General features: G+C 38.1%; 3 protein-coding genes and 1 long non-coding RNA gene across 4 annotated transcripts; 2 read left to right on the top strand and 2 right to left on the bottom strand.

Annotated features, from left to right (window-relative positions):
- Positions 1–38,586: 38,586 nt before the first annotated feature.
- LOC139717872 (uncharacterized) lies at positions 38,587–40,232 on the bottom strand. Its single transcript, XR_011710009.1, has 3 exons — positions 40,009–40,232; positions 39,299–39,376; positions 38,587–38,863 (listed from the first exon to the last, which is right to left on the bottom strand). It is a non-coding gene; the product is annotated as an uncharacterized lncRNA (long non-coding RNA).
- Positions 40,233–53,563: 13,331 nt separating this feature from the next.
- Positions 53,564–68,822, top strand: LOC139717861 (acyl-CoA dehydrogenase family member 11-like). The gene is made up of 12 exons (XM_071629354.1): positions 53,564–53,914; positions 54,696–54,928; positions 56,295–56,397; positions 57,315–57,432; positions 58,896–59,038; positions 59,959–60,108; positions 61,273–61,367; positions 62,307–62,406; positions 63,234–63,374; positions 64,381–64,473; positions 64,984–65,336; positions 65,878–68,822. Exons 1-12 carry the CDS (start codon positions 53,627–53,629, stop codon positions 65,993–65,995), a joined length of 1,935 nt encoding a protein of 644 aa, XP_071485455.1. The 5' UTR covers positions 53,564–53,626; the 3' UTR covers positions 65,996–68,822.
- Positions 68,823–73,194: 4,372 nt separating this feature from the next.
- Positions 73,195–112,042, bottom strand: LOC139718497 (EF-hand calcium-binding domain-containing protein 5-like). The gene is made up of 23 exons (XM_071629974.1): positions 111,938–112,042; positions 110,535–111,284; positions 109,863–110,083; positions 109,103–109,176; positions 107,549–107,804; positions 106,059–106,879; positions 103,300–103,510; positions 102,697–102,837; positions 101,708–101,925; positions 100,639–100,795; positions 97,951–98,096; positions 96,816–96,944; positions 96,039–96,211; positions 95,341–95,434; positions 94,396–94,437; positions 86,977–87,018; positions 83,100–83,234; positions 82,576–82,725; positions 79,246–79,349; positions 78,782–79,032; positions 76,558–76,787; positions 75,458–75,554; positions 73,195–73,376 (listed from the first exon to the last, which is right to left on the bottom strand). The coding sequence occupies exons 2-23, from the start codon at positions 111,251–111,253 to the stop codon at positions 73,195–73,197; spliced, it is 4,593 nt and encodes a 1,530-aa protein (XP_071486075.1). The 5' UTR covers positions 111,254–111,284; positions 111,938–112,042.
- Positions 112,043–112,377: 335 nt separating this feature from the next.
- Positions 112,378–127,202, top strand: LOC139717850 (transport and Golgi organization protein 2 homolog). The gene is made up of 7 exons (XM_071629343.1): positions 112,378–112,539; positions 115,506–115,628; positions 118,737–118,851; positions 122,091–122,152; positions 123,671–123,824; positions 125,037–125,141; positions 126,524–127,202. Exons 1-7 carry the CDS (start codon positions 112,401–112,403, stop codon positions 126,657–126,659), a joined length of 834 nt encoding a protein of 277 aa, XP_071485444.1. The 5' UTR covers positions 112,378–112,400; the 3' UTR covers positions 126,660–127,202.
- Positions 127,203–144,179: the final 16,977 nt, after the last annotated feature.

Genomic DNA, 144,179 nt, shown 5'->3' with positions numbered 1-144,179 from the left:
ATATTATTTTTGGTTTCCTTTGTATTTTTGGCTCTGCACTTGAATTCAGCCTATTAAAGGTGAAAGTGGAATTTTTAAGGCACTATTGAAATTAACATTTGTTCTCATACTTCCGGATTATATTGCATCGTTGTCATGGTTTTATTAGGTTAATGGAGCCTATGGGATTCCCTAGCTCCGTCATAATGAATGGTTCAGAGATGATTTAGCCAAAATATAAGTTAATATTGGAAGGTTCGTTAGTGCGCACCTTCTCATCATTTTCGGAACGAAAGAACCTTCGGACTTACAAACCTTATGTCATTTTCAGATCAACAAACCATCGGCGTAACAAACTGTAATTAATTTTCGGAATATAAAACCTTCGGAATAACGAACTTTATTTGATTTTCGGATTTAGAGAACGTTCGGACTATTGAATCTTTATCGTTTTCTGATCGACAAACCTTTGGACTTATACATACTGAATTTACGAATCTTATTACATGTTAGGATTAATGAACCATCAAAATACCGAATTTGATATCATTTTTAAGACCAACAAGCCTTCTGAGTCACTCCACAAATGTTCGGACTAGGAAACCCTATTTCATTTTCAGAATACAAACATCTGGGTATGGGGATTTTGTGTGTTTCGGAATAACAAACATCCAGAATGGCGAATATCATCCATCGTATATAATCGTTGTTGTTGTGACGTACATCACGTCAAGACACAGTTCATCAAATAAGTGTAAAAGCATATTTATTGTTCTGGTTCACGAGGAATACTCTCATACACTGTAGAATTGAAGTCATCTTCTCTTCTTGGGGAAATGTCGCCTTCGTACAAATCTATTTTTGAGGGCGGAAAGTTGTTTTGGCTCTCACAGCGTCCACTGATGTTTTCATCAGTATGTGCTTCTAAAACAAGATAGCCATGTTCATCCAGCTCATGCTCAACTCTTGGCGTGCTAGGATAGATAGAACCCGCATATAAAGGATCGTTCTGGGTCGTCCCATAAGGACAAAATTCGTCATTTCCTTCGATATTCCAGTAAGTAGGACAGTACTGCAGTTCTGGAATGTTCGCGGATTGGTCAGAAGCTGAGGGAATTTCGTGGTATATTGACGACTCGACGTTTCCAGACTGACTAGTGTCACCTGCAGCTCTTGTGGGCTGATTAGATAATGTTGTGCCGACTGTGTTACCACTGGGTGAGACTTTGTTGATATCACAAAGCTCTATCGTACCCCGACTCGCTTGAGGTTGATATCTAGTAGCTCTGTGCAGACTGACATCGGAAAGGAGGTAACCGTCTTCATCAACGTCTCCTTCCTCTTCACTGATGTGCCTAGATTGAAGAAATATGACCTTCTTCTTCCCCTTCTTCCCTGAACCTGACATGTCCATGTAAAGTGCTTTCGTATTATCGGCTCCAGTATTTATACACTCAAAAAAGTGTTCACTGTCCTGGTGTATGACGTCATAAGAAGGACGTAATCTAGTCTCTGCTGAACTTGCAATACCTCTCCCGCTGCTCATTCTAGGTTCAAGAGACCGGTCTGGTGACATGCGACCCTATATCATAGAAAAGTCACACACAAAACCACCGTGAAGCACATCTATCATCCTTTCTTGAAAATTGTTTTTGCTTTAAAGTGAAACATTGCTAATGAAGCTTTCATTGTCCAACATCATCAAAACAAGTTGGAATAGAACTTTAGAAAAAAAAAAAAACTCTGAAGAATAAAACCTATTCTAGTGCGCTGAGTCAACCTGTGTCGATGATTGTGTGTGTGTCACCATTTGAAAATATAAACCAACTACATTTTTTTATTTGTGTGTGTAATGTCAAATAAACGTAGAACTTGGGGCACTCTGCTGCAATATTCTATTCTTGATTATGTCAAAGGCACTACTGTCCGTAAAGCTTCTAAATAGTCACCATAGTATGCTTACACATTTTGAGGTAGAAAATTTAGATAACAAACAAAAGTGGCTTGATGTACGATACTGCTTAAAACCACTACAGCTTTCAGGAAATGATTCCAAGCGCAGACCCAAAATAACAAGGTGTACCATTGTAAGAAAATACTAGTCAACAAGTTGACCAGAAACGCATTATTCGAATTCACATGCCTATTGGAAAAAAGGCTAAAACCATGTGATTTCTTTTTGTCCAAGCTAAAAAATTATTTTTATCTTTCTTTTTGCCAGATATTATTCGATTACTTTCTCATGTAAGTTTCAGCTGCAGGGAGCACATATTTCATTTTACGGATGTTAGATGGACAACGAAATTGGATATATTCCAATCAAATGTCACTACAACGCTATACCCATTCTAAAGGAAAATGAAAAAAAAAAAGTTGAGGGAATTTTTCCTGTAATATTTTTCTTTCTCAAAGCCTCCTCACCCCCGCACCCCATAGAAAAACACACATACTTACAGCAAAAATTCTCCCTTCTTAGATAAACCTGTAACCTAAAAGACGTAATTCGTGTGTTAATTTACCGCTGCACGGTTCTCATACGTGTTCTCTGGATGAGCTGTGGCGCCTCCCTGATCTCCTGTGCCTTCAATATCAGTCGAAGTGTTTGGTGGATCCAGCTGTGACAGCTCTTCACTGGAGTGGACTTTCGACTTTTGACTAGAAGCTTGTCGACGCCTATACGTATAACATAAAATGAATAAAGAAAGAAAACCATACTCTTTGAATGCATCCTGTCAAGCTGGAGAGAACGTTACTGTAAATTACAGCACAAATTGTTTTATTGTCCAAAAAAAAAAAAAATGATTACTATTTTTCTATCCATTTTCTCATTGCTATTCATAATCAAAGTGTGATACAAAATTCCTGTCCCTCTAACATAATCTAGCACAGTGAATTACAAACAAAATATACCAAAAAATTGTTTTCTTTTCTTTCATTGTATCTAAGGTAGCACAAATTAGTCTAACTTTTGACAGCAAAGTTTTGAGATAAGTAAAATTTCGCTGCCTTTTTTTTTATCTTTAATGAATCTTACATTATAATGCTAATGTCACCAAAAATCAGCAGTAGAACACAATAGGTACAACAAGTAATTCTGGCTCAGGCGTTTTCTCTGCTCTCTGACAATGATCTTTTTTCTTTAACTATTGCGATTTCTATTTTTTTTTAAGAATGTCTAGTGTAGAAGGAAAAATTGCGGGGTTTTTTGATATTTTTTGAAACAGCGGCAGAATGCTGACTCAATACTAGGACTTCACCTGGGAGAAATATTCATCCCCTACTAAAAGCCTAAATTTACCCACGGCAGTTGTCTATCCACTCACACTTGCTTAACAGCCTCCAAACTTTCACGTCATTTTGTTTTTCCTTGTTTTTTGTGTGTCGTCCGTATTTTTCTTAAGTTTTTTTTTTTTTTTAACGGTGTATTCATAGGCGGCTCCTTGTCTTTGCTTTGATGGTGGGTTGTTTTTTTTCAATAACTTAAATAGAATAAAGCATCAATGAAAACTTTGGGAGCGTGGAATACACAATAAACACAATAAAATGTCTGGCGACCAGAAACTCAAATTTTCGTTACGACATCTCCACCCACCAATTATATGTAAGAGAAATACAAATCAAACAAAGCAAACTTACTTCAACATTCACGTGCATTCAATAAGCACTCACTTCTGAATATGTTTTGATTGTTCAATGAGTCGCATACAATGATTTCACACCCTAGATTAACAATCTCGTTATGACAAAAAATCACCTCTTCTGTTGATGTCTACACCAAGCGATAGACAGTATGCCAACCACAGCAAAAAAACAACGAGAAGGGTTCCCAGGATGCACGTAATATAATTATTCACGTCACCCCCACGATCTGGAAGATAAAGCATGAAGTCCTAATTCAATTTTTAATAGCATTTCTATTCCCAATATCACATTTTATTTCGATACATTTAAAGAAAGTATGATGGAATTACAATATTTAATAAAACATCTATATTGCAATGAATAATTTATTTATAATGTAAACATACATAATATGAAACTATTTTGGATGGTAAAGTAGTAAAGTTTATTACAACAAACTGTGATATATAGGCACAGCGTTTAGACTTTCCAAAGTTAAAAAAGAATAAGGGAAAAAATTATGGTCAATAATTGCTTACTTTACTTCACAGTATTACTTGGCGCTTTAGCACAATGATATGGATGCATTTTGATTGCACTTGTAACCCATTTTCCCTCATTGAGCTTTCTTCTTTTCGGGGGGGGGGGGGATGCCTTTTCATTAGATCAAGGGATAATTTGTATTATGATAGTTGCATCACCACGAAAATCTGATGATCGATGAATAAAGGTTTTCTCAGTCCTCGTTGAAGAACAGCGCATTGCAACATTTCTTTATGGACATTTTTTTTATTCTTGTATTACAGAAATTGAACTCATCTTCACTGTGAGACAGTGACAATCTCAAAACTTGAATGCAGTTCATTCACTCATGATGGATTCACCATGAAGAACCACATGTATAGTGTGCTTCCGTCTAAATTAAAATATAAATGGTGAAACAATAATGAACTTTAGGCAACAGAAGCGAAGTAGCCCTGAATTAATTATTACGTATGTAATTGATAAGGTAAAAGTGGTAAAAGAGATTTAAAAGCGGGTAGGCCAGGAACAAAAATATTTTAACCGTACGAGTCGAATCAATTACTACACTCACCTAACTGAGACACTACAGTTGTCGCTCGCTTTTGCGTAATGTCTGGTGTAGTCTGCGTCTGCCCTGTGCATTGAGATAAACCCACCGCAATTATTTAGGGTACGCATGTTGATGATTATCATAGGGCCTCAACACCTATTCCCCGAATGGAAAATACGTTCGTAATAATACAGATTTATTTATCTGTCAGATCTCAGTCTTTTGTACGCGGTGATAACAGAATGAACATTTGTAGTGAATGGATGTTTATAATGGAGATGATGACATTGAACACTCTATCCCTCCCCCCCCCCCCCCCCACAAAAAATATGATCTCCTGGGAAAAAATAAGAGGAAGAGGAATCATTGATCTATCTTTGGTAGGAAAAAAAATTACAAAATCCATAATTCCAAAATTCCGCCAGGAGAGTCTTCCCCACAAAGGGAAATATTCATTACATCGAACACTAACCCTTCACCCTCTTTGGCGCAGTCATCACCCTCTCAAAAACACTCACACACACACAAACACACACATAGACATATATATATATATATATATATATATATATATATATATGTGTGTGTGTGTGTATATATATGTATATATATATATATGTATATATATATATATGTATATATATATATATATATATATATACTAGGTGTTTCAAAAAACATGTCCCACTTTTGATTCTTAATAATTCAAAAACTATATAGCAGATAACATTGTCATTGATATGAGTGATAGCTGAATAGTGTACAATTTGGTTGAAGGTGGTTTGAATATGAAAGCATTAATCAGTTTCATGAAATCCATGATTAATTTCACAGTTAGGTTCCAGATTTTGCTCTATTTTCAACCCTCTGTACAAAATTTCACTTTGCACAGGGGTCAATGGGTGTGTATGGGAGTGTTAACACCCTGACAATGGTCCTGAACAATGGCCAGGGTTTGAATGCTTCATTATTTATTCATGAGAAATTCCACTATCACAGTAGTCTTTATTCAGCCTCTGATGGCAGTATCTGTGTAAAGTCAAACGCCTGCCGATACTGTCGTTGACGTTCTGAAAAACGAAATTACAATGATTACCTTCTGTTCTATCGTAAACATGGTGACAGGAAGCAAAGAAAAATCAATTAGAGTATACACTTGTGTATATGGAGCCTTGAATTAATCTACTGTGAAACAAATCGCCCCAATGATAAATGCTGCTGAACTCTACCAAAAATGATCTCTTTTTATCGAAAAAGCGAAAAACTTGTCAGACTATTTAATTAGTGGAAAAATGAGGAACTTTAGATAATCTATGCTTATTTATCCCCCAAATTTAGTGATATATGAAGCAAAATTTCACAATGATTGCCAGCTGGAATGAAATGAGGTGTTTGCAAGCACATGGAAACATGTGCTTACCTTTTCCATGTGCATATACATTTTACCCTTTACCGTGCACGAATTCAGACTAGCAGCGCCCAAGGCAATCCACATGAATTATTGATTAAGCATTCATGTGCCTGGGAGCGCGAGACTGACGCCTAGTCAACAGGTGGTTCAGGTATGTCCATTGTTAAGGGCCATTGTCAGCACACACTCACATACACATCATTGGTTCCTGTGCAAAGTTCAGTTTTTGTACCGAGGGTTAAAATTTGACCAAAATCTGAAACCTTACTTCAAAATCAATCTTAGATTTACTGAAACTGATTTATGCTTTCACATTCAAATTACCTTCAAGAAAATTGCACACTATTCAGCTATTACTCATATCAATGACAGTTTTATCGGATGAATAGTTGTTGAACTATTAATGATCAAAAGTGGGAATGTTTTTTGAAACACCTAGTATATATATACACCAACACACCAACACACCAACACACCAACCCACCGACACACGTTACATAGGCCATGCACTGTATTGAATTCATGCCATTGTCTTCTCATTGTATGTGGCAAATTAATTGTTATAATGAAAAAAGACGTTACAGGCTTTGCACACAACAGAAATTCAAGCTGCATTGTCATTTTAATACCATCGATGTCTGCGGACTTCATAATCATCATCTATTTTGTTGGTGGTGATGTTTATTCCAAGCGCATAGGGGCCTTTGTGCTGGCAATTTATGAATATGCCAAATATTTAATATTGCCATCATCTTGTCATTGCACTCACGGCTTTGTTCATAATATGTTACACTGTACTTGCCAGCTGTAGTACGACCCTCAGCAGTGCTTTCTATACTTTGTGTAGACATTGTGGTGATATTGACATCTTGCCACTCTGCGTCTGTGAACAAACATTTCCATCCACAAAAAAGTATATAATAATGACAAACCCATTGAAAGAAAGATGTGTGATAGCACAGCAAAGAACGTCATTCAGTGTCTATCTCTTTGGTATATTTTCAATTAAGAGGAGGAACATGTGCAGTGAGCATTTCAGAGCAAGCAATATACTCATGAAGAAGACACCTAATACAGATTAACATGTCCCACTGAATTATATTCCGCTGGTAACAGAACGATTGTGTATATTCCGAGTAGTAGGAAATTTGATGGATATCAAGCATCGTCTTATACCAACGTATTTGAATGAATTATTTCAATTTTTCTCTCATCAGATATGGAAGTATTAATTCCAGAAACTTAAAACAGTAGCCATTGGCGCGATCTACACTATGTCATGTCGTGTGTTTTAGGTGAAAGCTCAAATGGCGCATATTTGTTATTAACCGCACTCAAATGATGCTACCTCTCATTTATGGTATAAATGCAAATATAAATGAATCAACAAATAAAACAGAATATTTCATAACTCCTTCCCTGGATGACGCAAAATAAAAACCTCTCTCTCTCTCTCTCTCTCTCTCTCTCTTAGTAATACACTATAGTACAAAGCAGAGATACTGAAGATCATAATTATTGACAATATACTATCCAATGAATTTCTAATATAAGACGGGCCGGTTGCTTTACTTTCGACTGCTCGGCAAGAAGGAAGTGAAGCGTTCCAAATCGGGAAGTAAGTCGACCATCCTGGTTTTATCACACACTGCAATGTTGCACTCTCGTTGACGGCGTAACCTTTGTCACAGGTGAGAGTTATCTTCGACCCGAAGCTCGTGATATCCGAGTCCCAACTTCCACTGGGCACAATCCCAGGATGATCACAAAATCCGACAGAGACTTTCAATTAAAGGAGACATTCATAGAGAATTCTCGTGAGCCATGGGGGAAAACTTGAAATAATCATATCATTACGATATGTTACATGGATAAATCATTATGAAGAAAAATGCTATGATTACATGTAAACAGAATCACTTTTGTATCTCTTCGGGTAAGGTGAATTTGGATGCCTATTATTCATCTGCCAAATGAAAAGGCTAGCTGACTAGCACAGAATGTAAATATAGTTATAAACATTAATTGCATAAAATGAATAGTAGTAAACATATATGAAGTTTAATTTGGTTACTGAAGGTGTAAACCTGACAGAGCATATCGTGAGGATTGCAGCTTATTAACCGTCACTGACAAATGACTGATTAATACTGTCGTCATTATTATCACTGATGCTCGCAACACTTATTTCAATCTCTAATGTTAGGTAATCTTTGCTTCTGAATACTCACGGCTAAATGAACGATGTCGGTTGTACTCAAACTGTGTCGCAAGTGGGCATGTCCAATTGTGAGAAAAGTTTCCACCAGAAATGATCTGCGCATACGTTTCGGACTGAAAACAAATGCACAACCCTTCATGCATGACAGCAACGCCATTGCTTTCGGGCTGTCTTCTACAGGTTGACATGCACTTGCCGTCCGAATCAACGCCAAAACCGGTGTTAAATGCTGATTGAAAGTTTAGTTGGTTGTCTTTGTGGCATCCAAGAAATCCAGGTTCTATGCAGTCACAGAATATTATGATTATTTCAACCTACCAATACCTGATACTTTGAAGTGTGCATTATGCCCAATACATTTTAACAACAGCTAATTACAAAATTAGAATAATCCCTGAAATGTCAGTTTGATAAGTGTTTCTGGTTGAATACAGGTTAATTACTTTACATCTGTAGCGCCCAAAAATATCAGACACATACATACATACATATATGCATACATATATGTATATATATATATATATATATATAAGCGAAATTTGTGGTTCTTAATAGTCTCGAGTTTCATTCCACCATCCACAATAGCGACTATTTAAAGAAAACACTATATTGGTATACATCAAACACATGCTAATTCACTCTTTCCATGTGACGTAAAGGCATACAAAAGCATATGACAAAAGATATCAATATGTTTGCGAACGTCTGAATTTTATAGATGATAAAGGAAATATATTTGTTTTCATATGACATTTTGCATCTCTTACCTCGGCATTGGAGTCTAACAATCCTGTTTGAAGAACACTCGGTTGCTGTTATTAAACAGTCCATTAGACGCAGCGAATCTGTGCAATGGTATTGTACAAATCGTTCATGAAATAGATAACGTTTGAACGCCGCGTTGTTTTGTCATAAAAGTTTGATACACAGATAACGGCTCTCATGTTTAATATGTATGTAAGAAGAAAATAGCTAGATAGTAACAAAACATCTCGATAATATCAGTAATGAACGCATTTTGGCATTAAAAAGTTTGTGTGTAGAGAAAACGAATCTTACTCTAATGAACATTTGATTGCTGCATATATACCATCAAGATTTGTCATATCACGTTGTCATTTGAAAGTATTGTTGTTCATCATTGTGTATGTCTGCAGCAAGACAACTGGCAGTATAGTTTTAAAAAGAGAGGTAATAATATTAGCAATGTTGAAATATCGTAATATTAAAACTGTTGCACGTTAAGAAAACGAATCATGGCAATGACGAAAGGCCTACCTCATCAGCTTTAGTTTGTATGTATTTCCAGCTTTAAAAATATCTAGCAGAGTTACATCGGACGCAAGGTGTGTTTTGTAACGATCAAGTTAATTTGATGCGATACATGTTATTCTACCTCTGATGGTATACATAATAAGATTATGCATTCACAAGTTCTGATCTTCATGCATGTTCTAATTCTGCAGTTACCTTTAGGACATGACAGCATTTGAGTCTCGTTTCGTGTTGATGAGGCCAATCTCTGACCCGTATACCCAGTTGCCGCTGGGAAGCCGAGCTCTTCACAGACCAATTCAGCAGCTTTGGTGGCAAACTCATCAGCCTTGAATTCATCATAGCACACGTATTTATCTGACTCAGTAACCAATAGGCCTTCAAGGGGAGAGGGTCCGTCAGCCAGCTTTACCGATGGCATACCTTGAATATTAACCACCAACGTTCGAAATATTTTTGGGGGTAACTAATGGCCTATAAGCAATCATTCACGTCGTAACTCATTCGAGGTGCAGGTGATTATCAGAATTATGGTCTATATTCTTCTTCGAGTTATACGCTGTTGTTTCCCCTTCACACTTTTTCTAAAGGAGCGGAAGAAGCAATGCGATTTATAATTTGTTTTCTTGTTGTTGTTGTTGTTGTTTTTAATTTAGATCGCACTCTGCTTTTATTCTTTTCCTCACACTGGGGAACAATATGAAGAAACTGAATAAACTTTTTTGAGTTATCAATAGAATTAATAAATGCAACTCATACGTGACATAAGGACCATTAATGACACTTATTATTCTAGATGTTATTAGTGACTGTGGAGATATCAATCTATTAACAAATAGTCAGTACTTGATGGCTTTCTGTTCATCCGGTATTGGAACAACATTTATACCGAATAGAGTACAATAATATACAGTACAATAATACATAGTGACAGATACGGATACGGAATGACGGCTATTATGTGAATTGATATTCACAACAACACTCAAGGACAACGACACAACACATGCACAACGACATTGATAACACTCTTGCCTGTTTTGCATTTTTGGTGTTTTTATGTTTTTTTAAAGAAAAATGGCCAGGATATCTACCGACGAAGTATTCAAATACAATAAATAAAACGTCAAATTTTCCGGACACTCCGCATTGCAATTGCCATCGAGTATCTTCCAGGACAAATCACTGTTGCAAATTTCATTTCGTACATTTCGTACCAGTGGGGGACAAACCAGTAATTTGTTGTTTAAGTCACGTACAACACCATTGTATAATTTCCAATTAATAATGATGTAGCTAAACAGTTTTGTGTGTCAAACCTTGCAATGTAGTCATGCAATGTTTGTGATTCTCTTTTGGTGCACTTTGGAACTTTGAGTTTGAGCTTGAGAGTGGATTATTTTGAGTAGTCACCGTGGAAGAATTGAAACTGTTTATCAAAAAACAAACAAACAAACAAACAAACAAACAAACAAGAACGGGAAGAGAGACCCCTGCAAAGGAAAGAACAAGACACCTTGCTTAAAAATGCAACATCGCTACCGCCATGGGACCAGACCGGGAAAAAAAGAATTGGTGGTTCTCTCCCCTGAGCCATAACAATCCCATGAAATAATGTTGTCAATCACTGAATATTTTTGTACATAAAATGCCATTTTGACGCATTGTATTATGGCTTCCATGAAAATGAGGTATATGAGACGGCATTGAATTACTTTGCGTACTTTCATTTTACTTTCATGTTATGTTACTGTCTCATCGCGTCTTTTACGTAATAAAACTTGAATCTTTTGTTAAGAATGCCTTATATATTTAGTAATGTTTCTCAACAGAGTACGTCCTTATTGTATATCTTCATGTTTCACTCTTTTAAAAGCATGATGTCGGCCACTTTGAAATAACACGGTTTTTTTTTACAATTAGTTTCAATTCATTCATACATTTTATGTCCTGTCATGCGAATGGGAACAGCAGGTTCCGAATAACGGAGGGAAAAACAAGTGTTGGAGTAACTAACAGTCAGTGAACAGTTGTATTCATGATATGTAAACTACGCTTACCTTCGTAACACTTCACGTTCATGTTGAATTTCACAGGGTAGATATATATACCATAATCGTAGCTTCGTCTGATGGGTGAGTGATAAAAAGGGAGAATACTCTGAGTCTTTTACAATCAGATTCCGAGATTTCTTGTTTGCAATTTCATCAAGTCTTTCGAATCCCACCACTCCATTGTTGATGGGATTGAGGGTATAGAGGATTCTCCTTCCACGGGGTGCCTGCAGAACCCAACTGTCACGGTTGTCAACGCAGGATCTGTCACACCATATCTCCTGTTCTAATGGAATCCCCGAACAATTTAGACTCAAATCTGCGTGATGATAAGGGTCACAAGTGGTGTACGTAAATTAATAAAATAAAGGAGCAATGAAACATTCCTTTAGTATTCGAGCTGATGGCAGTTCTGTGACATGATTTAAAATCCCAAATTATGTACTATTTCTTACTGAATTCTAGCAACGCATTTGTCTTCCTGGATATCACAGCCCAGTAGTTAAGTTATAAATCAAGTTTCTTTCACAAGCGCAGCAGATAGAAATGATAAAGGTTAACTTAATTGAACCTAATTACTTGTTGGAATTATTAGCACAAAGGTTCAAGCATATCTGATACGACATATTCCATTCTCGTGTAAACACGGACATGCTATACAAGAACAGAGAAATAGAGAAATATGCGAGATACCAGTAGGGCATTGATGGAAAGAAAATTGAAAGGTACCTACATGTATTCGTTCCCATTGCTGATGACTTCATAGAAGAATTGCAAGACATGAAATGAACACAAATCCATACAAGGAATAACATTCTTTCCTCCATCGCGAAAAAAGAGAATCATAGCACAGCCACTGCAGATAGCTCCGAGATACCAGCACGCTATTATTCGAAAGACTGAAAGTCGGTGTAATGTTCCCTTGAATCCCTACATGCAGCTTGGAATAGAAATGAACAATAATTACTCTTGATTGTACAAAGCTGATTGATGACGTTGGAGAAAAAAACAAGGAGTCTGAGTGTGCATGATAAGAATGCGTGCGAGCAGAATGAAATTGTAATGATAACATTATAAAATTGCCTGGGCTTTCAAGGAAGCGATACAGGAGGATCCACAGCATACAACCACTCGAGAATGCCAATCATTAGTTTATGTAATATAACGCCCACGCTTTCGTTTGAGCGTTGTATTGTCATGTTACCATCATAGATCTCTTATCATATTTCTGTAATAGTTATTGAAATTAATAAGGTACTTTCGGAGTATATTAGCATTAGCTTACAGCTTCCAGCAAGCTGAATGACTCCATAAAGAACTGTGCTGTACCATAGATGAATCTTTAGAACATGAAATATGCTCCAGTATGTAAACCAAAGTGATAAACAAAACTCTTAAGGATGGAAAACTACTTTCGACCCTTCACAAATTCACAAAGCATTATCTCTCTCTGTCTCTCTCTGTCTCTCTCTCTCTCTCTCTCCACCTCTTTAGCCTATGCATTTTAGATCATTTCAAATGTATGATAGTCTAGGTGCAAGAGGCTGAACCTGCCCGCCCTGCTTCTTTTTTTTTTATCTTTTGGGAGTATTGGATTCAAATCTGGATGATAAAGCTCTGTTACAACTGAGGGCTTTGGAATATCAGAGGACAAGTTCATCTTCATGTGGATTGAGTGAATGCAGTAATATTAGTACAGTACATCAGCGAAAGTTTGAGGAAAATCGGAGAGTCAGTTCAAAAGTTTTGAATTTTTAAAGTTTCTGTCCTGTCACTGGTGGGTGAGAAGACAATTACAGCTTGTGATGTCACATGTATAGAACAATATTAATAAAATATATAGGCAAGTCAACATATTTTCACTTTTCTCGCATCATCAAAAAAGCCCTTCACTTGCCTCTTTCAGAAGGCGGGGGGATAATATAGGTTTCACGAGCTTTGCATTCGATTTAAAAATGTGATCATTCAAGTTCGAGTGAATTTTTAAATGGTCACCGAGATGAGCATCCAAGAAAGTAACTAGTTTATTCAATTAAATTCATCAGCATACGATTTCATGAGTTTCTCAAATAAACATGTAAAAGCGGGGTTATCTATAAAAGAGGGTTAAGGAATTCAAATTAACGATAAGTAATAAGGCAAACATTTACAGCATAATTATGGACAATCTTTTTCATTGTTTCTTATATTCTTTGTTGTTCCTCATATATTTGAATATGCAATTATGATGTATCCTGAAATGGGACTTTTCCCTTGTATAGTGCCTATGAAAGCTCTTACAACTCTTCTTTGAAGCACGTATTATGTATATTACATTCACACACGACTTTAACGCTAGAGAAGAGTATACATGAATATCGCGAATACGGACAGAATCTTATTGGCGACGCTTTTGACAACTAGCAAGACTATCGACTATATCAATGGCGAAACCCTTGGGTCAAACAGGTCTGCAGCTGAGCCGACTGTGGCAACTTATGACAATATGGACACGCGGAAGGTGGGAATGGAATTAAAATGTAAATTTGAATGTAGACAAAATTTTGAGATATACCCATTCCCTAATGTCACATCGTTAGTGTAAGTAGGTAATTTGAAGGTGGAAGACAAGATTATTCACACAATAGACTAAAACTGAATAAATGCAACTTTGAAATGAAAATTTGATTGTATACAGCAATCCAATATATGGCAGGGAAAAAGAGAAAGGACCCTTAGAAACGCATGGGAACTTCTTTTGTTGATCGAATTTGAAATTTCAAAGTGCGAAGTTGTATTCCTATACATTAACTCTGGTATTGGGACGAAATAGAACGTCTATCCAGCTGGCGCGAAATTGAATACCAATTTTGATTTCGTTAATTTGAATTAGATTCTCTCTAACTTGAAGGAAATAAAATTTAACGAGAATGGCATGAAAGGAAATTAAATGCTCTTAGAATCAAAATGAACCGTGAGAGAAGAGCAATGGCCAAAGTTGCGTGAATTTTAATGCCTTTTCATTAATCATAATGCAAATCCGATGAAATTGGGCGGAAAGACCTATATTACCCTTAACATATGTCAATGACAAATACAGGAAATGTACACTTTTTTACAAAAACTAAGATTGTGTCAAATTGTCTGTTATTCTACGCATGTTACATCATATACTGTAGTAGTCTTCTCATCCAGTAATGACTGCGCAGAAACTTACAAATTTTATGATTTTTGAACGGATTGCCCGATTTTCCCCCAAATTTTCACTGATGTTCATAATACTAATATTGCTGCATTCACTCAATTCACACGCCTATGAAGGTGGACTTGTCCATTAAGATGGTCGCCGAAATTGCCGCAAAAAAGACGTCTTGCGCCATTTTCTTTTAAATCATTTTTTTCGCATCCTTGAGAATTATGAGATATTCATGATTCAGAATAAATGTACCATTTTGTTTTATGTTATTTTGTTATAATCATAATTATGTTGAATTTATGATAACATCATGGATACTCATGCCCGTACCCCCTCGATATGGAAAATCACTGCAGTGGTAGGCTCCTCCATGTACTTGTCCGAAGATCGGGTGACGTTTGCAGATCTTTCCTGCCACTGCCTGCTCTGTAGAGTTATGTGAACACATGTTAAACATGTATTGTACCTGCTCTGTCAATGTCGAGGGAAAAAGGGCTCGAGTACACGTCATGAAACCTCTTCAGCTAATCGGCAACTCCTTGCGCGTGCGTAAATGTCTAATCCCAGCAAGCACATAACGTTTTCAGAACGTTTCCTTTCATAACGATTTTTTTTTTCGTATGATATGGACGTTTTTAAAACGTAAATACAACGTTAATTTGGGACTCAGCATTTATAGAAAAGCACATGTTTTTTTTGAAAACGTTTACGTCAATGGACGTTACAAAATGTTTTATTATGTCTGCCACGTTTTCGTCCCTTATACACATCCACAAAACGATTTTATTAGGTCTGCTACGTCGACCTCATCTTTAATGAACTTTTAAAAAACGTTTTTATTTGGTCCGCTACGTGTTCGTCATTGGTTTCTTTATCATGAATATCCGTGCCTATTTATGAATGTTTAGATAAGAAAATATAAGATTTGAAAACTAGTGGAAATAGGTAAAAAACATATAAAGATTTACGGTGGGTTCAAACTCTCTGTGTTAAAAATAAACATACCTAGGTTATTGTTCAGTTATGCAAAATTTCAAATTGTGTTATGAAGAGGTATTTCCATATGAAGACCTGAATATACTAGTGGAAATAGTTAAAAAACATATAAAGATTTACGGTGGGTTCAAACTCTCTGTGTTAAAAATAAACATACCTAGGTTATTGTTCAGTTATGCAAAATTTCAAATTGTGTTATGAAGAGGTATTTCCATATGAAGACCTGAATATAAGAACGACCCAAGTCCAATTTTTGGCCAAATTCAGTTTGACATGGTAAATTGTAGCTTATGCATGGACTCATCTTGTGTATAAATGATAAATTCTAATTACCCCCGGAAGTGCCTGAAATGAATGAGTTAAATCTTATATTAATGTAAAGAATGAAGGACTTGGGTCATTCTTACATTCATATAATAGCGCCCTCTCTCATCCTTCTCTCATCTCTATAGCAGAATATCATGTATATGAATCAAAGAACGACCCAAGTCCATATGAATCAAAGAACGACCCAAGTCCACCACACAAAATGACCTCTCCACAATTAATGTAAATGTCAATTGTCATAATAATATATGTTCTAATTTGTACATACAATGTTGCCTTCCCATCACAGTTAGAATATTATTGGACAAAATAAAAAAGATATGACGTTATTTTTAGTTTACTCGAAATGGTCTTCCATGGACTTGGGTCGTTCTTATATTCATATACTCATATGTTAATAGGCCTAATTAAGGTGCGCGTGTGTGTGTGATCTAATTTAGTAACCCTGTCTTCATGCATTACAACATTTCGCTGGTATATAAAAGAATGTGATACAGATTCATCAATCAGGAATAGGATGTAGTGTAGGTAAAGGTGGTAGGACATTAGGAACAGGTTAGGATAGGATTATATAGGATTAGGATTAGGGTACATTAATCCCAGATTGTGCCCTTATAATCTAATAACTATATTTATTTTTTAATATTCAATAAAAAATAAACATTACACTTTCTTAAAAGGTTTTCTTGACGTTCTTGCCTGATGTGAAAATTTCTCTAAACGTTCTGCAACGGGACATAAGACTTCTTAAACGTTCTTAAAACGTTTTTTGAACGTTCTAGACGGTTTTCAAAGGTTTTGAATATTCTTCAAAGGTTTTACTGACGTCTGTAACGTCCAGAAGGGTTTCTGCAGGTCCTTAAGGTTTTTTATTGGTTTTTAAAATGTTTAAAAACGTTTTTATAACGTCCATTGAAACGTTTTAAATACGTTAGAAACCTTCCACAATAAGACGTTCTGAAAACGTTTTGACAAAACGGCCAAATAATGAACTTGGAACCTTTCAAGAACGTCCAGAAAACGATCAAATGTTAGCTTGGATCGGAAGCATACTAGTATATGCACGATTTCCGAGGCTTTCAGGAAAGTGGCACGAGCGAGTACTTACATCGTCGATCATCTTTTGATTCGTTTTATACCATTCACACACACATACACATCACACAATATCCAAACAGATTATATTGGGTGCTAGATCGGGCAACTAAAATTAGTTGTGGATTGTTGTATTTTATTTCAATTTCCGGTTACCAAATTTGAAAATTTCAAGATTTAAGTGGCCCGAAAGGGGTATCAGACAAATTTCATATGATCTTGTTTTTATTATCAAGTGACCTTAAGCATTCACATAGGAGTGCTACACATTTTGTTGTTGTTGTTGTTGTTGTTGTTGTTTCCAAACGTGTCCTGGTTAAACTCATTGCGCTCTAACAGAACGAAAGTAAAATGATGAAGAACACTTCCTGAAATTATCTGAGAAAGTACTCGAAGCACTTAAATCCAAGATCCTCGATTCATTTTTTTTTTTTTAGGTTCATATTCATTCAATGCTTTTATACGGATGGAATATAATTTTTGTGTCAAGAATGTTTTGGGTTTCCACTTAATGAATTAGTATTGCCCTTGCACATTCAATCTCCACATGCAAGGGCTGGAAGTAGAAGATGACATTGACATGATTGAGACTAATATACTTGCAGTGTGTGTCTTTGTATGTCATAGGTCATACGGTGTGACTTCAAAAGGGACATTTTCTCAAGCTGTGAAAACAAAGCAATGACTAGACATAATTGCCCTGCTTCTGTTGCTGTCAGGTTGAAGCGCGGGATGAACTTGCCCAACTATTCTTCCATACTTAGAGTATAAATGTAAGAGTGTAACTGAAGTTCGACAAAGGATATTGCATGTTGGTATTTCTGGCCTTCCGTGACCTGCATATCCATGAAAAGAAAAACCCACTCCTCTCTCAAAATTTGTTTTCACTTTCATTTCCTTGGTCGCTAATAAATTTATAAGTGCTGTTTGCCTCACACATGTAGCTAATGAAGGGAAGTTGCTCCCTATTCATCTACTTTCATTGCACTGAGCACATACGTGTATAATTATAATCAACTGTAGTCCGCATCGAAATATTTTGATCCAGAACGCGGAATTTCACTTCTTGCACATAGATTAAATTTAGCCGCCGACATAAATGTCGGCGTTTGGAGTGATCGTATCCTTTTGCTTGATTGGTTTATGCTTGTCTACATAAATTGCATTTTTAGGATAAATACAGAGCCGTGATCAAAATCTTTTAAGCCCTTTTCAGGATTTCTCCTTCTCAGCATTGAACTCTTCAATGGCAATGCTTACACATTCACATCATACACTGTTAGAAAAAAATCAACAAGGTTGTTTAAAATTTTAAACAACCACAAGTTAACCGGTGAATCGCTCAACTGTTGTTTAAAAATTAAACAACACGTAGTTGTTTAAACATTTAACCCTTTGTTGTTTAAAAATTCTAAACAACTGTTGTTTAAAAGAAATTTAAACAACTGGGTTGTTTAAAAAAGTTGTTTAAAAATTTAAACAACTGTTGTTTAAAAGTCATTTTATACAACTGGGTTGTTTAAAAAAAGTTGTTTAAAAGTCTAAACAACTGTTGTTTAAATGTAATTTTACACAACTGAGTTGTTTAAAAAAAGTTGTTTAAAACTCTAAACAACTGTTGTTTAAAAGTCATTTTATACAACCGGGTTGTTTAAAAGTAATTTTATACAACTGGGTTGTTTAAAGCAAATATTAAATATTCATGTTTAGAATTTAAACAGTTCTTAATCCCATATTACTGTACAACTCACTTGTATATAAGCACAATAACACAAATGTTTATTTTTTGGCCAATTATATATTTCAGCACATTTTCACTGTCTATATCACTGACAGCGTATCATTAGAAAACCTTCAATCGGTCAATCTGTCCATCGATGTGCAAACTTATTACAAATAACAAATTGAGCCAATCAAGAATTGTCTCATCCATTTTCAAAATATATCCAGAGTAACAATTCTTCTTATACAGTTAACCTTTGATAAGTCGAAGTTCTCGAGAACCGAGAAAAATGTGTCGACTTGCGCAGATTTAGTAAAAATATGCAGTTTGACTGCAGAGTAAAAATCACGAGCTTTTGTTATGCTTGAGTTAAGTGATTTCCCAGCTGAATTGACCTCGACTCATCTAAAGCTTAGTGTATTGTCAAATGTACATTTTGATTCCACTTACATACAAATGGGGCGCTTAACGCCGTAAAAATCACATTTCACAATATTTCAACTAAACTGCAATGACAAATTGAATTTGATACATGCATAATTAAAGAATTAATTATTACGCATAACATGGATGTGTTCAGCTTGAGATTATCTATACCTGTGCCACATTGAATATTTTGTTGCTTCATTTCTCATATTGTGTGGGTGCATGGGGACCATCAGTTGCCCTCAGATGGGTCCAAAAGGGCTAACTGAATGAACAGTACACAGAGAATGTAATTTTTCAGAATGCTTTTACAGTCCAATGCACACCTCACAAACACATTATCCAGTTTTATAGTGATCATACCCTGACAAGACAAGATAAATCTTGAATGAGTCTTATTTCCTGGAATAATTATCTGATTTTCTTAGAACCACTGACTTTGTTCTTGAAGTGTTTGTCACTATTACATGCGCTTGGAAATCTCATAAGCGAAGCATAAGGGAATGGCCCTCTAAGGATTTGCTTTTCTGTCCCAATACTGTACTTTGTTGCCCCACTAAGAAAATATTACTGAAGGTATTGCACTACACAGCTTCTCTATTAACTAGATCATTTTTAACAATGTTCAATTTGATGTAACAGCATTTTGAATCATTTCAGTTGCAATGCTTTTGGGGAACATCTGCAATAGTAAGTCAGGGGTTATTAGATTATATTTCCTTGACAGTACAATGATGACTGTAAATATACTGCAGATGGAGAAACCATTCACATTAAGAAATAAGTTTTATCTCTTGTGAAAATTCTACTCCATACCTATATTCAGCATATCTGAACAGACCAAATAACATATACAGTACATTGTAATTATAATGAAACTTACTCCTGTTTACTGGTGTAATTTGAGAAGTCATACCTGCTACCAACACATACAGTTTTTTTTTTCATAACTGGGATGTGCCAAGTACAGCACATCTGTCCAGCAAAGATCATCTCAGTCACTCCTGTGATAGAGATGGCAGTAATGAAGATTACTCTATATACAATGAACTAAATTTATAATGGAAATACAGGTGTATACATTCTACGAAACAGTTCATCTTGAATTTCATGAAGGCCACATTCAGTACAGAGTGTCACCTCCATTATGCTCAACAGATATGAGGTTTTAATTTCACAATTGCTATAGTTCTGAAAATTGACTGTCATGCTTCAGTATAAACCTGTGAAGATCTTGCCCAATATTTCATTAAGTCACTACTATGCAAAATACCCTTTTTAATTCATTTCTAGCCCATCTTTATCACAAGTTTTCAAGGGCCAACATTACCCACTAATAGAACAATCTTCTCATGACCTTTGATCTTTCCATGTGACATGTATCCATTACTTATTGAGTTATAAACAAATAAAACATAGATACCAAACCTTTGCTTTGACGAATGACCTAAAAGTCAACTTTGTCAATTAAACTTCTGATGACCATGAAAATCTCATTCTACGCATCTAATCTTCCTGATTTGAATAGTTCAGGTATGTCCTGATCTCTCTCACAGAATTGGACGTCACTTTACCAGGCATTTTATACACAACTGTCTCCAAAAACTGCCAGGCAGCAAAACATTGAGCCTGGTACTCTACATCTAGGACATAATGCACTTTGAATGCACAGTCCACAGCCGTTGTCAAAGTTGGAAACAAGAATCCCTGTCTCTCTACAATAGGGAGTTTTTGCAAGCACAACGCAGCCGGGAGTTAAGCGTGTCGTATGCGAAATTTGCTTCTGCACATGATCAAATCCGAGGAACGTCCCGTCCGGGGGAAAACGAGTACGGTACTTGCCCAAAATAGCGTTCGGTCCCGATGCTGGGCAGGAGTGAGCCAGCCAGTCAGCCAACCAATCAGCGATCTTGTCCCCACGCCTCCGTCCTGTACAGGAAAGCGAAACTGCATACATATGGGGACGGGAGTCAGAGTACGGGGACTGTCACAAGTGATCGCTTCCTCGTATTCTCGGTCTTCGCGTCGTGTAGCGAAAACTTCCTAATGACAAAGGTTTGCAGTGGCTTCTTCCAGGATCCTCCCATCAGCAAGATGAAGGGCTGTGGTCTCTGCTTCCTGTCGATTTGTCCAATGTAGAAAGCCAGGTCTGTGCCCTCCTGTAAAATGAAATGGAAGTGGAAAAGAAACATGCATATACATCTCGATAAAATCTTGAAATAATCTACGCAGAAGTGTTGGGTTGAGGCATTGGTACAATGAAGTCCATCAGAACAGATATATTTCCCACACCTCTCCAATGTTCAAGGTAGAGTTCATAATAAAGTGCCTGGCCAAATTCTGCAACATTTCATTTGCAAACATATACCCTAAATTGGGTATATTATGTAGTATATAACATCCATGTACAGTATTACATTTTCTATTCTTGCAAGGGCTAACCATGACCTGGCTGAATGAATTTTCAACTGTGTGGCCTATGGGAACTTCTGAAAGGCAATTAGTTTTATTGCTGGCAAGCCCAGGCAAAAAGTATTATCAAACAAAAACTACTTCTGAATTGCATTTCATTATTTTGGGTAAGTTACTCTTTCCAATGCTAGTAGTATAACAATTTTGTCCACTTACATTGTAGGAACATTAAGGAGTATGCGAGGTCTTTTTTCTTTTTGGTATGGGGGGGGGGGGGGGGGGGGGGGACACCCTGTATCACATTGGATGTATATGAGTGGTATGTGATATATTTCCAGCATCTTGCTGAATATAATGATACCATAGGTCAAGTGCAATATTTATTGATGAATGGAATATTCCTTGTTGGCGACATTTGGGACCAATTTTGTATTTCATGCGAATTTTTTCCCCTTTTTATCAAAATGAAAAGGACATAAATGGACAAGTGTGTGATTGAGCAGTCAGGCACAAAATAAAGTAAATATGTATGTTGACTATGTAATATAAGATTTTTTTTTTCATTAAAAAAAATTATTGTGATTCAGAGCACACATTAGCAACATAGTAAATTTGCATAAATATGTAGAATCCATGGACTAAACTAACAAATGAAAAAGCATAAACTGGGAATTTGTGTAACTATGGACCACAGCTTGATGATTTTTATATTTTGTATTGCAATGTCAAAGTCCATCTCATCATTTTAATAAGAGGGCAACACATCACTTGTTTTAGAAGATTACCCTCCGAACAGTTAGGTACTTACAGGTTGAAAGTCGTAGAATAACTCCGACTCCTGAAAGGAGCACTTGCCCCACACCCTCGCAGTCCAGCCTCGGCAAACTAGCGGCAGCATGCTGAATGCAAGCGTCTCTTTTTCCTCTGTGGAGCAAAATGTATGACACAGGGCGAGTATTGTGAATGATAAGTACAAATATACCCTTTAAAAATATTAACACAATCAAGGCTGATAAAGAGAAATGCTGACTAGTATTAGCTCATATTCAGATGCTAGCTTATGTACTTATATTGTACTTGATTGCAACCAGGATTACTAACTGTGTGGGGGGGGGGGGGCTGTTTTCAAGTTGTTTGGAGGGTATTTTAGAAAATACTACACATTTTGAATGAGGGACTGATTCTGGCAACGGCATTTACTACCAAGACGGGCAAGTAATTGTGGATGAGTAGAGCCAAACTTGTAAGGCCAAGCATTAGAATTATAATGCTGTAATAATCATCATGCTATTCTACAAAGCAGCAATCAGAGTTACCATGAACTTGGATGAAAGAAAGTTGAATGGTGTTGACAGCCAGTGCCTTAATAAGAATAATCTTGCACTAATTTTAAGTGCTTAACAAAGACTATTGCAATATGAATGACATTTGGGTTTTTGCAGGAGGTTCATGTCATATTCTGGCATTGCATAAAGCAAGATCAGTTAATATGCATATATCTTAATTAGACTAGCAAGAGCAAGGGATGTTCAAGATCCAGTGATTTTTATTCCAAGTAGTAGGAAAAAGAATGCAAAAACTTTAATAGTTCATAAAAGACTTCTCTGTTAATGTTATCCAATAATGACAAAAGCTTGATTATCATGTGAGTTGATCAGGCAGTGGAGAAGAAAAGGGGAATGGTAGATGAAGGAGGCAAGGACAAACCATCCAGAAGTTTCAGTGTACATGAACTGTGTGGCCGTGGGGTGCTATAATGTGAGAGAGGGGCAAGAGACAGCCTCTCCCAAATAATTGTCCAAGCTGTAGTTACAGTCATTAAAGCTGCACTACCGCATGTGATACAAGGAGCGAAAGAAGCTTGTATGAGCACAATTAAAGATGTTCTGAATCCACATGTCATCTCTTGAGGATTCAGTTCCAGCAGGAGGTCCAACATGAGCTAAGGAGGGACAATCTCTGCCTGACTGGCCTGCCAGAGGGGGCTGAGGAGACAGAGAAAGAGCTTACTGAGGGCGAGTCAAATGTTGCCAAGGAAGGTGGCTTAGACATTTGGAAAGAGGACATCTCATCTTCATGATCTTGTCATCATCTTGGGGAAAAGGCAAGAAGGAAAGAGCAGGCAGATCAAAGTCCACTTTATTGCAAACAAAAGGAACAAACTGTATTCTGGGCATTCTAGTCTGAAAGGAAAAGAGAACATGAAAAGTGTGTACATCAATGAAGATCTAAAGGCATGCAATGTGTCACTCGATCAGTGCATGATAAATGCCAAGGAAGCTCATGATGTCGAATCGGCAACAAAACCAAATACGGGAACATGACATGCAAGTTGAATGATGGACAAGCAGAGTCATCAAGAGTCGGCATGCATAAGCCCGGATGATCTCTTTGATATTGGCTTTGAAATTACAGATCCACTTCAGTTTTTGCAGGTTTTTGCGAAAGTCTTAGAAATTAATTAACAAGCATTGAATGAATTTCTCGGTCTAACAAATTTTTTTTATAGTCATGTACATACTGTAAGTATTTTGTTAATGTTGTTAATAAATTCACCTCAACTCAAATGCAAAAAAGGAGAGGGTGGTACTGGGGCTGTAGATTAGAATCTCTACACAGAGCAATACTTTTTAAAATGTACCTTGGGAAAGGCCATCGGTGTCACCCGTGTGATGAATAAGCAGTGTTTGCTACGATGGACATCTTGATTCCCCATACTAGAGTACTTTGTCAGCATACATGGCCATGCTGCAAACATCCTGTCTTCAGCCATGATCTCCTGGCTGAAGTCTTGCTTGATCTGTACAAATTAGGGAACAAGATTGCATTTGTAATCATATTAAGGGTGGCCCAGAAAGAATGCTATAAACCAAATGGAAAAAAATATAATACTCAAGTTGATAACAAAAGCATAAATGATGGAGTGAATTATGCATGATCATTAGCTTCTGCAAAAATGTTCAATCTATAAACATTTTTCTCACAATTCAGTTTGTGTGAATTTGCACAATGTGCTTCGTTTGGTATGGAAATCTTGACAGACTGAGAAGAAAGCTCCTAATCTTTGCATAGAAACTTATTTGAAAGTGACAAAAGTGCCAAAAATTGGTTCCAAACCACCTACCTACACGAAACAAATAGAACTCTACTAAGGTGGTATATTATTACTACAGGCATTAAGTTTACGTGTGGTGCATAGATTATATTGTGCGTTAAAAACACCACAGATCTTCATTTTCTATAGGGGTTCTAGGCCTTTTTTTCTACTGGAAGCTTACGTAAACCTTAATTCATCGAGCATCATTGATGGCAATGATGCTCAGTAAAGAATGAATTGCTCCAGCAAAAGTAGCAGAACTGAACTTGCACTTTAGTATTGGATTTTAGGGGGTTCGTTATGTTTACAGTAGATTTTGGTTGTACGGGTGGACGTACTACTCATCGACTGCCTAATGTTTATTTGCTTGATAAGAATATTTAACACTGAACACTTTAACACTGAAATTCATGCAAAAAACCTACGTGATTGAGAAAATCCAGAGCTAGGCTATCAAATGCCTATGTTCCCTTTTCGATTCGAAGTTTCAGTGCAAAAATATCGCCGTCGAACTTGCGTGGCCTCGTTTCAGCTCCCCGCGGTAACGCTCCTTATTGAGATCGACCGCTGTTTTTGCATTGACAATGCACGCAAGCCGAGTTGTATTGAACACCGTGTTGTACGAAGCTTTTTAGAAACTTCCATAGACATTACATTACGATTCGGTGAAAATATTCATTCGAAATTTTGTCCTTGATTAAAACCATTAACTTTGTTAATGAACGGTGAATTTTCGCGTCTTCCCACACCATCCTCATCAACAGTCAAAGCCAATCCATTTGTATGTGTTTTGCGTGATGCAGTGAAGTGCGTACTAAGCGTTCAGTGCGCCAATTAATACACGGTCGGTTTATTACAAGAGGGTGGTCGATGTAGTAGGGCTATCATACAGCCGACCATTATAAGTTCTAAATTATGAGGTAGGAAATGATCGAGACAGGTCATCATGTAATTGAACTTAGTTATAGCACTAGCAGTCTAAAACATAGCCTATTCTAGAATTTCTAGGCCCTAGCCCTTGACTAGGCCCTATAGCATTGCCTAGCTAGGCCCTAACCGTCACGTTAGACCCTATGCCTAACTATAACTTGTTAGATTTCTACATCATCGAACTCGGACACTGCGCCTATAGAAACTATTACTATAATTGTGCATGATGTGATACGGTGCCTGTTACAACTTAGAATACGGTACTGTAAGCTAGGTGGTTACTAGTATTGTCTGTACAACGAATAGGCCACTGTACTATTCCGTACGCTGATTTAGATGATTAGTTTTTGTAAAGGAAATTCGTATTTTATGTGAAGTTTTGAAAATATATGTAAGGATTGAGGGCCACGATTGAATTATGCAAGTGTTTATACAAGCACGAGTTGGTTGAAAAACATACAAGTAATGTAGTGGTCTACGTACCGGTACAGACGACCTAGTCTTAACGTTTGTTAGATCTAACGTTACATGCATGAAGGCGAGGCGTAGCCCAGCCCGGCCAAGAACCCAAAGCGTGAGCCGTGACTAGCTTCATACATCATGCAAATTACAGATGGGCATGAAGCGATGAAACTATCAGTTAAATAAATAAATACCTTGGAATGACTGGCAAAGTTCTTCTATAGCTAGACCCCATTTGCTGAGAATGTTCGTGACTCCATATAGTTGCATTGCAGTCATCGTCACCGCCGTCCATCATGATGAATAGTCGCGCTACTGGACTGTACATACGTACATATAAACGTGTGAGAACTGTACGTGTGTGTGTGAGGCGCGGTGGCCGCCACCCCGGCGGCGATCGATTGCGACGCGGTGATTCGACGAAGGATATACATGCAGGCCCGCTGATTGGTTCATGACTATCACATGACTTTTGCCCATCAATTTCTAAACAACGTTGTTTAATCGTTTGGACAATCATTCCGAATTGTTTTTAAACAACCGCTGTTTAAGGCAATCAAGCTCCAATTTTCTATATTTAAGCAACATTGTTTAGAATTTTAAACAACAATATTTTAAACAACGAAATTTTACACAGCGTTCTAACAGTGTACTACGACATATTACATTAATCAGCAAATAAGCAGCTAAGGGGTTCCAATTAATAGTATTTCCTCACAGTTACAAAATGTTCGATTCATATGTTATTTGCCATCATTTTGATATAATCGAAACCACAAATTCCATAAAAACATAATAATCTTTTTATACCACGATGGGCTTTCACCTTCCCTTTCCCGGCAAATTGTTTGTGAACAACAACATCAGTCTTAATACAATATAACTGAATTTTCAGTGTCTTCAAGACCTTCAGGAGTAGCACTGCGGACACTAATTATCCTTGTGACAATGTAAATCAGTATTAATGACCAGATTTGTAATCTGTAGTCCACGTCTGAAACGTTAGCTTTGGATATCTTTTGGTCATTCGTGGAATGATGCCGGGTATTTCCTAATAACACAAATTCTGCTAGTGCATGACATCGTACTACATTGCTTCCTCTGTTTTCAAATTTATGAACGATTAACTCTTTTCCCCTCTACTTTAATAACTGATGAGCTTGCTTCCAAAAGGCGCTAATTCCATAGGGAAAAAAAATATGGATTTAGCACCTTTTGGAAGCAAGGTCTTCATGCATGATGATGTTACATGTTAAATCCATACCTGAAATTACTTAATACAATGTCCCACAGAGACTACCATAGTTCTTGATATTGTGTTACAACATACTGAAACTGGGTAGGTTGATGTATCAAACGTCCCCGCTGGTCAATAGTAACGCTCTCATTATTGTTTGTTGCTCTCTCGTGTTATGTTCGTTCACTTACTCACTCAAAAATGAGACTTTTTTCAAGGATATAATGTCCTAGACCAGGCTAGAAATAATTAAAATGATTATATTCATTTATCAATGTACTTCGTAATTACATTCCAATACACCTGATCATGATGCATACATAAACGTTATGGTTGAAAACAGGTATCTTTACTGAGGTGTACACATGATATATCTTTGCAGCATCTCAAGAAACGCACCACTGTAAAAATGAATTTCCTCGTATATTCAACTTACAGCAATTTATAGCAACGCAACATTATAAGTATTATGACTTTTTGTACAAAACGGAGTAAACGTCTGTCACTAACAAAATATTTTTAAGAATGAGTTTTAAATATGACAGTACTGCTTCATTGATTATTTTCAACAATGGATTATAATTAACATCACAGGTTAAAGTCTTTTTGGTTTGCTTTGCATTCAGGATATGTTCATAAACATTACTTTGGCTCTACACTTAAAGTCAGCCTATTAAAGGTGAAAGTGGAAGTTTTTAAGGCACTCTTCAAATTGGTATTTGTTCTCATACTTCCGGATTTGCATGGTTGAAATTAGTTTTTATGAATCCTGTATGATTCCCTAGCTCTGTCATGATGAATGGATCAGAGATGATTTAGCCAAAATATAAGTTGATATTGGAAGGTACGTTAGTGCGCACCTTCTCATCATTTTCTGGTTAACGAACCTTCGAAATAACAAACTTTATTACATTTTCGAATGAAAGAACCTTCTGACTTACAAACCTTGTTTAATTTCAGATTAACGACCCTTCGGCCTAACAAACTGTAATAACAAACCTTTGGAATAAAGAACCTTTTTTAGTTTTCGGATTAGAGAACGTTCTGACTATTGAATCTTTTTCGTTTTCTGATCGACAAACCTTTGGACTTACGAACTTTGTTTACGAATCTTATTACATGTTAGGATCAACAAACCTTCAAAATACCGATTTTCATCACATTTTTAGACCAACAAGCCTTCTGTATCACTCAACAAATGTTGGGATTAAGGAACCCTATTTCATTTTCAGAATATAAACATATGGGTATAGGGATTTTGTGTGTTTCGGAATAATGAACATCCAGAATGGCGAATATGATCCATCGCATATATTCGTCGTTGTTGTGACGTATACGTCAAGACACAGTTCATAAAATAAGTGCAAAAGCGTATTTAGAGTTCTGGTTCATGAGGAATACTCTCATACACTGTTGAACTGAAGTCATCTTCTCCTCTTGGGGAAATGTCGCTTTCGTAGAAATCTGTTTCTGTGGACGGAAAGTTGTTTTGGCTCTCACAGCGACCATTGATGTTTCCATCAGTATGTGCTTCTAAAACGAGATAGCCATTGTTCATCCACCTCATGCTCAACTCTTGGCGTGCCAGGATAGATACAAGCCGCATATGAAGGATTGCTCTGGGTCATGATCGCATAAGAGCCGAATTCGTCATTTCCTTCGATATTCCAGTAAGTAGGACAGTACTGAAGTTCTGGAATAGGCGCGGATTGGTCAGAAGCTGAAGAAATTTCATGGTATATTGACGACTGGGCGTTTCCAGACAGACTTGGGTCACCTGCAGCTCTTGAGGGCTGATTAGTTAATGCTGTGCCGACTGTGTTACCACTGGGTGAGACTCTGTTGGTATCACAAAGCTCTATCGTATCCCGACTTGCTTGAGGTTGATGTCTAGTAGCTTTGTGCAGACTGACATTGGAAAGGAGGTAGCCGTCTTCATCAACGTCGTCTTCCTCTTTATCAAAATGCCTTGATTGAAGAAATATGACCTCCTTCTTCCCCTTCTTCCCTGAGCCTGACATGTCCATGTATAGTGCTTTCGTGCTATCGGCTCCAGTATTCATACTCTCAAAAAAGTGTTCATTATCCTGGTGTATGACGTCATAAGAAGGACATGACCTAGTTTCTGATGAACTTGCAATACCTCTCCCGCTGCTCATTCTAGTTTCAAGAGACAGGTCCCGTGATATAAGACCCTATAATAATAAAACACAAACAAAGTCGCCATGAAGCACAAGTATCATAGAAAATAATATGGAAATGGTTAGTATTTTCTGTTTTAGAATAGGCAAACTTGCATGTCCCACGTCATCAAAACAGTTGGAAGTTAAGAGAAAGGAGACTCTGAAGAATAGGGCATATGTCAGTGCACTGATTGGGTCAACTTATGTCGACGATTGTGTGTGGACCAACTTGGCATTTAAAATTAAAAGAAAACTACACTTGATTTATTGTCATGTAAACGTAGACCTTGGGACACTCAGATTCCGATTATGTCAAGGCAGTGATCAATAGCCCTGCGGTCCGTCGAGTTTCTAAAATAAATAGTACGCATACACATTCTGAGATGGAAAATGAGATACCCAACTTTTAAAGCCCCAGTCACATAATGCTCTGCGTCCGGCGTTACGTCCAAAAAAGTCATTTTTTTCCGCGGACCCCCGCGGATCCTTTGCCGTCACCAGAAATTTGTACAAAACATGCGGGCAAAAAATGCAGGCGATACGGACAGATACGACCAGATGCGAATACTTGCGTCCACTTGCGGATATTCTTACGAATTGGCACATAATAGTTCTGGACACTTGCGGAGAGTTGCGCATTTTTTCGGATAGTTACGGATAGTTACAAATTGTTATGAATAATTATGGACAATTTGGTTTTCTCTTACGATCCCTGCTAAGTCAGTGTATTATGACAGCAAGGTTATCACATTTTGGACTGTCTTACATTGTACACTGGGGAAAACTGAAAATGAATTACGTACAAGTTGTGAAAAAATCGTAATCCTTTAATTTACTTTACAATAATAAAAGATATATGAAATTTTGAACTTGAACTTTGAATTTTGTTTGTGCAACTAAAATATGAATAAATGGCGTCATAAATGTAAAGAATGTATGTGACCGTACATCACAAAACGAACAAAAAGTCGCACACACCGATTTTGTGTGAGGACTGAAAATAGGTGAAATGGGTCAACCGAGCCGATCTTGACTTGGCTACCCTAAGTAAATAAGGCCTTATCATCATTATTATTATTATTATTATTATTATTATTATTATTATTATTATCATCATTATTATTATCATCATCATTATTATTATTATTATTATTATTATCATTATTATTATTGATTTCAGTTTAATCTGATAATCCCCTCATTGTTGTTACTCCGGTGGTTTACTTCCTGTTTTTTGTCCCATTCATCGCTCAGCCAGCACGGTTTGGTGAAGATTAAGCGCTTGAATAGACACTGTACTTCAGAGCCTCTTTTCTCAGTTTACACTTTTTCTGAGTGTGTGCATTCTTTCCAATATTTAGATAGGTTAGGAGAGTCCATTTGATTTGAGTAATATATCATTTTAAAGCTTAAAGTCTGCTCTTTCAGAACATGCTCCGACTAAAATTTCATGTGTGGCGACTTTTTGTGTGTTTTGTGGTGCAGGGTCACATATAACATCACTATACCACAAATAAAATACAATATAGATCGAAAAGTTAAACATTAGAGTAAGAAAATATTACTTGTAGTCATGGAATAGACAAACTGTGGTTACGCTGTCGTTGTTCAGCGATATTCATGACTTACTGGGCTATGTTAAGGAGATATTTATGATAAAGCAATGCTTATTAAATTTACAGAAAAAAAAGACATCAAAACCTTTAAACACCCCTCCCACACCCAAGTACAATATCAAGTCATCTCTTGAAGTAATGTATTTTCTGTTTGAATTTCTTGTATGCATGTCATTTTGTAATGCGCAGTAGAGTATATTATTATAGTAGCTGCGCAATATAGATGTCCTTTATTATCATTATCATTATTATCATTATTATTATTAGTAGTAGTAGTAGTAGTAGTAGTAGTAGTATTATTAGTAGTATTATTATTATTAAAAAAAATGTAATACACATTCGATGGAGCGTAAAGTGCATGGGTAAGACTATATAGAAATACCAAATTCGTTCTCATTTTATATAGTTGCTCTTGTCCCACACCTTCCCCGGCCAGAAAAGTTGATAAAATGCTGTCACCCCATCCCCTACGCAAAATATTGCTTTTTTCGAAAAATATACATTCGAAGAGTACAAGAAAAAAAGTTCTGCACCAAGAGTCAACCGATGTCATGAGTATACATGTTATATGGGTGCCACTTAAAATGACCATTAATTGTGGGAGAAATGTCATAATTTGTCCATGCAGTTCTGCCTCTCCACCGCTCCGACTGTGTTGTAGCATTCTTAGGCGCTGCAGCTTGGCAACAGGAGTAGTGTGCCTTCCCACGGGTCTCTGTGTTCCCATGCGAGTGGAAAACGGAAAACGTCGAAGGAAGTAATTGTCCGCAACATCCGTAGCTGTCCGTATATATCCGTAAGCGGATAAAACTGTTGTAATACGTTAACTTCCGGTTAATTTCAGATACTTACGGTGGACGTAAGTGAACGCAAACGGACGGGAGGTAAATTTTTTTGCGGATGGTTTGCGACCAAGCCACGGGTAGTTACGTTCAGTTACGGATAGTTACGTTTGGTTACGGTTACTTGCGTAAGTTTGCGTCCGTGGCGTCCCTCTGCGAAATTTTGAACATTTCAAAATTTCGCAGGTTCGGCGACGTCATTTTGCGTTTCTTTACGGATGAGTTACGGACAGTTACGTCTACATACGTCCCTGCGGATGCCTGCGTCCACGCTGCGTCCCCCTGCGTCCACTCATTCGTATCTATCCGCGGCGAACGTAATCCATCGTAAAGCACTGTGTGACTGGGGCATAACAGAAGTGATTTGGGGTACGTATAAAATCAACAAGTTGCCAGATACGCATATTCGATCATACTAGGTGTTTCAAAAAACATTTCCCACTTTTGATCATTAATAGTTCAAAAACTATTCATCCGATAAAACTGTCATTAATATGAGTAATAGCTGGATAGTGTACAATTTGGTTGGTGGTAATTTGCACGTGAAAGCATCAATCAATTTCATTAAATCTAAAATTGATTTTGAAGTAAGGTTTCAGATTTTGGTCAAATTTTAACCCTCTGTACAAAAATTGAACTTCGCACAGGAACCAATAATGTGTACATGTATGTGAGTGTGTGCTGACAATGGCCCTGAACAATGGACATGCCTGAACCACCTGTTGACTAGGCGTCAGTATCGCGCTCCCTGGCACATGAATGCTTAATCAATAATTCATGTGGATTGCCCTGGGCACTGCTAGTCTGGATTCATGCACGGTAAAGTGCTTGCAAACACCACATTTCATTCCAGCTGGCAATCATTTTCAAGTTTTGCTTCACATATCACTAAATTTGGGATATAAATAAGCATAAATGATCTAAAGTTCCTCATTTTAATACAACTGTCTACTAATTAAATAGTCTGACAAATTTTAGCTTTTTCGATAAAAAGAGATCATTTTTGGTAAAGAGTTAAGCAGCATTTATCATTGGGGCGATTTGTTTCACAGTAGATTTATTTGAGGCTCCATATACACAAGTGTATACTCTTGACTAATTAATTTTCTTTACTTCCTGTCACCACTTTTACGATAGAACAGAAGGTATTCATTGTAATTTTGTGTTTCAGAAGTAGGGAGAGCACTGTCGCGACTCAACGACAGCATCGGCAGGCGTTTGACTTTACACAGATACTGCCAGAGACTGAACAAAGACTAGTTGTGATAGTGAAATTTCTCATGAATAAATAATGAAGCATTCAAACCCTGGCCATTGTTCAGGACCATTGTCAGGGTGTTAACCACACACTCCCATACACACCCATTGACCCCTGTGCGAAGTGAAATTTTGTACTGAGGGTTGAAAATAGGGCAAAGTCTGGAACCTAAATGAGAAATTAATCATTGATTTCATGAAACTTATTTATGCTTTCATATTCAAAGTACCTTCAACTAAATTGTACACTATTCGGCTATCACTCATTTCAATGACAGTGTTATTTGATATATACTTTTTGAATTATTAAGAATTAAAAGTGGGAAATGTTTTTTGAAACACCTAGTACATGCTTATCGTGGAAACTAAATCAATGCGACTTTTTGTGGATTTTCTGCTCCACGAGGATATATCTATTCTTTTTGATGTTGTTGTTGTTGTTGTTGCTTTTCAGATGACTCGATACTTTCTCATATCAGTTCAAATGCAACATATTCTCGTACGTCTGCTCTATGAAGCATGTATGGTATTCATGTATTATATTCCTAACCCAAAATACGCTATGACTTTCCAAAGAAACAAAAAAGTTAGTGGAGTTTTCCTGCTTAATGTTTCCTTTTCAAGCCTGTGCTCACTCTTCCCCAATAAAAAAAAAAATCACAGACGGACAGTGAAATTCTGTTGTAAAATCGAAACCTATGACCAAAAAGACGTAATTTATGTGTCTTTACCGCTGCACGGTTCTCATACGCGTTCTCTGGATGAGCTGTGGCGCCTCCGTGATCTCTGGTGCCTTCAATATGAGTCGAAGTGTTCGGCGGATCCAGCTGTGACTGCTGTTCACTGGAGTGGACTTTCGAATGTCTCGAAGCTTTTCGACGCCTACGAATAACATTCCATGAATAAAGACATATACAAATAGAAATGAATGCAGGACTGTCAGACTGGAGGGGATGTTGTTATTATTATTATTATTATTATTATTATTATTACTATTACTTATTACTTATTATTATTACTTATTCGACCAGGTAAATAATTTGGATACATATCTTAAACATACAAACATGAAACAAAAACCAGAATGAACATTATACAATGGATACACTGTACTGTAAATGTTACACAAAATGAAAATGAAAATGTTGTTCGCGTGATAGTGTAAATAGATAAATTACTCTATTCGTATTTTTACATCACTTTTAATAAACACGGTGTGATAAACCATTCCTATAACTCTAGCGTTGTCTAGCATATAGTACAATACAAATAAAATACCAAGATGTTTTGTACAGTCTAAGTACACTATATGTACCCTAATGAGTTTAACTTTTTGCAGCTAAGTTTTAATATGAGGAAAATGAAATCGAGATATAAATTTTCTCGTATCATAATTAGCGAACCTTTCATTATAACCGTTATGCCACAAAATACCTGCAGCGGAATGCCTTGATTGGTGGTACAGGTGTTCATTCCTTTTTCTGATACTTTGATTTAACGTGCTACTGAGATTTCTTAACATTTCGCGCTGGCTTAACTAACACACAGAACTGTCTTTATTTTTTGTCACCATTGTAATGGTTTGGTGGTGAGATTCCAGTAATGAAGTGAAACAAATGTCTATTGTTTTAAATTCTCAGATTTTAGAGAAGGACTACAATTAGAGAATCTGGTATTAAATTTTCAGTGCCTTGTGTTTTCGTGATGACCTCTCACTTTTTTTTTTTTTTTTTTGCACAACAACACATTTATATGTAATACAAAGGGCAAAACGGCATCTATGTATAATTACACTTAACAGTAGCATACACCCGATGCTGCCTTTGAATTATTTATTATGCATTTTCCAGACCACTCAATGAATAATGATTAACTACCCCCTTTCCCAAAGTTCATACAATCATCACCTTTTCTGTTGATGTTTGCGCCAAGCTTTAATCATGGACAGTATGACAAGCACTGCGAAAACAACACCAAGAAGGGTCCCCAGGATGTTTGTAGTAAAATTCATCTCATAAGGTTCGGTATCTGGAAGATAGATAATTTAGTTATACCGTCGTCACCTAGGAAGTAAATACGTGAACAGTTTGTTATCTTGTTACTTTTTTCTCTGATATTGACTAGAGGCAGATAAGTGCTGCTTTTAGTCAGACTGGCTATCAAATAGAGAAATAATTTTATTTCTTAACCTGGCAAGAATTATCATATTCCTCACATCTTATTTCATGCATACCGTTTGAGAAAAAAATTCCTGATTTGATTTCGCTGATAACGAGCTATCATTTCTGGTAACCATAGAATGAGAAAAGAAAATTAAGAAAATTGGCTCTCTTTAAAGCGTTTTACGTACAAAATGGTAGTTGGTAGTTGGCTATGGAAATTTACAATCTAGAAGGAAAGCGTTAATGGCAAATTATTACACAAATTTGCAATCAGTTTTGAATGGTAGGAGGAAAGCAAATTACAACAGACTCCGATCTTGGAAAAGGTTCCAGACTTGACTAGATTATTAAAAGAAAATATAACGAGGTTACAAAACATAATCGATCGATATTTATTTTAGACTTGTTCATTTTTTTCGAAATTGCAGGGATGCCCATAATAAACCCCCCCCCCAAAAAAAAAAAAAAAAAAGTTTCATAAGATCTACGGAAATTCACTTTTTAGTAGCTTTATTTTTTTTTCTCTGTTGAAGAAAAGCTCATGACAAATAACCGTTCTTAATTGGCAGTGGACATTTTGACCTTTAAATTTTAGTATTTTTTTTTTTTTTGCTACGTTTTCAAACTCTAGTGTCCGTAGCTTTCTTATGTTAAAGTGGTCATGATGATCTCAAGTCACAAAGCTTCAAAGAAATGGGAGGAAACATTTGCATCGTGACTCCGATATTATGCTATTGAGTATCACGAGAGCTTTATTCGTCCTTATGCTGTAAGATAGTGACACTTTCATCGCAGGAATCGAACTAAGTGAAATATGCCGATATGACTATGGACAGCCACATGTATAGTTTGGTTCGGCAATATCATACCATCAAATCCATTTATAAATGAAAGGGTATTACATGTATTATAGACAATAGCAAATTGCAGGCAGGTAGTGGCAAAATACTTTTGATGTACTGTTTATCGCGTACCAAAGAGGGCAAAGTGGAAACAGTAGAAACAAAAAGAAAATCACTATACGGGTTGAATTTAACACTAAACTCACCTGACTGAGGCGTTACAGTTGTCTCTCTTGATGACGTCTGAGTTGTCTGCCTCTTCCCTGTGCATTCGGAGAAATCCACTGCAATTATTGAAAATATACATTTCGATGATACATAATGTTATAACTTATACAGTTTTGTCTTCACTGAAGTCACTTTTATTGGCAAACAAGTAATCGAGGTATTTGTCGTGCATGAGTAGATATAATGAAAGTGCCGACGTTATATTGAATTCATGTGATTGTCTTTTCCCTATCAAATAATCGTTATAGTAAAATGAAGTGATAGTCTTTGCCGACGACAAAGTTTTAAAGAAGATGGCCATTTTGCACTTTCGACTTCTACGGACCGTACAGTAATTATCGGTTTGTTGTTTTTGGTGTTTGTTACAATTGCTTGATAAAGGCCAGTCGAGATTCCGCTTCACGAATATGCCAAATATCAATTACTGTTAAGATTATAAGTATTACCATTACATACACAGTATAGCTCATTATAGGACATTGTACTTGATAACTGTAGTACATACATACCCTTAGAAGTGCTTTCTATACTTTGTGTAATAGGGATTGTGGTGATATTGCCATCAGGCCATTCAGCGTCTGTGAACAAACATTCCAATCCACAAAAACGATGACAACCAAACGAAAAAATGTGTGAATGAAGAGCAAAGAAAGTAGTTTAGTAACTGCATGGAAATAAAATATTTGAAGCGTACTGTGTGTGGTATAGCACTTTTAGAGGGATTAAGTGTTTAAGATGTCCGTCATGTGAACGTACTTGACGCTTACCTCTTCCGGTATACTTCTAATTACAAGGTAAATACCCATTGCGAGATTTTAAGCACATATCATAGGCCTACTCATGAACATGAGAGCCCGAGTAAAGATTGAACTCTCCCAATCAATTACTCAAAGGGTAAAAACGATAATCATTGTATTGTCCATAGTGACAAATTGTGTGGGTAAGTGTTATCTTAAGTCAACGCGTTTGAATGACTTATTCATAAATATTTTTTCTCCAATCAGATGTTGAACTCCTAATACCAAAACCTTCAAACGTCCTGCCATTGTCACGTTCTATATCATGTTCAATGTTTTAGATGAAACCTCATATTAATTGTTATCATTTGCATTCAGATGATGATAATTTTCGTAAAGCATAAATGCACACAAAAATAAAACATCTCTCCTTCGTGACGCAAAGCAAAATACTGTCTCTGTTTGTCTTCTCTCACACTTTTGATACAAAGCATACACCTGTAGATTACTTGAGAAAAAAAAATCATTGTTAATGTCAGGTAAATTTGCAGGACGAGCCGTTTGATTTACTTTCGACTGCTCGGCAAGAAGGGACTGAAGCGTTCCAAACCGGGAAGTAAGTCGACCATCCTGGTTGTATCACACACTGCAGTGTCGAACTCCCGTTGACGGCGTAACCTTTGTCACAGCTGAGAGTTATCTTCGACCCGAAGCTCGTGATATCTGAGTCCCAACTTCCACTGGACACAATCCCAGGATGATCACAAAATCCGACAGAGACTTTCAATAAAGGAGATATGTATAGGGAATTCGGGTGAGCCATGAGGAAAAACTTGAAATAATCATATCATTGCCATATGTTCCATGGATAAATCATTATGAAGAAAGATACTATGATTACATTTAAACAGATTCACTTTTGTATCTCTTCTGATAAGGTTCATAATACCTGCTCATCTACCAAATCCATTGACTAGCTAACTTTCATAGAACGTAAACGTATTCATAGAAAATTGATTGTATGAAATAAATAATAGTAAATATGTATTATGAATCTAATTTTTCTTACCAAAGTGTGAACCTGACAAAGCATATCTTGAGAATTACAGGTATGTCACTGACAATAGTACTGTTGTCATTATAATCACTGGTGCTTGCAACATTTTATTTTATTCTCTGATGTCAAGCGATCTTTGCCTCCAATACTCACGGTTAAATGAACGATGTCGGTTGTATTCAGACTGTGTCGCAAGTGGGCATGTCCAATTGCGAGAAAAGTTTCCGCCAGAAATGATCTGCGCATACGTTTCGGACTGAAAACAAATGCACGACCTTTGATGCACGACAGCAACGCCACTGCTTTCGGGCTGTCTTCTACAGGTAGACATGCACTCGCCGTCCGAATCAAAGCCAAATCCGGTGTTAAATACTGTTTGAAAGTTTAGTTGGTTGTCTTTGTAGCAACCAAGAAATCCAGGTTCTATGCAGTGACAGAATAATGATTATTTCAACCTTCCAATACCGGATACTTTGAAGTATGCATTATGCCAAATATATTTTAACAACAGCTAGTCACAAATCATCCCTGAAATGACAGTTTGACAAGTGTTTCTGTTTAAATACAGATCAATTATTTACATCTGTAGAGCCTGAAAACAGAAATTAAACGCATACATACATACATGTGTGTGTGTGTGTGTGTGTGTGTGTGACAGCGGAATTTATGGCTCTTAACAAGGTCAAATTTCATTCCATCATGCACAACTATGTTCGCATACATCAACACACTATTCCAATGTTTCCGTGCGACGTAGAGTCACATAAAAGCCTATGATAAAGATATCAATATGCTGGCGCACAATATAAATGATAACGAAAATACATATTTTTTCATATGACATTTTGCATCTCTTACCTCGGCACTGGAGTCTAACAATCCTGTTTGAAGAACACTCGGTAGTTGGCATTAAGCAGTCCATTAGACGCAGCGAATCTGTGCATTGATATTGTAAAAAAAAATTCACGAAATGGATAAAGTTTTAATGCCGCACTTCTCATAAAAGATTGATACATGTAGACAACAGCTCTCATGTGTAGTGGATATTCATGTAAAAAGAAAAAAAAGTTGCACAGTAACAAAACATAACAAAAATACATGTATCAGTAATGAACGCATATTGGCACTGAAGAGTTCGTGTGTACAGAGAAAACGAATCTTATTATAATAAACTTTTGAGTGCTTCATCTATACCATTAAGATCTGTGATATAATATTGTCATTTGTAAGTGTAATTGTTCTTTGTTATGTACGTCTACAGCAAGAAAATCTGCAGTATAGTTTTAAAAAGAAGGGAGATAATGACTTTTGTAATATCGTGATATTAAAGGTTTTGCACGTTTAGAGAACAATTCATGGCAACGACAAAATGCCTACCTCATTAGCTTCAGTTTATGATTTTTATATTTTCGGAATATCTTGCAGACTTTATATTTTGGACGCAAAGTGTGCTTTCCAGCGATCAAGTTTATTTGATGAGACACATGCTATTTCACCTGGGATAGTATACATAATTATGCATTCACAAGTTCTGATCTGCATGCATAATATTTCTGCAGTTCAGTTACCTTTAGAACATGACAACATTTGAGTCTGGTTTCGTGTTGCTGAGGCCAAACTCTGACCGGTATACCCCTTTGCCGTCGGGAAGCCGAGCTCTTCGCAGACCAATTCAGCAGCTTTGGGGGTAATTCCATCAAAGCAGACGTGTTTGTCTGATTTGATAACCACCAGGCCTTCAAGGGGAGAGGGTCCGTCTACCAGCTTTACCGATGGTATACCTTTAAAATTAATGACTGATGTTCGAAGCTTTATTTTGGGTAACTCATAATAAAACAGCAATCATTCACGTCGTAGCTCATTTGAGGTGGAGACGATTAACAAATGTATGGTTTAAATCCTTCTTCGAGTTATACACTATGATTTCCCCCTTAACAGTTTCTCAATAGGAACAGAAGCAATGCCATTCATAATTTATTTTTGTTTCTGTTTTTCTGTTTTGTGTGTGTGTGTTGTTTGTTTTTTTTTTTTATTTAATGTAGATAGCACCCTGATTTAACTTTCTTCCCCACACTGGGGAAAGTATGAAAAATTGAAAAAAAAAAAACTTTCGTGAGTCATCCATAGAATTCATGAATGCAACTCATACGTGACGTACGGATCAATAAATACACTTACTATACTCTAGATACCATTAGTGAATGTCGACGTATCAATCTATTAACTAATATTCAGTACTTGATGGCTTTCTGTTTATCCGGTATTAAAATAAACATTTACACCAAATTGAATACAATATACAGTACAATAATACATTATGACAGGTACGAATATGGAAAAAAGTGCTATTTTGTGAAGTGATTTTCACAACAACACTCATGGACAATGGCACAGCGACATTAATAAAACTCTTTCCTGCTTTGCAGTTTGGGGTTTGGGGTTTTTTCAAGAATAATGGCCAGGATATCTACCTACGAAGTATACAGAAACAATAAATAAAATGTCAAATTTGTCGGACACTCCGCATTGCAATTGCCATCGAGTATCTTCAAGGACAAATCACTGTTGCCAATTTCATTTCGTACCAGTGGAGGACAAACCAGTAATCTTTTCGGGGTTTTTTTATAAGTAACGTACAACACTTTCGTATATTTGCTTTATAGTGGTGTACCTAGACTATTTTGTGTGTCATACCCTGCAATGTGTAGTTATGCAATATTTTTTACTCTCTTTAAGTGCACTTTGTTTTGGAACTTTGGGGTTGGGCTTGAGAGTAGATTCTTTAAAGCAGTCACCATGGAAGAATTTTAACTATATATCAAAAGCCAAGCAACCACGGGAAGAGAGAGACCTTACGTCCCCTGCAAAGGACAAGGACAAGACACCTTGCAAAAACATACATTATCGCTACCGCCATGGGACCCAGACCGGGACCCTTAAAAGAGATTAAGAATTGGTGCTTCATTCCCCTGAGTCATAACAATCCATTGAAAAAGAGTTGTCAATCTCTGAATTATTGCATAAAATGCCATTTTCATGCGACGCACAATTTGTACTTTCATTTTACATCCATGTTTATATGTCACTGTCTCATCGTGTCTTTTTGATACGGTCGGTATAAGACTTGAATCTATTGTTAAACAGGTAGAATGCCTTACATAATTAGAAATGTGTATCAGCAGAGTACGTCCTTGCTGTATGTCTTCATGTTTCACTCTATTAAAAACAAGATGTCAGCCTTTTTGAAATCACATGGGTTTTTTGTTACTTTTTTTTGCAATTAGTGTCAGCTCATTCATAAATTTTATATCCTGTCATGAAAATGGAAACATCAGGTTCCGAAGAACGAATGGGAAAACCAGTGTTGAAGTCGGTATCCATGCTGATAAAAGTGTAGCCTACACTTACCTTCGTAACACTTAACGTTCATGTTGAACTTCACGGGGTAGATATATATACCATAACCGTAGCTTCGTCTCATGAGTGAGCGATAAAAAGGGAGAATACTCTGAGTCTTTCTCTATCAGATTCCGAGAGGTCTTGTTCGCTATTTCATCAAGTCTTTCGAATCCCACCACATCATTGTTGATGGAATTGAGGGTATAGAGGATTCTTCTTCCACGGGGTGCCTGCAGAACCCAACTATCACGGTTGTCAACGCAGGTTCGGTTACACCATATCTCCTGCTCTAATGGAATCCCCGAACAATTTAGAGTGAAATCTGTGTGATGATAAGGACCACAAAGGGTGCATGTAAATTAATGAATTATGAGAAAAGTAATTAAAGGAACAATTAAACATTCCTTTAGTATTCGAGCTGATGTCAGAATAGTGACATGATTTCAAGCCCCAGTTCATGTACTATTTCTTACCAATTTCTTTGAACGCATTCTTTTTTCTGGAGATAATAGCCACCCAGTAGTTATTGTTTTTCTTTCACAAGCGTAGCAGATAAGAATAGCAAAGGTTAAGTTATTAGAACATAATTACTTGTGGGAATTATTAGAACAGAGGTTCAAGCATATCTGATATAACATTTCTTTCTCGTGTAAACACGGACATGATACAAAACCTGAGAAAGAGAGAAATGTGTGAGATATGTCAATGATGGGAAGAACATTGAAAGGTACATACATGTATTAGTTTCCAATGCTGAGGACTTCATAGAAGGATTGCAAAACATAAAACAAGCAGAAAACCATACTAGGAATATCATTGTTTCTTCCATCGCGAAAACAGGAGGAACTATAACACAGGCACTGCAAATCGCTCCGAAAGGCCAGTACGCTACGAAAGTCCGAAAGTCGGTGTAATATTCCAAGCGAATCCCTTCATGCAATATGGAATAGAAATGAACGATGATTTCTGCTGATTACTCTGAGCCCATTGTTGATGCTGGACACAAGAGCAAGAGTGTTCATGATGAAACTACGCATCGTCTACGGTCACACCCGTAAGGGGGGGGGGGGGGGGGGTTCGAGCAGAAAAGAATCATATTGATCTCACAAAAGGAAGCGAAACAGGAGGATTTACAGCATGCAGCCATTAAAAAGTGTCAATCATTCGTTTCAGTAATACAAGAAAACAATGCCCACGCTAGCTTTTGTGAAAATGTACTATTGTTAAACTGTTTCTATTTCTATGACCATTCTTCTTCTTCCTGTACTGTGCTGACTCCTCGGGCCTAAGAGTATTGGCTCTCCCACGTAACATTAGCATGGTACTTATACTTTCTGACAGTATCATTGGCTACAAAGAACGTCTAGCAATCCCCATTAAAGAGATGTAAACACCACTTAAATGAATGACTCAATAAAATACAATGTGTTTGACTAGATGAATGCCTTGATCACGACATCTGTAACTGTATGTTGTGATCAACAAAACCCTTGAGCTGGTGAAACTACTCTCGACTCTTAAAAAGTTTACAAAGCGTTCTCTCTCTATCTATCTATCTATCAATCCATGTCTCTCCATTTCTCTCTCTTCAAGTTCTTCTTTGCCTATACATATTGTTGTTGCTGAATTTAACAGGAGCGCCATGCATTCACATTTGAATATTTGCGCCTTTAACTTTATCACATCAATATCTAACAGAAGGGCAATAACTAAAAAACATAGATAAGAATATATGGTAATGAATATTTTTGTCGCTCTGATACGGTTGGGGTAGATAGGACCTATACTTCAAGATGATGACGAAGTCTCGTCGTATAATAATCAATGTAGGCCATAGCAGCCTTCCGGGTGCCAGACTGAAGCCATAAACCAATGTTATAGGTATTTTAACACTTTTGTCCTATTTCGAGGATGATGAATCCGAATCTGAATTGTACAAATCTTGCATCCTTAACAAGTTCATTAGATAAAAATCGGTTTAGAAATGGCTGAATTATAAAAAAGATGATTATAAAAAAATGCAAAATAACACAAAGCAAGACTATAATAAAAGGCGGGTCCCAACTTTTATCAGTATTGCCTTGTGTTGGCTATCTCAGCCATTTCAAAACCAATTGTTGTAAAACTTTGAATTCCTCTTTAATGGAATTACATGTTCTTTCATATTTCATAAGAGGTTTTTCATTGTCTCACAAAAAGAGTATCACTGCTCTGTCAATGTCGAAGAAGAACAGGTCTTGTGTGCACGTCATGTGACTTCTCAGCTACCAAACCACTCCCTGTTCATGTGTACACCCGGGAGGTCATCTAAGCGGAAGCGTGTGTTTTTTTGTGTGTGTGGTTTTTTTTTACGATTTCCGATTCTTTCACGGTACAGGAACAATAAGTCCTGGGAGCAAGCACTGTTAGTCATTGGATCTATTCGCTTATTACGAAAAGGAACAAAATCGATAACATGATGAATTTTATCACTTGCCAGTGTAATTACCTCCTTTTGATACGATATCTAGTGACCAAGAAACTTATTGCTCATGTCTTCAATACTCCTCATGAGAAATAGACGTTATTGTAAAGCCAGTAATGCGTACTAGCCGTTAAATTGTACAACAGAGACATAAGTATTGTTCATGAATTTTCAACTCATTCTCCATTTGGATGATGATTTCATTTAAACGTAGATCTCAGTTGTTCTCATACATTAAAAAGATCTGCTGTTTTAATTCAAATTTTACCATAATTATGTATTGAAGTACATTTTTGCACAGCAAAGTAACCTCACCACTGTTTAGCATGAAGCACAAAAACCTTACGCTTATACCATACTTCTTTACACGTAAGGCACTGACAATGACAATGTCAATTTTTTTATTAGTATTATTTTCTTATGTCACCTTTGGGTGACATAAGAAAATAATTCAAGAAAATTCAAGAAAATGTGATCAAACATCGTACTGAACAGACAAAATGAGTTACTACATATGAATTATTCTTCATGGAAAATTGCATGTTATGTACACTATACAGAATGATGCAGGACCCAAGAGAATGACAGAAAGAGAAAAGCAGGACAAATAAAACAGAGGTGAAATGCCAGGGCCACAATCACGCAAGTAAAATCAATTTCAATATAAAGAAAATGTTGTAAATGTAGATAAAAATGATGTTGACACACAAACACATCGCTCATAAACACATTCACTCACGAAAAATCTGATACGTATATGTATAATCAACGCACAAATATGCCAGCAACTAACTTCCCTCATTATCTCACAGGAGTATAAATATTAGAACGAGTATAAAACACAGGTTTAATGAATATCTCCTATGAATCCACTCATGTTGTGTATGAACCCATTGCAGTTTAACGGAATAAAAGGAAAATGTTCAGGAACACTTCTTGGAGTGATCTGGTAAAGCATTCCATGCATTCGAGTGTAAGATATCCCATGCATATTTTATACTTTGAATCACACAATGATGTTATGAGGAAGGAATATCACTATAACAGCATCTGTCCAAGGTGCCCTGTTTATAGAGTGCTTAGGGTTTTTAATCCCTTTTTGTTACGAGGGCGCAAATGGGGGTCGTGCTTATTCAATGTTCGTGATCAATATCTCTCTTTCAATTGCTGATATCATTAAGTCTGCTCTCTTAATATTTCTTCCTATAGTGCCAACCACACGAAGCATTACACCGTATTACAAAGTATATTCACTTTGGGGACAGCTTGCCCAAAGACTAGAACCAGCCGTGAATTTTATTCAAGTTACTTTCTTGCGTTTACACAGACGGGCTTGCATGTACTTCGGCCCAGGGTTAAAAACCAGAGGTAAAAAACTCAACGAGACAAAAAATTTCTCGAAAACCTTTGACTTCGCAATACTCTAACTCCGAAAAACTTCTGCATAGATATAAATGTTCTGAAGAAATAACGTTGGAATGATTGTAAGACATTCGACACTATTCGGAAACCAACCCATGTTAAATTAAAATCATTAACATTTAAATGTTAAGTTTGAACGTGCAGAAGGCGCAAGCTAGAATAACTGACAAGCCCCACGCCCTCGAATACGGCTACCAAACCCAATGTACTCAAGACGCATCATTCCTGCATACTTCCATGCAAATTCCCACATCGCCTCATATTCGCATAATGTATACAGTAGATTTAGATTTGATATTGTGTTTGTAATCTTCATTTGATATCTATATAATTGACAATCGTCACCATAGTGATTTGTGATCTTCACTTTACATACTTCTTTGAATTATCATGTATGATCCACATGTAGACGTTTATAGAATTAAATTTAAAACGCTACCAGTAACGTACTTTTGAATTAACACCGCACAGGCTTCATTTAGATGTTGTTTCTATGAACTTGTTTGCCCACATCCGAATTTGAAGAAAAAAAAAGAGCTTGCGACAAGCGGAGGAGAAGTTGAATAAACATTGCCGAAAATGCGTATTAATGCCCTCCTAATGTGAACTGGAATGACAAAACAGTGAAATTGGCGGGGAAAACGTGCATTAAATCTGGAGTACGAGTGAAAAAAAAATGATAAAAAGAAGTACATTATAGAAAAACGAAAAGATAACCAGCGGCAAAATAGGCAGATAGGGATACCATTCTACCGATAACAAATAATTATATTGATCGACTTTTAAGCCGCGGATATTGAGGCCACGCAGTTTTGCCTTGTGGAATATTGCTGTTTCTGCATTCCGGGGGAAGCTAGGGTGTGCGCTACGAGTTCGACACCCACGACTCATTTAGCACACGAGTCATACAGCCTACACGCCATACAGCCTATACCACCTACTAGTATACAGTCTACGAGTCGTACAGCCCATGAGTTTGACACTTACATGTTTGGACACTTACATGTAAGCAACAAGGCCCACGAAGACCCACATAAAAAGCCAAGTGTTTGGTATAGTCGAACTCGTAGGCTGTTCTACCTATAAGTAGAAACAGTATAACAGTTAATTCTGTTCAATGAAAAAACCCGTCATGTTTCACTTTTCCTTGAGATTTTGTAGTGTGTCCACAGACCTTTTCCATCCCTCTCCTTTTCCTTCTCTATTCTTCCCTGCTCCTTTTTCCTCGTTCTTCGTTGTCCAGTATCTGTCTGAGTGCATTTCCTCAAATTTTGTTATTTCTGTGTATTGTGTTATTGTTGTTGTTGTTGTCGTTATGTTTTTTGTGGCCGATTGCATATCTTCCTTTCCGTTCAATATTCCTGGCACACCTGTCCCCATAGTGTCTGTGTCACAAATGTGATATGTTATATAGTTTATACGTTTGCATCCTAAAATCCTAGTAAGTATTGTTCATAGTATCAACATCATTATATCAATGAGTAAAATGTACAATAGTATATAGAAGAATTTAAAATGAATATGTCTTATTGGTATAACAAATTGGTGCTGTTGTTGTTTTGTTCCAGTGTTGCACGTTTTACAAGCGTGGCTTTTTTAGTGGAACACTGTTTTCCATCATTGTGATTATTTACTATTTTTGTTGCCATGACAAAGTGCATTGTTTCTTTTTTACGACATCATTCGTGTATAATATACTTTATATTGTATTGAAAAAATCCTTTATCGGACGAGTGTAAGAGAAATGAAAAAAAAATGTATCACTTTGGATTATGTCAACTTTTTCTTTTCTTTTCTTTGTGATGATGGAAATAAATAAACTATTGAATTGAAAGTGCCGATCTCGTAGACTGTTGATGATTTTTTTCAATGTCGAACTCGTGGGCTGTATGACTCAAAGGTGTCGGTCTTGTGGGATGATTCCGAAAGCTACACATCTGTAATATCTGCAGTACGGGTTAATGTTCTTTTCAGGAAGATCTTCCATGCGCTGTATGTGGTTTTTAAGTAGTAAAAAATACACACACACACGCACACACACACACACGCACGCACACACACACACACACACACACACACATATATATATATATATATATATATATATATATATACATACATATATATATATATATATATATATATATATATATATATATATGTTTGTGTGTGTGACGGAGGAATGATTGGCAGACGTTGCAGTAGTGTTCACTATGGCCTTTATTTCCCAAGCTTTCGACTGTGTAACCAGCCTTTTTCAAGGGCTTGATGAGACTTGAATATAAAAACAGAAAAGCAACCAATTTGCATGCATTTTAACAGAAATAGAAAATAATAAAATGCCAATCAAACGGAATATAGACAGGAACACGACATTCACACCAATTTGCATACATTTAAATAGAATAAAGCAAAAAATAAATGCAAAAGAAAATCAAACAAATCAAACAAATATAGACAGCAACATGACATTCAATCCAACGGAAACGCAGTATTATCACATACACTTATGTGTAGCGTAAGGCTGGTTACACAGTCGAAAGCTTGGGAAATAAAGGCCATAGTGAACACTACTGCAACGTCTGCGAGTCATTCCGCCGTCACACATACCCAATAATGCAGCACCCACAACGTACGAGGCCAAGCCCACTTCACATTCCATATATCCATATATATATATATATGTATATATATATATATATATATATATATATATATATATATATATATATTGACATCAAATCTTGCACATTAATAGACGTGGCTGGTGTTGGGTAGCACCCCTTTAATCATCGAGCTTTCGGGCGAAAAGCCCTTCTTCAGGATCTATACAGTCAATGACAACAACGTATAAATAAAATCAACGTAGGTATAAAATCATACTAAACTCAACTAGTCTCATATACTATACATTTCAAAATATACTCAACATAAAACATACCTCAATTCAGCGCATTTTATAACAAAAAACAAATCAGCATACTATTACTAAATACAATCGCAAAAACAAAACTTACTGTGTTGGTGCTGAGTGTGGTCTTGTAGTGTTGTCTGTGTGAAGATTGTGGTCGGGTGTATCTTATATGTATTTGTGTATATGGGGGGGGGGGGGCGTTCCTGTACTAAGGCTCGTTCTCAATAATCAATCAAAAACTACCAATACTCAAAAATTTTCACCATCCAACAATACAGAAAAACTTACAAATTACCATTACAATTTCTACATATTAATACACCTCTTGTAATACATACAAACATACATATCCGCATACATAATATAATTTATACACATGAATCTATTTATCCAAATACTTACATACTTACAACCACGTTACTTTAACTACAGTTCAACTTTCCCAAAATACATATACCATTATTACATTACCTATTATATATCTACCTACATTTACATCAATCACTAATTCTATCTGACTAAAAATTATTCTAACCTTCTCAAACAATAACATATTTATCATATACTAACATTCAATTAATCTAACAAATATTATAAGAATCAAAAAAATAACATATTTTTATACACTAACATTCAATTAATCTCCTCTCATCTATCTCTATATAATACACCCTCATACATCTATTCAATACTTTCCCATGATTCAAAAACAAAATATATATACAAACATACATACATACTTACATTTATTTCTACAATTACTCATACATATCTGACAATCAGTAAAAAAACAAAAAAAACAAAAAAAAACAAAAAAACAAAAAAAACATTAAGGTTCTATGTTAATTCCGTTTGGGTGGAGGGTTTTTAACTTGTCAATCCAAAAGGATTCTCGGCGTAATGTTGTCGTGTGTGATTTGCTCTCGATAGCTTCGATGGCTGTAAGTTGTAGGTTGGATAATGAGTGTGAGGGTAGGTTGAAATGTTTGGTGTATGGGAGTGTTTTGTGATGTGGGTTGTGGTAGTTACGTATTTCTGATAGTGTGTTGTTGATTCTTGTGTACAGTGTTGTTTCTGTTTTCCCGACGTACTGTTTATGACAGAGTGAGCATGTTAGGAGGTATATGACGCATGTGGATTTGCAGTTGATGTGTGAGGAGATCTTGAATTGTCTACCTGTGGTTGTGCTTTGGAATGTTGTAGTTTCTACGATGTGTTGGTGAAGGTTACATTTTCGTGAGTTGCAACGGTAGAATCCGTTAGGTTTGTGTGATGGCGTGCTGGGGGAGGGGTCTTTGGCCCGAACTAAGAGGTCTCTTATTGTGCGTCCACGGCGGAAGTAGATGGTAGGGGGTTTGGGGAATAATTCCCGGGTGTTGTCAGATTGTTGTAGAGTCTGGTGGTGTTTGTGTGTGATGTGAGGTAGTTTGGCAGTGGCAGGCGTGCTTTTTGAAGTACGGTCTTTTGATGCCAGTATATATATATATATATATATATATATATATATATATGTATATATATATATATATATATATATATATATGATCAGACGTGTTTTCATGTCTGTTTCAGAAACGGATTTGATTAAGATCTTTTGTCACACCATGGGCACTGATAAAGAGTGTGACCTTGCCTTTTAGTATTTGAGAGCTATGCTCCGTTTTTAAAATCTTCAAGATCTAGGATTTATTATTTTTTACGGCGTTCTTCTTCTACTGATTCGTTAACTATATATAAATATACACTGTAAAAAAAACCCCGATAAGTCCATTTTTGAAGATTTTGAAGTACGGTCTCTGTCATAATGTACAAAATAATATCTTTTAAATGATATATTCGTCACTACATATAAAGGTACATTTTTGAAGTTATGGTCAAAAGAAGCAAAAATTTTCTTATCATTCTCTTTATTTTTCTTGATCTTTAATCGCAAATATCTCCATTTGACAAATATGGACTTATCGGTTTTTGCAAACAAACTCTTCATATATATATATATATATATATATATATATATATATCAAGAAGAGGTCTCGAGTGCACGTGATGAGACTCTGCAGTTGAATTAAATGCCAGTCCTTGTGCCTGCAAAGATGAACCTCGCATGGACGGATGTCGAAGCGAAAGTGTATAATGTCCAATACTATAGCCAAGGCTTTCGGGAAAGTGGTGCACTTATCTTTAGCACACACAGTAACCACTCAAGAACGTCAATCATCGTTCAATTATTTTTACAACAACAGAATTAATCAAGTAAAAAAAAATCGCTGCATACATCTCGATAGATTTGCTCACTTGTGAACTTAGGCCTACTTTTATAATCTTGTCAATTTTATTGACTGAGATCTTTATAATTGGGTTACGTCTTTCATAATCATCTTATGACATAGATATTGTCGCAACACTAACAATGTTTACCCTATGGTTGTTCAATGACATGACACTTACAGAATAATCTTTTCCTTGTGATATTCTTCCTCTTACTCACACGCAATGAGAAAGAATTTTGTATCCTAGCTGATGTCTACACTGTCAATCGTGTAAAAAAGGTAATGTCAAATTATCTACAAACTGTGTTTATAACCTTGTCCAAGCGTTTTTCATGTCTTGTGAACTAAACATGTGCTTAGCATTTTTAGCGTGCAAGAAAAAGAAAAAAAAATGTCTCAAAGCAGCAAAATATTTAAGTAGCAAAAGGACTTTTTTTCTGATGGTCAAGTTTGTTTGTTTGTTTGTTTTCGTAAAATTGATTTCCCCAAAAACATTGATTAAATTAAGCTTGCAATTATTTTAGCGAAAATCTATCTTGGCCGTCTCAGTCATATTTGTGTACGTCTATTTCAGCCGTAGTAAGGGAGGGGGAGGAGTAGCACTCTACTAGCACTTTCAGTATCGCCCAATTTCTCTGACACTCATTTATGTTTGAAAAACTCAGGAACCTATTGTTGTCAACAGACTCACTAATTTCAGCTGAATTTGATCGATGTATATGCTTTATTTCCCATCGACAGTCCTCTTTCCTTCGGCATCGTAGATATAACAATAATAATAATAATATGGAAACTTTATATAGCGCTTAAGGTAAAACACATTTCGAAGCGCTTTATATTATTTTATCAAAAGACAGCAAACATAAATTAACTACGAATACAAAATAATGATTGTGTTTCTGTGAGATCAGGTCAATTAAGTATGAGGGTGAACAGTTGAATAGTGGATAACACTTTGGCTTAAAATCTGACGTATACGAAAAACTCAATGCACCGAACTATACCATAGACTGTCGCTGATTTTATTGACCTTTTTCAAGTTTTGATGCAATGATCACGATAAGCTTCTGTCCAAATTTTACTGAGCTGAACCTTATAAATTCAAATCTCTCGGACACTCACACGTCCCAATTCGGTCTACCTCAGGGTATAGCGCCATTAGCCCTGTTTTATTCAATTTGTATATCTGTAAAACTAAACGGCCAACACTGCAAATCAAATAATACGTCTGTTTACGCAACTGAAATTGCTTTTATGATATTCTCCAATGATATCCAGTAGGTACTGACCTACTCAATAACCACTCAATACTGAACAACCAACAATACTAAACTTTGAACAGTCTGACTTGGGAATCCTTATATAATAATGTCCCACTGGCTGATACGGCCGGGTACTCGATTTCCATGTTATATCAGTAGTCCAAAGCAGTCATTTCCCTCCTTTTCATCCTTTTTTTTCATCCAACGTCATAATGTCCCTCTTGATGTTGTCCCTTCTCAACTTTATAAAGTGAACATCGACATCCACAAGACATACTGCTCACGATTCATATATCATAGCCCCTGAGTCATACAGCCCACAAGCTAGACACTTCAAAACGAACGAGGCCCACAAACTCGACTTTAACCCGTTCCATACTGAATTCTCAAATCTCCATAGACTTAATACACAGGCCACTAGGTTCAAATTGACCCTCGAGCTAGTATGTGGTCCAGTGAAAAAAGGCTAATGTTTAATTTTCTTTATGTTTTCTTTATGTTATCATTTTCCATGAGTAACGCCATGATCCGTAGAAGTCTTCTAGAGCTCATCCAGCGGTCTTGATGACCAAAATGCATCTATGGTGGCATGCACTGAAACTTTGAAATCTTTTGAATGGATTGTCCGATTTACCTCAAACTTTCACTGATGGTTTATACTAATGATATTGCTGCATTCACTCATAATATGTAGTAGGCGTAGGCCTATATACATGTACTATAGTAATTGGTTTTATTTCTTCTTAAAGGGGAAATCCAGTCCAAATATAAGTTAGTCTGATAGCAAAGAGTAAAATATTACGAGTTCAACGGTATAATTAATTTTGATAGAAATCGGATGAAAAATAAGGAAGTTTTGACTATTTTGAAGTTTCGCTATCTTTTTTTTTTTTTGGGGGGGGGGGGTACAGTTCTTGTACAGTCAATATGACTACGCAAATGACAAAGTGATTTAACCAGAATATAGCATCATGTTTCAGACTTCAATGAAGAAAAACATTGAAATTCCGTCATTTTTTGTACACAATCAATAGAAAATAATTGTGAGGGTAGTATGACATGGTTAGCTCACTCATTTGCATAATATCCGATGTACAAGAACTGTTTTGCAGCAATTAGCAAAACTTCAAAACGTCATAACTCCATTATTATTCTCCGATTTCAGTCAAAGTTTTACCGCTGAACTCGTAAGATTTTACTCTTTTTTTATCAGACTAACTTTTATTTGGATTTTGAATTTCCGGTTTAATCCGTCCTTCTACACTGTGCATACACCGGCCGACAGATGGCGCACACTCCCTTGTGTTTTGTCCGGCCGTCGGTGTGACGTAATGTTTTGGTCTTGCTTCTTCGCCGGCGCCGAACCTGATATGATGTGGGGGATCTCTCTCTGAAAAAGTTTGTCGAGTGTAGGATACCCTGATTGAGCCCTAGCCCATCTCCATACTCTTCACGATGTGGAGAAATTTAACGCAAATTGAGAAAGGGGTCCGGCGACTACATAATATTTCAGGAATTTCAAGAAGCAAAAGCTCGGGCGTTTTACCTTCAAAGTCTCAAGCAGCAACGACAACTACAGCGGATGGCGACTCTCTTTCGCAGTCGGACCACTCCCGACCACGATCCCCACCGTTCAGAAGAGCTCAGCGAGGAAGTTTTTACCAGGAGAAACCACGCACTGGAAATGTGTATTTAGAAGACGCGCCTTTGCAAGCGTATTTGCAAAGATATATGCCATCTGCAGTAAGTATGAGTGAATGCCTTTCAAAAACGATCCCTCATTTAGGGTCCTATCATATTCGTTTATTGCCCAGAGTTCATGACTTACCACGTACATGTCATTGACATTAGTCATTACGGTCATTACCATAATTACATGACCAACATCAATTTGGCCTACCACAACATGTAGGTCTATGTAACAATACACGTACCGGTACTGTAGTGTCTAGTACTTGTAGTAGTGTAGATGTTGGTGTCTACACTTAACTGTTTAATCATTGAACTATCAAACTCCTTTAATTGGGTGAAATTCTCCAGAATGAGAAGTGATTAAATGATACATGAAATGTTTGTATCATTTTGCTTTTTTTTTTTTTCATTACAAAGGGTCAATAAGTACTTAATCGTACTGGATGGTGTATCATGCTGCAAGAGAATGCTCTGAGATACAATTTCCATGAACAATACATGTAAGTTTTATGTGTGATTTTAAGTATTTGTTGGAAAACACCTGGCTGCCAAATGGCTATCTTCAAAACTTAAGTGGAGGAACATCTGTCTGCCTGCAGATGAATGATGAGCTAGCTTTCAAATTTGCCAGACCATTCTGGTTCTCAACATTTATTTGATTTTGTTTACTGCATGATTCATACCCACACATTTCAAGCACATCATTGAATGAGCTGGTACAGCTAAAGTACCATTTTACACAAGTGGGCAGCAGATATGAAAATTGTGCATTGTGCAGTTTGATTTTACACTCCGCAAAGACACTCACAAACTTGTCATATCACTCAATCAGGTCCTTGGTCCTATTGTTGATGATCTGGAACGATTTGGGCAGAGGGTCTGCGATGAGATCACCGACCTTGGTCACGAGTGCGAGCGGAGTCAGCCGTACGTGAGGCATTTCGATGCCTGGGGCAATCGCATTGATGACATCATCACGTGTGAGGCATGGAAAAAGCAGAAGGTTATCTCAGCTGAGGAAGGGATTGTCGCCATTCCATACGAGAGAAACTTTGGTCCATGGAGGTAAACATTTTGACCAATTGCAAAATAAAATATTCATCATCAGTTGAATTCCATTACTAGTTCCCCAAATACTTTGATAGAACACTCTTCACAGGCACAGCCAACATTACATAGATACATGTATGTGGTATAATGTAGATCATGTTTTAGTTTTGTTATAGAATTTGTTTGTTTTGTTTTATTGTTGTTCTTATAGTTACATGTTTTAATCTCGGACAAATCAACATCAGTAGCTGGTGTAAATGTGTGTTATCATTAACCTGTAAGTATGATCAGTGCTGGAGTGTGGTCATCCTGAGATATCAGCTGTATCAGAACATGCTGCAATTACAATGTAGAATACATTTATAAGGGAAGGCAAACCCAAAGAGCAATATGAATTGAGTGAAAGCAGCAACGTTAGTAGAACACATCAGTGAAAGTTTGAAGAAAATCGGACCATCGATGCAAAAGTTATGCATTTTTTAAGTTTTGGTGTTGGAACCGCTGGATGAGGAGACTACTAGAGGTTATGACGTATGAGTGGACAACAGTATAAAGAAAGTATAAAGAAAATTCCACAAAAATTCATTTTTCATGAAAACTACAAATCCATCAACTTGATACTGACATATGTTAAGGGTAGCAATTATTCCCCCTGCTTTCTGAAAGCGGTTTGTCAAGTGCTCTTTCATTATGCTAGAAAAGTGAATTTTTGTTGAATTTCCTTTATATTTTCTTTGTAATTTTGTCCACTCATATGTCATAACCTCTAGTAGTCTCCTCATCCAGTGGTTCCAACACCAAAACTTTAAAAATTCATAACTTTCGCATCGATTGTCCGATTTTCCTAAAACTTTCACTAATATGTTCAACTGATGTTGCTGCTTTCACTCATTAAATGTCCATTTTCGACATATTCAAGTACATGTACTATTGCATTTAACTGTGTTTCGTACCAAGACAATGGGGGATTTGGGAAGTGCTTGTACCAATAGATATCAGCCCCAGCTATTATATAACCTTCCTAGTGCATATCATAATCAAACCTAATTGTTTGTGTAGAACGTTAGCAAAAATAAGAACAACTAAGTACTGTATAACAACCAGCAAAATAAAATATTTTCAGATGTTAAGTTGTCTGAGATGAGATGGCAATACAGTGTATGTGTTGGGGGTGTTTTTGTGGGGAAAGTGGGGGTAGCACCATTGCAGTGACTCCCATGTGCCTGTATGCAATTCAGTCTGAAAGAGAGATAAAAATTAATGCACCTATTTTTCTCTTTGATTACAAAAAGAAGGCAACATAGGAGAGCTCATAACATTGATGTGACCCTGCAAGCATTTAGCACTGAACACTGATCATCCAGTCCGTTTTCTTCCGCAGTCGTCTATACCAGGCAGCCAAGATCATCCTCTATTCCCCCTCATCAGGCCTCTACTCCTGCCCCCTGGCCATGACGGATGGTGCTGCAAAAGTCTTCAAGAAGGTGACAGTACTGTTGCTAAAATTTATTTAAAGTCACAGTTACCTTTATAATCATACTGTATTAAACTGCTGAAGGATAACTTTTCATGTAGTTTTGATTTGCCGTGCACACTTGCTTGCAGCGGTTGGAACCTGAACTATGCAGATATCAAGATAAATCTATAGATCTATCAAGATAAAATAAAAATATAAAAAATAATTCTGTGAGATCAATTAATCATGATGTGGTCCTGGTTATATTGTCTAGAGTGTCCCCTTTTTGATGATTCTTTGGGGGATGTCTTTTTTTTTTACTTCTGTTGTTGTTGTGTTTTCAAAGTGCGTTCAGTCCCGAATAGTGCTAGCAGCATATTTTTAGCCATTTCAAGATCTCCATTGATATGTCCTGTACCATATACTTTCTGTGTTAGTGCAATTTGAACAAGATAAATGGTCCAGGGAGGCAAAATTATCTCATGAATTTTCTCTATGCCCATGGTAGTGGTCAGGAGCACCAATTTTTTTTTTGTAAATGCAAATTAAGGGCCTTACTTGTAATAGTACTTGCACATAACATTTGCATGAGGAGTTGGAGGCATCCCAGTCAAGTGCACATTGCATTGCAATTCCTTAAAGGGAATGCTAGCCCAAAGAGCAATGTGGATTGAGTGCATCGATTGTCTGATTTTCCTCAAACTTTCACTGATGTGTTCTACGTATATTGCTGCTTTAACTCAATCCACATTGCTCTGTGGGTTTGCGTCCCCGTTAAGTTTTTGGTTTTTGATGTGTTTTTTTTTTTTCTGTTAGGGAGATATGTTTTGTTTTGGGGTTTTTTTTTTACTCTTTTAGAATTAGTATTAATCCTTTTGTGTTAGCATGAATTATTGATAAATTTGATTTTTAATTTGTTTTATCTGTTTGTTTTTTTTAATGCAGGATGATGCACTCTCAGAGCTTATGGGTGGGGCATTTTCCCACCTGACTACAAGGGACCCACAACATTTCTGGACATCAGGACAGTGGATGACAGAGAGACGGGGTGGATCAGATGTAGGTGAGTACCTAAAGTAGGAAAACTCTCTCATGGTATACCTAAAGGGATTGTATAGTTTTAATCGAAACCTAACTTAAGGTTTCTTACATTTTGGGGTTAGATAATGAGAAGCCTCTTATGAAATATGAAAAAGCATGTACTTCCAAGAGGAATTCAACGTTTATGTGATAAAAATTGGTGTTGAGATGGCTGAGATATCAAAAACAGGGCGATCCTATCAAAAGACGGGACCCAACTTTTATATCATCATTGCCTTGTTTACTTCGTTTTTGGATGTCTCTGCCATTTCAAAACCGATTTTTATCTAATAAACTTTGAATTCCTCTTAGATTGGTATGCTTTTAATACTATTTCATAAGTGGTTTCTTGGTATCTCTCAAAAAGTTAAAAGCCCAATCCTCATCTCCATCAATACTATACTGTCCCAATAACATCAATACCTTGAGGAAAATGAAATCAGTGGACATTGCAGAATGATAGAATCATGCAAAAGAATGATATCAGGGGCAACCATGCAAATGAGATGACACTATGAACTCATCATCCCATAATGTGCCATTCTTTGTTAAGAAAATATCAAAAACTCTCAAAATACTGTTCATAGTCAATAATTTAGCAATGACAACCTCTTCCTCATAACAGTACAATATTCCACCGGACAAAAAGTATTTCAAAGGGGCTTTAACAATATATTTGCTCATGAGTGCATCACAAAAAGACACAAAGACTCACAGGAGTCAGTACAGAAGTCAATTTCCCAGGTCATAGAATGCAACTCTTTTTTGTTTTTAGTTCCAGTGTTTTTAAAGAAGTTCTTTTGTCTAAATATGTAGTTTAGACACTTGAAAAGAAGTGAAAGTAGTGTTGGGTTGTTGGTGTTTGTTGACAGTTTTTGTAGGCTCATGTTTCCTAAAGTCTGACATTGTTTTAGAGTCTCTGGTCATGAAGAAAAGGAAATGTTCGTGACTAGATCACAAAGAGTCAATACACTCTGTAAAAGCTTTGATTCTATAGAGTTATCATGAGTAGCGTGTGTTGAGGAGTGTGTCAAGTTTCAGGACTTTTGAAAAGAAAGAAGAGTAGCTGCACTTTCAGATCTGACCTTACCATGGAAAGATCGCTTTTGTCTACTTCTTGTTTGTTTTCTGATTTAAAGGTCACAAAGGGTAAAGTCACTTCAACAGTGTGGTAGACATTTTTGAAAAGTCAGATGTAAGATATATGAAACCAATAAAGCATTTAAATTTCATGTCTCATTTTTTCCTCTACAAAGATTGTGCTGGGATTGCGTAAAAGCATAGGCCCCTTTTGACTCTATTTTTACCCCACTGGCTTGCCACTATTTGATAAGCAGTTTTCAGCAGCTTCTCATTTTAAGTCATGAAGTCATACTTGTACGTTTTAAAATCCTTGCCTTGTGTTCCATATTAATATTATTTGTTGCGGAAACAAAAATTGAACAGCAGGAGGGACGGAGACACTAGCCTACCCACAAGTGGATGGTACATTCCATCTCCATGGCTACAAGTGGTTCTCATCAGCAACTGACTGTGATATGACATTGGCCCTAGCCAGAATTGTTGACGAGAATGGCCAGTATCAGGAGGTTTGTGGACACTTTCATCTTTATCAAGAAATATTGTTTTCAGCATTGTGTCTTTTTTGTCTGCTTGTTTGTTTGTTTTTCTGTCTTTCTTTGGGGGATGTTTGTTTCAGGGTTGGGTTTCTGTAGTGGGGGCATTCATTTTTCTATCATAATGCAAAACAGCTTCACTTACCTTTGGAAAACAGGCAAAATTGCATAACCATTAAAATTTGTCAGCATCAAGAAGAGGGAATGTGCACTTTTTAGGAAAATGACATTTTGTGGAATTCTCTGTATTTTTTCTATTATCTCATTTTCCATGTGTGACATCACAAACTGTAGCAGTCTTTTCATCCAGCGATTGCAGTGCCAAAACTATGAAAATTCATAACTTTTGAACGGCTTGTGTTATTTTCCTCAAACTTTCATTCAAATGTGTTCTACTTATATTACTGCATTTACTCAATCTTTATATTTGGATGTCATTTTTTTTTTTTTAAGTAGGAGGTACCTGTATGTACACAGTAAAATGTTTATTTAGCAAAGAAAATTCAACGTGCCTTTATTCAGAATGTTGCAATTCTGCATTATGTATTGACAATATGTATGCTGAACTGTGAATCCTTCAAAATGAACTGATTGTACTCTTTGATGACACGATATTATTTTGCTCCTGAAACAATTGCTCCATTTTAATTTTCTCTAAGGACTTCAAGTTAGGGTTAGGGTTTTAGGTTTAGGTTGATATGGGGATTAGGATTAGGGCTTGGGTTATGTGTGTGGGTAGGTCTTATATTTGGCTTACCATACAGCTATTTCATGGAGCAATCGTCGGAGGAGCAAATATCACAGAACCATACTCTTTACATAGTCTAGTAAATGGGAAACTTACAATGTACCAGCTGTCATTGTGCAATCCATGTTCTGTGCTAACACTGCAGGGAACCAGAGGACTGTCCCTCTTCTACCTAGAGACAAGGACTCCGGAGGGCGCACTGAATGGCATCGAGGTGCAGACAATGAAGAACAAGCTCGGCACCAGGCAGCTGCCGACAGCAGAGTTGCTTCTGGATGGTACAGTGGCCCACTTGGTGAGACACAGGGTGTATTTAGCCCTACACTTTGGGAATCAAAGAAAACTGTCAATCACTGCGCCTTGTGATTCCAGTCTGAAAAATATCGCACCTACTAGAAATTTAGACATGTATAGTGATTACCTTTTTCATAGCATCAAGTGCTCTCTCTGACTGACAATTACACTTGTAGCAAGTATATACTTAGCATTCCATGCCATCTATGGGGTAGCTTGATTTCCAAAAGTAAAGGGTGTAGTATTGCAAAGAGTTGATTATTCCTCATTGATCTGCAGTAGCCTTGATACCTATTCAGAGAGAACAATGTGATGTAATAACTTACTTGCTTCTTGCTAAATTTACTGGTCACTACTTTGTCTTGAAACTCCAAGTTAAAGGTCCTGATTACCTTTGGGAACAGTGATTTGAAAAAAAAAAAAATGTTCAAGATATTACATTTGATGCATATGTACACACGTAGGTCTGTAGTATCACAAAACATCCTACTACATACAATTTTCACAATAAAGCCTGGCTAGAATATAAGGAGGTATCAGTATTTTTCTCAATAAACCATAACTTCAGATGGTTTAGTCTGGAAACATTTTTATTATAACTATTGTTCACATTTTGTGTATTCAACAATACTTAACATCGATTATACTGGTTCAAATTTTTACAGTGGCTGTTTTTATCCCTAACTCACATTTTAGGACTATTTTAAAGCACTAATGCTAAGTTTTTGTTTCTTCCAAAATGGTAAATTATGCATTGAAGGTGTGACTGATATTGTCTTGAGCTATGTGCACTAGTTCATCATAGTTTCATCTGAGTCCCATTTCATAAACTTGTCATCAGTGACAACTGCCACATTTCTGTGACAAATTTGCTCTTAGCTAGTCAGATGCAAGGATTTCAGTAGCTTATAACAACTATGACAACTTGTCACTGATAACAAGTTTTATGAAACGGGACCCAGGTCTGTGCTTCTCATCATATAATATATTGTTGTTGTTGTTGTTGTTGTTGTTGTTGTTGTTGTTGTTGTTTTGCTATACTTTGTCAAAGCCCTAGTGTACAATGTACAGTTGTATTATACCTGAGCTGTATGCTCATGGTCAGTCACATTGAGATTATCTCATCAAAATGATGTCAGCGAAATGACCCTTTTCTTTAATACAGGTGTCTGTTCCCGGTCAAGGCGTGGCCTCCATTGCCCCCATGCTGACCATCACTCGCTACCACAACGCTGCATCAGCAGTCGCTGCAATGAGGAGGTATTGCACAAACTGCAATTTTTTTTACCTTGATGATGAAACAGCATTTATGTAGCACCATTTATCTGTAGAAACATTCAAAGGCGCCCAAAGGCGTCCTGGCAGAGACGAGAGTTTTCTTTATTCGTTGGACTCGTACTGATGGTTGACAGATATTTATACTCATGTCCGTTTCAGTGTGGTTTATCAGATGGATAGTTCAGTTTTTAGAAGATCAATGATGATAACGATGATAATCATAATATATGATAACAATAATTATCATAGCATTAATAGTAGTTATGAAATTTTGAGAAGATAGTTACAGCTGTATACATGGACAAATTTGGGGATATAGGGAATTTGTAGAAATCCTGACTATACATGATTTCTCTGTAGTAAGCAAGTTCATAGTGTACAAAGAATGTCAGATTTCCTTAGTTTTGTTTAACCCATGGTATGCCCATTCTCATTTCATCTCCTCAATCAGGGAGCCATTTTCACTTTACTAAATTACGACAGTATGGATGCTTATAAGTTCCCAGAAAAGACAAGAAAATTTCTTGCCCCCTCGATCTTCCCTGCCTTTTAGACTTCAAGATGTCAGAGATGACGACCAAGATCTTGTTCATCAACTTTTCAAGTCCAAGAAGGGAATAGAGGTGGGATCGGAGATCTCGTCCTTTCAAGTTCTCAAGCACAAGGAGGCGAGAAGACGAGATATGACTGTTAGATCCCGTCTTCTCGCCTCGAATATGAGAAGTGAAGATGATACAATCCCACAACTGGCCGTCTTGTCTTCTTGGACCTGAGATGTCAAATACATGGGATGTTGAGAAGAGGGGATATTGGATCTTCCCTTCTTGTCTTCTCTGTGCACAATTTTGTGCAAAGATGAAATGATGATGACATTGGGTATGAAGGGATTTAAACAAGTGGAATGTTATTTTTGCTTTTCAGGATTGTTCACTATGCGAGGGACTATGCCTTCAGGAGGAAGGCTTTTGGAAAGCTGATAGTAGACTGGCCTCTGCACGTCCAGACACTCAGCAGGATGGAGGTGAGGACGAAAACCAAACTTAACAAAACAGAGAAATACAAACAAAATTAGTCATTCATCAGCCTGCCATATGGCTTGGCTTTCTATGCTACCTCTCCTCTATCATTTTTTTTCACCCTCCTCTTTCTGTTATCATTCCTCCTCCATTTTTCTTCCATCTCCCTTAGTTTTCTCCTTCCTTTTTCTATTGTCTTTTCCTTTCGTCTTTCTTTCCTTTTTCATTTCATCATGTATTGTGGATTTGTCTGTATACTTATGAATGCAGCTTAAGTAATAAGTAATAATAATGTGCTTTACTTTGTAAATAGGTGGCATCACTGATGTTCATCAATGGACTGAAATCATATGATTAGTAACCATTTGCTAATGCTTTATTTCCTGAGCCAAACAGCGTTGCCACTTGCTGTAAATGAAGTATCAAGTACTGTAAAAATGGAATTTTTCGCACAACTCGCGACTTGAAACTCATGCAAAAATAACAGTGCACCAGTTTTTTACTTGTTATGTGTTACAATCAAAGTTAAGAACAGGCGAAATTCACCTTACATGACTGACTGGAAACTTGATCAATTTGATAATAGAAATAGAGTACCAAAGGGTGATGTCGTAGACATTCATCACCATGGAAACTGGTTCTAAGCAGCCTCACCAGTTGGCCAAAATATTGTATACTGTGAACGCTTTTGTTGCTCACGATGCTTTCACATGGGTCCAACCCAAGCTGTACCAAAGACTGTGACATCATCACTTCAGTCCTCTATACAGTGCACCCCCAATGAACTATAGAAAGATAGATGGAGTGCTCACATCACATGACTTCTCTATAGGTGGAGACACGAGGAGCCATGGCCTTCCTCCTGGATGCTGCACACCTCCTTGGGAAGGAGGAGGCAGGAGAGGCCACGGAGGATGACCTCAATCTCCTGCGACTCCTGGTTCCTATCCTCAAGCTCTACACTGGCAAACAGGTGAGCATGTTTCTAATGTGTGTTTGGGGGGGGGGGGGAGTGAGTGCTGTGTGTTCTATAACTCTGCTATATTATCAAACAAGTGACTCAAAGTCAAGCAAATAATCTATCCATCTTCCCCTATGTGGTGCATATTATGTGAATACATAGAAAGGTGATTTCATTCAAACTTCAGACACATTTGATTTGTTGTGTTCTGTGTGTGATATGCAAGAGCATTTGTAGTGAAGGAACTGCATATTTGTGCAATGCAGTGTTAGTTTCATACTTATCTCTTTTTGTTTACATGCATCATTTCTTCGTCATGGAATTGAGATGAATGGTATCAATAAATATCCCTAGAATATAGGTGAAAGTGTGTGTGTGTGTGTGTACATGTGTGAGTTCTTGTATCATTCTATTTTAGCTTTATGAATTTGGGTATTTGCTCACAAAGGTCTACCAACTAATACACTTGCTGCAACCACTTGCTGCAAGGTATTCTGTACATTATCTGTAGTGTATGGGTGATGTCTTGTTGCATTAACAGCAGTGAATGTATCTTTGACAGGAGGCTAAGATACAAATGTCCACATCAAGAGATAAATCACGCAACATACTGACTGTCAGACATAGATTTGACAAACACATACCACAAGAGACTGCTGTCACTAAGTATACCGGAGTTGTAATATGCAGCTGTGCCAGTCTGCTGCTTAATTCACATACAAAAAATTGTGTCTGCATCATGATATACTGAGACTTTGCATTTTTATTGATCTCTTTGAAATGGGTACGAGAAATACTCATACTGTAATTCAATGATTGTGCTCAATTTTCTGTTTCAAGTTTTCCAGCCAATTTTACTCATAAACTTGACTCATTTGAGGCATGTGTAAAAGGTGTCATCGAATATCATGTAAGGTATGAATGTAACTGATTGTGAAGGCATTGCAAGCAATTGCATCCAACTTCTGACTGCACATCAATGAAAACCTCCACCCTGTCTCGCTGCATCCCTCCACAGGCTGTGAGTACTGTGTCTGAGGGGCTGGAGAGCATCGGTGGACAGGGATACATTGAAGACACTGGCTTCCCTGTCATGCTGAGGGATGCACAGGTGAGAACCGCTGTTACCATCATCATCATCATCATTATGGCTTAACAATACGTAAATTGATGTTACTGCTGTTACAGAGAAAACCCGTTATAACAACTGGCACATTTTTGGCACAATTTTTCATGATTGTATTTCACAGGCCTCTTTTTTTAGTACCTTAACAATGAGGTACCAGTCATAACTGAATAAAATAGGCAGTCATGTTGACTTTGTTACAACTCGGTTTCCTATATAGTAGTAGAAGTTATAGCAACAGCAGCAGCAGCATGGCAGTGATAACATAATTATGCCTTGTCGATTCTTGCTTGCTGTGCTTCTATGTCAAGCAGCAAAACAATTTTCCTAGGTTGCTAGGCCAACCAGGATGGACAAAGCCAATTTCTTACTATTTTGCAATACAATTCAACAATGTCTCGTCTACTCTATTGCTTGATCTGACTCTACAGTTTAAAGGGGAAGTAGATAGCATAACAGGTTGATTTAGATGTGATTGACCTCTAACCTCCTCAGGTCCTCAGCATCTGGGAAGGCACAACAAACATTCTGTCACTGGACGTCCTACGATCAATCATGAAGAGCCGCGGTCAAACGATGAGTACCTTCTTCGGCCAGGTCCAGACTCGCCTGGCGCCGTTCCTCCAGGCCTCTAACCAGGACATCCAAGAAACGGCCCAGCTCATTGGCCAAGCCTGCAACAGCCTGCAGAGCTTCGTGGTGGCATCGACCAATCAGGACCCAGCTTACCTGGAGATGGCTGCCAGGGATTTTGCCTACAGCATAGGCAGGACCTACATCGGTCTGTTGCTGCTGGAGCACGCTGGATGGAAGCATGCCACGGAGGAAGATGTGTCTGTAGCAAAGAGGTACAGTATTCCTTTTGTCAACATTTCAGTGCATTCATAGTATTAGAAATTGGCATCAGCTTTCAGAGCTCAATAACATGATTCAATGTATGCATGTATTTTAACATCAGCTATATGAATTTATGTATTTATTGATGTATGGCATCTGCTGGTGCCATGCTTGTTCATATGCAGGACACTTCCTTGGTACTGCATTGCATTTTATGTTTGTATTTTTTATTGGTGTAGATAAGCTTAAATTAGTTAAAAACAAGAAAGAGAGAACAAAGAATGGTAGACAGTGATGATGGGAAATAAATTATGATGAAAGCATAGTAACAGGGAGGAAGTCTTTGTTTTGGTGAACAGAGAAAAGGGGGGGCTGGATATAAATGGGGATATTTTGTACGGAGAGATTGAGAGCACCTTTGAAGTATTTCTAGGATAAGTAGAATGGGAGAACAGTACGGTATATTTGTCCTACACCAAGCAACCTTCCACCAAGCAACTCTCTACCAAGAGTTTTTTTTTTTCAATTTTATCTGTGGTTTCCACAATTCAGATGGTGTAGCCAAGACCTGTGTCCAGTCTCCAGCCAGGCCCAGCGGGGAGCCTATTCCATAGACTCCAGCTCGCTGGACTACCGCATCGTCATGGATGGCTACCAACAGAAGGGCTGAGGAAAATGCTTCCCATATCACGGCTCTGTCGAGTGTGATTCTACCAGCCAACAAGGAGGGATTCAATCCACTTTGCAGCCCATGCTGTGCTCTACTTGCCCATTAGTGCATCACGTGGCTTGGCTTTCTTTGCTACCTCTCGTCTCCTTCTCTCCTCTTTCACTCTCCTCTTTCTGGTATCATTCCTCCTCCATGTTTCTTCCATCTCCCTTTGCTCCTTTCCATTTCTATTGTCTTTCCCTTTTGTCTTCCTTTTCCTTCACAGGACATGTATTCCGGATTGTCTGTGTACATATGAATGCAGCTGAAGTTATAAGTAATATGCGCTTTGCAAGAACAGGTGGCATCACTGATGTGAAATGCCTGTTCATTAATGGACTGAAATCATATAATTAGAAATCATTTGCTATGCTTTTTTTCCTGAGCCATGCAGTTCTACAACTCGATGTAAGTGGAGGATAAAGAACTGTAGAATGTAGAAATTTTCTCAGGATAAAAATGTTCATACATTTCACATGACAAGCAACAAACATGAAAACAAAAGCATGTCAGTTTTATTGCTTGTTTGTATTATAGGTGTAATATCATTTTACATTTTCGGTTCAAGGTTAGCATATTATAGGGGTATAACTGTAATGTTATTTGTGTTTTTTCACGTTCGCTTGTACTGTAGCAAAAGTAAATTTGCTGTCATAAAGCATATCAGTTGCTGTACCTTTTACTGTATTAATTGTGGCCAAAACCCTTAACCACCATGGCAGTGGTTAGCTGTTTGAAGTGCTTGCCATATCATCTAGACCATCTGCAAAGTTTTAAAAAAAACAAAAAATGGCAAAAGCCATCTTACCCAGCCGAGCTCCAAAAATAAATCACATGAAAATTCTGTTTATAAATCTTCTTTTGTCACCAGGTAGTGCAGTACTGGTACATAGGAAATGGTCTGTCAAACTTGAACCTCCAAGTTTTAGGTTTAATAGGGACTGAAGTGAATGCCAGTGAAAGAGTGTGGCAAGTAACAGCTGAGTACAATTTAGCACTTGCTTACCGTTCATAATGCAACTGTAGATGTGTTTTTTTATGGTGTGAATGGCTTGATTGGAGTGCCAGGCCATTCTGACAGTACGTGATGACTGGCCTGACAAGAATCTCTGAGATGAAGCTAGATGAGTCAGTGTGGAAGTGTGTGTTTAGAACTTAAATTTGCTGAAGTTTCAGGTGAGAAAGAAAGGACTTGGAGAACTTTGACTACAATGTATACTTCCTTACATTTCTTCATGAACAATTTGTGAATAGGCTCATAGTATGGCAAGAATTTATATGGGATTGATGGATGACGACATTCCCGAGGGTTTTGAGGCCAGGGGATCATCACATTTTTCTGCTGTCGTTTTTCTTCTTCTTGCATATGAGACCTACTGCCCCACTGTTTCACTAAGCTGCTGAAACCAGTCCCCCTGTGTCACATCTTGGGTTGATCTGGCGTGAATGTCCATCTAACTTTGATGTACAGGCAAACCCCATTATTACAAATACGAACATAATACTTCATTATTCCAAAAACATTTTCCAGGGTAGTGACTTTTTACCTTGCATGTCTGCAGCACAACTTAATCGATCTAGCAAGTTCATTTCAGAAGCACATAAAGAGATTTCAAAGGGACAGGAGGATTTTATGAGTAGAATAGGTATCACGTTCCTTTTTGTAGTTACAACAAAATTTAAAGAATGGGGGTAAGTGATCAACTTCCCAATACATACTTGGGGGACTCACTACGAGACGAACTTTGTGTACACATTACACATGCAAAACATGCAGTGGTGTTGCACTCGGTCATATAAAGCCCAGTTACTTGTTATGCCGCGTATGAAAAGTTTGGCATCTGTAACATGTAGTAAACAGTGTACTATGTGCCACTCTATGTACAATTTGTACATGTGTGGACTGATTGTTAGGCTATGACAAGAGGTGGCTATGAAAGGGAGGAATCTGTGGTAAGCTTGTGTTGGAAACAAATAGAACTCCCCTCCCCCATCTCTCTCTACACATACATTGTATATGACTTGCTTAACACTCAGAAACCTATGAATAAACTGAATATTCAGACTTAACCCGTTGAGGACGAGTCCCGAGTATACTTTGGCAAGTGTCTATGAGAAATGCGTGTTGTAGCAAAATCAGTCCGTCCTCTACGGGTTAATAGTCTGGTGGCTTTAATGTGAGTTTACCCATAAATATTTCTGAATTCACTTATCATATATGCTTGATATATGAGACTGAAATATGTATAAAGACAACTTTCTCACCTGCAATAGGGATTTATTTTTAGCCACTGTCTGAAGTTCTACACATTTGTACATATATGGATGTAGCAACCTACAGGTGTTCAGGGTATCTCGTTGTAACTGGAGTCCCCAAACAAATAACTGGTATACCGTGGATAATAAGGGAGAATTGGAGGTGATACAGTTGAAGATTAATGTGTGTATGTGGTGTGTATGGCTTGGTTTTGTACGGGCCTTTTTTTTTTTCTTTAATTTTGTGTTTTTTCCAGTCAGCATTGCAATAAAACCCAACATCAGCTGAGGAACGAGATAGCCAAGGACTGTAAAAAGTGTGTGTGGAGGAAAAAAAGTAGAAAAAGCAGCTAAATATAGATTACTACTTTGTATTTGTAACATAATGCCTTTATTACGAGATACAATTTAATTCCCTTGTTACATGTCAGATTGGGATAGAGATTATTGTCTGGTGTCAGTATGTTGATGCAAACTCTTATCAGAGGTTCCAGGGAAAAATGAAGATGATATTGTTGTCGTTTTTCCTCCAGACCAGAATTTTGACCAATAAATGATGACATTGATAAATTGAGCGCCGAGAAGTTTGTTTTTTTGTTATTCGCATGGTTCCATGTGCTTAAAGTTTACAGTTGTTTTCAAATGAAATTCATGTAATGTGATTTTAGGTTTAGTGTAAATGTGTATGCCCTCCATGTATTGTGATATACATGTATAGTATATATGCCTTTCCCACCTCCCTGCTTTATACACGTACATGCATTTCACAAGTTTTGTGAGTCAAATGCCGCACTTGCCCTATAGACTTGTTAAATATATTGCGTATACAGCACTATAAAGCATTGTGCCCCTGCATCACAAAACAAACAAAAAGTCGCCAGACATGAAATTTTACTTAAGAGCATATTCTGAAAGAGTAGACTTTAAGCTTTAAAATGATGTATAGCTCAAATCAAATGAACTCTCCTAACCTATCTAAATATTGGAAGAAAGCACACACTCAGTAAAAGTGTGAACTGAGAAAAGATGCTCTGAAGTAGTGTCTATTCAAGAGCTTAATCTTTACCAAGCCGTGCTGGCTGTGCGATGAATGGGACAATAAACAGGATGTTAACCACTGGAGTAACAACAACGAAGGGATTATCAGATTAAATTGAAATTGAGCATGCCTTATTAACACAGTCTGTCCATAATCAATGCCAACTTTCAAAGCAGTAGCATTATCCTGTCAAAAGTTATGAGAGTTGAAAGTGAAGACTGTGTACGAGGTCTATAAATAATGGAAAAAGGACTCTAAAGAAACACCTAATCACACCATTCTACAAAAAAAAAAAAAAAAAAATTGTTCCGAGATAAACTGCTTAAAAACACACTTTCCTGCCTGTTTTATGATTCCAGATTTTAGCATAATGGAGAGGAATACCCGTTCTATCAGAAAATATGAAAAACTCAAGATTGGCTAGGTTGACCCATTTCACCTATTTTCAGTCCTCACACAAAATCAGTGTGTGCGACTTTTTGTTCGTTTTGTGGTGCACGGTCACTTATATAAAATTGACAAAATTTTCTGCAGTATTCAGTTCAAGATTCTGCCGACAAAAATACACATGCTTTGCATCCAGACTTGTTCTTTTGTGAATCGGAGTGTATCAGAAGCTAATTGTTTCTTGGACAGAAAGTTGCAGATTAGTTGTTTTTGTGTTTGGGTTTATTGCAGTAATTACCATGTAATACAATATGTGACCGTGCACCTCAAAACGAACATAAAGTCGCACACACTGATTTTGCGCGAGGACTGAAAATAAGTGAAATGGGTCAACCTAGCCGAACTTGACTTTTTCATATTTTCTGAAAGAGCGGGTCTTCTTTTACATTATGCTAAAATTTGGTATCATAAAACGGGCAGGAAAGTGTGTGTTTTTAGCAGTTTATCTCGAGCATTTTTGGTAGAATAGTGTGATTAGGTGTGTCTTTAGAATCCCTTTTTCATTTCTGAAAAACCTTGTCCACACTCTTCACTTTCAACTCTAATAACTCTTGAAAGGATAGTGCTACTGCTTTGAAAGTTGGCATTAATTATGGACAGAATAAGTTAATGAGACATGTTTAATTTCAATTTAATTTGATGATCCCTTCATTGTTGTTACTCTGGTGGTTTACTTCCTGTTTTTTGTCCCATTCATTGCACAGCCAGCACGGTTTGGTAAAGATTAAGCGCTTGAATAGACACTGTATTGTACTTCAGAGCCTCTTTTCTCAGTTCACACTTTTCCTGAGTTTGTGCTTTCTTTCACATATTTAGATAGGTCAGGAGAGTCCATTTAATTTGAGTTATACATCATTTTAAAGCTTAAAGTCTGCTCTTTCAGATTATGGTCATAACTAAAAATTCATGTCTGGCGACTTTTTGTTTGTTTTGAGGTGCAGGGTCACATATGTAACACTCGAGTGTGTATAGTGTGAAGCAATGGAAATTTGCACCACACTACAGCTTTAAATATGCCTATATCACTGACAGAATATCCAAGTTACTGTAATATCATTAAATACATATTTGTGTAATATGTATGTGTGTGTGTGGGTGTGTGTATGTGTGTTCTAATCTGAATTGTGTCTCCCAGTTGATATACACGTAGTGATGGAGAAACATAATATAGAAATGAGTAGAGAGGTATTTTGTAAGCATCTTTTTCGGGGGGGGGGGGGGGGGGGGGGTGGTTCAGAATCATCCATAGATAACATTTGTGCAGTTGCATCCATTGCAGTAACCACTTTTATTTTCAATGATAGTGATGTGAATACATGTATATACACAATTTACATAATGTATTAAAATGAAAGTGTGACCCCATTCACACAGCTACAAGTGTATGCACATAACAATTCTTCACATTATACACAATATGTACACAAGAACTCCGCATCAACACAACCGTGAACATTTTATCAGACCTTCATGGATGAAAACTTCAGAAGACAATTTACGACATCTGTAAACCAGTTTTATCAAAGCCTTCACTTTTAGGATAATACTGGCTTTTAAACTTGTGCAAGAATTCATTACAGTCTGTCCTTAACGGTTATTTCACTTTACTTCTATCCAGTACATTTAGGATATACAGCTTAGCTCAACTGTTACCATCTTGCTTGAAAGAAGCAAATCATCCCACACTATAACATACACTGTATTATAAAATCAAAGTAATATTTGGGGGGTTCCCCATCTTTAAACACAGAACAAATAACAAGGCATACATTCTAAAGAATGTCTTAGAATAAGAGAACCAAAATCACGTGGCATGATGACTGGTATAATTTACACAGCTTACATGCACAATCAAAACAATCACACATTGTCACACTGATCGGTCTATTGTATATACTGTGTGTGCCAGGGTTATAACAGCACAACAGGGCTTTAGGTATTATCTAATGCAACAAACTATAATACACTTTATATATACATCAATATATTTCCTGTACAGTTTCTGTTTCTGGACGGAGAACTAATCGGAAGAGTGAATTGGATGATATCCAATATACAATGGTACAGTGCACTCCCGTTATAACAGACAAGTTTATAACAAAATTCCGGTTGCAACTAAGTAAAAATTCAAGCCCCAACACTATCCGCTCTCTGTTTTTTGACTGTTTATTTGTCTGCTTATAACGAAATTTCGAAATAACCAAAGAAAAACTGCCAGTCCCGAGGACTTCCGTTATAACGGGAGTCCACTGTACTCGATACACAACATTGTTATATGCTGCTAAATAATTTACATACATACATGAATACATCTATTCAATATCTGGTTTGATTGATTTTCTGTTCTGCTGTCCAGTGAGACAGCAAAGGCTAGACAAGCTTTTGCTTGGTCTTAATGAACATGAATACACATGCATGATGCACTCTTAGACCAGTACAGACATAACACTGAGGGTTATGTGAGAGACATTATGATTGTGTATTTTCCATACATTCAATCCAACTTCAGGACTGGCATGTGATGGGTTTAGATAAATGGCCTTTTACTTGGGTCTCATCAATATGTGATGTGGATTACCTGGCCAAATATGTACATGCAGATGGCATAAAATCCATCTACCGCAACATATAGGAGAATTGTTGCTGAGTACATAGTTTCAGAAAGAATATCAATGAAATTAGGAAAAAGACTACGATCCAAGTGCATGGAATGAAATTCCACTTGCTCAAATCAGAAATGCTAGGGAGAACAGGTTAAAATAATATCATATAAATCTAAACATAGATGAAGACAAAAAGAAAAAATGACAATTTGGTTAGAAATATAAAGTGAGAATGAGACAAAGTAACTTCACACAGGCCATTATTAAGGTAGATGTGTGACAGAAGATGTAACTGGTGAGAGTACACAAAAAGTGAATAATGAAAATTTATGCTGTACCAGTGAAGTTATCTTTAATTGCAATTTTATTTCTTTTTTGTCACATGAAGATGCCCCAAACAAACTAATATCATCAGTATTTGTAGAGCAACTATCATTTCAAAATGCCATCTCACGAAGTGTTTCGTATACTGATCAAACAACAACTCAAGATAAAGAATTCCCAAGGCCTTACTGTCAAACATCTAGTTCACAAATGAATTGCAATTAAAAGCAAACATAATATCCCTAATATTTCTTTCTGTTGTGAATACGTTGTCATGGGAAACAACATTAATGAAATCACGTCCATCTTTCAGTGAATGTCCATTGTTGTCTGAATTGTGTAACTGTGCTCTGAGAAAAATAACCCTGCAGTTTTAAAAATAGAGAAGAAATTCTGATCATAGTCGAACAATCACTCCAGCTCTCCAATGCATGCTGACAGTTTGTGTTTGTGAGGGCACAAAGTTCTGCAGAGTGGGCAGGGCAGCCAGTCTACTGCTCCAAAGCTTTCCCCTCTCCAGAGTTGGCGGTATCCGGTGGCGCCAGGACACCCGGAGGGTTGTTCTTGTTCATCTTGCTGGTGTGCTCCAGCAGAGAGAGGCAGACAAAGGCCCAGTTGTAGAGGTTCTGGGCCGGCAGAGACCCATGCTTGGCCACAGCACCATGGGGCACATCTACACCAAGATAAGATAAGCATACATGGTAAATGCTACTGTATATTTGTTTTTCTCATCATCATATTTTTGCACAACGTGGCTGCTGCAGGACAGAGAAAGCTGAATTTATCCTAATAGCATATCCTAAAAGTTTATCCTATTAAAGAGTCTATCCGAAAAGTCCTCTGTGGAAAGCAGATTATCAAGTAATGTTTACTATCCACTGATCATCATTTCTTGTCACAACATCATCCAAATGTCATACATTTGAAAGGCACTTAGATATCATATGACTAGTGAAATCAGAGTTGGAATGACTCTGTGTTGTTTCTTTTTTGGACATGTTAATTTCTATAATACACAAAGGGTGCATTTGAGCGCTCTCCGAAAGCGAACTGTACTGTACCGTACCCCCACCAGAGGAGTGCTCAAATGCTCCTAAAGTGTACCGTACTGTACTGAACCAAGCCAAAAGTGGACCACTTCCCGATGTGCTCCAAAAGGGTACCAAAAGTGTACCAAATGTTCACATGTGAGAATGCGAGTATCATGCACATACTGCACATCATAATGCTAGAGGTCATTCTCTTTGTTCGGGACATCTCAAAGTAGTTCAAGTGCACCAGGCGAATGACCCTTTTGCTACAAAATGCATGACCCCCTCTAAAAATAACCCATGTGGTATGCTTTCTTAACAGAGCACTCGAACCCTCCAAATCTGGCACATTTCAGTACAGTATGCTTTAGTTCAGTTCGTTTTAACTCGCTTTATTTAGAGCACTCAGACGAACCCAGAGTGTGCTCTTAAGAGTTGGGCCCTGGATTGTCATTGCAATTATGGGATTGCAAGTATTAAGTCTTGAAAGTAATGATGTACAATATAAATGTGATATAAAGCAGTTTCATTTTATGTACGTCTTCACTGTGTTGTATCTCATGTTGAAAGTGCTCTTGAGTCTTGTGAGGTTTCACTAGGGGCTCTTTGTAATGGTAATGAATTCAAGTGGAAAGCTTTCGAACATATTCAATATATAACACGGAGAGGAACTATAGGGTACTCATGACAGAGTAAGCTATGCTCACATTAAGCATGTATCATACGGAGGTGCATAATATAGCAAAAGAGCCATTTGATTCAAGTGATATAAAGGGGTTTCATTCTACATGTAGATAAGATTTTGTTGGGTTGTGTATCATGTTACAAGTGCTCTTGGGTCCAGTGAGGTTTCACTATAAAGTGTTCTCTGTTTAGTTATGTACATAAGTGTCATATTTTCGGACACTCATGGTTCCATAACTGCAAAAAGAGGAAGAAGAAAGGCCACTCTAATCCCATGTACTGAAAAATGATGCAGGCTTTGATAGCTTGTAGCAAACTGAGGACAGCCACGCTATAGTAGATAAAGTTTAGAGGTGCAAGTATGTTTACAGAACCCAAGATGGCATAGGTTAAGGCCAAGACATGCCCTAAAACTACTGTAATAGTTGCTCTTTTTGTGAGGGTTTAATTTTGGCAAATTAAACAATTTGATACCACTGCCCGCCCGAGGGATATCAAGTCCACGCTATGACCCGAGAGCATGCTGTGATGATCACAGCATGCAGTTGAGATCCTACTAAGGAACAATATCAACAATGACCCCAATAACAACTGTCCACTGTTTTGATCTGACAGAACTGATTTAAATAAGATTTTGATCCGTCAATTGCAATCATTCCAGTCAGTTCACATATCAGGCACTGCTAAAGATATTTGCAATGTGATTGCATTGGAGAAGGGTCACCTCTTGCATATTAAAATGAAAGCAAAGAGATTAACAGTACACGGACATGCATACTGTACATATCACACACAGGCCAAAAAAAAGACATTTCAGTACTATCAGGCAGATTGGATACTATGAGGCTGCAGACAATCTTATTATTTAATTCGTGCCCCAAATTTCAACTAATCAGAATTGAGGATTCATCAAGTGAGGTAGATAAAGTGGTCTATGCTGACAGTAAGCATGCATAAAAGGAGGTGCATGCAGAGCAAGGAAGGCATTTGAATTGATTTATGGTGTGTGACTAGAGTAGAAACCGATGAGTCTCTTTACCTTTAAGTCTTGATGAGATCATATCCACTATCCCGGCAATATTCTCAGCAGTGGGGTCAAATTCTTCAATCTTCTTGATCAAATCAGGACCAACAAACTAGGGAGAAAAAAACAAAAACAAAAACAAACCATTACGACCATCTGATTCCAGTATCTGATATACATGATAAGTGCAGACCGATTTTTTTTTTTTTTCATCAGTGACAAGGTACAAAGACACTGACACAGGAATGACTTATCTGACACAATCTATCTGTGGTCTAATAACATATAACTACAAGTGTAGTTTTGGTTGTTTTATTTGCTGGTGCTTTGTTTTGCCTTTTAGAGTGCTTTTCAGAAAATAGAAAATGAATGTTCCACTTCCTTTTAGAGTGCTGGAAGAAGATAGAAATTGAATGTCCCACTTCCTTTACTTCATGACTGAGATATGTTAGTACAGTATGGCAGGATGGCATCGAGGTCTGGGAAACCCTCATCCAAACTTACAACACAGATACATGTGTAAAAGAAAATTAATACAGTTGTCACTGATTGTATCTTGCAAGCATTTTCCCACTATATCCAAAAGTATCTCTTGCAGCATACAATGTAGATCCCAAAACAGTACAGCAACCAAAAAAAAAAAAAATGACAGTGATCTGTTATCGTCTCTGAATAACACTTCATAAATGGATCAACCAGTTGAATATAAAAGCAAGTGTGAAAGGCTTTCAAATAAGATTACAAATAGACACAATAGGCGTTTTCACATCAGCCCGAAAAAAATCCAAGCTCGAGATATTTTTTAACTTCCCAAGTCAGAAAAATAGCGCGCTATTTCGAAACATCGGGCTGATGTGAAAACGCCTACTGATTTCATCATTTGCACAAACATGTAAATACACTAATTTCACTCACATATATCTAAATATATACACAAATTGTGAGTCCCAGTCTTGAGAATAACGTGGATTTAATCTTGCTACTAATTTCATGGTTGCCTCATATAAACCTTGCGTGTTTGTAGCAAACGTGGCTTTGTCTTTCTTGGCATCTGCCAACCCCCCCCCCCCCCCCCCCCCCCCCCCCCCCATCTCACCACCATCACCCCACCCTACCTGTTTGCACATGTTCCAAGAGTCCAGCTCACCCTCCTCGTATTTCTCCCGGTAGAAGAGGGCGAGGACGGAGACCAGGATGTTGTGGATGACCTTGGGTGGGTCCTTGTAGCTCTTGAGCTCGGCGAAGGCCTGGGCGTTGAGCTTGCTGACCGTGTCCCGAAGGTCGGTCAGCATGATGCGGTCAAACATGATGTCGATGCGCGACTCCTCCGACCCCTTCTCAGCCTCTGCACGGATTACCAAAAACAAAGGTAAAACAACAGGTGATAATACAGTAATTGAGGACAGGTAGTATACAGAATCCTTGCATATAAAGGTCTTAATAAACCTACAAAGCTAGCTATACCTCAAGCAACTGCTTTTGTAATTTACTTCTTATTCTTGGTTGCATTATGTCTGAAATGTGATTTGGAGGCATCAGTTCATCTTTTGTAAATGTACACAAAACTTTCCCTTTTGAACTCTGCACACAATGTTTTTATATTTTTTTTTTTTTTTTGCTTCAAAATAAGAGTGAATTGTTGTACCTTCTTCCATGTGTATATCAGTCTTCATTGCCCCTAATGTATGCTTTTGGTCCTCAGGATGCCAAGCTTTGCTAGGAACTTCATACACTACTTATCTTTAGTAAAACAAGGAAAAGTAGAAATTACGCGGTGCGTAATATATGTCCCCGCCGGAAGTAGCATTTTGTAGCAAAATGTGCAATATAGGTAAAAAATCAAGGTCAAAGGTCAAAGAAGTCAAAGGTAAAAATTCTGTGTAAAAGTTTTGAAGCCCTCACCTAGTGCCATCACATAAAGCAAACGGAATCGAAATCGGGTTAGAAATGGCGAAGGAGTAGCATTTTATAGCCAATGTACAATGCAGGTCAAAAATCAAGGTCAAAGGTCAAAGAAGGCAAAGGTCAAAATTCTGTGTAAAGTTTTGAAGCCCTCACCTAGTGCCATCACATAAAGCAAACGGAATCGAAATCAGGTTAGAAATGGCGAAGCATAGGAGTAGCATTTTGTAGCCAATGTACAATACAGGTCAAAAATCAAGGTCAAAGGTCAAAGAAGGCAAAGGTCAAAATTCTGTGTAGAAGTTTTGAAGCCCTCACCTAGTGCCATCACATAAAGCAAACGGAATCGAAATCGGGTTAGAAATGGCGAAGGAGTAGCATTTTGTAGCAAAATGTACAATATAGGTCAAAAATCAAGGTCAAAGGTCAAAGAAGGCAAAGGTCAAAATTCTGTGTAGAAGTTTTGAAGCCCTCACCTAGTGCCATCACATAAAGCAAACGGAATCGAAATCGGGTTAGAAATGGCGAAGGAGTAGCATTTTGTAGCAAAATGTACAATGTAGGTCAAAAATCAAGGTCAAAGGTCAAAAATCAAGGTCAAAGGTCAAAATTCTGTGTAGAAGTTTTGAAGCCCTCACCTAGTGCCATCACATAAAGCAAACGGAATCGAAATCGGGTTAGAAATGGCGAAGGAGTAGCATTTTGTAGCAAAATGTACAATATAGGTCAAAAATCAAGGTCAAAGGTCAAAGAAGTCAAAGGTCAAATTTCTGTGTAGAAGTTTTGAAGCCCTCACCTAGTGCCATCATATAAAGCAAACGGAATCGAAATCGGGTTAGAAATGGCGAAGGAGTAGCATTTTGTAGCAAAATGTACAATATAGGTCAAAGGTCAAGGTCAAAGGTCACGACTGAAATTCTGTGTAGAAGTTTCAAAGCTCCCATGTAGTGCTATCATATAAAGCAAACAGAATCAAAATTGGCTCATAAATGACAGAGAAGTAGCAAATTGAAGATTTTGATCACACACGGACGCACACACGGACACACGGACACACGGACGGACGGACAGACGGACGGACGGACACACGGACACACACACGTACGGAGCCCGTTTCATAGTCCCCTGCTCGAACTCGTTCGGCGGGGACAATGAAATGTGTTTTTGTATCTAACAGGACAGTACACTGCACTTGACACTGACATATCAGCTACAAAGTAAACACAGTTTGATACTATGGCACCCACTGCCATTAAAAAGGATTGTTGATACCTATCTCATGCATTGATAACAAAATGAAAACAACTGAATACACAATGACATTTCTACTGAGGCAGTAGTGTTCTGCATTTTGGGGGCTTGAACACACAACCAACATGCTAGGCATTGCAACCCCTAGCAGTTAATCACTCGAAAATTATTGAAACATGCACTTACCCAAGACGATGTTCTTGTCTGCACCAGCCGACTCGTTGGACACCTCCTTGTGGGCTGCCTGCAGGAGCTTCAGCATGCGCTGCACCTCCTTGTTCTCATGGCCGGGCAGCTGCTTGAGGTCCCCGATGCTGAGGTCCACCAGGGCCACACAGCGGCCCTCTGTGTCCCTCAGGGGAAAGGCCAAATGCCGCTGACCGTAGGCGTCGGCCGTCACCGTCTCCGAGTTGTCCACGCACTTGAAGAGGTAGTCCCTGATGGGTTAGAGGCGGAATTAACATAAAAACTCAATAAAATGGTGAAATTTTAGTTGGTACATCTGCTCCTGAGTACCAGCACCTGCATCATAATCTTCATGATCTTGGGGGGTTTGCTGCTCAAGTGCACACTTTTTTCTTTGCAATAAACATCTGTAACTGTCTTGTTGTGCCAGGTCACATATGGCTCTGACAAACCAATGCCCTTACCTGAAGAGGTTCTCTTTTCGCTCTAGTCTGGGAGGGCGATCGTGGACGGTGATGGTTCCTTTTCGATCAGTGGTGATCATCTTTCTCAGAACAAAGTCATCAATCTACCGAGCAAAGGAGATCATTCAAACATTAGAGAGGGGCAGGTTACAAGAATAGACAATTAGGAAGGAGATAAGAGATCAATTTTACAACATCAACAACAAAATCACTTTTACAAGAAAAAGAGCAATGTTAGAGTATGACGCAACAATTTAACAATTGCTGTGAAAATAAGCTTTCAGAACATCCCAACAAGGTTTATATTTGTTTCATTTTTAGTTAGCACTGAACCATCATCATTCATTTACAAGAAACTTACTGCATAGCTATGATTAACTTTCATATCTTCTATCATTTAGCAGAGATAACTTGTTCTGTTTACTGCATGGCATGGACAGAATCACATGCTCATAGAAATGAGTGCTGTTGGTAGACTTGACTGTTAAAGAGGATATAATACCTGGCACACCATAATACTAATTGTTTGTTGTGGTAAACTGCCATGCAGAGAGGGCATTCCAGTCACATCAATGCACATACATAACTAAAATGAAATACCTCCTTGCAAAGAGGAGAATTGAGACTCTCCTACAATGCTATGAACTTGCCAACATGCTTTAATCAACTGCTGTGCACTCCATATTATTATAATTCACAAACACTATCTTTAATAGAAACAGACAGGAAAGACCCCATGAAGTATACATAATGCCATGAGCAATTCTCTTGTACAACTTTGCGCATGCCACTGATGTGCAGTTGTGATGTGCAATAGTGTCTCAGGTGAACAAACTCTAACGGCTTTTAAATGTTAGTGGGGTTCAAATAATTATTAACCCCTGCAAACCATACTTTATTACAACTGTAGAAACTGATTCATTCACGTGTATGAACATTCTAGAACACTTGTTACCCATCAAGTCCAGGATTCTATACTTTCTGTGGTTTGATGGTATATCTGTTTACTTCGTTTTGTTTTTTTGTTTTTTGTTTTTTTTAATAAAGTATTACTGGTATTTTACATGGCAGAAAAACAACTTTTCTTTCATTTGTGATCCATTTTGGTTACAGACCATTGTGTATTTCAGTTGAGGAATCATCAAAAGCCTTGTGATCACTAGATTTGTACATGTGATCCTTGAATTGGCAACAAACATTTTAGAAGATTGCAGATAACATTTCTGTCTCAGATTGGCAAAGCTTTGGAATTTTCTCCGATTCTGTGCATGTCTAAAGAATTCAACCAATTCAATCTAATTTTCACCCAATACAGCATGTTACTCAGTAAAATGCAGAGTTCCCACTTTGATGTGGACAGGAAGACGTTTCGTGCAGAAATATTATCCCAGGACTTGATGGTTTACAGTCTTTTCATAAAATGTTAGTAGCACATCATAATCCAATGATTTGTTGAGAGCATAAACATGACCAGGCATTTGTTTTGCCAAACACAGGACTTTGCTTATTTAGCATTTTCACATTGCAATGGTGACCGGGTGAGATTTCACATTTACTTGCAAAAATGGCTGCCTCGGAATTTAAAAGATCTACACTGGAAGTTATTTGATGACAAGGATCTGCTTCATCATTTTATAGAAAACAAACAATACACATCATTTTGTTTGGGCATTATGATTACCAACACTTGGTACCTTCGAAACAGTCCAAAACACATTTGGCTGTTGCCCCAGGCATGTTAGACTATTCCAAAAGAACCATGTGTGGGTAAGTCTCAATCATGAACTCCCTGATCATGTGTATTATTTGTAGACAAGTACATGTATTCCTGTTCCATCTTTGAGGCATGACAATGCATGAATGTGGCAAAGTTTGCAGATGTCTTGCAATGACCGCTCACACTGACCTTCTTGGATGACTCTTCCATGAAGAAAAATATGTTTTTCTTCGTCTGATTGAGCAGACGTGGCCTTCGCAATTCATATTCCTAAAAATCGCACCACCCCAGTGATTTACATAGCACATGCAGTGAGGGGACATTTAGTACCAACACAACAAAATACACAGATGCATTAACAGACAGACAAGAAGTGCATGTCACAAACACAAATAACAAATGAGTGAAAACAGGAGAGAAGAGAAACATATTGTGCAAAATGAGATTACTAGAAAAAGACAGAAAGCAACAGTTAAGTGTTGACATAAAGATATTAGTCTGAATAGTCACAGAAGAAAATCTTAACTGTTTTGCTTTATGTTGGATTTTTTTTTTGCATGTTTCTTTTTCATAGTTTTACTCATATCCCATGCAAGTATGCTTTTAAACAGTTTAAAAACCTATAACATGCATCACAGATCATCATGCGTATAATCTTATTCATATCCTCTCCTTCAATTCTGTGATTATTCCACAGCTTAATCCTGAACATTGTGGCAGGTGACTTGAGTGCAAAAAGCCTAGATGAGAATAAGTTCTCAAGAGAACATCCCATCTAAAGTGCAATTAATGATATAACTATCATGTCGGAAAGACTTTCAAAGGTGTCACTGAACAGCATTGTCCCCACAGTTTTAAACTTTCTTTTCTTCCCAAATACCAGCAGTTCTCTCCTGAACCTCCTCTTGTATCATTCGTTTTCCCCCTTACTTGTACACCCTGCATTTCTCTTTGCTGTTTTTACCTTTTTTCATTTCTCCTTTGTATACTTCTGGTTTTTGCACACAAATAAAGCAGACAAGTGAAAGCAACCCAAAGAAGAAAGGGGACAATGAAGCAGATCTCAGTATACTGCATCATCATACTGGGACAATGACAGAAATATCAAATATTTTTACTTTTTGTGTGACTGGCAATTAAACAAAATGTAATGTAAATCCATGCAGTACGACCACTAGTATGTCACAAAACAAGTGCTAGTATGCCACAATTGCTAAACATGACAGAATCATTGTTGCTTTGAAGGTGCAGAAAAAATTGAGAACAGGGAAGTGCTTCCAGTGCGTGCAAGAAATGAAGAAAACAGCTTACGTTGTTGTTTGAAAGGGGCTTAGAGGAAGCTGGAAGTATGGTGGGAAAATATTAAACAGACAAGTTGAAAATTCATAGGAAAGCTAACTGATTTGTTAGCACTCAATAGATAATGAAATGAAAATGACATGTTAGATGGAATTGTGCACTTATCCAGTTACCAGAATTTCAAAATAAAGAGAAAAGACTGAAACAAAAAAAAAGTTTGATGAATCAAGGAAAGCCATGATAGTGTGAAATACATTCAAGTTAATATAGAAAATCATTGCAGAAAAATTGACATGGTAGGATATGAAAGGTACCTTATCGTCAGGTTCAACCATGAAAACGTTGATTTCCAGCACATGCGGGCTTCTACGATGAATCCAGGACACGGCGCTCTCTGCGATGCGCAGCGTCTTGCGTCTGACGTCCACATACTGGTAAGCTGTGGCAAATGCTTTGGCCACACCCTGTTTCAAGTCATAAAAACAGATCACAGAAATTCTCACACCCCTGTTTACTATGCAATGAATTTTACAAAATTAGAAGTTGATTCAGTGTTGAAAAAAAGCACTGAGCAAAATATTTGATTTATTGGTATCACAATTACCTGTACATAGCTTAATTGCAGAGTTTCCCATTCTGAAAGCATAAACTAACCTGTGATGTATATTTATTATTCTTTTGAACTAATATTTACCTGCCTAATTTATACATCCTTTTTTTGATACTACAACACTTTTTTTTTTAAACTGGAGTTTTGTTATATGACAGGATGACACATTTCAGTTACAATGTAATCATTCATATATTGCCTGATGCAATGGGAGTGTTGAGGTCTCACCTGGAAAAAGCTGATTTCGTGCGTGATGAAGATGCTCTTGTCATGGGGGTCGTTGAGAGTGTCGATGCCCATCAAGCCAAACACCCTCTTCCGGAAGTCCTTAAGTGGGATGACGAGGAACGAACCCTGGCGGTCCTGCAAATGGATAAAGAGAACACACTTGTAAAGATATGGACATAATTTCACCCATGGGGATCACAAGTAACGTTTATTATAGATGATAACTACTTAATGACATTGATAACAATTATAGTAAATTTCAAGTAGTAGTGATTATTGATGTTGTTACTTCCTTTATTTTCATTACTGTTATCATTATCGCATACACGTTATGTACATAATGCAAACTATTACTACATCTCAGATAGCTGGATCATTCTCTTTGGAGCACGGTTTTCAGTTTATTTCCATTGAACTTGCTGACCTATAGGGATCTCTTTCATATCAAGACATACACAGGAATACATTTTTGATACAGTGACCACATAAATGATAATTGGGTCACGCTGCTATGTAGTTTGAATAGACTTTCTTTGTTTGTAATTCAAAAGTTTGAAAGGTTTTTATGAGTCAAGTTGCATATTATGTCAATCGTTCTTTAGATTTTTTATTTTTACCCCCTTGAGAGGTCTACACTTCTGCTCTCACAGCATAAACATCACATTTCTTTGTTGATGTATTAGAGTTGGGTATTCTGTATTGTTTCAAAGCCAGTTCTTCATTAGGCATCGCAGTTGAAATAGATGTAATTATGTTTGATACTACAAAGGTTAGATCTCCATCATTACAGACATTTCACACATTTTTAGATAAACAATTTGTGCACAGATATAAGAAGCTGATAAGCCAGTGAACCAAAACTTGATAGAATAAGAAAATTACTTATTTGGTGCAAATATTAATACAAAAGCAAGAATGAGTAAGCTTTCCTACTGTGATTTGCTATCTAAAAGTGCAGCTAAACAATGCTAAGATACAAACGTGTACTACTTTAAATATTGTACGACACAGTTGCACCATGAACCACCGAGTATGTCTTTCTTTGTAGTCTAACTACTGGTGAAACATGACTTCTCTGTGTACAATGCAAAAGAGATATCATCTTCTCAGAAGAGAAATGAGAACAGATGTGTGGATAGTGATGTGCTTACATACAGACAAAAGAACACGTAGGAGGGAAGTAGAAAATAATATAATTGTGCATAGTAAAGACTAAAATCAATACAATGAGTGCATTAATTCACAGGAGTATATTTTAAAGTGCTGAATTGGGTGCCATACAAAAGTACAAATAGTGAGTGATGACATGAATACACTAGTGACCGGTTATTACCACACTTGGTTGCCCAATGGAATGAGTTACATGATTGATATCCATCGCATATTGAATTACCACAACTCTCCATTACAGAAGAATAAACCTCACACTCTACAAACAACACAATATCAAACATGAACAACAGACAGTTTGAGCAACACGGGACGGAAACTGAAAAGATGTACTGACTATTTAAATGTATTCCAGGTGTCTAATATGACATCCGAGTTTAAAGTCAAATGATTCTAATGTTTCTAACTTTGTCATCACAATATTTCTCATTTGCTGCGTGTGCAAAGAGAGATGGATGATTCTAAAGCCAGGCTGACACTTGCACGACTTTTGGCCACGATTTTGTCGTGGCAAGTCGTGACCAAAATTTTGAACAATTCAAAATTCTCGTCCCGGCATGGCACGCAGGTCACGACGGGTCTACGCACACTTCACGCCAGTTTACGACTAGTTTGCGCACTGGCACAACTCGAGTCGTGACAATGCGTGCCACAGAATCGTGCAAGTGTCAGCCTGGCTTAATCCTACCTCAGCCAAAATCATGAGAGCTCTAATGCTACTGGGCATAGCAAATCCTGTATGTCAGCACTAAAATGCAATTCAAGAAATGTTTCAGTTTTCTTTGACAGAAAACAAAAATGAATAAAGATAAAAATCTTGCAAAGATATGTGAAATCCACACAACAGAGGTATTTCAGGGTTCCGAAAAGATGCCATTCCATTGACATTCAAAGTGTACTTTTAAGTCTTCTTTATACTTATGTTTTAAATTCATCCATGTTTTTTTGCTTGTTTTTTTTTAGTGTGTTTTTTTTTTAATCAGCAGCAACTGCACTTTGCATACTCAATTTGATGGCTAGCCACTTTGATCAAATTACTACATCACAGGCAACAAGCACCTCTTTGTTGACAGAATTTGTGTCTTTGACATAAAAAAAAAACAACACACGTCAAATGAGATCAGCCTTCTGATCAGCTCTTCTTTATAAGTAAATAATTAAAGGATCATTTGTATTTCTACAGCATCTACCGATTATGGGCTTTAGAATTCATTCTGTTTGACTTAAATTTTCTTGGAGAGGAAGGCAAGAAAATTCAGCTTGGGTTACAACTTAGTGTCCTTCCCTCATGTTTGTTAAAAATAGGTAATTGAATGGATGGCACTTTGCACTTGTCTACCAATGTTCTTACTCACAAAAATAGACCTAGACATGATTTAACTGAAAAAAAAACAACCCAGACATTTAGACCAATATGGATTGACAATGAAAAGACAGTTGCCTGTTGTATTGACTACCATGGATCAACGCAATACTGTGACAAAGCACTAACGCAACTTTACAATGAAATGAAATTTTAGTAATGTAAATGGTATATAAACATATGTGTAAAATGACAAAGAGTGAGGAAAAAAAATATTGACGAATATATTGTCATCTACATTAAAGGGAAGGCAAACCCAAAGAGCAATGTGGATTGAGTGAAAGCAGCAACATTAGCAGAACACATCAGTAAAACTAGTTTGAAGAAAATCGGACAATCGATGCAAAGTTATGAATTTTTAAAGTTTTGGTGTTGGAACCGCTGGATGAGGAGACTACTAGAGGTTATGATGTATGAGTGGACAATATAAAGAAAATATAAAGAAAATTCCACAAAAATTCATTTTTCATGAAAATTACAAATTCCACCACTTTGATACTGACATATGTTAAGGGTAGCAATTATTCCCTCTGCTTTCTGAAAGCAGTTAGTCAAGTGCTCTTTCATAATGCTAGAAAAGAGAATTTTTGTTGAATTTCCTTTATATTTTCTTTGTATTGTTGTCAACTCATACGTCATAACCTCTAGTAGTCTCCTCATCCAGCGGTTCCAACACCAAAACTTTAAGAATTCATAACTTTTGCATCGATTGTCCGATTTTCCTCAAACTTTCACTGATGTGTTCTGCTATTAACGTTGTTGCTTTCACTCAATCCACATTACTCTTTGGGTTTGCGTTCCCTGTAACATATAAACAAATATCAGTCTACCAGCTTAAGTTGGGCTATTATCAATGTGAAACACTACACAACAGGACAAATGTTGGCTGCAAGCCATGGATTTATTTAAAACGACCAAAGAAGTATATCTAGAGTGTTCAAACTTTAAGGTCACTGTGGCTCTATCTAATGCTTTTCAGATAATAATACCATTGCAAAGGGCCATGATGTATACAAAACAAGACCAAACAAAACACAAATTAAACAAGTTATTAACTCACTGGTATCAGCTCTAAGCCAAACATAATATCCAAGTAAGAAACTTGCATTTGCTTTGTTTTTAGTCTTGGTTAATTCAGTAGGACTTTGTCTTGCTTTGTTTGCTTTGGTTTTACTGTATTGTTTGGTTTTGATTTGTATACAGGCCCTCGGTAACAATGCGGTGAGTAACTGCAGACAGATGTGGGTTCTTGTGTCAAATCAGTAGTATCATACCCACACATCACAGCAAATCTCGGTCTCTGCTATCGGAATTCAAAACGAGTCACACCAACGATTCACTTACTCTGGCCGGATCATAATCATCTATGGATATCTTCTTGTATTTCTGAGCAGCGTGCAATAGAGTGCAAAATTGCAACAGTGATAACAAAAATGAAAAATGACCAAGGAAAAAAAAAACATAAAAAAGCAAAAGCAAAAGGCATTCTATCACGATTGTGATGCAGGCATACATATACTCGCATCACTTATCGAGCAGAAGAATGAACATACACCAAATAACAGAATAAATATTTCCAAAAAAATAAAAAATAAATAAAGAGGCAGTCTTGATGCACTGTGTACATCAGAAGACAAGATGATGGTAAGCTTTCACCTGACAGGCACAGTGCATAAAATGAACCCCACCAAGAGAGAGAGAGAGAGAGAGAAAAGAGAGCTATCGGACACAGACTGCATCAGACACTACGCGTGCAGGTGGATCGGCTTACCCTACGCCTCTGCTTTAAGGACTGGTTTTTTAGAGAGAGGATTTTGCGAGAAATCGTGACATGAGAAAAATGTCTTAGCATGCGAGAGGAATGCAACTCATGGGGTGGGGTGATAAAATGCAAGTAGGCTAGGGTTCAGAGAGCACTGGCATTTGAATGACCCAAAAAAAAAAAAATGAAAAAAAAACATGTATTGTAGTTTACAATACTGGAAACTACCATAGTTGAACTTGTGCAGCTGTCAGTATTGCAAAGTGGTGCCTTTCTAGTGGCGATAAATCTTGTTGCTATATATTGCAATGAGTCACAAGATGCTGGATTTGCTCCCAGAAATGAGACCACGGAAGATTCAAATCAAATTTGAGAGATAGGATAGATATAATGTCTACACCAATGGTCCACATGATGGAGATATTGACCATGTCTCAGACAGTGGTGGGTATGGATACAGCATTTAAATATGGGGAGACATGGCAAAATAGTATGATGTCAAACCATAAACTGATGATTGATGATTGTGCAATAATGCCAATACATGGTCCATTGCAAAAGAATTAATGACAGGTGTTCCATGATAAAAAAAAAAGAAGCCTACCTGTTTAAAAAAAAAAAATGATGATGATAAGGGTGGTAATCATAATAATAACAATAATAATAATTATAATAAAATAGTAACTTAAGTCCTGAAAAAATGGTAAAGATAGAATTATATGTTCAACAATGTTGCACAATGGAAAAATAAAAGTATTTCCATTCCAGCTTATCTTTTCAACCAACATTCATTCAGACATGTATCTCAATTATTGATATCTGACAGACATACCTCTTCACAAAAGGATCAATGTTACTGCATGGAGTTCTCAATGATAAACAATACATACATTTCACCACTGTTTCCTAATATGTTGGTGCAAAGCCCATAATAAAACCAGTGTGCACTCAAATGTTTGTGTTCCTGATTTGTACATGGGGAGTACAACTTTGATGACAAGTTGTAAGACAATCTGTTCCTCTATAAAATGTATTTAAAGTCCATAATGACATCAATGCATACAATAAACATTGTGATTGAATCATCATGATACTGTTAGTTTTCTCATTTTCAGGCTATTCAAATCAACAAAGCCATGATAAGTTATTAGATTGTCTCTCACAACAAGTTTGCTGAGAGTACGGCTTCTGCACAAAATCTTGTCACCATTAGCATCTTGGAAGTAATTTTCATCCACAAGTTGCTATACAGTACATACAGTATGCACACTTCAGGAACACAAAGTTTCTCGAGTCATTCCATAGGAAAGTTCCCATCACATTTCAAATCCCATCCAGCAAACACCTACATACCACATCCTACTACCATACACCCATGGTCCCCATAAAACATTTACAAAATATAAAAAATATATATCTGCAATAATCACACGTAACTGTAATTGCCATGGTAACAACCAGGGTGGTCCACAAGGGGTTTGAGCATGTTGTTGCCACATGCTAAAATTCTTGTGCAACAGTGCAACATTCTCAAAAGCCAACAACATGCCATGCAACATCCTCGAAAATTGGCAACATGCTCAAAATAATATGCAATCAAACATGTGAAAAACGTACTATGCAAATCTTGAGAAACATCAAACTACATTAATAGAAAATTTGTGTGCAAAACATGAGTCACAACATCAAACATAAGCATTCAATAGGAAATAAATTGTGAAATATTGCGCACGTTTGTGATGTGCACTCTGCATACATGGAATTTCCACAATATCCTCACATTCAGAGTTGGCAACATGCTCAAATTCCAAGTTGTGGACCACCCTGAACAACTGATATACAATGTGTGCTCAAAGGTGATCGGCAGTTAACCCAGCTGCTACTGTGGAAACTTGCTTATCTTGCAAATTCTAGCAAACCTCTTTCCCTGGTCACATTCGTACAACACCTCCCTTACACCACCACAAACGATTTATGGAGTAGATTCCAGGGCAATCCAACCTCCAACAACCCTACCAAAGGTATCATTAAGCCTCTTTTGCTATCTCTTTAAAGTCCAATCAGAGTTTGTCTGAAAATTGTATTTGAGATCAAAATAAATGACACTTGTGACAATCATGCATGAAAAATGCAACACGTTGGCAAGCAAGAAATATTAAAGAGGGGATCATACGTATATTCAATTTCTCTTGTAGCTTAATTTCTCAAGTAGTTGGAGTGCATTTTCAGCACATCTTCAAGTACAATTGTAAGCACTTTGGTCTAGGGGTTTCACAACAGCATTTTAGATTGGGTGTCAAGAAACTGTCATTTTAGGTTACATTGAATCAAGTGTACTTGAACCCCCGTTATATTGTCTTTCACATAATTGAAAGTACATTTCAAGAAATACTGAACTGCTGAAAAATGGTCACAAACTGCAATATTCTGAAGATCAGCACTGGGTTGGACAGCCCTGCTCCCTTTTCCATGTACATCTGCGCCCATGAGAATCTTAAAACCCAGTACTCACAACACACTAAACGATTCTTTCACACAATTTTGATAGTATGTGGCATTGTAATGAATATGGGCTCTTCAAATCCACTTTCAAGTCATGTATTGAAACATACCTTGAAGCAAACTATTGCTTTTTGCTCCTGGTTTCCGGGGCATCAATGACATAACTTGATGAGACATTCTCTTGGTAAGTGACACCTTCATCATCTTCCAAACATATGCCTGAATGACTTCAGTCTTGTTTGAATGATAAATCAATAATTTCTCAAATTCATCATCGGAGGTAAAATGCCTAGCTGGTGCTTTTCATTTGACTGTTAAGTCAACTACAGATTTTGTATTGTCATACAATTACATCAAAGTTCATGCTGCATTCTCATTGCAACACCTTAACAAATATGGGCAAAATTGGGTACTACACATGAGAAAATCCAGCATTTGCAAAAATATTCTTTAAAAATAGATGCTCAGAGATTTGTGAAATTTGGAAGCCGTATCAGGAATAAGAATGGCAATGATGAAGATGACATTACAAGTTACCCTATAACTGCATACAGAATGTCTATGCTATTTTAGAATAAATTATTTCAGTGCAGCACTGATTACCATACCAATACCAACAAATGGTGCAGAAGGACATACTGTATATTGTACAATCCAATCACCACCATCTCAATGTTTTCGACATCCCACAAACAAGATACGGTGCAGGCATAGGTACAGACTGTACTGTATTGTACACGTCTGCAGCTGTAAATAATCGCTCTCAGGGCATGTAAACAAACGACAACAACAACAACAAGAACAAAACCCCTCAAAAACAACTACAACAAAACCAAAGGCATATATATACAGTCTTATGATGGGGAGAGCAGAGATACACCATACTGTATATAATGAAGGATATATGACTGTTATTAACCCTGCACCAATCCAAGATATATACTACCTTTTCCTCCATCGCCAGTTTTAGAAAATTTGAATGAAAATTATGAACGATAAGTAATTTTTCTTTTCTTTTAAATCTGAATGACCATGATACATGTCAAGCACTTGCGTAATATGTGAGCAATTTTAAAAATGTTCCAAAAAAAAAGAGGAACAAAGAATAAATATAAGAGGAAGAAAATATGAGTTATGCAGATTGGCTACATGTCATGCTGAAGGAAAAGAGAATGTACATTATCTGAAAAAAATGATTTATAATAAAAATGAATAAATGAAAGAGGTACATGCATCAGACGATCCAGATGTTGAGGAGTGACAACAAAACAATGAAATGGCTTGGAGGACTAAACTACCCAACATTTAACAGAAAGAATGACAATTATGGCAACAATGGCACAAAAATGTTGGCATGCAGAAAACAAGACAGTTGATGAAATGATACTTGCAAGGTATTCACATGGCAAAAAGATCTCATTTGTATTCACATGTTTAAAATCCTCTATTGAGTCAAGAGGCATTCAGCCACTTTACAAGAGTCTTCATACAGACAGCAAGCCAGTAACAATGTTTCGTAAAACATCCTGCTGAAGATTTCATGGCATGTCAGGTAACATAAATATGTAGCTCTCAATATGTATGCATTTCATGTAAACTTAATTTATTCATGTAAACTGCATGCTGAATAGCATGCAGTTTGTTTAAATTAGTTATTCTTGTATAAAGTTGTTTTTATTGCACCTGACTGCAAATTGCCCGTCATTAAAGACCTAATAAAATGCTTGCAAAATGTTTTAATATGCAAAAGAAATGTAAAATATATGTCATGATTATCAATGTAAATATGTTGTCAGTGTCGTTCCGGTTTTTATCGCTTCTAGAAACTCCCCTAAATATCACATTTTTGGAGGACCCCGTTGCAGCTTTTGCGAAAAAGATAGTCACGTGACCAACACCCCTGAACCGATTGATGACGTATAAGCACGGAGTTGCGCTCAGTTAGCAGACGCCGCTCAGCACAAGCACTCAGATTACTAGCTTGGTACACGCGCGTACACGATAGCTAGCCCGGCCAGGCCCGGGCCCCGCGGGATGTGCACTCCCGGTCGACACATTGACTGTCGACATGTACGCATTACCACGTACATTATCACTAAGTTAGCTTGCACAGATACCTGGTACCTCGAGCATAATGTCTTCCCCTATATGGGTAAACTTCGACATTGATGATGATGATGAAGACTGCAGCTCTGACGACAGCGGAGAAGAAGAGGAGGCACATGAAGTTGAAGGGGAAGATGGGGAGGGAGAGGCAGCCGATGAACCAGAACGTTATCGTGGGGCTGCACCTTACCGATATGAACCAGCTGCATCTCCCCCGCTGCCAGTGCAAGAGCGTATGAACATGGCACCAATTAAGCCCGAGAATAGACCTCACGGAAACGATCGCCTGGGAAATACAGAGTGGTATGTCTGGTATGCCCCCATATAGTTTAACGTTAGAAAGGATATACTGTATTCTACATGATTGACATTGTAAGTTGTAACTGTCTAGTAAGTAGATTAGAAGAACAGGCCCAGCTCGCTCACAAAGTGAGCGGCTACTCCGGCCGCAGCAAGCAAGCGGGAGCGTCCCGGCCGTGGCCTGGCCCGTCGACCGGCGCTTACAAGTTAAACTACCAGTAGTGGTCTAGTACTAGATCTAGTAGCAGTCTACTAGTAGTTATAGTAGTCTACTAGTAGTAGTAGTCTACTAGTACTACTACTAGTAGTAGTACTATTACCACTACGGCACTAGGTCTAGTAGACTAGTAAGTAGTAATAGCAGAATCTTTGGTAGTAGTACAGAGGCTACACTCTAACGCCTAACGGTTAGGGGGATATGTTGTTACAGGGTGGGTCGTGGCTCAAAAAAAAAAAAAAAAGGCCTAACCAGTTTCCCATAGTCAGTTTCTGCAATATTTGTTATCAGTAATTTAGATGCGTCATTTTCTAAGAAAAACGATACCAAGAATGATCGTCAATTTTGGCCGAGTAGTTTTTGTTTTATGCTAAAAATCATACTGTGGAAGGAAGCCCAAACGCCGTACTTATTTACCGATGAATGCCACGGTGGGGCTGGATTCACGAGTAGGTCTAGGCCTATAAAGCAGGCAAGTCGCCGTAGTATTAGTACAGACACGCAGTGTTGGTGGGGCTATCGTGAAATAGGCCCCACCGCAGTGCGCGTGCACCGTACCCGTGCGTTTATAGCAAGCAAGGGTAGGTCCTCCTAGGGTTTAGGGGGCATTAGGTAGGGTTGTATTTATGGTTAAATTGGCCGTTAAATTAGTCGAGGGCCATATTATGAAGTCATTTTCGCCGCATTCACGAGTATTCACTGTGGAAGGCAGCCCCACCGCCGTGCTTACCTACCGAGATGAACGCCACACGGTGGGGCTGAAACAGGCGAGTCGCCGTAGTATTACTATTAGTACAGACACGCAGTGGTGGGGCCTATTTCACGAGTTTGCCGAAAATAATGGATATCCAAGCGTACCACAGTTGTAATCTGTATTATTGGCAGTATTAAATCCGATACAGTTCATTAAATATTCTTTTGTCTAAAGGCTTAGCCAATGACAATAGTGCAGCGCAGCACCTGCTATGCGCTCGCTAGCTCGCTCCCCCGCCAGCGCTAGCATCTTAGCGATAGCCAGTGCAGCCGCCGGCCGGCTGTCGCTGCGCTGCGCTAGCATGGCCTTGCCAGCTCGCTGGCTACGGCTAGACTGGTCGTGAACGACTCCGTTCTTAGACGTCATCACAATTTAGAAGTGATAGTGCGCCGCATGCGGTGAAAGTATAGCAAGTTTTCCAAAACCGAGGAAATTGCATCCATTATGTTAACAAATATAGAACAAAATTCAGAACAGTAAAAAACCCCGCACAACCATAGAATTACTTAGAATTTAACATTTAATATTATTACATCATTGAGAAAAAAATGCCTAAACCATTTTATTAGGTCTTTAATGTATTAAATAAACACCAGTCATTCAGTTTGAGTGGTAGCCTTGATAAATGACAATGAATAATCTGCATTTATTTATGATGACAAAGGCAATTAGTTAATCAGTAGCATGCAGTTTGACAATACAATAATGTAATGTGAACGAAACAGAAATCTCCCCAAAGTCCCTTATTAAATCCTTTCAAGGACTATTAAGCCACTCAGAGGAATGACATGTATTCTTTATCAAGCATAACTCCACTAGCAAACACCTCTGGACTATAACTTGCTACAATTATTATATCCTCTCAGAAAAGGGATAACAGAAACATGATTTTAGTTGGCTTTTTGGGGAAAAGAAAAATATTTTCATTAGCACCACCAACTTCATTTTCAATACATGTTTATGAATACTGATGAGATCTTTTTCCCATGTGAATATAGTCTTAAGATGCATGCCAAGTAGTTGAAGAGAAAGAGAGGATGCTTGAGTAAGAAAAGGACAAGGAGGTAATTAATAATTGTGCATCCGAGCAAATTTTCCTGACATGCCATTGTCACAGTTTACCTCCTCCAAGCATGACGGTTGAAAGTCTTCCTTTTCCCATTTCTGGATAAACGTTTGGGTGAATCACAGATCAAGTTTTGCTTACACTTACTTATGAATAGTAAAAATATAATCAATAATCAATAATAAAAAATAAAAGGAATCAAAAGCAACAATCACATTCTGAATCTTGTAAATAAAATTGCCCCTGGTAATCATTTCAGCTGAATGAATCTAAATGTTAAGCAATGGGCCTTATAGCCAGACTGCATTAATACAAACGCTGCGTAAGAACAAATATGAAAGTAGTGTGCATAAGCCAAGGAATTTACTTGACTGTGTGTAGTTGCTCTTTTTTATGAAGTAATGGTGGCAAGAAAACTTATGTGAGGTGTGCCTTTCACTGAGACTGTAACAAATGATGCTTACCACTAGATTATTAAATACAGCATGACTTTACTTTGAATGACAATTGTATTGAAAAATATAAAAAAACCTTCTCTGCTAAAAGGTAAAATGTCAATGTTTTTGGTAGCATGGAGAATTATGTGAATATTATGTGATGATAATCAGAGCATGGTAGGTTTCAAAGTACAAAAGCTGGCATCTCTGATTATTTATGTACTGATGCATGCTTTTATGCACAGTGTGTTACCTACTAGTACAAATATGTAAATACACAATGCCGTCTTTATCACAGGAAAAACATCAAATGAATGGTAACTACACATACAAATGATATATATTGTACAGTGTAGTGATTAGATTAAATGGAATATCAAGAGATGTTTTTAAAAAATTATTTTCTACAATGTAGAAGAAGAATTTTGTATAATGCACTCTTCTTCATTTTGGTCTATAATGGTATACACTGATTGTGATTTTTCATATTTCATACAAATGTAAACCACATACAGGAGCATGGTAGTTTTGTGCATAATTCTATCTGGTTTACACCATACTCACTTCATCTGCTCTTTCTGGGTTCCAGAACATGATGTTACCATGGTTCTGTACACGGGGCACATGAATCGGCTTCCCACTGTCTATGGACGCAAAACTGTGAAGAAAAGAAGGGGAAGATTTATTAGCAGTCAATCAATTGTCAGGGAATTGGCAGGGTTTGATATAAGTCAGCAATGAAATTGTCAGGGTGGGGGAGGAAAGAAGTAGCATGAAGAGCAATAACGAATGGATCATCTTGATGTGACAGCATACAATGGTGCTTTATATTATCCACACATTCACCACTCAATGCTGAACATTTGAGCTGAATACTGTAAAGGTGGAAATTTTCATGGTGTTGAAATTTTCGCGCATTTCACGTAACCAGAAACTAGCGTGAAAATAAAGGCACACAAATATTTTGCTTGCCATATGTTCCTGTACTTGATGTCTTGATTCCGTGGAATTAAAAACATGCGAAACTCCTCTTGCCCGTCCTAAAGCGAAAAACTAATCACTTTTACAGTAGCTAAGAAGAAAATTATGTAATGAACAAAATAATCCAACTCTGATTTTGATGTGTACAATGAAAATTTATTCCATGCAAAGACATTTCTGTTTATTTTCATAGGAGTAAAGGGTCAAGCATGCACTGCACCAACATTGAAGCAAACATCAATAGTAAACCTGGGTCTGCCATCAATATAAATCAACATTACCTGATTCCTTTCATGTCTCTGAAGAGAACTTTGTTCAGCATGAAGCCAGCGTCATCGGGCGTGGCAGCCACATACCGCAGGCAGGTGGGGCCGCGGGTCAGGTTGATGTCGTTGCGCTCCAGGAGGGCGATGTTGGCACTGATGCGCTTCCCACGCCCATGCTGGTCTGCATCCTGTGTATAGTAAGTACATTGGTTGTATTAATACCAAAATCCGATGTAGAGTGATACTGCATTTCTTTGTTGGAAGATGGAATATGTACTGTATATGCCATATACTTTGCAGGTCTTTTATTTTCGCAAATTTTGCAATTTGGGTGCCATTCCCTAATTTGATAGCACGCAAGAAAAAATATTAATCCTGATCTTGAAATGAACACATTGCGCACACATACATATACTGGTACGCAGTATGTTACAGTGTACATGAACAGAGTGTGTGATAATACGATAAGTCAGGTTTGCAAGTCTTGGTACGCCTACTGTTTGAATGGATGCACGCACTTCCCGATTTATCCGATCACGGCTGTGCTCCCTGATCATGAATTCAACCATTCATGATATTATCGGGAAATCCTGATTCGATACTGAGTATTCAGCAGTATTGTCATCAGTAATACAATTAAGATCACACTCTTTCAATACTGGGGGGGTGGGGGAATTTGTCAACAGGAAAAAATTTGTATACAAACCTTAGTCTTTTTCAGTCTGTTTCTTAGATTTGTTACTGAAAAAAAAAAAAATAAAGACAGTATAAAACACTTCTCTTCATGCCTACCTTGTAGAGAGAGTTGAAGACACACTTATAGACAGGCTGCATGCTACCAGCACTGGTCTCAGCAGACTGGATGATGGAGGCTAACCACTTCTTCCTTGCCTGGCCACGAATTCTCTCCTCATAGGATCTCTGAAAGACAGCAAGTCATCAAAAAACAATCAGTCTCCAGGAATGGTTGCCATGGTAATACTCACCATAGAATGATACGGTACTGTCATAGAGGCACACTGTTTCTTGCACGTCAGTATATATTTCTTTTCATATCAAAGTACATTTATATGATAATGAAATATGTCAAAACCATATATTTCAACATGGAGGCAAATGAAAATCATATTTCTCTTAAAATTAAAAAAAAAAAGTTATTTGTAGAACAATCTTACAAAAATAAACATTATCCCAGAAATTATGTAAAAAGGATCCTAACCGTATATGTGAGATATGTCACATTCAAGAAGGGTTTGCATCTTTCATGAACATTCAACATCATGAGATTTTCAACAACAAAAAAATATAAAAAGTAATACTGCTCCAAGAAAATCGAGAGTTCCACTTGAAGACAGAGAGAGAGCGAGAAAGATTTCGTCGCTGGGGCGACAAGACCTCGTATCTACAAAATGTCAAATGTTCAGGAGAGCCAAAAAATATGGCGGCCAAAGAACTATAACGAATGAGAAAGTCTTTCCTTTGACATGCTGTGGTGGCTTCACTTTTGGAGTAAGACAGTTGGGATTTGGACAGGAAATCACTTAACCCATTATTTGACCATTAATGCAAAAAAGTCATTTTCACCAAAATTTCAGATACAAGGTCTTGTCACCCTAGCGACGATATAGAGAATTAAGACAACAGATGTCTTACATGTACATGTTGCACGACTGTGAGACTACACTGTGTTTAAATGCTACAACTTGTATCTCTTTCCTCTCACCCCCCTCCCCCCAAATAAAGAAGCTCACAGATACACACCAAATTACCAAAAGCAATAATGATATATCTACTCATCATTAACCCACTGAAGACTAGTCTCGAGTATACTGCAGGTGTCTATGGGAAATGCGTGTTATAACAAAATCAGTTTGTTCTCAACGGGTTAAGTGTGCATTCAGGTAACCAAGGGAAGCTTTAGACTCACCTCCACACTTGTCATGAGGAACTCAATGAGGGGGTCAAAGTTGTCCTCCCCACCAGGCAAGAGGGAGCAGACGGCCTCAATGTAGGCCCGGAACTCCTGCTTCGTCAGCCGGTTGTCCAGCTCCTCCTTCTCAAGCTTCTGCTTGGCTGTTTGGCAGAGGACAGAATGAAGTCATTACTCACTGGCCGTGTGTGCCATTTGTCGTTTTTCCCATTACAGCTGTACCTTTTTTCTTTCTTATATAGCTATTATGTCTACTCCACACAACTAAGTAGCAAGCTGTGTTTGCAATCAGAAATCATTATAATGAGCAGGTGGCATACTTAAAGTCCATGCTCAGAGCAAAATACATGAAGTTTCAGATTTTTTCGTTTCCCTTTATTTCTCTTCTTAATATCCTTTTTTCGAAATACAAATAACATATCATTCTTGTAAGTAACACAGCCACTGACTGTTTCACGCATCTTTTTTTTTATAGAATAGATGCGTATATACTTATAATGTTTCAGGATTTCTCTACAATCACTATAACTCTGCTAAGGCTGAATTGTGACACTAAATACACATAGCATGTTCACTTTCGATGTGTGTCTGCCTGTCTGTTTTACCGGAACTGTTTTACAGAGAGTTTTTGGTAATATGCACCGTATGCACTCTCTCTCTCTCAGCCTTCTTTTAATGCTCTTTGTTCCTCTGTCTATGATCCATTTCAGACAATCAATCACTTTCCCACAACCAGGGGTGCACAGCCAAATGATATCTCCACAGCAGGTGACTAGAGCTACATTTCTTCTATTTGAATGTACCGCTTCTGATCTCATCATTACTAGACACAGTGCAATGCAAACGACTACAAACAAAAATGGCCTTGTTCACATTTATGCAACGATTAAAGATAATTTTTCTCTGTCATCCTCTAAATTTTCTCCTTCTGTTTCTTTTTTTTTTTCAGGAAGGGGTGGAAAATTACTAAGAAAATTTATGTGTCATTATTCCTGGGAGTGGGAGCAATTATATACCAACCTCAATGTTCATCTATACTGTCCATCGACAAAGCAAGGCTGCATATTGTGCATGCTGTTCTAGAAATGTGAGGACCCTCTATATCCCCTTTTTGTGCTATAACAATGCAAAACATCAGGGTCTCATTTCAGAAAAGATGCTAGGTTAGCCAATCTTGCTGAAATAGCAGCCTCCTGTAGCAACAGCCAATCAGGAAGTAGGATTCTTGACATTAGTCTGACGTTTGCCATGGCAGCAAACGTTGCTATCGTAGTAACTTTTGATGAAATGGGGCCTTACACCACACATAAAGTCTGCCTTGTAGCAGTTTGGTGCTACTTATTTCTTGTGGTTTTCCTGTTCACAGAACTTCACAACGGACCTTTACTGTGTGACACAAAGTACATTATCAAATGCACTAGCAATCCACATCATACTGTGTGTCACTCCCATTGATAAGGTGTGTGCTGGGCAGGCCAATGCCTTACAAACAAAATGCACTTTAACACTCCTGTGATACACAGAGTGTGAATGAAGAAGTTTTCCCTCCACCAGAGAAGAAAAGGAAAACTCGTAGAAGAGCACAAGAAATTGCAGCTTCAAATGTGCAGCAAACTTTTGGAGAAAAAAAGGCTGCAAAAGAGTTTCAAAACTAGGCATACTAAGTTCCTTGGATCCTTGGATCAGTTCACAAAAGTAGAACAATTGGGATTAAAACAAAAAAAAGAACAAAGCAGGCAAACCATGTCATTACAATATACACTGTACATTGCACAATGGGGCACTGTGTTAAAGAGTTTGCAACAGTTACAAAGGTCTAGGACATTTCACATTCTAATAATGAAATATTACGTCTTCAGTTTATACAAAAGTTTCACCATCACCAACAAATGTATCACTGAAACTACATCTTACCAGATCCTATGGCCTAGCTGCCAAGGTGCTCATTAATAACATTGGCATGATAGCAATTCCATACACCTTCAATGAAAATTCCTCCTTACAAGAGGTAACTGTTTTAATGTCCTGTAAATGTTGTGACATGGATAGTAGTCTCAACAAACAAGAAACAGAAACAAGATCCCGCTTTTAACACTGAAGAGTGTGAGGAAGATACAGTGATCCAATATCAATGACAGTAATATGTATGGAAAAGCTTGTTTGGCCTGAGTTCCCTTGTTTCTGTGTTTGTGTGTGCATGCGTGTCTATGTGTTTGCTGTTTGACTTTACTTGGTATACTTACTGCCTTTTTGAAATGGGATCGACAGTAAATATTCTTTGTATCATTTTAGTGAATTAAAACATCATCACAAAATGGCTTATTATCCCGATGTGTCAGTTCAAGTTGAAATATATTACTTTTCCTGAAATAGCACTCTCAAACTGTTAAGGTAAGAGTTAATGTCAATTTCTGAATCAGATAAACTGAATATCATTTCATCCTGCGATAGATCAATTCAAAATAAGTCGGCATTCTGCTAATTTAATTGAATCATAGCGTTGCTTACTTGATGTCTCATCAACATTTCCCAACAAGTTTGGAACTGCAAGTATTCAGCTTCCTTCTTTCTTGTTCAGCTAATTCTTGTAAGTTTCCCAATGAATGATGTCAAACTGGTCTAATACTGGAATACGATGCAGCTTAACTTTGAGAGTTATTCAGATGTCGGCTATGACTGCCTTACCTTTGGCCATGATCTTTGATTCCATGTTGTCCTTGAACTTGGAGATGATGGAGTGGAACTCTTCCAGGTCCAGGTACCCGGAGCCATCATTGTCCCACTTGTCAAACAGCTGGTCCACCATCTGGGACCTCTTTGCAGCTTGGGCTTCTTTCCGTGCCTAGTACACATAATTCATGCCAACAATGATATGTAGGAGAGATGATGTCTATGTATGGGTTCATGTGGGGGCAATGTGTCATAGTGGATAAGATGCCTAACTTTTAATCGAAGGACCAGAGTTTGAATCCTGTCCAGTGCTTACGTTCTCGGACAAGATGTTTTTACCTATCACATCCCTCTTGACCCAGGTGTATAAATGACTACCTGGCACTGCTAAGGAAATAATAATGGCAGAGCCCTCTAGTAGAGCAGTAGCAACACTGAAGAGACTATACTCGATAAAGAAGACTGTATAATCATGTCATGCCATGATGATGATGATGATGATGATGATGTTGATGACGACGATGATGATGATGATGGTGATGATGTTGATACTGAGGATGAGGACGATGATCATGATGATGATGCTTATGACTGTGATGTTGATAATGATGATGATGAAAAGGTGGAGAGGATAATGACCATGGTAAAGGTCTCCTCTGTGAAAGGTTGCCACTACTCTGCAGGAGGGTACTGTTATCATTACTACTCAAGAATTGCCAGGCATCTATCTTTACATCTGGTTATAAAACACCTTGTCCACAGATGTTGCATTTTTTATGTTTAGAGCTCTGTAGCCATACCGCTCGACAACGCTGTAATAGGATCACATCAGACTTCTTGAAAGAATTATTTGCAAATGTTGTTGCAGTGTACATATGCTAGACCTGAATGCAAGCAGTGTAAAAAAAAAAAAAAAAAAAAAAAAGTAGAGCAGTAGAGTAAAGTTCATAAAGCTTTCATTAATACCGAGCACTTGCAACCCTCCAAACCTATCTGGCTCAGTAAGACAAAGGGTTAGAGGTTTAAAACAGAAAAAGGGCGTACTGTACATTCGTAAACAGAGTAATTATGGTCCAATACTGACCTTCTGCAGCCGAAGGAACTTCTCCTGCTCTGTCTCCACGTATCCCTCACTGATGAACTTGACAAGGGACTCCACCACAAACTGAGGTGACTCCTCTCCGAGGAACAGCTCCACCAGCTGGACAAACTGTGAGGTGTTGAGGGCGCTCTCGTCGAACGCACTGCCCGTCCTCGATCCGCTCCGTGTTGTGGGCGTCTTGACGGGAGTCTTTGGGCGATCTGCATTGGTCAATCGCAAAAATTGTGGGGAAATTTCGGACAATAATTACTTTCAGCAGGTCCAAACGACATGTGTAACATTAAGTAAAAAATTGCTACTTTCACTCTACTTTGAAATATTACCAACAAACATAAAAATTTCTTCACTGTGAGTATATACACAAAAAAACTTCAAATAGTCCAGTCCACACCCTATAAGAATCACTGGGGTAAGAGCTCATTTTGAAAGAAAATGCTACATTCTGGTATCACTGATAAAATGCAGAAATATCCCTCTATTCTTGATTTGTGTTTCTGACAAAAAATTAAATTTTAAGTCAAAATGCACATACAGGAATATCTAAGTATACTACAAAATTGTGCATGAACATAATATGTAAGTAGAACAAGCCCAAAAAAAAAAGTTTTTACTTACAAACAACACTGTGCACATTATTTCAACATCTTAATTTTGGCTTGTGCAAACTCTTGTCCTCTCTAAACCTTGCTTATGGATATAATAGTTACCAAGTGTTTTTTCTTTTGAGTTTGAGGTTTTCGAGTACTTCCGTTAATTTGCAAAAAAAAACAACAACACACTTCATTAGCAATTAAACTTAATAGAAATATTACACAGAGAATGCACTAGTTCAACAGATTAACAATTTGATATTTAGAGGTTTCATAAATACTTCAGCTGTGATGCAAGAAACAATTTATATTGTCCATATAATCAGTCAATAGGATATAAGCACAGTTTTTTTTTTTTTCTCTCTCTCTCTCTCTACTGACCATCTGATTTCTCCTCCTTGTGCTTGATGGCATCCTCATGGAAGGACACACTGGTGGACCGGCCAGTGATGGTGTTAGCTGTGGTGGGATGCACAACACCGCCCTCTTTGGCTGACCCTGCTGGAAGCTCTGGGAACTTGTCTAACGGACAAACACAGGAAGGTGGAAATGACAAAATTTAACACAACCTGCCCACAACATTTGATTGACAATTGCTAGTCTTTCATCTTCAAACACTTGCATTATTTCCTATATTCATTTTTTTTTTCTTTTGTTTCTGAGTTTCTTGTTTTAGAGATAGTTCCTAAAAATTGCAGTGTACATTCTCATTGCATAAACTACATACAACAAATCATATGTATTTCAGTTGTTTACAATGGTAACTGCACCAATGGTAATTTAACATAATTACAAATCTCCTCACAACACAAGAAAAAGAAGTTAATCTTCGTGCAATTTGTTTTCATTGACAATGTAAGGAATCAATGCATGTGACCTACGTTGACTTAATGAAATTTGCAACATGTTTTTTTCTGCCATACCTTCTGCTTGACTCTGACCCACATCAGCTTGGGCACTGGTTTTCTCCAGCCGGGACTTGACCCTCAACTTCTCCCACCTCTCCCGCTGGCGGGTCTGTGGCTGGTTTGCTGTTGTCACTCTCTGCGGGAGGGGATGGTTGCTGTTCTTCCACCACAGTGCCAGCAGTCTCCTCACCCTTAGACTCCTCCCCAGCAGCTACCACGGGTTCTGTGGGCTGACTACCAGTCTCTCCGCCAGGAGCTTCGGAAGTTTCTTTGGTTTGTTCGGAAGACTGTTATGACACAATGCAAGTGTTCATACACAGAATAAGAAATTGTGTGACAAATCTATTGTACCATCCATCCACAATAAATGAATGAATGCAAATCTGGATCAATCAGTGATAAACAGATATTTAGATAATAGAACACAATGAAAAAGTCTTATTTACCTATATGAATAAATTGATGATAACAACAATAATGATACGGTCCTTTATACCCACGACAGCCTCTTCAGTTTTAACACTGCTGTCACACAGGACTCTGCCATTATTATCCTAACATTGTCAGATACCCATTATATGCCTTATCAATTATAACACTGTCCTCTTCAATAAATGAACAGGAGAAGAAAAAAATGACAACTGTTCTCACAATAATATGTCATAGAGAAATGGGTAAAAACATATGAACAAGAAGATATGCTTTCAGATATCTTTTAAGCCTAATTTTTTGTCAATTCCACATACTCTTTTGTGTGTAAAACACTTCAATCATTAAAGTGTGTAGAGCATCCTATAGCATGGAGTTACAAGAGAGATGTAGCTCCATGGTTAAAGCTTCTTGTCATCACTGCCTATTTTTATCACTCTCAAATACACGGCATACGTTCAATGAAGAATAGTGATAGAACAGTGTGTCTGACTTGAGAATAGCTTTACAGAGGAAAGTGGCCTACATGATTAAATCACATTATTCATATGATTCATAACAAGAAGCAAAGAAAAACCATTTTGACACAAATTCAAGATACATAATGTTCAGTGCTAGGAGAGATCATTTTCACACAGGGAGCTTGATAAGAGGTTAAGAAAAGTTGTCAATTTGAGGGGTAAAAACACACAGAGTAAGCAAATTAGTTCAAGCACTGGTCATAATGCCATCTGGATATATGCAGCAATCACACTGCAGGAAACTTTGGGTATAATCCACTTGTTTCATCTCAAATGGTTGACAAGACATTAGTCATGTTTTGTTTGAACTGGAATCCTGAAAAGTCAGAAATTTCCCAATTTCCTCATTTTTCTTCTTTTGCAAGGTATGATGACTACATTTCAAATCTTAAAAAGAAAAAAAAAAAACTCTTAGAAGGGTATACTGTCTGGATACAAGCAAACACATAGTATTATTTGCTCTGCAGTCAGGGATGCCAGTGGCAAATTGCTCTTGGGCCGGAAATTTTTTTCGTGAACGAAATTGATGCGCGAAGCGCGAAGTCCCTTCGGCCGGGGTCCCAGGGCCCGCTCAAGGGCCCTGGAAGCTCTGGTGCAATCTGAGCATTTCTGAGGGCTCTTCTTCCCCCAAATCTAATCCAGAGAAATGAATTTGTAGCAAAAATAAAGAAGTCCTAGTGCCGTAAACTCCGTAGTTTTGCTTCGTTCAGCTGACTCGATCGACTCACCATACTCTCTCAGCGCTGTAGCTATAGCGAATGCGCAGCATGATCCATGCACCGCACATATAGTACATCGCCTAGAAATACCACACGTTGTTCGATCGCGATAGCACGTGCTGGTATAACGCTTTCCAGACAATAATGTGGTCGTATTCTAGAAAAAAAAAAAGGAATTTGTAGCAAAAATAAAGAAGTCCTAGTGCCGTAAAATCCGTAGTTTTGCTTCGTTCAGCTGACTCAATCGACTCACCACACCGTCTCAGCGCTGTAGCTATAGCGAGAGCGCAGTATGATTCATGCACCGCGACCGCACATAGTACATCGCATAGAAACACCACACACTGTTCGATCGCTATCATCGCACGTGTTGCATGTCCCAGCTAGCAGCAGCAACATTGCGCTAGTTTTGCATGACAGTCGTTTTGTGATATTCTCATGCCCAAGTATATGCAAAACATACTACGGAAATCGTGAAAGTGAATGTCCCGTAAGTTTAGATGATCATATTTTTTCGTTTTTTCTTTCTTTCTTTCTTGTTTCTTTCTCGTGTTTTCCGGCTTTCCCACACAGACGGAAATAATATCACGAAGCCGGAAATTGGACACCAAAATATGAAAAAGCCGGAATTCCGGCTATTGCCGGAAAACTGGTATCCCTGTCTGCAGTGCATTATCATAGCTGATCAAAATATGCAACTTATGCATTTTGGCACTTAACAACACACACATATTTTACTTCTCATAATACAACCCTACCAAAACAAAACAGGATTTCCCATTCATTTGTTTAAACCCATGTTCTAGTTCCCTTTTGTGCTGTTTTGTTTGTTTTGTTCAGTTCATTCTTCATGCCCTACTTTGTTTTTCTGTTTAATAAGGGGAGAGTGGGATGTTAGAAAGATGTTACTGCCACAACTTGGCAGTGCACACAGCAAAACACTTGAATTAGTATCGCTCGGAATTTGTGTTCCAACAAAGTACCCAACAGCAGCAAAGCAGCAAGTACTATGCTATGCGGGAGTGAGAAGCCTTGTTACAATAGATGGTGCTAGTTACACTTGGGAAGCCAGAGGTGATAAGGTGCAGGAGAAAGAGAACTCAAGATTGAGTGTTAGGCAAGGGAAACAGGTCAATGCAGGAGATGCACACCGCAAGTGCATTCACCTCCGCCTGCTCTTCTTTTCCTCCGGTCTCCACGGTGACTGCTTCAGTGGCTGTAACAACGGTCTCCCCATCCTCTGGCCCTGCCTGGGTCTCTGGCTTGGCATCATCAGCTGGTGCTGTCTCTGCCGCCTCTGCCGCCTCCACCGCCTCCTGAGGTGGATCCTCCTTGGGTGCTGCCGCCTCTTGCTCCTGAGGGGCCTCCTGTTTGCTAGCATCATCTTCGTTTGTGACATCTTGGCCAGCCTCTTGCACGGCACCATCAACCACTTCCGATGGTTCATCTTTCTTGTCTTCTTCCACTTTTTCCTTTGTTTCACCATCCTCCTGCACATCGCCATTGTCTTCACTGGTGGCACTCTCCTCCACTTTGGTTACTTGTCCATCACTCTTCTGTTCCTCTGCTTTTCCTTCATCACCTCCCTGTTCCCCATCTCCCTCGGCTTTTCCGTCCCCTTCTGCCCTGGTTTCCTCACTCGCTTTCTCTTCACTCTCCACCTGACCCTCACCTCCTTTCTCACCACCCTCTCCTGCCTCTTTGGCCCCCGCACTCTCACCCTCAACAATGCCCCCCTCCCCTGCTGGAGCGGCTTCCCCCTCTGCAACTTCTTGCTTTACCTCCTCCTTCGGAGCGTCTGCCGGGGCAGTTTCCCCGTCGGCTTTCTCTGCCGCGGCAGCGCCTCCGTCATCTTTGCTCCCATCGGCATTTTTTGCCTCATCTCCGGGGGCCTCCTGCTCCCTGACGCTTCGCACCGATGCTATGGAGCTCCCTTCAGATATAATGCTCTCTGAATCATCTGTTTCAGTCAGCTCAATAACGGGCCCTGTTGATTAATCACAATCGCAACAAACAATGTCATGAGCCCATCTGTGTGTATATACAAGGTAAAGAATAACTCACATCTGAACCTCTCGTGGAAAAGAATGCATACACATCTTTGATGATTCACAATCTGAAATTGCCTGGTGCACAGTTCCTATGGTGCTGATGAATCTCTTGCTCTGCCTACGGACCAATATGCAAGATGTTGCCACCAGACAGCAATTTTACCAGCTGTCATATTCTGTCTTCTGTGACACTATAGAAAGTTCAAAGATTACAGTGTAAATTACATACCTCAAAATGCATTTGCCTTATTGAAAGTCATTTCATCATTGTGTACCTGTTGCATTTGCTGAGATCAAACCTCAAATAACCCCACCGAAAAGTGGATAGTCACATATATCTACAGCTGCAGCTGCATTCTATGTTAAACTGATGACTACACAGGCAAGAAAATGTACAGCAGATCATATACGGAAACCTGAACATGATTCACATAGAAGCCAAACTTCAACCTCCCATTTCATTTTGACAAATTGTGCTGTCTTACATATCCTTAAATAATTCCCTTTGAAAAAAAAAAAAAAAATGAATGTTTATAAAAGTTTGAGAAGCATAATTGTGCAGTCTTGAATATCTTTCAACAAGAAGCACACTGAACATCTCTTACATTTCTTGGGGTTGCGCAGGTGCCGCTTGATGGTCCACGGCACGTTGTCCCAGAAGTTCTCGAACAGGCCCAGGACCCGGTGCCGGTTTACAACACCAACCTCGGCGTGGTCGATGTTGCCAAAGAGCTCCATGAGGATGTCGCGTCGTGCCTCCAGCACTGCAGCATGCCGGTAGGCCACCGCACACTGGGCAAGGTGCTGCATCAGCGAGTCATACAGATCCGGCGACAGGTTGATGATGTATTGCTTGAGATACTGTACAGAAAGTGTTAAAAAATGAATGCATATGACCATTTCAAACGTGCAAAGTGGGGCTTAAAGGGATCGTACAGTTCTGGTTGAGACCTAATTTCAGGTTTCTAACATTTTTAGGTGAGATAATGAGAAATCTCATATGAAATATGAAAGAGCATGAAATTTTATGACGAAATCAACGTTTATTTTATAAAGATTGGTTTTGAAATGGCTGAGATATCCAAAAAAGAACGATTCTAGTAAAGTGTGGGACCCACACTTTGTAACGATCGCTTTGTTTTTACTTTGTTTTTGGATGTTTCAGTTATTCCAAACCCGATTTTCATCAATAAACTTTGAATTCCTCTTAAAATGGTAGGCTCTGTACTATATCATAAGTGTTTTCTTGGTATCTTTCAAAAATTTAAAAGCCTAATTCTCATCTCAACCAAAACTGTACTATCCCTTTAAGATCAAAATGAATAAAATGAAATGGAGAAATACATACTGATGCTATTTCATTGATTGCTGCAAAGAATAAATTTTGTCCCAGACATTACTTTTTACAAATTTGTCCCAGACATTACTTTTTACAAATTTGTTCCAGACATTACTTTTTAGTAATTTTACAAATTTGTCCCACATATATTCTGACTCAAATACGCTGTCTGCAAAAGGCATTGCATGAACCAGGATGTTCTTTGTAGTAACATGCATGTACTCGCCTCAAAGACATAAACCATAATCACTCTTCCAGAGTGAATCATCTGAATTATGTAACAGGATGTATACTTTCTCTGCATTATAGAACACTGAATGATTGACTGACAAAATGGATTGGTTATATTGGATCTTGGCTAGACAACCCACCATTGGTATTCAGAGTTTGTTTAATACAACTGGGCAAGGAATACCATTGTCATACCAACACATGAATTACAGTCATACCAACACAGCATGCAATGCAAGAAATGGTTGTATGACCACATGTAGAAAGGCAGAGTTGCTAGTACCCACGTAATAGTGGAGAACATCTTGAATGCCTCTGTCTGATCACTGAACAGTTATGATCAATATCTGGCATTCAATCTTAGCAAGTCAAAACTTCATAAAAAAAGCAAGCTGTATCAACAAGTCAGCGGATATCACACTGCTGTGCATATAAGTTACATCACCCTTCACTGTTCGTCAGAACAGACACAAGACATGAACTGATTTTTTACAAAGTGCTATCATAGACCACTTTTCTTAAGTTCCAGGACACTGACATGGTACACATCTCCTAATGTGCTTTTTAAAGCATAGCACAGCAAACTTACTGTGGCAAAGCTTTCCTCATTCAGTTGGTCGTCAGTTGCTTCAAGCTTCTGCAGTTCCTCTATAAAGTCTGCAGCTACAAACAAGAGTGGACATGAATAATTAATAATAATGAGTGTCAGAATAGAGATGATTTCAATCATCAATTTGTGATCCTTCGTTGATCAGTTCGGCCCATTAAAAGTAAATCTCTTAAGAAGGATTACCTGCACATACCTTAAAAGCCTACCCGAGTATTGCTTGACCAAGCAACAGTTAACTCTTTTGAAGTGTATTTCAATCTGTGGAAAGGTAGGTAGCGTGAATTCAGTCAGAAAACTTGTCGCTTCAAATTGGTTTTCCATGTGTTTCAGTTGTTTCTTTTAAATGCATTAATTTGCCACAAAGAAATGAGGAGAGAGAGAGAGACTAAGAAATGAACGCACTTCACAACTAAGTAGCTCTGACAATCACATATTTTCCCAAGTTGATGTGCTGTGGATTATGTGGATTAACATACAATGTAAATTGTGTATGTGTTACTAGAGTATTGCACGATTCACTCAGGTCACTGACCGTGTTCTACATTGCATACCACTAAATTCCCTGTCTCCCCTCTTTATCTTTCTACTTCTTTCTCCCTCACATTTTCCAATCTTATAAAAGCCCTGTTCAAATTACAGGGTGGATTTCCTACAGAAATTCCCACTTCCCATGCCTTAATTTGCTGAATCAATCAATCAAACGAGCAAACAAACTAACAAACAATCATTCACAGGGTACCTTTTTTGAATTCTTCTGGTAGACTTTCAAGCACATCACAGTATGAAGTGAGGGAGTTCTGAATGGCGCGCTGGGCAACAAGGCCATCACTTTCCAGAAGCCAGTCAGTATAGTGTTTGCGAATCTGTGCAGAGCGTCGACTCTTCTCTCGGGTTTTGAGGTTCTCTGTCCGCTCGATCTCCTCGCGTTTTCGCCTTGTTTCTGCCTTAACTCTGGCAAGCCTGTGTCATGAGAGTGATTAAAAAAAACCTCTTGAACATTAGCAGACAAACACTTTACAACTTTAAGCCATTAGTTTCCAATTATGAGCACACTGTACATTTTGTATGCCGTTTATGACAAATTCTGGTCAGATGGCAGTATGAGCCCATGAAAGTGAATTCAAACATTATCATAATTATACATTGTATGTGCATGAATCTTGCTTTGAACTTTATTACTTATTAAGTAATTGAATGAAAATTCATGCCCCTCCATCCCCCCTCCCCCCCCCCCCCCCCCACACCAAAAAAAGAGGTTTCTTTTAAGGGAAATGTACTGCAAAAGGAGAACACATGGCTTCCAGGAAAGGCTCTCTTCATTGTCAAACCTAGAATATGCTTACATTCCTTTACAGCAACAACCAAAAGAAAAATAAATAAATAAATAAATATTCATCAGTATGACACAAACCTGTTATCTTCAAAGGAGAAAACAAACTGTTTGAGTTCATCTGTAACTTCTTGCAGTCCACGGATGTATGGTGATGCCTCAGGGAAGTTGCTGTATCTAGGGTTGTTCCTCATGAGGTACTGTGCCAAGAAATTCAATGGGTTAAAGTTTGGGTCAGCCGCATTCTTTTCCGTCAAATCACGCCTCTCAGCTTCCATCAAGAGCTTTTCTATGCCCATGATCAGGGTGGGCAATAATTTGTCCAGCAGGTATGCCCTAGCATCAACTGTCATTTCATTTTTATTGAGCCACTCCACAGCCAGAGCGTCGATTGGAATGCGACGAGCAAGCTTCTGTTTTTCTTCCTGAATGTTTTTAATCCGCTGCCTTCTTTCTTCCCTCCGCTCCTTGAAACGTTCAATGATTTTCTGTTCGTGGAATCGCTTCCATCTCCTCACTGCAGTTTTGACAATTGGGCTGAGATACTCATTCAGTTCTTTCTTCTCGTGCAGTGACCGAACAGACGGAGGACGTTCGGAGGATGGAGTGGAGCGTGCATTGGAAGATGGGCGGGGCAAAGGGGCGTACTTTATGCGACCTCCTGATCCATGTCTACTGTGGGGAATAGCATTGTCAGCAAATCCCACCCTTGATGAAGACCTGGAGCCTGACTGGGATGGTGGTCGGGGCTCCGCGAAGCTGCGACTCCCAGCTGGGCTGACAGCCTGCACTTCAGCCATGATCTATCCTTTGCAAAGCCTCTGCAACTTGCTGTAGAGTAACAAAAAAAAAATGAAATGTTAAAAAAATCAGAAAGCTGGATTGTCATTTTTACTTGATAATTTCACAAATTTGGTTGAAATATGGACTATGGTTGAAATTAGATTCAAGTTAGGAATTTACTAATAGTCGAACAAGAACTTTTTAAACTCGTATTAATTAAAGAAAATGTAAAGATTGATTTGCAATGAGGCCATGACATGAGGGCATATCATTAAGAAACCTAACGCCGAACGGTTAGAAAATCTAGAGACTCGAGTCTAAGTTTACGTCCTAAGATTTCTAAATTTTTGAAGCTCATGATCAGATCATGTTGAACAAATTCCTAATTTTTGGTATCTAAACTCATACCTCAGATCGTAAATACATCTATATCGAAAAAGACCACGTGAAAGTGCATTATTAACAAATCTGGTCATGCAGCATGATGTCTGGACCGACCCTGGTAAAAATTGTGTGTTCTACATTACAGGCAGGGCAAACTCAACTTCCGACGAGTGGGACCAACAGTGCAACACAGCACAACGACAACGCTCAATAAAATGAACCTGTCGTGTACGTAGCTGTGTTAGCCTGCCGTATACCGAGTGAACGTCTGATCAATGATATTTTTAGAATAAACACGTCTAATCTCAAGTCTTTACCGTCAACTCCTCCCTTATTTCTGAATGTTAGAGTTGAAGCTCCTTTTCCGTCATAATCTATCTCCCCTGAGGCCCTGTCGCTAGTAGCTCGGCCGTACCAAAAAGTCACGATACATTTTGTACACAATGTATCGTCAACTCAATCTAGTTGCTATGGTACGCACCGGTGATCCAGAGCACCATTCAGTCGTCACAATTGTGACCTTTGCTCTTCATGTCCTCGTATATTATTATTGCGTTCAGAGATGGTATGTGAATAATATATTTTCAGTCTCCGATTTTCATGATATAAATTTTATTTATTAGTACGTATAAAATTATTTTTGTTTGAAATATAGCAAAATTGAAATTCCTTTGTAGCAAAAAGAGTAAATGTTAACAATGTCACTCTTTGGTAGACGGTGGTGACACAAGCGCCGACTGCTATCTGACTACGGTAATCAGTAAAAGAAAGAAGAACAAAATGTGTGTAACTGCATTTTACATGAACCCAGATTCCAAGGGTGGCTTCAGGTTTATCATAGCATTCAACAGGGATGAGTTTTTCAACCGTCCTACGAAAACTGCAGATTTCTGGGCCGAAAATCCTGATGTCATAAGCAGTAAGTGAACAGGTCCGTGTGTAGTCCTATATACTGAAAATGATGTCATCTGACATTAGTTATGCTGAGTAAATTTACACGCTCGAGCTACACTCTAACTTCGGCTAACGTTACACCTACAGTATTGTACATAAGACATGTAAGATGAAAACTTTATCTATTTAGCTACCGTCTTTTAGCTATCGATATTGACATACATATTTCACAACTTACCAAAAATGACACCTTTTTTAATCCTGTAGGCTACGCCGTAGAAATCACAGAAATGATTTGAAATGTCGGCGCAGCACTGCAAAGAAAATGATGGGCAAAGGGGGTGCTGACGACCGTGCAGGCGTACAAACTCTAACAGTTAGCAGCGCAATTTTCATCGTTCGTATCAAAGCTGGGAAAGATTTTATTTTGAATCGCCCAGCGATGATCACAGCATTCCGGGTTAAGATTGGACTTTTTGCTCAGTGTATGTTGCGTGAGAGCTCGCTGATTCACCTGTTCACCTGTATTCACCTGTCTTGTCTGGCTTCTGGAAAGACAGAAGTCTTGTAATGCCCTCCCACTTTCAGCAAGTTTCCACTGTATGTCAACCTGATGCTTCGTCTATATTGCAGTAATGACTGCTACTAATCCATGTAATTATTCGTCTGAGTATGAGAACTTATGGTTATTGTACTTCTTGGATAGGAAGGCATCTATTTCTGACTTGAATCTGTTGACTGTAGTTCAAAGTTGCTTCCACGGCTGAAATTGGCAGCATGTTCCAATGAGTTACTACCCTGTGAGTAAAATTATTTTTCCTGATGTTCAGACGTGCATGCTGTTTCTGGATCTTTGAATTATGGCCCCGAAGGGAAACTTTCTCTTCCTTTGTCTTGAAGAGCTTAGAACTGTTGGTGTCAGCGAAGCCATTCATGATTTTGAAGACTTGGATCATGTCACCTCTGAGTCTTCTGTAGGCAAGAGTAGGCAGTTTCAATTTCTCTAATCTTTCAGCATAAGACAGATTATGTACAGGTGAGGTATTATTTTTGTTGCTCTTCTTTGGACCTTTTCTATGGTACTTATGTCATGCTTGAGTTGTGGGCACCAAACACTATTGCCATATTCAAGATGGGGTCTCACTAATGATTTGAAGAAGAGGGAGAACATATCTTCATCGATATAGTCAAAAGTCCTTCTGATAAGGCCCACAATGCTGTTAGCTTTATTTGCCACTCTTCCATGGATGGACTGATGTACCTTGCTCAATAGTCCAAGCATGCAAGCATCTCAATTCATGTGAGTGATTCGTAAAATTTGTGATAAGAATGTCGAAATTTTCAACAGTTTTGTTGTTGTGTGGCTGTGTTCAAGGGGTTTAGTACTGTAGATTGGTGTGTCACAGACTGTCAGACGCCGTGCTAGCGCATGGCGTCTGGTCGGGCTACCTTAGAACTAGACAGAAAGATCTGTCTGTCCGGAGGACTCTTTTATGTTTTGCCATTAACGCTGTCCTCCGTAGACAGACGGAAGGTTGCAGTACCCATTGCTGTGTGGATGTTCTTAACCACTGTCTCTATGGAAAATTGGGTGAGGTACCTCGCCCTTCTCGATTGCGTCTAATTCACGGCCCTAGGTCGGCAAATTTAAGCTTGTATGGTGAAATTATTTTTTTAAGAATACGTTACACTCACCAGAATAATGAATAATCCAACATTTTAGGAGAATTTTCAACGTAAAACACAGCCTGTCGCGTCGTCACATTCAAACTGCAGAAACATACACTATGAATCTATTAGCCAATCACATGCGAGGTAGTTTCTACGTGTTTGTTTTACTAAAACACGTACCTCGCATGTGATTGGCTTAGCAATTGTTACAGATTCAAAATGGCGACTTACTGCTCGCGAACGGCGATGTTGCGATATCGATAAAATTTCTGCATTATAACCGAGGTTATGTGAGTATTTCGATTGCACAATGTGAGAAATTTATCCCAAATATTGCTGCATAATGTGTCATGTCATGTCATACTTGTTTGAATGTAAAAAAGCTGTCTGAAATTTGGTTTATCGTAACGTTTGATCTGTGCGCGACTGCTCCACACAGGAGCCGCAATCATTGACTTCGGTCTGTATACGGAGGGGATCCGTGAAGCCAGACGCAGTCTCCGCGGAACATTCCCCGACGGACAGATACAGACCGATCTTTCGGTCAACCTTAGAACCTAACGTTAGACTACTTAGAGCATGTGTGACCCAACAGGAGGCTGCATCACTTGGATGACTGGAAGAGCAGCCTCTCTGAATGTTGATGGATTGGTAATCTCGACCACAGGTTCTTACATCCTGGCATTTGTTGGCAGTCATCAGCAGATCAGTGTAGTGCCACCAGTGCAGTCATCATCCATGCCATGTGGACCATGACCATGTCCATGGTCGTACATAACTCATAGTCATAGTCATCACGACTCTGGCCCTGGCGTGCTAAATACTTCAACAGTACTAAACACGCCAAAGAACTTTGCTTAACTTCTCATTTGACGTTATTGGCAACGACACAGGGCGACTAATAATCACGTTCAGCTTGTTCAGTGTCCAGATTGTATTTCTTATTTGATATCTCTTTTTTGTTGTTGTTCTTGTTTTGGGTGATTTCCTGTATATTTTTGTGAACAAATGGTAGTTCCAACCGCCCTTTAATATACAATCGAACTTATTGTAAATCATATTGCCAAAGTGTTCACGTAATTGATAAAGGCACTTTCCACATCACGTGTGGCAAGCAGATTTTGTGAGGTATAAGTAATAACTTTTAAAAATAGAACATCTTTGATCTTGTTCTTTTGCTTATCATGCCAGGAGAATTGCTTCTTATCAATGGCATACATATGTATATCGAAATGTATTTTGAATTTAGAATGCAATGTTTCATTTTGATCTCCTCAGCCCACACAAATCATTTATGTCTCTTTCACCTTTGTATTCCAGGTGTTGATATGACCACAGGGAAAGAAGGTGGAACATGGCTGGGTATGAGCAAGAAAGGGAGGCTCGCATTCATTCTCAACATTTTTTCTCCTGATGGGATCAGGGAAGATGCCAAAGGCAGAGGTAGGTACAGTTCCTCGAGTCAGAATTTTGGGATTACTCTCCTTTTTGGATAATGTATTGGTGCAATGCTCAGGGAAGGAGAAATTATGGCAATTTAGGTACATCTTTCATGATATAATGCAAACCTGACTGGATGCTTGAGTTGTTTTTGTTCAAGGGTTCAATCAAACTCTGTCCTTGAGCACATTTCTTGTATAATGTAGGCTGCTGGTTTAAAACCAACTACCTTGTCCTATTCATGGATTGTATGGTGTTGTTGTTTTTGTTATTTTTGGGGGGGTTGTTTGTTTGTTTTTGCTTTTGTTCTTGTTTTTTTAAGGGCATCTCTGCAGTGGATCCATTGTCTTGGTTCAATGATATCGATGTTGATGAGATGACATGTTATTGTTACTATTCTTTCTTCAAATTGACATCAAAATGCCAAACTCAATTTTACAGGATGAACTTGAAGAAATGAGAGGACAATGTTTTGATTGGAGGTACTTGTACTGTTCACATATCTGCATGAACCAATGGTATATGAACAGAGAGTGATATGTTTCTTGACATGGTTTCACCCATAAATAGGCAGTATGGTACTCAGGGCTTTTTTCTTCTCAATATTTAACATTAATCCTAAAGTATCAAATACATAAATCTAGTTTTTGTGTTGCATGTTTGCTTCTTGAAGACACTTGTAACATGACAGTTCCTACAACTGTCATTTTGATAGCCTTTTGTTTTTTCGTGCCTCCACACTGGCGTAGCCGGGGGGGGGGGGGGGGGGGGGGGCGATGGGGGCGGTCGCCCCCCCCCCTAAGATTTGGACCGGGGATTTGGGAGGCGGAAAAAAAAAATGCGTGTATACTATATGCATGCACATGAAGCGGGTCTCCTCTGCAACCTTTTATCAAATAAGATATTTTTGTGAATATTTCACTCAAAGTGTGCACCAGATCGTTGAATTTCAATTCAAAATATGCAAAATCTCTCGTGCTTGGGAGGGGGTACCCCCTCCCAAACCCTCCCCCTCTGTGCCTCTTTCCCTAGCTTAGTACACTTTTTAGATTTACCAAAAAAATACGAATAATTCTGAGTGCACAAGACTTATCACTTATATTCCGAAAACTGAAGGTTCCCTCATGTAAGGGGCATTTTCCCTTTTAATCGACCCTTTCCTCCCTCAGTCCCCCCCCCCCATCAGTAGTTTTTTTTTTGTGATTTCCCAAATATTCCATTCCCAAATTCCATCAAATATGCGTATACGAGATATCTCAATTTCAACCTTAAAAAGGCAAAAGCTCCATCGGAAGGGAAGGGTGGAGATAACACTCGCCCACGCCTTCTCCCTGTTCGCTCGCCCCTACCCTCCCCCCCCCCTTCCGCCATGCATAGAAGTAGACTGTGGCTATACCCAGATCGCTTTATTTTTATTCTAAAAACGGGGGAATCCCCCTTCCCCTAAGCTGTACCTCACTAGACTTTATACATACACACAGATGGTGCACATTCGGAATAAGAGCTAAATTCTGTGATTTTAACACTTCGATGAAAAAGTATTGCACCAAAAATTTGCACCAGATCGCTGAATTTCAGGTCTGAAAACGCAAAACCTTCGTGTGGGAGGGGATATGCCCCTATCTACACCCTCGTGTGCATGCTTTTTCTGTTTGATTGCTGAACAGACAGCGTTCATGATAATCAGTGTAAGAATAAATACAAGAAGATTATTTAAATGATACCATTTTATAGGCGATTGTTCAATAATAATCTACACTACAATATACTGCAACCTTAAACAAGTGGGACTGTTTCAACTCATTAAAACAGGCAAAAACATGCATCAAATTGCACCATTTGCAACATCAAAATGCAAAAAGTTCTCACCGTGGGAGGGGGGACACCCCCCTCCCACACCCTCCCCTCCCCCTTCGCTCGCTCCGCTCGCTCGGGTTCAGTCGCGTTCATGATATTCAGTGAAAAGAATTAATACAAGAAGATTATTTAAATGATACCATTTTATAGGCAAATTGTTCAATGATAATCTACATCAAAATATACTGCTACCTTAAACAAGTGTTAGGCCTACTGTTTCACGTCGATAAAACGCGCAAAAACATGCATCAAATTGCACCATTTGCAACATCAAAATGCAAAAAGGTCTTACCGTGGGAGGGGGGACACCCCCTCCAACACCCTCCCCTCCCCCTCGCTCGCTCCGCTCGCTCGGGTTCAGTGGCATTCATGATATTCTTTGAAAAGAATTAATACAAGAAGTGTATTTAAATCATATCATATTACAGGCAAATTGTTCAATGATAATCTACATCAAAATATACTGCTACCTTAAACAAGTGGGACTGTTTCAACTCGTTAAAACACGCAAAAACATGTATCAAATTGCACCATTTGCAACATCAAAATGCAAAAAGTTCTCACCGTGGGAGGGGGGACACCCCCCTCCCACACCCTCCCCTCCCCCTTCGCTCGCTCAGCTCGCTCGGGTTCAGTCGCGTTCATGATATTCAGTGAAAAGAATACAAGAAGTGTATTTAAATTATACCATTTTATAGGCAGATTTGTTCAATAATAATCTACACTAAAATATACTGCTACCTTGAACAAGTGGGACTGTTTCACGTCGATAAAACGCGCAAAAACATGCATCAAATTGCACCATTTGCAACATCAAAATGCAAAAAGTTCTTACCGTGGGAGGGGGGACACCCCCCTCCCACACCCTCCCCTCCCTCCTCGCTAGCTCCGCTCGCTCGGGTTCAGTCGCGTTCAGTCGCGTTCATGATATTCAGTGAAAAGAATCAATACAAGAAGTGTATTTAAATTATACCAGTTTATAGGCAAATTGTTCAATAATAATCTACATCAAAACAATCTGCTACCTTAAACAAGTGGGACTGTTTCACGTCGATGAAACGCGCAAAAGCATGCATCAGATTGCACCATTTACAACATCAAAATGCAAAAAGTTCTCACCGTGGGAGGGGGGACACCCCCCTCCCACACCCTCACCCCCCCCTCGCTCGCTCCCTCGCAGACTAACCGCCCCCCCCCCCCCCCCTAAGATGAAATCCTGGCTACGCCGTTGTGCCTCCATCATGTATTTTACAGGAGCACTCGTGTCAAACTTTCTTACTGGGGAGATGTCAGCCAAAGATTACCTCACGGAGCTGGTTCCTGACGGAGAGAACTACAATGGCTTCAACCTGTTTGCGGTTGATCTTAAGTAGGTCATCTTTGTCTTGTTAAGTGTGTGTCAGTCGTAAAATGTGTTGTATGTGAAATGTCTGCCAAATTATGTCACTCAAATGCTGATACAGACCAGAAGTCACAAGTTTTACAGAGCAGAGAATGAATGCAGGAATGATTTTTCTGGTATGGCATTGCAATTTGCTATGCATTTTATACCTTTTGTATCATATACATGCATTACCTTTTGTGTAGCAGTTTTCCTCCGATGAAGTGTATGGGATACGATTTGAAGTAGTATTTTTCAGTTGAAATTGCTAATCAAATTGGAAAATTATTCCTTGGAATGGCATGTTTAGCATGGACAGTATTTATCCCAGCAGCATTGGATATTTCTGCTATCTTAAAAGAATTATAACACAGTAATCATTAGAAATGAACATCATATAAGTGCATAATATTCTCTATCTTTTTGAATTTCTTCGTGATACTAAACATCCCTGTGATAAATGTTGCGGTAGTAGGTGTCTGGTTACCCTTTGCAGCCATATTTCAGAAATGTAAAATTTTGCAATGGTTGAACTACATTTGTAGCAGTAGTTGCAGGTAATGTGTAGGAATTTGTAAAATGCGCACAGCTGAGCAGTGTTGCCTCGCCAAAATCATGATGTTTCAGTTATCAATACTAAATTGCTGTAGGGAGATGTCCATGAAAAGTTCAAAGTTTGCCAAAAAAATCTTTGTGGAGACTTCACACCAGCCTGGGCACTGGCTAGTGGTAAAGCAAGTTCACATTTAGCAATGGTCGCTGATGACCTCTGAATCACAGACTTGTCAAAAAGATGGATAGATCTTTCAATTAGAAGAGCAGTTGAAAACAGCCAAGTAGAGAATGTGGGTAAAGTGGTTGAAAGAATACACATTCATCTGTGTGTTCTGATATGCGCCTACATGTAGTTAATTCATGAATGTTCATAACATAGTTTTCATGAAGACTTATCACAGTGGCGGATCCAGAAGGGGGTGCAACAGGCACACGCCCCCCTTTATTTTTCATTTAAAACAAAAGAAATAAAAAGAAAAATGAAATGAAACCCGGAAGTGGCACCAGAAATATTACATGTAGTTGCGCCCCCCCCCCCCCCCCTTTACAGAATTCCTGGATCTGCCCCTGCTATCAAGTCTTCATACAGAAGCCAAGTTTTTAAGTTACAAGCCAACTTTAAGAGAAGGGATGCAATGCCTTTTTTTTTATCTACACATACTTAGATTCTGTGAACTGGCTTAGAGGGGCAGGGGAAGTAGCGCCCTCTAGGGCCAAAGTAAGGGGCAGCTCTAAAAAGGGTACATTAGGAGAGGTACTTCATGCTGATGATATGCACTTCATAAGCTTACTGTAAATTGCAGGGCCTACATACTCAAAATTTGCTAATTTTTTTGTAGTTTTTGTCATTTTCTTATTCTTTTTGCAAACAGGTAGCTCTACACTATTCTGACAAAACTTGAGAGGAATTTTCACTGTGGAGAGGATTATAGTTTTGTCTCTGTTTTATTTATTTTTTTCATGATGATGGCATGCCCAGGGGGCCCCATGGGTGGTGCCAAAATTCACAAAATTAGGAGGGTGTTGCCAAATGGCCCACAGTACTACCCAAATCTCAATTCTCTTTTTTCAATAGTTTGGCTCCTTTTTGCTATGGTAAGATGCATTGTAAATTGCATACATCAGAAAAAAAAAATCATACAGACGGCCACTAGCATCCTTAGACTTTTGGCTCTGCTCTTGGGTGTCTTGCCTTTATAGAGTGAAATCCTTGCATGGCACCCTCTCAAGTCCACTCCTGCAAACTTTTAGTGTAACAGAAATTAGAACTAGTGAAGTGATTTGACATGTTTTTCATGGTTGAGGTTTGTTATTCTTGATGGTGTAGTAACACTGACAAGATTTAAATTGTTTTCATTATTGTCAGCATGTGGATAGAAATTTTCTGGTCAAACTACAGAGATTCAAATGATTTAGAGCTGAAATCACATCAAGCAACAAATGAAAGCAAAGGACAATTCTATGTTACAAAGTAGTGCCTATGTTTCTTTTTTTATTATTTGACTGATTTTGTAGAAGTGTTGTCATTTTTTTATGCCTGCGCCACGAAGTGGTGTCGGAGGCATTATGTTTTTGGGTTGTCCGTCCGTCCTTCCGTCCGTCCGTAATGAATTTTGTGGACAGCGTAAGTAAAAAACCTTTTGAGGTATCCAAATGAAACTTGGCATGTATGTGTATTAGAGGGTGAAGTTGTGCCTATCAACTCCTGGGTGAACGTGCTCAAGGCCAAAGGTCAAGGTCAAATACATAAAATTTCACTATTTCTGCCATATCTATGCAATGCTTGAAGATATTTTCTTGAAACCTAATGTATACATGTATTACCCAATTAAGATTCTCCAGTGAAAGTTTGGGGTCATGAGGTCAAAAGTCAAAAGGTCAAGTATCAAATATTAAAACTTCACTTTTTTCTCCGTATCTTGGAAACTGTTTAAGGTATCTTCATGGAACATAGTATATATACATGTACTGACTGGCAGTGATTATCTAGAGAATTTAGGGTTCATAGGGTCAAAGGTCAGGGGTCAAAGGTCAAGGGCAGCACTTCAAAATTTTACTATTTCCCTTATATTTATGCAATGCCAACAGGATTATTTTTCTTTTACACTTGGTGTATGCATGTATAACCTAATAGAGATTCCGTGGAAAGTTTCTTTTTTTTTCTTCTTTTTTTTTCCTCAAAGGTCAAAAGGTCAAAGATCAAGTGAAAGTGCTGAACTAACTTTTTCCTCCATATCTCGGAAGTGGCTCATGTTATCTTGAAACTTACTAACGGTACATATTTATGCATGTTCTGCCTGACAGTGATTATCTTATGAATTTTAGGGTCAAAGGCCAGATGAAAATGGTAACAATTTACTATTCATATTTCTCCATACCTTGAAAATTACTCAATGCATAAACATATGAATGGGTCAAAGTCAAGTTAAAGTCCTTAAATCCCCAAATACATGCTCTCCTATTCATCCAATTAAAGCTAGGTCAAGGAAGGTGAACAATCAACACATTTGTGACAAATTTGTCATTTTGATATTTTGCCAGTTTTGTGAAAATGTAATCACACATTGTCTACATGTACTATAGACCTATTAGGAGAATCATGCATTATGGCAGAAGCATACCAGTTGCCATAGCGACACTTCTAGTTTTTTCTTGATATGTTTCATCAACAGATCAGGCGAAGTTGGATACTACAGTAATAAGTCAGCCAGTCCTCCACAGATTCTTCAAGTAGGTGAGGAATGGGGCTTCATCATGACCAAGACACCTCCAATTACAAAAGTTTGGTTTCAGTCTGATGAATCCTACAAGACAAACGAATCTGAATTTGGTCAGAATAATTATGGTCTCAGTGCTGTACTGGCATGTCAATTGAGAGTATGTTCTCTTTCTTAATTGACAGATATTTTTGCTTGTTGTGACACTATGATGTGAAACAGCTCCATTGTTGCACGTGATGTTGGTGTTCTTGTGAAAGAAATGTCTGATGTGCTACTATATAATTTCTCACCATGTTCAGTTAAACCTTAAATAGCAGATGGAAAAAAAAAAAAAACTGTTGTGGTTTCTGCAATTTTGGACTTAGAAAGAGAGAGCAATGGAATCCTGATAGGGCCCACTTAAAAAATTCATTTTATGTTAACAGTTATGATTCTTGTTACATTATGTAAAATGAGTATATTTTGTTATTTTGATATCATCATTTTCAGTACTACTGCTACTTATATTTGTAAGTACATGTATCACTATTATCAGCAGCATTGTCAGTACTATTATTACCATACCATCATTAATACAAAAGCTAATTATCTGTTAATTCCTATTTCCAACACATGCAATTACTGTCCAAAACTTATGTTTGCAATGATATTCCTGTGCCATCAGAAGTGCAGTGAAATAAAAACGAAAAAAAAAAGCTTCTGTATTGCCTTTTTTACACAGTGTTTACACAGTTCCCTATGCCACAAATGGCGAACAGGAGAATTCAAATACAACTATGTGACCATGCATCACAGAAGCAATAAAAAGTTGTACAACCTGATTTTCTGTGAGGAATCAAAACCAGCAAAATGGGTCAACCTAGTCAATTTTTAGAGTGGGGTTTCTTATTTGTTGAAAAACCAATTCTGCTTTATGATTCTAAAGTTTGGGATAACAAAAGGAATGAGAAATATGCCTTCTTGCATTTTTTTTTTATAGAGAACATGTTTTCATTTTGAAGCAGGCTTTTTCAGATTTATGGACTCAGAGCTTGAGACACCCTTTAACCACTCTTCACTTTCAACTCTCATAACTTTTGAAAGGTAGATGCCATAATGAATTGAAAGTTAGTGTCAGTCACAAATAGAATGTACTTAGTGGGTGTATGAACTTTCAGTTTAGTTTGATTTATCCCTTCATAGTGGTTGGAAATCTTGTTCTGTGTCATATTCATTGCACAGAGTATTCTTGGGTGAGATTTCAGCACTTGAACAGACCCTTGACTTCAAAGCCTCTTTATTTTTTTCAGTGTGCTTTTTTCCAGAGTGTGGAAGTTCTTTGATTATTCCAGTGGGCTAGGAGAGTACTGAATTGTATAGCATTTGAAACTTACAGTCTGCTATTTCAGAATCTGTCCTTCACTATTTAAAAAAAAAATGGTGCTTTTGCAGTGCATGATCACATAATGATGATGAGGATTATTCATAAAGCATCCTTTCCTTCAGTCCTTGTTGAGGGCAAAAACAATGTGCTGGCTTTGTTTCCTACGTAGGCGTGTATGGCGTCTCTAACTCCACCATCGAAAAGCCGTGGCCCAAGGCGAGCCACCTCAAAGGCAGCCTGGAGGACTTCTTGGCAAACTCATCTGAGGGTGATGCTGAGGATGTGGCAGAGAGACTTCACCAGGCTCTCCGACAAACCACGCTGTGAGTTCCCTGATGAAGTACTTCAAACTTAAAGGAGACCTCCGGATGATTTTCAGATTTTCAAAATTTAAACAAATATAAATCAATTGTACTGTGGACAGAGTTGAAAAATTTATGATAGTTGGGACAAAGAATACGAATGTTTTCAAAATTTATAAGAAATTGCAATGAACAAGGATGATGACATGGCAGGGTCTCCATGAGAATCCATTAGTTGGGGCTCGAGGAAGCAGAACAAAATAAGAAGGCACGCATAGATTATACACAGGTGAACTCGCAAGCAAGCGGTATTGTAATGAAATTACACTGCTATATTTCGCGAGCCTTCTTTGTCATCATCCCTGTTCAGTGTAATTTGTAAAAGGTTTTTCAAAGTATTATTTCTCTGATCAAGAACCACAATAAATTCCACAATTCTATACATGGAGCTGTTGATTTATGTACTACATGATGTGAAATTATGAAAATCGTCTGGAATGCCCCTTTAATGAGTGGTCTGCCATGAGAGCACTTTCTGCCTAGCACAATTTTTTTTTCTTTTTTTTGCAACAAGCTAACCACTGGTCATCGAGAGTTGACAGTTCTTGCAACAACTCTTTCACATTTCCATCAAAGCTTACCTCTGTAGAAAGGAATGAACCATGCAAACAAAATTCATCTGGTCTGTGTCCATTGATGCCTTGAGCACTTTAACGAATATGATAGATATGCCCCCTCAAAAAAAAAAAAAAAAAAAGGAACCATTACTTTAGTCATTGAATGAATAATCAAATTGTATGCTTCTATGGAGTTATTCCACAAGTATAAGCACGTTCTCAGTGTGTCATTTACATGTGGGTATTTTGAAACCATTTATATAATATCGTTACTGATATGTGATTTACAGGTTGATAGTTTGCATATAAATAAATCTAAAGAAAACTGTACAGATTGCTTTCATTTGCATGTGATCGTCCCGTACTCAGAATTAATAGTTACAACAACAACAAAAATGTGCAAATTGAAATTTTGAATTGATTGAATCTGATTTAGCCATATTTCTGTGGTAACTATCCTTAGCTATGTAGTGAGAGATACATGTAGAAAGAGTTCCTACAAGGGTTTGGGCAAAAGTGACCATGGTAAAATTTGTGTTGTTCCTTGTATTTGGCATTTGTTCTCCAACAAAGTTGGTTTTTATTTTCGTTTTGGTTTTTGGTTTTTTCTGTGCAGGTTGAATGGGGAGGAATTCTCTTACAAGCCTGGCATGACCATTGAGGAAATGAGGGCTGTCCTTCCACAAATGCTCCATGTCAAGTCTCCATTCTATGGCACAAGGTCAGTTTGTCACTTGGAAGGAATTTGGAGACCCACAACTTCATGAAGATATGTGCAGGAAACCAGGGGAGATTGATTACATAATGAGAGGGAAGTGGGGTTCAGTTCGGGGCGGGAGTCTGAGCATGCCGTACACTGATTTAGTCTCTCATCGATTGTCTTACTTAGGTTAATCATAAACTGATGGTTTTTATAAGGCACATGTTGGTTTGATCTGACAGCAGGAAGGTCACTATCAAGGTACTGTATACGGCGAATATTTCGTGAGGTTTTCATTTTTGCAAATTTCGTGAGTCAGGTGCTATCCACGAAATTAAATACACGCGAAGATATTTACACTGATTATGCTATGAATGTGAAGTATGCGATCGCGAATTAACCACTTGCAAAATCATCGGGAAGTTCCGATTTACGAAAATTTAGACTCGCTAGATATATGGCATATACAGTAGATGTTGTATTTCTGCTGTCCTTTCCTTTAACTGTCGGAAAGTTACTAGAATGTTTCAACAAATGTTTATGAAATGACCTTTGTCCTGTTTGGTCTCATTCACAGAAGTGCAATGACATTGGAATCAATGTGCAAAATGTAAAACATAAAAGATGGTTTCTTCTCTGGGTTTGCATAGATCTGTAAATGTTCTGTATTCTATTCCACTAGACAGTATACTGTATTCTGCCACTGTCACTATGTGATTTCAGTTCATGTACCGTGTATGATAATCGTTCACTTTGAAAATGACTTTGCGTCGCCAAACACTTAATAATTTTCAATGTTGTCAGTGAATGTACTGAATAGGTGTTCAAACTTCAAGCTTGCCATTTATATGCATTGTACTATTTGCTCCAGTTATTTCAAATATAAATTCTACATTAGCTATTGTAACAACAGTGAACATTGCAAAAAGAAAGCTAGCTGCCAGTTCAACCATGAAATTAACATATAGTCAAGCATGCAGGTAATTGAGCATACTATTATAAATGAAATATGGCCAAGTCAACATGCCACAGTGATGTGCAGCATACTTAACTTCGACATATTCTTAGCCTTTGAAATCCAAGCACTAAGTTGATGAGATATCAAATTTTCAATTTGAAAACATCCGTTAAATGCCATTATCTTCAGTGTTTGATGTTTTTTGGCAGTTTTCTTAGCTTTGATATCTCTGGCTTTATGTGGGGAATGTGTGAGAGATCAAATGTCATTGTTAGTTAAACTTTGACAAAAAAGAGAGAAAACGCAAGATTTGTAGCTGTATTGTTGTGAGTCCTTGAAGAAGTAAACAGTGTGGACTGATTACTAAAATGTAATATCCTTCCTCATGCCAGCTCATGCTGTAGTACATGTACTGCTCATTCATTTTTTCTGCTCTGTTAAACAGGACAAGCACCGTGATTGTTGTGGGTGCCAAGGGAGACGTACTTTACTCTGAAAAGTCGATCGAGGAGCCTGTCGATGGTTTGAATCCAAAATGGACGTCCAAGACTCACAAATTTCAACTCTCATGCAGCCTCTGACAGCTTTACTCACCTAGCCAATAAAAGGGGCATTTGAGAACAAAGTGAACAATGAATGTGATACATGATTTGCAAGTGTAATTATGAAATATATATGACATTTATTCAGCCAGATATCGATGGATGCTTTTCATCAACCATGCCTGAGGAGAAATTTTGGATTGCTGTCCTTCAGAGCAGGTGGACAACATTATGGCTCTGTGACTTGACTTCTGAGATTCTTCATTCTACAACGCTATTCTCCAGAGATGTGGAATTTGGTAGAATCCATTCGACTCTGATGGCCAGCATGAATTGGACCAGACCAGTTCTTGGTCAAGTTCAAAAGCCGGTCCATTTATGCAGACAAATACAACTCTGTGTCATTCACAGGAGCAGTTTAGGTACTGTATAGGCCAAATATTTTGCAAGGGTTTTATTTTCGCGAATTTCGCGAGTCAGCTGCTATTTGCGAAATTAAAAACACGAGAAAATATTGACTCTAATGCCGATATGAATGTGACGTACACATATACATTTCTCTGTTCAGTACAGGACTCCACAATCGCGAATTTAACCACTTACGAAATTGTCGGGAAGTCCCGATTCGCGAAATATATGGCGCATACAGTACCTCATAAGTACAGAAACTCATTCCATTGCACATTCGTCCTGCAGCAGGGAGTTCTCAGTCAGTGATGACTCTCATACTCTTCCAGTCCCAGAGAGTAAAACATATGAAAGAGAAGGGATTAGATGTAGGACTGTTTTAGTATGATGTCATGATTGACAGACTGTAAGGTCAACAAGTTTTGATTACTGCTGAAATTCACAGCACTAGCATATCGCTGTTGGGGTGACAAAACCTTGTATCTCAAGTATGTCAATCATTCAAGAGAGCGAAACGAGAAGGCAGCCGAAGCAAGATTACAAAATTAATGGGATCACCTTTCCATTGACATGCCATGGTGGCTTCATGTTTGGGATAAGACAGCTAGGCTATGGACAGGACATCACTTGACAGATTGTCTGATGATTAGACAAAAAAAAAAATTATAATAAGGACTTTCACCAAAAATTGAGATACAAGGTGTTGTCACTCAATTGAAGATATTATGGTACCAATACTTTAGCTTTACATATGACGTACAATACATGTACCAATAGTCGCTCTCTTGATCTGTTAACCAGTCTGTAAAGAGAGTTCTTGTACTTTCAATGTAGATACAACATCCTGTGAGAGGTTTTAAATTGAAGTTTAGAAATATTATGTACATGATTGTTGTTGAATACAGTATTGCAGAAAGGATTCAAAGAACTCGATCATTTACATAAGATGATGTTCGACCATATTGTGCAATCATTCCTGCCATGATTTTGAATGTAGTCCCACTCTGGCAAACCCATGTATGCTCTTAACATTTTTAGTCCAGAGAAGTACAAACATTGTAAAGTATGATTATCATAAGTAATCACCTTGATATCAATATGACTGGAAAATGTGAGATTGATTATGGCTCTTTCAGACCCCGTAGAGTGTGGTCTTACTTTCACTCTGCTCTCAACATGCGTGTAGCAGACTATTAGTGAATAATGTTGATCAAATAATTCCCCTCCCCCCCCCCCCCCCTTCATGTAGATTTGGTCTGCTAGGAATGTTATGCTACATTTTGTGTCACCGAATTGATGCAAGCAATAGATTGTTCCCAGAGTGTGCAACAGGTGATTGAATCAGTGGATCCATTTCCTTTAAGCAGTTGAAGACGTGGTAGCATGAGGATACCATGTAATGGGAAGGTTGGCCTGACTGGTATACAGTATATTCTGGAATCCCCATTGTGAATTGTATACAGCTTTATCACCGATCTCTGATCTCTATGCACATAGACATACAACCAAAGAAACTTGACTGGAGTCGAGCATTATTAGTGAGAGTACACTTCGATACACATATTCGCAGACAGGCAGTTCTATCTAGCACGTGTGCGCCAGTGTTAGTTTTCATAGATACCGCCATGGGCAGCCAGTGAAGAATGCTTCAATCAGGCGAAACACTCCCCGCGCCTTTCCCCCTGCTATCGGGTCTTGAACAACAGCCGATCATCACTGGAGTGTGAACTGTTTAAACTGTGGTAACTGTCACCCAACCTTTCCTTGCCAGCCTCCCTTTATCCGGTCTCTCTATTATCTGGACGAGATCTCACTGTGATTTGTTTTTTGTTTTGGGTTTTTTTTTTTTTTTGTTTTTTTTGGGGGGGGGGGTTCAGTCTAATAATTACGGGAGAAAGGGGAATTTCAAACTCAAACAACTTCCTACACAAACACTTGTGAATTACATCTCATTTCCAACATAATTAACATACAAATTTTCATCTAAATAACATGCATTCAGACATTGACTCCCCCCATATCACAGCAAAAACATGGACAGAAAACTTTTCATTAAATCAGGGCACCCCACACGGTACAAGCGATCAATCATTGAGCAAATTATCAGAGAATTCTGAAAGCAGACTAGCTGACAATAACGTGGCATGTTCACACAAAATTGATACACGTAAATGTAGCTACGTATAACCATTAGGTAAGCAGCTGCATGTATTAACCCTAACCAGGCCGGGCTTTTTTGGGTGTTCTGTGGCCTGGGATGGGTTGATTCAACCCCCCCCCCCCCCCCCCCCCGAGATCTCGGCCGTTGATCGCTCAATCGGCATGAAATTTTGGCACGTGCATTACCTGTGGCGTAATCTACCAAGCTATATCAAAAGAAATGGAAATTTTCTTCATAATAATTGATTATGCTAATATGCATAAAATCATACATTTTGCTCTAAATCAGAAATTAAAGCTTCTAGAATCCTAATTTTTGGTGAAAAGATTCGTTGTAGCATTCCTAACAATGTACTTTAAAAAAATTTGGTATCAAAATCAATTTCTTATGTATTTTATTGTTTTATGTCTTATGTTTTTTTGTTTTTCGACCTTTTGTTTTGTCAAAAATTTATGACAGAACCTATTTCAACATAATTATGCTAAAATTAGTTAGTTTCAGCCTATGAAAGTGAAAATAATCATATCTTTATGAATAAGAAGAGAAAACTCCATGTGCATAGACTTTATACACAAAATCATGTTTTTGAGCCATTTTCGGTCTGACAGGCATGTATAAAACATTATGCAGCGTCGTAACGGTATGCACGATTTTCGCGAAAATGGTGTCAAAAGATGCGCGAGACTTGAAAGTAAAAAGTCAGCGAGTGGCGCGGTCGAAAAAGTTCGCACGGTGGAGTAGTCGCGAAAAATGTCGAGGGGGGTTGATTCAACCCCCCCCCCCCCGGCCTTTTTAGGGTTAAACATTGAGTCTCTCATATCAGGCCAAATCCCTTATCCAGATGAGCGTACTCCCGACATGTCCTGATAGGAGAGGTACAAACGTGTACCTGGCTGCACAGACTTCTGAGCCAAAACATCTGCTCGAATAATGTCTATCTAATATCTATAAAAATGAGACTCCTTATTTGCATCTCATTTCATTTCACCAATCAGTCCAGAATATTCTAGGAAAGTGTTTATTTTCACTGAAACTGAAATATGTGTACATGTACATTTCATTCTATGTATAGGTTTATATTGTACAATGAAAAAATATATATAATATAACTCTGTGACTAAGTATGTAACGTGATAACCACATCAAATTGACCTTTCTTCCTTGTTATCGAAGGTGAATAAAATGGCAATGTATGAAACAGCTGAGTGCATCTCTTTGATATGATTGACATGTGAAGCTGAAGTATTTTGCTGAAGACTTGCTTTTAAGGGCTTTGAATTTTTAAAAGTTTACTTTGCTCCGCAAAGTGTAAGATGGTTTAAGCTAATAGGTACAAGACTTGATTTGAAAAAAAAAATAATAAAGACATTTTTTGTTATTTTGTCTGATGTTCGTGTGTGCAACTTGTGCCACAAGAATAGTGATATGCAACTTTTGGAAATCTAAACACAGTCATGTACACTGCATGATACATTTTGTGTATCTTATGCATTCATATGTGATATGTATAATGTTCGTATTGATCAAAGTGGACATCATTAAATCTGAGTGAAATTAAAATCAAATGTACCAAATATTAGCTGATTAAATCTAAAAAGAAATCTGTATTGCTTGAGTTACAGTTGATCACAAGATTTCTCTTAAAATCTGTATGCGCACTAGTAGTAGTCACTCTTAAAGGAAAATGAAACCCAAATATATTATGTGGTTTGAGAAAACACAGTAATATTAGTGGAACACACCAGTTAAAGAAAATTGGACAATACATTTAAAGCTTATGAATGGCTGGAGAAAATGACTACAGTATAACAATTTGTGATGTCACAGTTTACAACGTTATAATTAAAACAAAGAGAATTCCACAAAGTTTCACCTTTTATAAAAAGTACACTTTCCTTCCACTTACAATGCATTACTGACATATCAATGTTGATTATTTTTATTTCCCCTGACGTCTGAAAGAGGTAAGCCAAGTAATCTTTCATTATGTTATACAAATATCCAACTATACTGAATTGTCTTTATACTTTTTTATATCATTTTCCCACTGTGATATAAAAGAAAAAAGTTGTATTCTTCTCCAACAATGGCAGTACTGAAGCTTTAAGAGTTCATAATTTCTGAACGCATTGTCCGATTTTCCTCCAAACGTCACACATCTGTATGCACTAAATCCACATAATATTGATATTATAAATGTGTTTCATTTCCCTTCAACATTGCTTGCAGTGCCCTGTGGTGTAGTTATAGCGTTAGAGTATGTATGTTATTACAGTGTATTGGTGTGCATTTTCGTTCTCGTGTGTGCTTGTGAATGAGCCATGACATGATACTCTATATGGGTGACATCATGTGGAACATTCAGGCTTACTATCACTCTCTCTTAAACATTCTTTCCTGCTTTGATCTTACTAAATATGATCTCCGCCGCCGACAAGCCAGAGCAAAACATAACGCAGCTTTTGAAAACTCTATAAACCGAATGCGCGGAAGATGAGGAAAAATGCATTTGCAGTTATGGCATGTACAGTATATATCGCCGCTCAGATATCGTCATTAGCAAAATGCAGAGTATACTTTAAGGAAAAAACTATCTTTTTAGCTAATTGATTATGATTTGTAATCTCATTTTCCATCTTTTCCGCAGATTTTTCCAGAATAAAAAGAGACAGTAAGGGAAGTGGATATTTATGTCTTACCATTTTGCAAGGCCGTATATGTGTGAGCGATGGCGAGCGAGTCTGTAATTTCCAAGCAAATGACACGAAATTTTTCATGTTCTGACGTTTGCTGCTACTCATCATTCCATTTATTCAAAGACGTACGTTTACGCCTGAAAAGGCGCACTATCAGCGAAATAAGGGCGGAATCAGCAGCTGATTAGGGAAACAGGTCCTTTGTCAGTGACGATGCATGATTATGCAATCATCATTTTGAGACACCTGTAGTCCTCATTCAGGTGACGGCGGATCTCGCACTTCAAAGTGGTTATTCGTTAAAAGTCCATTCGTTATTAGGTCCACGGGGACGGATCCCGGAATTCCGTATAAGGGAAAGAGCCTTTACAAAATTAAAGGGGGGCACACGCCCCCCCCCCCCGTTTTTTTTTTCTTTTGTTTTAACAAAAAAAATAAAAAAGGGAGTGCGCCCCCTCTGGATCCGCCACTGGGTCCATTAGTCCATGGGCCAAGACCCGAAAAATGGGTTATTGGCACCACCTGAGGTAGTAAAACCTTTTTGGTGTCATTTTGTTTGTCGGGCATAGAATGCTTATCAAGCTATGATAGCATTTGCAAATGAGTAGCTTTCATAATAAATGAATTTTTAACCAATTTGGTCTCTTTTTTTATATCCCTATACTTCTTAATCGAAACTAACCGTTATACAAAGAAGAGCACTGTCTTCCGTATGTCCACAGGTGTTCTGTTGTAAACGCGGTGCGATTAGTCTTGATTCAAGGCAGCGAAGGGAATATCCAAAGGGTTATGATGTCCACAGCTGTCACGCGGTGCGATTAGTCTTTATCTAGAACAGAGTACCGTTATTATATCTAAAGTTCCTAATAAAAGGGATTATCAATACTGTTCTTCAATTTTTATACTACCCTCTCAACAAATACATCAGTATTAAACAAAAGTCACTCTGTTCATTGACAACATTATTTATTATAATTTGTCGTGTACCGGTACATTGTTTTTGCATTATCTTTCATTGTTGGATGGAAATAAAGCGACATTGGCGTGGTATTAGCGTTTTCTCCGTAGCGTTTTCACCGGAAAATGATAAATAATTGAAAAATACGGTAAAATTCACGAGGAATTGCTTTGTTGTTGTTGTCGTTGATTTTAGATAAAGAGATATACACTGTATTATAAGCTTTGGATATTCCCTTCGCTGCCTTGAATAAAGACTAAGCACACCGCGTTTACAACAGAACACCTGTGAACATACAGAAGACAGTGCTCTTCTTTGTATAGCGGTTAGTCTCGATTCAGAAGTATAGGGATATAACAACGAGACCAAATTGGTTTAAAATTCATTTATTATAACTAAGCTACTCATTTGCAAATGCTATCATAACTTGATAAGCATATCTATGCCCGACAAACAAAATGACACCAAAAAGGTTTTGCTACCTCAGGTGGTACCAATATCTGGCCTGGCCCATGGACTAGGACTACATGATCTCACTCGATTTTGCTCGAAGGTTGCTGGGCAACTATATATTACTATTACTTATCAGAGTTAGGAAAAACGCGAAATTATAAGCCTATCGCTAGTGTACATAATGTATAAATGGAAGGTCCTATAACTTCGTGATTTTTAACTTCGCGAATTAAGTTAGGCAGTGTATAAAACAGTGGCGGATTTACATGGGTGGTTAGGGGGTTAAACCCCCTCCTTGGGCTGCCAAGTAAAAAAAAAAAGAAAAAAAAAAGAAAGAAAGAACACACAAACAAACAACAAATAATCAATCAATTATTTTAAGACCAAAATGAACATAAAGGCACTTTTCTTGTCTAAAAGTTGACAAGTTCATAACTGAAATGTCAAAATTGTAATACACGAACAATATACATTATCATATCTATGCATACACTAATATATAGATGAGTAAATTTAGTGTATATCAAGATGGTAGCCTCGAGTGTGCCCCGTGAAACATAACTTTTAATAAATCCTACATTTTTCCTTTCCTTCTATGCTTTCTAGTAATATAAGAATAATTTTTATTGCTCGAACAACGCGATTACGCTTTAGCTTTTAATGAAAACATTTCAGACGAATGTCAAAGTGAGAGTGACTCGCTCGCTCTGTCCGTACCTACAGTAAAATGCAATGATACATAAGTTATGAGCATAGTCCTTCGCAGTGATTTTTTTTCTATGTTTAATCCCCTAGAAATTTGATTTAAATGCTCTATAAAGGCGACTTTTATGCTCTATAAAAGCGACTTTTATGCTCTGTTTTTGTCGAGCCCACCGGAGATGAGGGGAAACTAACGGATCGCCTGCGGCGTCCGTCCGTCCGTCCGTCGTCTGTCCGTAATGCTATAAAAACTTGAATAGCTCTGTACTCTGGGCTTCAATTTGAATCAAACTTGGAGGGAAGAGTGGTCATACAAAGTTTTACTTTTACCAAGTATGAAGGTCACCTCAAGGTTAAAGGTCACAGGCAGGGGTCAATGAACTTTTAGGGCCCAATGTTAAGTTTTTAGGGCGCGTTTCGATTATGGGCCATAACTTTTGATCCGTAAGTGAATTTGTGACCAAACTTGGATGGTAGACGTACCTTGGGGAGTTGATGGTCACCACAAGGTCAAAGGTCACAGGCAGGGGTCAATGAACTTTTAGAGCCCAATGTTAAGTTTTTAGGGCGCGTTTCGATTATGGGTCATAACTTTTGATCCATCAGTCCGTTTGTGACTAAACTTGGGTGATAGATGTCCCTTGGGTGATAGATGTCCCTTGGGGAGTTGATGGTCACCACAAGGTCAAAGGTCATAGGCAGGGGTCAATGAACTTTTAGGGCCCAACCTTAAGTTTTTAGGGCGCGTTTCGATTATGGACCATAACTTTTGATCCATAAGTCCGTTTGTGATTAAACTTGGGTGGTAGATGTCCCTCGGGGAGCTGATTGTCACCACAAGGTCAAAGGTCACAGGCAGGGCTCAATGAACTATGAGGGCCCAATGTTAAATTTTTAGGGCGCGTTTCGATTATGGACCATAACTTTTAATGATCCGTAAGTCTATATTTGTGACCAAACTTGGATGGTAGATGTACCTTGGGGAGTTGATGGTCACCACAAGGTCAAAGGTCACAGGCAGGGGTCAATGAACTTTTAGAGCCCAATGTACTGTGCATTTAATCATGACTCCTAACTTTTGATCCATAAGTCCATTTGTGAACAAAAAATAAAAAAGGTGTACGTTTGTGGGCGAGACACGTTACGGCACTTGCCTTGTTACAAAAAGTCCCTACCGTGAGAAGGGGTATTCCCCTCCCACACCCTTCCTCGCCGAAGATCTCACACCGTCACATAAATCAATGTAGGCCTACCCCCGCATGTTATAATCATAGTCCTTCGCAATGATTCTTTCCACTGTTTAATTCCCTAGAAATTTATTTTTAAATGCTCTATAAACACGACTTTTGTACTCCGTTTTTACAAAAAGTCCCTACCGTGGGAGGGGGTATCCCCCCTCCCACACCCCCTCAAAAAAAAAAGGGAAAAAAGAGAACAGAAATGTTCCGGTGTGCAGCCCCCCCCCCCCCCCCTATTACTTGGGGGAAAAAGAGAAAAAATAAGAGCATGCAAGTATGCTTAAAATCGCAAGCTGGCAATCCTAAAAATGACAAATCACGCTCGGGCTCTGTCGCTACGCTCCCTCGCAGTACCCAGCTCAACCCCTGAAACTTCCTCCTTGGAAAAAAAAGCTAGATCCGCCCCTGATAAATGATGGGCCTGATCACAGCGGGGCCTCGGGGTTACTCTCTCCTTGACTCAGCGTTATACACATCAGCATCCACAAAAAGCGTCGAAAAGGGGTCTGGTTTAAGACATTATACGGCCCGCGCGTCGTCAACGTTTTTATTTAAAAAGTCAAGTTGTTCTTTTCAAATTTCGCCATATTTACAGGGCCTTGTGGGGTCCCTATTTCACAGCCAGAACACAATTTTGGTGTTTCAGGGTGGTGAAATTTGAAAGACTTATTACCCCGTTATTTACATCACCACTGTTGTGGATTAAATTCAATCAAATATGGCATCTTCTTACTGTAACTGAATTTCTTATCGCATATTATAGGAAAGAGTTACTTCTTGCTATTTTCCAAGTGTCAGAAGCATTTATTCAAAACACCATTTAGAATTTGTAGGCCTATACTCATCTATACATGTAATATAGGGTAGGCCTATGTGCCAAAAGAAACCATGGTCTGGTCCTGTTAAAGATTCAATAATTTTGGTACAAAATTACCAAAAATTTTACCCTCATGTCAGAGTCAAAGGCAGCAAAGACTAACCAGTTATTTACCCTTGTAGTACACGTACACGTAGGCCTGATACACTACACGCAAACGTTTACGTGTTCCGTACCGTACGAGTTTACAGTACGGTCGGTAAATAGTAAAAACTGTAGAATAGATATGTGTGTATATATATATGTGTATATGTGTATATATGTGTATGTGTGTGTTTTCCCACTAACTTTTTGTGCCTGAATGCGGCGCAAAATATCAGCGGAAAAAAAAAATATCTAGCGTCTGGCGTTGAGGTCGCTCTGACTGAAGTGGTAATTAGTATACAAATATCGACTGCTGCAGAGGGAGATGGTAAAACTATTTGCACCGAGGTGATTTCTCAACAGTGCTTATGTCCCGAGACGAAGTCGAGGGACATGGCACTGTTGAGAAATCACCGAGGTCAAATAGTTTTACCATGGCCCGAAAGAAAGCAGTCGATATTTGTTTTATATCCCTCTCGAGCATTTTACTAGAGTAATGACGGTTCCCTTTTGGAAAAATGTGCAGGTTTCTTGAACGATAAATCTACCGTTAGGCCGTAGCTGTGCAGCAGCAGTGCGTGCAGCGCGTAGCGAACGACACCGCTGCGCTGTTGTTGATTCCTACACACGAGCTACACTACTACACAGCGTGCAAAACTCCGAAAGATCGAGGAGGTCCAGGACTACGTTAGAAGTAGGCCTAAAGCAGCTTCGTTACCCAGATCATCTTCAAAATCGGTTTTAGTTTATTCCCAATTCGTACCTGATATGGTGTCCTCCTGCGATCATTCCTCCGTTACTTGAACCAGTCACTTTGTCAATTGAGCTGAATGCATTGATCACACTAATTGCAAATAACGTTACACACACACGCCATCGCACCACGATTTCTGTAATTATGCCGTCGCGCAATTCCAAAGCGCTGCTAGCGCTAGCTACAAGCCACGCACAGGACTGTCGCTCAAAAGTATCGCTACTACGCGCACTGCGTACATTCTTAAGTGAGAAATGTCGATATCGATCGCACGATCACGATGGGTGCAGATCGTGGATTCCCAAAAGTACTATATCCCGCTGGCTAGTAACCAATTGCACCGCATCCAGCTGCTCGTAGCTAGCTAGTAAAACTACACCATGTTCGTGCTCTGTACAATCCTATGGCAAGAAGCTTTACATGAGGGATATAATATTTTCTCTTCCCTGCATGCGTTCAACTGGTCAAACTACACTGTAGTCGCACGTCATATTAAGACCATGAATCGAGAATGACGCGATACTGTTGTCATAAAGACGTAAATCCTTGACGTGAATATGCCGTCTTTAAAAAAAGACGTTAAAAAAATGACGTCGTTTTTTACGTCTCGTGCTGGTGCAACGACTGGACGTCAACAGACGCATGACATGACCTAAAAAGAATAATTATGACGTAATCTTACCAGTCAGTGCATGCGCGCTGCAGTATGTGTGATGTCAAACAAAATTTGTTTATGCGCGCATCAGACTCGTGTCCTCCGTATATATACTAACTAGACTACTAGTAGTAGACTGAAAGTACGGTATACGTGTACATTGTGTATGTACAATTCAAATGCATGCCCCGAGCGAGAAGTCTATTACGTTAGAAGTAGAAAGAAGAAACAAGGTAAAATTAACATCGCCTCGGTTTTCATGTTCGGAACTCCGACTCTAACCTGTTAGTGCCGACGTCCATTGAGTGGTGAGGTAAGAGTAAATATGTTTCATGAATCTTCAATACTGGTACTAGTAGTAGTATGGTTGGGTGTTCATAATACCGGACACCTAACGTTTTTCTATCAACAGAAACGTGAAAAATCTCACAATTTGCCTGAAATTTTACTCACGTGTGGAGAAAATACTCCGGATTCACAAGCGCGCACTGAAAATGCGATCTGAGGTACGCGCTCTAGATGGCGGCTTCGAACGCGTGGGGTGTCATTTTTTCCGCACTCAGTTGCCCTGTTCATTTCAACCGGCCACCCTGACAATACGTATAAAGGGCACTTAAATGCGTTTTTTTCGACAGGCCGCTGTTTTTTTCTAGCCGTCATTTTTTCCCCAATAATATTTGAATATATTTTGAATCCTTCGATATTACTTTTGAAGGACTGTTTGATGAATTTGACTTGATTTTCATTAGGAAACTTTTCATCGTAATTGAAGTAAATTAGATGAGTCGGTTTGTTTTTTCAACATTCATTTCTCGTTTCTGCATCAACTCGTACGGTCGTAGCGGGCGACAAAATGTTTATGTCATGTGTATGTGTAACGTGTGTGCACGATCGTACAAGCGGCGGTGCCAATTTTGCGGTCAAAATCGTCAAATTTATTACGGAAGGATACTCTACATCTAACAACGAGTCAGCAAAGGTAGGCCTAGTTATATGTAGTTACACGATAAACCTTATTCGATTTTGCTGAATTTCGGTAATTTAGAGGGAATACTTAGTTGTTTTCGCCACATTTTACTCGGTAGCGTAGCCCAGTGAAGAATCGAACACCGTTGCGCGCAGTCCCATGCGTACATTTTCTTTCTGTACGCGCAATGCCATTATAATGCGCGGTCGGTCGTTATGGACCCGGTCGGTGGGTTGAACACGTACCATACTCAGGAGGCAAAGACTAAACCAGATGAAGAAGACTAGGAACCCTACCGGTATTTACTTTGAAGCTTTCCGTGGCGGATTGAGTGTGCAACGCGTAGCCAAATTTGATTCCTACTCGAGAGTCAAGACTATTAGGATATCTAACTAACTAGGGTGTTTCACGAAGTCGAACTGAATTAAAGATTGACTAAAAATTATAGTAGGCCATATGCCACTGGTTTCCCTGTTCAATTTCATATAAGGCCTACATTAGCCTAATCAACACCCACTTCAAATCGTTAACATTATGACATTAGAATATCTAATGTTTACAGAAAAAAAAATCCTTTCATGATTGCTATTCATTTTACCTTGTCATAAAGATGTATTAATCAATGGCTACTTGAATTAAAAAAAGTCTCCAAAATTTTCATTTTCATTAGAAAGTTGAGCAACATTGAAGTCATACACAGCGTCCATAATTTGTAGTCAGTCTTAAATATTTGTAGTAGACGTTCTATAGACTCTCATCTCGTAGAGGCGTAGTTTCCATGGCATGGGCCATGGCAGTGTTGTACTGTAACGTTTAGTGAATGGCTACGCGAGTACGATGAAGCAACAGTAAGAAACGTTAACAAACCTGACCAAGTTGGTAGACACTAATAAAGAGGCGAGAATAGGTCTAGCATTTAGTCTCTAGGCTCTCAGTCTAACGTTAGACAGTGAGCCTAGGCCAGACTAGGGAGCTATAGTTGATACTGGACGATAAATGTTGAGAGAACTTTCTATTCACAAACCTCTCTGATGGCTTTTGATCGGTGTTTTGGCTGTGAATATGTAATGTTGACTATTACTTAATACTGAATATCATTTGTATCTTACTTAGGCCTACTTGGAGTTACTTGGGTGTAGAGACTGGAAGCAAAGCTTATTGTCCCTCGTTACAGTTCTGTCCCGTCTCAGGTAGGGTTCATACTTACTTGATTGGATTATTTCTTCAGTGTCTTTATATTCTACCACTCTCGGGAAGTCTTAAATTGGTTTATGGTGGTAACGGTGATGACTTCCTTAGGTAGTGCATTCCAATTGTTTACATTTCTTATTGAGAAAGCAGATTGCCTCAGACTAGAATGGACGCGTTGTTTGACAAGTTTGAGATCATGACTTCTCGTTGTTGAACCGCTGGTCAACAGGAAGAATTTAGAGGGATCTACTCTATCGATGCCTTTCAGGATTTTGAACATCTGTATCAAGTCAGCCCTCTGCCTTCTGTGAGCCAAAGTGGGAAGGTACAGCTCTCTGAGTCTTTCTGGGCATGTCATCTGTTGCAGTTCAGGAAGAAGCCTTGTTGCCCTTTGCTGGACTTTTTCTAGCATGTCCCCATCCCTCTTCAGTGTTGGGTACCACACTGAGTTGCAGTACTAATGTTGGTCTCACAATTGTTTTGTAGAGTGAGAGAAAGCCCTTCTTCTACAGAGTTGTGAAAAATCTCTTTATCATTCCCACTTTGATATTTAGGAAAAAACAACAAATAGATAACATTCGTAAATTAAAAGGATAATCCCTGTTCAAAAGTTTCCGTTTGAATTTGTCAACTTGGAGCTGTGTGATCAATCATTTATCAATGTCAATAACTTTTCTAAAGAGAGACAGAAGGTGTGTAGCGCATGAACAACTTTTTGAATCATCGGCATTTGCAAGAAGCAGATAATAATTTTACAACCTTCCGTCATAGAAATGACAAAAGTATCAGTGAGAATTAAGATGATATCAAACAAATGTGTAATACGGTAATACGATACGGCCTCTTCAATTCTGGCAGCCGCTTCCATGATCAAAGCAAAGTTATGAACCATTTTATTCTTTGGGAATCTTTAGTAAACCACGTGGATCTGATGTTGGATTTTCACATACTGTTTTGTCGTTTACACGTTTGCTCCTATAACCATTGTTAGGCACTCTGAATACCCTCATCGAGTACTCTACACATGATATCACTCCTTTAGTCTATTACTACTCTCACGTATTTTGTTACAGGGAAACTCTACTTCATATTCACGTGAGATTTGAATAGATCAAGTGAAGCAAACAAAGATTTAAAAGATATTGCAATCGGGTGAAGAATACGAGAAATAGGCTTTTGGAATAAGTTTCTCAAGGCAGAGATCTGTCAAAATTGCATGCATATAATGCATGTATCTAGGCAAGATACCATCGATATCGTGTCACAGATCCTTCTCCCATTGACTATCACACATAAATGGAATTTGAAAATCCCCTATGCCTATATGTAATAATTTATTATGTTTTTACGAGGCATTGGTGTCAGTCACTATATATCGCGCAAGAAGTACTTGTGTTTGCATCATTAGAAATCTCAGACTGGCTTAACACACATATCTTTGCGATTTCCCTATTCGCTCACATAAATATGATGTACGTATACATGTACATGTATCATCATATACTGGCACTGGGCACCGTTTGATGAAAGTTGTCAGCCCTGACAAGTTGTCAGTCTGTGACAATTTCAGTTAAACTCCTTGCTTTTAATTGGTTGACAAGCTCTGATCACGACTGTTACTATGGTTGTTGTCGGAGACTGATAACTTGTCAGAGCTAATGATTTTCATGAAACGGTGCCCTTGACACGAAATCAATCTTGATAGTTTACAATTATTATCTATATCGCTTATTAGTCCGGGAGCCAGCGGGGGTCAGCCTAGCTGAAAAGGTTACCAATTTTTATGTGTATAGCAATTTAGTACATATGCCCCTGAGTATGGAAATGCACGTCTGGCTGGTCATCGGTGGTGGGTGTGGCCAGGAGGGCCACAAAAAGGACCCCCCAAAATTAGGCTAGCCTAGCTGGAAAAGTAACCCCATGAAAACCACTGGAACTTGTTCGTTACACCTACAGGATAAATGAATGACCATTGCCAGACGTTTTAAGTGGTGGGGGGTAGCCGCCAGACGCTCTTAAAGGCCCAACTCCAGCTAGGCTAGCCTAGCTGAAAAAGTAACCTCATGAAAACCACTGGAACTTGTTCGTTACACTTACAGGATAAATGAATGACCATTGCCAGACGTTTTAAGTGGTGGGGGGTAGCCGCCAGACGCCCTTAAAGGCCCAAATTTTTCCAGCTAGGCTAGCCTAGCTGAAAAAGTAACCTCATGAAACCCACTGGAACTTGTTCGTTACACTTACAGGATAAATGAATGACTATTGCCAGACGTTTTAAGTGGTGGGGGGTAGCCGCCAGACGCCCTTAAAGACCCAAATTTTTCCAGCTAGGCTAGCCTAGCTGAAAAAGTAACCTCATGTAACCCACTGGAACTTGTTCGTTACACTTACAGGATAAATGAATGACCATTGCCAGACGTTTTAAGCGGTGGGGGGTAGCCGCCAGACGCCCTTAAAGACCAAACTTTTTCCAGCTAGGCTTGCCTAGCTGAACAAGTAACCTTGTGAAACCCACTGGAACTTGTTCTTTACACTTACAGGATATATGCATGACCGTTGCCAGACGTTTTAAATGGTGGGTGGGGGGGGGGGGGGGGTAGCCGCCAGACGCCCTCAAAGACCCAATTTTACCAGCTAGACTAGCCTATATATAGCTGGAAAAATAACCTCCTGAAACCCACTGGAACTTGTTCTTGTGATACACTCAAAGGATAATCGAATGATTGTTGCCAGACAATAGCCGCCAGACGCCCCAAAGACCAAACTCTTACCAGCTAGGCTAGCCTAGCTGAAAATTAGGAAAGTAACCCCATGAAACCCACTGGAACTTGTTCTTACACTTACAGAATAAATGCATGACAGTTGCCAGACGCTTTAAGTGGTGGGGCGTAGCCCCCAGACGCTCTCAAAGACCCAATTTTACCAGCTGTAAGGTCATATATTTCAGAAATGATAGCAGTGTAATTCCATAACAATACCGCTTGCTTGCGAGTTGACCTGTCTATAATCTATGCATGCCTTATTCTTTTGTTCTGCTTCCTTGAGCCCCAACTCATGCATTCTTATGGTGACTCTCCCATGTCATCATCCTTTTTCATTGCAATTTGTTCTATTTTTTGAAAATATTCTTATTCTTCATCCCAATTATCACAAATTCTGAAACTCTGTCCTCAGTATAACTAATTCATAGTTGTACAAATGTAAAAATCTGAGAATCACCCGGAGGTCTCCTTTAATGGGGGAGTTTCTTGAGCGCACAGGGAAACATGCTTTGAAATATCAATAGGGCAAGTGTTGAGACGAAATACTGTAGAAATATGAGAATATACAGTGCTGTGGTTTTGGTAGAAGAAATAGGGTATCTGTATTTGTCCTCAGTAATAACCAAAAACCTTATTTGGAAAAAATAATATACATCAAAAAAGAATTGCCCCAATCAAACATGTCGGGATTTTTCTCAAACATCAGTGTTCTCATTTTCTTTGCAGTGTAAAACAAAAATAAAAAACAAACAAAAAACAAAAAACAGGGCCGGATACAGTATCCGGATGGAAATTGGTGGGATGGGCGTAAACCCGCGGGTATTATAACATACTGACGTGAAAAAAAAAAAAAAAAAAACAAGACCAAAAACTACTTTCTTTCTGTGCCCTGGGGAGAAATATTAATCAATTGCATTTTGGAAATGTTGAAAATCACAACTTTTGATGAAATTGTCAGTATCTCTTCTTATATGAAGACTTTTTTTATAATTAAGTTTCTTTCCTCTATGACCATGATAAAACAAACCCCTGTATGATTAAAACAAAAGACAATTAAAACTTGGCAAATGAACTCTTTGGACATTAGCAAAAGGGAATACATTAACAGTTTTTGCAAACACTTTATACAATTGTCTAATACTCCATCAAGCTCATAAAAAATACAATTCTACTGCAACAAGAAATCCATTCAGTAAGACTCGTCCTCGGTGTACATAGCTTAAAATGCCAACTTTTTGAAAATAATTCCCCAGCTCTTAAATTTACTTTAAAAAGGGGAAGTAAAGCTCAACACCTTTGGCCTGTGACTTTTTAGGTACCGTATCACCTTACGGTTGAGGAGATGGGTAAAGAAAAATTATTAACGAAATAAAACTTATAGGAACATGCTTCACATGACCTCACCGTTTTCTTCTCTTAAGAAAGAAACGAAATCTGAAAATTGTTTAAGAGTGTTTTTGAACATAGTACATTGCAAAAGCAGAAAATATCAGTGTTTTTAGGAAACATAACTCACAACAACAAGGAATTCCTGTCGTATCTAGTATTGCACGTTTTGGGTTTGGAGGGTTTTGGATGCTAATATTTCAAGACAAGTTTATGCTCCGGCACTTCAATGAACTTAAATGTAAAGTAATGATCAACCTCTCTTGC

Source organism: Diadema antillarum, unplaced genomic scaffold, assembly GCF_040938485.1.
Source record: "Diadema antillarum isolate AM-2024a unplaced genomic scaffold, OU_Dant_1.0 scf00000008, whole genome shotgun sequence".
Lineage (NCBI taxonomy): Eukaryota > Metazoa > Echinodermata > Echinoidea > Diadematoida > Diadematidae > Diadema > Diadema antillarum.
This window is presented reverse-complemented; position numbering and strand designations above follow the sequence as displayed.

What these genes read in the sequence shown, in the direction of transcription:
- LOC139717861 (XM_071629354.1), top strand. Translation starts at nt 53,627, where the DNA reads ATGTGGAGAAATTTAACGCAAATTGAGAAAGGGGTCCGGCGACTACAT. An exon ending in CTGCAAAAGTCTTCAAGAAG is followed by an intron (nt 56,398 to 57,314) that starts GTGACAGTACTG and finishes TTTTTAATGCAG; the next exon opens with GATGATGCACTCTCAGAGCT. An exon ending in GCAGTCGCTGCAATGAGGAG is followed by an intron (nt 61,368 to 62,306) that starts GTATTGCACAAA and finishes TTTGCTTTTCAG; the next exon opens with GATTGTTCACTATGCGAGGG.
- LOC139718497 (XM_071629974.1), bottom strand. Translation starts at nt 111,253, where the DNA reads ATGGCTGAAGTGCAGGCTGTCAGCCCAGCTGGGAGTCGCAGCTTCGCG. An exon ending in ACCCAGAAAGAGCAGATGAA is followed by an intron (nt 94,438 to 95,340) that starts GTGAGTATGGTG and finishes ACGTTTATCCAG; the next exon opens with AAATGGGAAAAGGAAGACTT. An exon ending in ATGATTATGATCCGGCCAGA is followed by an intron (nt 83,235 to 86,976) that starts GTAAGTGAATCG and finishes ATCCATTTGCAG; the next exon opens with GACCGCCAGGGTTCGTTCCT.
- LOC139717850 (XM_071629343.1), top strand. Translation starts at nt 112,401, where the DNA reads ATGTGTGTAACTGCATTTTACATGAACCCAGATTCCAAGGGTGGCTTC. An exon ending in CTGTTTGCGGTTGATCTTAA is followed by an intron (nt 118,852 to 122,090) that starts GTAGGTCATCTT and finishes TTTCATCAACAG; the next exon opens with ATCAGGCGAAGTTGGATACT. An exon ending in GCTCTCCGACAAACCACGCT is followed by an intron (nt 123,825 to 125,036) that starts GTGAGTTCCCTG and finishes TTTTCTGTGCAG; the next exon opens with GTTGAATGGGGAGGAATTCT.